The 123,539-nt window shown below is 36.1% G+C and overlaps 4 protein-coding genes across 4 annotated transcripts; 1 reads left to right on the forward strand and 3 right to left on the reverse strand.

Moving 5' to 3' along the window:
* The first annotated feature begins 18,755 nt into the window (after positions 1 to 18,755).
* LOC114276543 (alpha-L-arabinofuranosidase 1) lies at positions 18,756 to 38,753 on the forward strand. Its single transcript, XM_028218322.2, has 18 exons — positions 18,756 to 19,062; positions 21,422 to 21,623; positions 22,043 to 22,097; positions 23,040 to 23,251; positions 24,412 to 24,533; positions 24,625 to 24,772; positions 25,516 to 25,585; positions 25,813 to 25,958; positions 26,083 to 26,128; positions 26,247 to 26,299; positions 28,409 to 28,553; positions 33,405 to 33,523; positions 33,676 to 33,747; positions 33,867 to 33,970; positions 34,871 to 34,927; positions 35,031 to 35,223; positions 35,845 to 35,991; positions 38,488 to 38,753. The coding sequence occupies exons 2-18, from the start codon at positions 21,456 to 21,458 to the stop codon at positions 38,635 to 38,637; spliced, it is 2,007 nt and encodes a 668-aa protein (XP_028074123.2). The 5' UTR covers positions 18,756 to 19,062; positions 21,422 to 21,455; the 3' UTR covers positions 38,638 to 38,753.
* Positions 38,754 to 40,866: 2,113 nt separating this feature from the next.
* LOC114276545 (putative serine/threonine-protein kinase PBL7) lies at positions 40,867 to 79,226 on the reverse strand. Its single transcript, XM_028218324.2, has 10 exons — positions 79,044 to 79,226; positions 77,581 to 77,781; positions 76,785 to 76,924; positions 55,515 to 55,612; positions 49,634 to 49,821; positions 47,052 to 47,387; positions 46,225 to 46,367; positions 45,223 to 45,450; positions 41,475 to 41,624; positions 40,867 to 41,195 (listed from the first exon to the last, which is right to left on the reverse strand). The coding sequence occupies exons 2-10, from the start codon at positions 77,771 to 77,773 to the stop codon at positions 41,100 to 41,102; spliced, it is 1,572 nt and encodes a 523-aa protein (XP_028074125.2). The 5' UTR covers positions 77,774 to 77,781; positions 79,044 to 79,226; the 3' UTR covers positions 40,867 to 41,099.
* Positions 79,227 to 98,667: 19,441 nt separating this feature from the next.
* LOC114276547 (Nascent polypeptide-associated complex (NAC), alpha subunit family protein) lies at positions 98,668 to 103,386 on the reverse strand. Its single transcript, XM_028218326.2, has 4 exons — positions 103,042 to 103,386; positions 101,181 to 101,262; positions 99,381 to 99,508; positions 98,668 to 99,267 (listed from the first exon to the last, which is right to left on the reverse strand). Exons 1-4 carry the CDS (start codon positions 103,096 to 103,098, stop codon positions 98,935 to 98,937), a joined length of 600 nt encoding a protein of 199 aa, XP_028074127.1. The 5' UTR covers positions 103,099 to 103,386; the 3' UTR covers positions 98,668 to 98,934.
* A 1,476-nt stretch (positions 103,387 to 104,862) lies between these two features.
* GTB1 (global transcription factor group B1) lies at positions 104,863 to 115,634 on the reverse strand. The gene is made up of 17 exons (XM_028218325.2): positions 115,328 to 115,634; positions 115,143 to 115,238; positions 114,546 to 114,675; positions 114,380 to 114,467; positions 114,066 to 114,219; positions 113,850 to 113,982; positions 113,506 to 113,773; positions 113,216 to 113,422; positions 113,000 to 113,125; positions 112,513 to 112,899; positions 112,326 to 112,436; positions 111,431 to 112,210; positions 110,732 to 110,873; positions 109,432 to 110,606; positions 108,669 to 108,878; positions 107,143 to 107,647; positions 104,863 to 105,601 (listed from the first exon to the last, which is right to left on the reverse strand). Exons 1-17 carry the CDS (start codon positions 115,359 to 115,361, stop codon positions 105,078 to 105,080), a joined length of 5,070 nt encoding a protein of 1,689 aa, XP_028074126.2. The 5' UTR covers positions 115,362 to 115,634; the 3' UTR covers positions 104,863 to 105,077.
* Between the last annotated feature and the right edge of the window lie 7,905 nt (positions 115,635 to 123,539).

The raw sequence follows: 123,539 nt of genomic DNA on the forward strand, positions 1-123,539 counted from the left end.
ATTGATAAGAGTGTAAAATTGGCCTGCGGCCCGTGGGCCACCTGAAACCCTCCGGCGGCCCGGGGCAAGCTCGTTTGGGCCCAGGCCCGAGCCCAGCCCAAGAACTTGGGCTAGGACCTGGGCCATCACTTTGAAGTCGTGTGTTACGAGTAACACCGTGTTTATGAAAAGTATTTACCAAACTTTTGAGTTTCGCATGAAAAATGCAAAATTTGTTTCGGAATGTCAACGTTGAAAGCTTGATTACTTTTGAAAAATGCCTCACGAATCAGAAAATAATTTCTCATAAATGTATACAAAAGAGTTGTGTTGGTTGTTCTATTTGGAATCATAATTATTGAGTAGTGACTTAGCGAGGAGCGCTAGTCGGGTGTTTTGGTGGTTTATCTCGGGTAGGGCTTGGTTTTGTTGGAGTATTTGCTTACCGGAGGGTTGTTTCCTTTGGGAACGTGTTTCCTTGGTAAACCCTTCTTTTGTGAGAGTAGATCGAAAATTTGTTAGGGGGTTAGGATTTTTTCCTAATGCTCGAGTGTTGGGTGTTGTGTATTGTGTGATTTGTTGACCTTGTACTTTTAGCATGTTCTTAATTTCGGGGACGAAATTCTTTAAGGGGGGGATGTTATAGCGATCCCGGTTTTCCCTGTTGTTGTTTAACTATAATCCGGACTTGGTTCCGTAGATTTGTTGTTGTCCTATTCTCATTGCAGGCCTTTACTCTTTGTATTTGAGTCTTGGGTTGTGTTGGGCAGGTTTGAAATAGGTTGGTTGAACTTAGAAACCTAGAGTTGATGCCCAGAATTTGGCCTTCACGCTCGAGTGGGGATTTTGACGCTCGAGCGGGCCCTTCGTTGTTGCTTCTCCGCTCGAGCTGGCGTTTTGATGCTCGAGCGTGGATTCCCATCTCTCAGTATCTTCCTCTGCAGGTCTTCGTGTGCTCGAGCGGGAGTTTTGACGCTCGAGCGTGAACCTTTGATTTTGTTCGTCCGCTCGAGTGGGGAGTTTGACGCTTGAGCGGGGACCTTGTCTGCAAAACTTCTGGAAGTGTGCGATCTACGCTCGAGCGGCTCTTTCCACGCTCGAGCGTGAGTCTGTGTCTGACGCTCGAGCGGGGGTTTCCACGCTCGAGCGGGGAGTCGATTATATCAGTCCGTGAAATCACTTTTTGAATCACTTTTTCACATCCTTTTCTCTCTCTTACTTTTCCAAAACTCCATTGATGAGCCTCTCTCTCTAGAACCTTGCCTTCTCTCTAAGTATTGGTCTAGCTAGGGTGTTTTCCTCACCTTTGGTCTTTACAAAAGTTGGGTTGATCGTCGAGGGCTTTACCTTGATCCGAAAATTTCGAGTTTTGGAGCACGTTGAGTTTCGTCATCTTCTTCCCTTGAGCTCTGAATTTGAGGTAGGGATTCCTACTCACTATTATGGTCTTTGACATAGATTATTGGTAGTTTTGATAAAGTGTTGAAGTTGGTTGATTTTGGGACTTAGGGTTTCTAAATGGTATAAACGAGGGTTTGTTATTTTGATTCTTAAACATGTATTTTGGGTCTCAAAATGACGATTTGAGTGTTGGTTGTTGATATTTGAACCTATGGTTGATATTGAGAGTTGAGGGAGAAAGCCCTAATTTGCGTATTAATTAATTGATATAATTAAATTTGGGAAAGTTATGGATTTGTGAAATTGAAGTGAATATAATGACATTGGCTCATTATTAGATAGACTAGTGGAGTTGGATTTATTTGTCGCTCACTTTTGAAAATGTTGATAATTTTATCTGTTGGAGCTTTTATTATCTGTTTAGAAATAATTGCTTGGGCTACCGGTGGAGGGTAGTTTTGATTGTTGTAAACCATGCATGAGGATTAGGCAAACTAAAACTAATCGAATGAGCGTGTCATAGAGTATGATTGTTGAACGAATACATTAACTTTATGTATTGATTGATTATGTATACTACCAATGTGTATATATATATGTTGTTTTGTATGGGCGGTTTATTGGAAGAAAGGGGCTGGACCTCTAAACCAAACGGTTTATTGGAAGAAAGGGGCTGGACCTCTAAACCGAACGGTTTATTGGAAGAAAGGGGCTGGACCTCTAAACCGGAAATTGATATAGCTCATATGCTTATCTATTGAAGTGTTGATATAGCTCATATGCTTATCTATTGAAGTGTTGATATAGCTTATATGCTTATCTATTGAAATGTTGATATAGCTCATATGCTTATCTATTGAAGTGTTGATACAGCTCACATGCTTATCTGTTGATTTGTTGGTATTGCTCATATGCATATCTAATGGGAAATGGAAAATGTTTAACATGAGTTACTGACTCATCTAGGTTGTTGGCTAGGTTCTGAGCCGTAGTTGAATTGTGAATTGGATAAGAAATGGAAAATGAAATGAAACATAAATGCAGTGGTCTTGTAACGAAAGTGGTGTATGAATTGATTGGTGTGAGTTAAACATTTATCAATTGCTAAAGTCTTAATTATTGCTCATATTGTGTTTAGCATATCTCTACTGGGCGTTGGCTCACCCTATATGGGACATCATTTTCAGATACAGGTAGCATGCCACCTCCAAGGCCATAGCTTGGATGGAGATGAGAGTTGAAGACTCTTTTTAGATTCTTTTGTTTGTATTAAACATGTGTACCAAGCCTTGGGCTTTCCTTGTATAGAGTTAGTACTCTTTTTTTTTTTTTTGTAACCAAGTGTTGACTTGGAAAGCTGTAAGCCCTTAGGGCATTTACTTTTGTTGTTAACATGTAATACTGTTGTAAGAACTACTCTGATGAATGGAAATGTGTTGATTTCTCTTATATCATTGCATGTCTAGAATGATGGGTCTTGTGTATTATTTTGAGGGCGTTACAAGGCCCATTTAAGGCTCGGCCCGAGACCTGGCCCACCAGTGGCCCGGTGTCTTTTTTGTGGAAAATAATAAAATTTTGGGAGAAAAAATTAAAAAAAAATGGCGAGGCTCACCCAAGCCCGACCCAAGCCCAAGTCTAGGCCCAAGCCCCTTGGCTCGACCCACCGGGGTACCCAAAGCCTGAATACCTTTGTGCCAGAGTTAGGGCCTAGGCCTAATTTTTTGGCCCGTGGGCCGATCCGGCCCGGCCCAAATTTTGGCAAGCACCCATGAGGCTTTAAATGGGTTGGCCCCGGTCCGGGCTGGACCGAGCCCCTACACATTGATGATATGAACATTCACATTGAAGGTGTGAACATTTAAATTAACAGTATGAACATTCACATTGACGATGTGAACATTCACATTAGGGGTATTTTGGTAATTATGTCACCCATAGGACTTATTGAAACATAAGAAAATAATGTGACTAAATGGAATATAAGTAGATGAAAAGGGTATTTTTGTCTTCTTACCTCAAATAGGAACATTCACATTGACGGTGTGAACATTCACATTGACAGTGTGAACATTCACATTCGGGGTATTTTGGTAATTATGTCACCCATAGGACTTATTGAAACATAAGAAAATAATGTGACTAAATAGAACATAAGTAGATGAAAAGGATATTTTGGTCTTCTTACCTCAAATAGGAACATTCACATTGACGGTGTGAACATTCACATTGACGGTGTGAACATTCACATTAGGGGTATTTTGGTAATTATGTCACCCATAGGATGTGAACATTCACATTAGGGTATTTTGGTAATTATGTCACCTGTAGGACTTATTGAAACATAAGAAAATAATGTGGACTAAATAGAATATAAATAGATGAAAAGGGTATTTTGGTCTTCTTATCTCAAATAGGAACATTCACATTGACGGTGTGAACATTCACATTAGGGGTATTTTGGTAATTATGTCACCCATAGGACTTATTGAAACATAAGAAAATAATATGGACTAAATGGAACATAAGTAGATGAAAAGGGTATTTTGGTCTTCTTACCTCAAATAGAACCTAATGGAATAGTCAAAAAGAATATGGGTTGGATGGAACAAAACTCTTAGAAAAATGATTTATCAAAAAAGCTCCCATAAAAAAATATTTTATAAATGGGTGTAATTGTTTTTTTATTTAATTTATCAGTGGTACTAGAAACCACTAATTTAGTGACTTTAAACCCACCACTAATGAGGTGGCAAAGTAAAAAAAAAAAAAAAAAAAACCAGACACAATACATACTGTGGTAGTGGGTGGAACCCACTACCACATCATTAGTGGTAGTTTTAATTAGAACTCCCACTCATTTTCCTTAATTTATACATGATACTGGCCCCGTTTGGTAGAGTTGTGGAAAAGTGATTATAGATTATAAACTTAACAGATTATGGCTTATAGTTGTGAATATAAGCTATTAACTTGTTTAGTGCAGCTGTGAGATTATGTATTTAAGTAGCAGGGTAGTGTTTGATTAATAAGCTGTAAAATAGTTTTTTACTATATAATTGTCCTTTCTACCCTTATATGATAGAAAAATGATTATTTTGTCCTTTTTTCAGTTTTAATTTTCATTAATAAAAGTTAATATAATTAGTATTAATTAGTATCAATTAATATAAAAATTGATACATTTGCTAAAAATGAATGGAAGTATTATTGTCACAATTATTTTTCATTATAAATTAATTAACATTAATTAATTGCTTATTAGTATCAATTAATACTAAAATTATTAATTAGTATAAATTAATATTAATATTTAATTTTTATTAGTTTCAATTAATATTAATAATCAACAATTGTTGTTAATTAGTATCAATTAATAATTAATTCATTACAAAAGTATACAATATTAATTTATTAATAATTAATACCAATTAATATTGATTTTTTTTAATTAATATTGATTTTTTTCTTTTTCTTCAGAAATATACAATTTTTTATTTTTTAATTAATATAAAAATATACAATATGAATTTATTAATAATTAATACCAATTAATTTTTCAATTAATATTGATTTTTTCTTTTTCTTTAGAAATATATAATTTTTTTATTTTTTAATTAATATTAATATTTGAGTATTGACGAGGGTATTTAAGAAATTTTAGCCCCCCCACACCAGCTGTACGCTTAAGTCAAAAATTTAAACACTCCCTGACCAACTTTTGAGATAAGTTGAGAAATAACTTGATTTAAGCTATAAGCTGATCAACTTAAGCTACACTAAATATAATATTTTAACTTAAATTAAGTTAAAAGTTGAAATAAGCAACTTATAAACTCTACCAAACAGGCCTACTGTAATAAAATCTAATAAATCTTAGTCATAGTGACAAATATCAAATACAACATATAATTAATATAAAGAAAAAAACATTAAAAATACACGGTGAATAAGGTTTATAAGTAAACAAAATATTTGAAATATTGACGTATTAATGCTTGTTAATGAAGTGCAGAAGTTTTGGCTATCAAACAATTTTTAAGAATTTAAAATGTCAATATAAATTTCATATTTTATTTAAATATATACTGTTATTAATTACTGCATTATAAAGGGTGATTAACATTCCCATTTATAAAATATAGAAAGAAATCCATTCAATGTTGCAATTACAGTTTAACAATACATTTTAAACGAATCAATAATTAATAAGAAAAAATAGTCTCACAATAAAAAATAATAAATGATTTTTGACTTTGATAAGAATGGGCCACCTTTCAATTATGAGGCTACAAGTGCAGCCAAAAATAGGAACAATGCTATATACACATAACTCATACAAAAAATATATATATATATATACTCTCATAACATATTCATCTAAAATATGAGTGTCACTGTTAAAATTTTGAATCAAATATTATTTATTTAAAAAATATTATGTGCATGAATGTTATGTACAAATTATGTGACATATTTTTACTGTTGGTCTACCACTTTTAGTGCACATTCTTGCAAAATTAAAAATTAATAATAAAAAAAGAGAAGCTAAAAGTATTTATTTTTTTGGTTTTTAATAAGAGTGGTATTATTAGTATTTCATGAATTATTTTTAACCCCCCATTTCTTTGGGCTCCTACTCATAAATTTTAAAACCTTCAAAATTTCTTTCCCTCAAAATAATATCAAAATTATCTTTATGAAAACATTTCACCAATTAAATGTACACCCCCACACCCCCACACTTCAAAAAAAATCATTTTCCAAAAAATCTTAACAAAACCTATCAAGAAGAAGAAGAGTCAATGTGATTACTGTCTCTACTACCTCATCCACCATTGTCACAGTTGGTATGCTATTTCTCTCTCTCTCTCTCTCTCTCTATATATATATATATATACATAATTTCTTAGTTTTATCGTAATAATTTCTTCTCTTGCAGGCAAAAAAATTATAATAATTGGTTTTGTTGATTTTGTCGGTAGATATTATAAAATTGTGAGTTCGGCAAAGAACTATGCAAAAATATTATCAAAACTACGCGATAAAGGAATAATTTTTTAATCTAATTATGGATTTGGGCTACTTCTGATAACTTCTGCAAGTGTTAAAAATTTTGACAATTCAATGTTGTGACAACCGCCTCCTTAATTATGTAAATTAATTATATTAATTATATGCTTATTGCTAATGGTGCGATTATGTGTTATGTGAATTATGTGTCATATGATATATGCTTGCATTATTTGGTATTGTAGTGTTATTGTGAACAGATATGTAGCGTTATGGATTAAACCTGTCTGGATCGCTAATTTTAACAAGTTAAAATTAAATAATAGAATACGAAATTAGAGCCTAATTCACATTGGGAAAATTAAAATTAAGATGATTTAAGTTATAAATGTTAGAGACTAATTGAATTTAATTGGGTTTGATTTTAATTAATTTGGTAACTAAATTAATTTAAGCTTATGTAGTTTTAAGCTAGTTCAACTGGATTAGAAAATCTAATACACAAGGAATTAAAGTCAAGAAGTAAAAGGAGAATTGGTGGCCTTGGTGTTCTACACCCAGTGAGAGAAAGGATGAGAGACTTGAGAGTGTGAACTCAACTAAGGGAAGAAGAGAAGAGAAAGAAAAGGGAGAGGACCTAGAAATTGAAGATCAAACCTCCTCAATATGTTTACTGGTAAGAATTCTTCTTTCTGATCTCATGAAGTCATAGGTTCATGCTCATAACTCTTAAACATTCTAGATTAACCAAGAAAATATGAGTTGATTGAAGTTTGGTCCATGTACTTGAAGGTTTCCTACATGCATGTAAAGAATAAGTGAATTAACTCCCAAATTTCACATGCATGGCATAAATTCCATAACAACCTTCTCTCTACATTTGGTTTCTTGCATGGGTTTTGAAAAACCAAGTACGAAGCTCCATGATTTCACCATTTGAAACTCAATTTACATAGCAAGTGATTTTGTATTAAAGTTTAAGAATTTGAACTTTTACATGGATTTGAGTTTTGCAGTAAAGTCATGAATTTTGTTTTAAACCAAATATGTTTCATTCAAGGTGTTAAGCTAAGTTTTAATGGTGGATTACATGAAAAATGAGCTTGGATTTGTAAGGAAATGCACTGCCCCAAACAGAGCAATTTTTCGGACTATTTGCAACAAGCGCTGCACGTACGACTTGGGACCCCGCACGTGCGGAAAACAGGACAGTGTGAAGGTGCATTCTGCTTAAATTGCACTTGCCGGAGCAGGTGCGGTGATGTTCCCGCACGTGCGGCCCTTTTTAGGCAAACCCAGTTTGTTTTTCGCTTCTCTTTTCCATCTTCCGAGCCTTTGTTTGCATGGTTTTAAAGTATTTTTATAATCAATTGCATCTCTTAGTGCATTAGATTGAATAAATGAAACATTAAAACCGAATTAGTGAAGACGATTAGTTATCGAATAAGTGACAACCGAATCAGATAGAATTGGCTATTGATATGAGTGTAATTGAGTTGTTATGCTTGACTCTATTTGTTTAGGCCGGACGCCGAACCAATAACACGTGTTTTCGGGAGCCCACTCTGAGTAACACTGTTGTAAAGATATGTTCAATCGTTTTTATTTTCTGATTAATAAATTATATTATTTTCTGAAATGATACCTTTTTATCGATTAAATGATGGTCCTAATTTATAAATTGTATTCGTGGCATCCATAGCATATTATTATTTATTGATATTGTTATTATTATTGATACAGAGATCTCTGTCAGTTCCAATCTTGGAACTATTGTTATTATATGATGGCCATCAATTGATTGTTCGGTCTTTCAAGACCTAGTGTATTGTTACTATCAGATGTACCACGCATGACTTATTGAATCGAACGATTGATCAATAAATGACATTAATTGAAAATTTTTGTTAAAATCGATTGTTTCAAAGATTGAAGGACATCATTCTTAACCTCTTTACGTATTTGTTATTCATTGGACTTTAGCTCACAGTTTATTATATATATGTAGGTGGCCAAGCATCGGATCAAAACTAAGGTCGTCGACCCGAACTCATGTTTTGTCAAACCAACTATTGTGCCTCATAACGAGGTTCTGAACCTACTCGAGTCAAGGCTTTTTGGGTGATTCAATTTCACCCTTTTGTTTTTGCTAAGTGTAAACAGTGTTTCAGATTTTGTTTATATAGTTTTTGATGATGAGATTAATTCCCTAACTTGCACATTGTCTTATATATGTACTTTTGGACATAAGTGTTTGTGTATATAACTATATATATGAAAGTTTATTTCCATTCAGGTCCTCACAGCTCATTGGACGATGTATATTACTATTGATTGGCTTCCGCCAGCCCCTTTATAGGACTTGGGGCTGCTGTGACTAAGTTACAGCAGCGATCTGTTGTGAGCCTATGGCAGCTTTTTTCAAGTCTTTTTTAATGATTCGAATCATTCATATTGTACGGTTCGTCGAGTATATCATCCATACAAAAAATTAAGTTAATCAGAAATCCGTAACCCTATAATCAAATTCAAATTGTTTTACAAAAATTATCAAGATAATGTTAACCGTTTATTTCTTAAAAAAACAAATATACTCTTGTTATAAAGTTATAGATTTCCAATCAATTTGATTTTTTGCATGAATGATCTATTTAACAAACCTTACAATATGAACGGTTCATATCATAAAAAAAGACTCAAAAAAATCCTCCACAGAAGCACAACAGAGTGCTGTTGTTCCCTCTTTATATTGTGTTATTGTCATTATTGTTAAATAGGCCTTCGGTAATCACGGATTACTAGCCGGTTACAACGCTAAACCTATAGGGGCGAGTTTGGGTCGTAACAAATGTGTTAAGAAATTTTTATGTTCGGACTTGCGTTCCCAAACATTACTTATTTGTTCGGGAATGCCTTTCCGAACAAATAAGTAATCTTCGGGCTTGTATTCTCAAACTTGAAAAAATGAAAACTTCTACAAGCGTTAACAATTTTGACCGTTTAATGCATTAAGAAATTTTCATATTCGGACTTATATTCCCGAACAAATAATAAATGTTCGGTTACTGGTTCCCGAACAAATAAACAATGTTCGAGCTTGTGTTCCCGAATTTCGGTCATATGTTCAGGAGTTCAGTCCTGAAAAAATGATGAACAAATTTTATTATTTTTGTCATTTTTTTGGAAAAACTTTGTCATGACCCGAACCCGCCCCCGTGGGTTAAGGACATAACCGGACAGTAATCATGAGATTACCTACGGCCTCAAACCAAACCAAACGTATTTTAAAAGAGTTAACGGGGGCCAAACGGAAGTAATTTAAAACTTTGTTCATAGAGCTGTGCTTACATGGCACATCATAACAAACCATCCATATGCATATTAATAACTCACAGCGAAATATGTACTACTTAAGGTTCTGGACATACAGGATCCTATAAGTTTAAGTCAACCCATCACGACTATATGCAACATATGCAAAGTCTTCACCAACATGACAGAATATAAATACATAACAAAAGGGCGAAGACAGGTCTCGTGCATGAGACACAAGGCTGACACTCCCAAAACCTCTGTTGTTCCACATAGACTTCACTAGGGCTGGGTTTAGACTTCTCTGGGCTCACCTACAAACACATGAATGAGCGTGAGCGATAGCCCAGTGAATAATATCAAATACAGAAGTTATACAAACGATATGTAGAACAACATGCTTCAAACGGCCTTGGGCCCAATTCATATTTCTATTTAACATATATACACAATTTAGGTCAAGTGACTGCGGTTCCGAACAAACTAGCCTTGGGCCCATTTAACTTTCGTTTTGTGTCAAAACGGCCATTGGCTCATTCAGATGACAAACTGGCCTTTGGCCTATTCATTCATTCATGTCAAAACGGCCTCCGGCCCATTCATTCATGTCAAAACGGCCTCTGGCCCACTCATTTGGTATAGCAAACATTGTTCACCAATAGAATCAATGAACTTATAAAACTTACATAGAAGTAAGCAATTGGACAACAACATATTTCAGATGTCTTTGTTAAGATATTACTCACAGTGATTGGTTGGTTGGTTTGCCCTGGAGCTCAACCCTACACATTCTGTGAACACAAAAGGGTCACAAACAATTCAATTCGTTATAAATTCACATTTTCCTCTTTAGGCTTCATTCTTATCTCTTTAACTCAATTACAATGCTCAATGCATGCCTAAGAGTACTTGAAAGTGAAAGAGAACAGAAAATGAAAAACAGAATGTCTTTTTAAAATTTCAGAAAAACAGGGTCCCCGCTCGAGCATGTATTTCCCCGCTCGAGCGAACCCTTGAGGCCTGCAAAAGTACTGGATATGTCAAATTTATGCTCGATCGCGAACTCTAGCGCTCGAGCGGAAGGCTTTACTACATAGCTTCCCGCTCGAGCATGAAATTACCCTGCTCGAGCGGACATCCAAGCCTGCAAAAATACTGGGAGCACGAAATTCACGCTCGAGCGGCTGTTTCCCTGCTTGAGCGGACATCAAATTTTTTGGGTTTTTCAGAACATGTTCTTGAGCTTCAATTTGATGTTCAAAGGTTCCAAATGCATGATTTTGGCTCAAACTTCACATATACATATTCTAACATGGTATAAACCCCAAATTACAACCCAATGAAGCTCAATTTCATGAATCAAACACATGCATGTCTCAAATTAACTCAAACTCATCACCAACACATTAGATTCAAACATGCAAGACTCAAACTCCTATGATTTGCACTTGCATGTAAAATATACACAATATTCTCAACTTAATTGGTGAAGAGATGATCAAGTACATGGTCTTAAACCAAAATTTCAACATGGATCATACACATTGTGCTCAAATATGAAAATTCATGATAATTTCTTACATGCATGTGTTTTAAGACTTCAAATTCAACAAAACCAACTCAATTTCCTTATAGTCAAACTAACTCATGTTCTTGGCCATTAATCGAACTTGAATTTACAAATTACAAACAAAAATCCATGAGTCAAGGGTTGATTACTCACCTAGGAGCCTTAATCTTCTCAATTTCTAGTTGAATCTTGAGTTTAATTTCCCAAACTCACAAACCTTGAGCCAAAACATGCAATCCTTCCTCTTTCCCTCTCTAGCCGACCCTCTCTTCCCTCTTTTAGAGTTGATATCAGCCAAATGATTTTAAAGAGAAGGAATTGAATATAATAAGGCCCTTATAAAGCCCCACTAAGTCACATTATTTTAATATCAAATAATTGAGCACTTAATTAGTCGTTCTGAATCTAATTATTTTGATCCGAATCAATTTCCAATTAAATTTCACCGTAGGCTCTAAAAATTACGCTAATCACAATGGCGCGACCAATTTCGGTTTCGGTGGCCGATAGCGCCTTCAATTTAATTTCCAAACAGATAATCAAACAGATATTTCTATGGTGAACAGATAGAAATTCAAAACCACATATTTTCACATAATGGCACACAAAATCATATTAAACACATAATCACATTCATGTTAAGGACCAATTAATATATTACGGAACAGGGATATCACAAACTTACCCTTACAAGGCCAACTCCTCTAAATTAAAAACAACATCAAAGTTTTGAATCTCCTCTAAGGTTTTATTGTTGTACTCCTCTCGTCTTATGAAATTGTGATTACCAGAAAAACTTTCACTCATTGTCATTGCCAGAGAAGTGTAAGTAGTCATATGGTTACCACTGTTACCGCCAGAATATTGTCACCAAAGAGTTTTCAAGGTTTTGAGGGTAAGTAGGTTTTGAAGGTGGGATTTGGAGAAGATGGATGAGTGGTGATGGAGGTGGGTGCTCTCATAAACCCTAATTCATGATGTAGTAGGTGTGTAGGTTTAATTGTGAGATGGGGTGTCCCAAAATTAACGATGTCCTTTTTAGTAATTTTATTTAAAGTTATTATTGTAATAAAAATAAGTTGAAAATTGAGGGGTCCAATAATTTATGAGGTGCTAATAGTAACACTCTTTCAATAATTATATTTTTTATGTAAGTTATTTCTATTTTATAAATAGTATTTAAATTATAGGTAAAAGCTCAAACAAAAAAACTATAAGCAACACCAATAAGGAGTTGTTTTGTTGGGGAAGGTCTTTTTTAGTTTAATTTTTAAATTTTTTTGACTATTTTAGCCTGACTTAAAAAGTTTTGTTTGGGATGAATTTTAGGTTTTTTTGTAGTTTTGTAAGAGAAAAAGTAAAATGATTATAATTTAGATATAACATTTTGTCTTATTAATTTTTTAACTTATTTTATCTTTTAATGAGTTAAATAGTCCCAACCATCTTGCCAAATGAAGGCTGAGTTGTTCTAAAAAAATAAATAAATTTTAGCTAAATAAATTTAAAAGAAAAAAAAGTCTATTTATCACCAAGCAAAAAAGTTAAAGAATCACTAAAAAAAAAGTACATCAATTTTTTTAAATTGTACAAAAAAGGAAAAAATAAATAAAGGTTTGTTTAAAAATTGACTTTTTTTTGATGATTTTTCGATTAAAAAAATAAAAATCATGTATTAGTTTGGTTTTCAGAAAGTTGTTTTAGAATTTTTTTTTCAATAAAAATTAATTTGGTGAAAAAAATAACAAATATTTATCATTTTTATATAATTTTATCATATGGGTGGTCAGGAAAATATATATATATATATATATAATTACATTTTTTATATTTATTTTTATCAAATTAATTTTCATTTTTTCAAAAAAATTATATATATATTTTTTCTTTCTAAAACACAAACCAAACATGGTCCTGTAGACACCCCATTTTTGACCGTCCTCAAGACTTGGACGTCATCGTTTGAACACTCGATGATCATCCATGTTTGTGTTCGTTTTGAGTTCTCGAAGGTCTCGGTTGCACGCCTTGCCTCAAGACCTCTCGACTTGTTTGTTTTGTCCTTGGTTGTGGACCAAACACTTGTGTTTTTGCTTCTAAGGGCAGGGAATGGCTTGTTGGCCATCCTCACACCTCACCGGCCATGGCTTGAGGCCACCGGCCCTGTTTTCTTGCTACCGACCAAAGGTGTTGGCCGGTCGGCATTATTTTTGGTCTGCCGACCATTGTTTTGTTCGATCGGCCACTTTTTCTGGCTGAGACATTTTCTTTGCCTTTTTCAGGCATTAGGCATACCAGCTATGCCAGCTGGTAAGCACAGACCCTGCCCTCTATACACGTGTATGGAGGATTTGCACCATTGTTTTAGCTTCTTGAGGAAGCTTGAACCTTTTGGACCTTTGTTTTAGCTTCTTAGGGAAGCTTGAACCTTTTGGACCTTTGTTTTAGCTTCTTGAGGAAGCTTGAACCTTTGTTTTAGCTTCTTGAGGAAGCTTGAACCTTTGCTCTAGCTTCTCCAAGAAGCTTGAACCCTCTTGTTTCTCTATAAGAGAGGGTCTCCCTCTCCTTTAGAGAGGTTGAAAAAAATTGTCTAAGACTCCAAGATATATCTCTCTTTATATCTCTATATTTTGGGTTCAAAGGAGTCTTGTTCTTGGCCTATTATAATACACCTCATAGCCACACACCTCCACCATTCATCTAAGGTCCTTGGAGGGTATTTTCAGAGGTTGAAGAGTTGGTTTTAGGCTGGAGAAGCTGCTGGTTTTGCTGAGCTATAAGGGTAACCCCTTTTCCCTCTTTTTAGCATTATTTTGATTATTCTCTTAGCCTCATTTGCATACATATTTAAGCTTTGTTGTCAACTGAAAAAAGTCTTATTTTAAGGTCCTTTTCATGTTTGTTTAAGAACATTTTGTTGTTGAGGGCCATCTACACTCTTGCATGCTTGTTTTGGCCTTGTTTTGTGCCATGCCAAAAGGCCTTCGAGCTAGTCTTTTCTTGGCCTTCCTACCACTGAAATCCCGTGGATTTTCAATGGTGAGAATGTGATTTTGAGGGCCAAAATCAGAGAGGGGTGACACTCTCTCTTGTTGTCTTGTTTACTGGCATTTTTAGCCTATCAAATGAGCATACATTTGCATGTTTTCAAAGCTGGGTTCAGGCCATTTTTGGTGACTTTTAGGATCTGCCTAGACTCTTTCTAGGGCTGGTTTGGTCCCCTTTTGTTTGCTTCTTGCATGTGTAGAGTAATCCTTTTTATGGCTTATCAAAGGAGCATGTCATTCTTGCATGTATTGGTCATGTTTCAGTGGATTTTTGGCCATCATTTGGCATGCCATGACTCTGTTTTTGGCTGGTTTGGTAGTCCCTTACATGCTTCATATGCTTGTAGTGTAACTCATGTTCACTAGCTTACAATGCATGTCGTTTTGGCCCTCTATTCGAGCATATTTTGGCCATGATCCAAATTGATTCTGTTCATATTTTAGGCTGCCTTAGCTCTATTTTGAGGCCTCTTGGTCAAATGGTGCTTGCCATGCATGGTTGTAGTGTAATACCCTTGCCTAGCCTTGATTTTTAAACCCCCTTACATGCTTAACTTGAGGTGTTTCTATGTTTTGGCATCAATGAGTATGATATTTCAGAGCGTATAAGGTTTCCATATTCTAATGTTTATCACTCTTTATATGCGTTTGAGAGTTGTGCTTGTATGCCTCATTTATGGACCATTACATGAGCTTCATTTTTGTACCTTTCAAACCGTCATCTTAGTCCATTTTGCTACTGTTTTGGGCCTGCATAGGGACTGTTTGGGGTTGGTTTGGTCATTTGAGCATCGCTTTGCATACCTCTAGTGTAATGTGCTTCACTAGTTTCGGTATTTGAGCCTCCCAATATGCATTGTGTGAGTTGTTTGCGTGATTCGGGACCATGTTGCATGTTATTTCAGAGCTGAAACTTGTGCCATTGTATGCCATATTTCATCCTTTCAATGCTTTTGTAGAGCTGTATCTCGTACCTTAGGCTTTGATCCCTCGCATTGTGCATGCTTGTGTGTGTGTCATTGCCTCGTTTTCATCATATTTGGCCACTGATTTGGGCCTATTTGAGAGCTGCCCGTATTGGTTTAAGTCCATCGTTTGCATGTTGTTGCATGCTTGCCTTGCATGTTGTTACATACTTGGCTTATTAACATGTTGTTACATGTTTAAGTGGTATTGCATTTGGCATGCACCTCTTGTTAAGTTGCCTAACATGTTATTACATGCTTGAATGTTGTCACATGCCTTACATGTTTGCATGCTTGTTTAGGTTGCATTGCATTTGGCATGCTTGTTACTATTAGCCTTGCATGGCATTGCTATTAACATGCTCACGTTGCATTAGTTTTGCTTGCATGTTTACATTCATTGTCTCTTGATCAACCATGATAGAGGTTGGGGGCCCCTTTTGTGCTGTGTGCATTTCATTTGATATTAAATGCACATTCGACACATTTGGCCATCATGCATCGAAATGCGTGATTGGTGTTGAGGACCATACTCCTTTGAGTCTTAAACATGATAAGGAGGGTGGTTGTGTACACATTGTCTTGAAAATGTATTGTCATGCCCTGTTTGTCCTCTGCTGCAGCAAAACAGCATTTTGCAGGAAAGTATGGCCGGTTGGCCATCTAGAGTGCCGGTCGGCTACAAATGTTTGGCCGAGAGCCTCATTTTTGGTCAATGACCTGTTTCACTTGGCCGGTGGTCCCATCTCTTGGCCAATGGCCTCTTAGCATGTCCCCAAGGTGGTTCAGAAGTATCCCAAGGATTTTCACAATTTTCAGAGGTGCAAAACAGTGCAAACAGAGGCAACATGAGCCATGGCAATGGATTTCCGAATGAAGCTAACCGAGCATGCATTCGTCCCTCTTCTCGATGCTGTTTTACTGCTTTTCATAGCTTAGTTAATTTGTTTAATTAGTTAAGTGTTTTGTAATAATTAATTAGCTTGTTAGTTAGTTAATTAGTTAATTTGTATTATTTATTCGGACCCTCCGTCGAGAGGGCGAATTTATAATAAGTGTGCGTGCGTGTGTGAATGTCTTCAAACCCCACGTCTTTCTCCCTTTTATTTACTAGCTTTTGATAGTTAGTTTAGGGCATGTTTCAATTAGCATACTTATACTTGCATGTTTGCATCATTCATCTGTATTGCATGCACCGGGCTCGGTGCATCATGCTAACTGCATTGTATTTCAATTCTAAGAATACATGTATTGAATTGTCGCATCTCATATGCCATTCTTAAGGTAGCCGAGTCTATTTTAGTTGCATTTTGCATGCATTGCATTAACCATCTTAACATGAACTAGGATCATGCATGATTACTAACTAGTTTCTTGTTTTGGCTCGGAGTACACTGTAAGTGTTTATGCTTTAGCATCTTGCATGTATGTGAGTGCTAACATGACAACATGCTTGCCATGAGGCTAATTGCTTATGTGATATAACTGCCTGAATGCCTGTAGGTGAAGGTTGGATTGCTTGAATTGGAATAATTCGTCGAAATCCGTGTTTTAGCCTACTTGCGAGTAGCAAAGCTTCAAACCGTCTTTAAACAAACGGATATGCGATGCTTTGTTCCAAATTAGGCAATCTAGTCTATACTTGTGTGTTGTGCGCATCACATAGTAACTCTAGCTAATTAACCAGAATAAGAACGCATGTGTTCTAAAAAACAAGATATCATGTTTAGTACAGGAAGATCTTCGAATCGGGCGAGTGGGGGTGCTCATAGATGACCTTCCCAATCGTACCCAAGTTCCCAAGCCGAGGCAACTTTGATGATGACGGACACGTGGCCTTAGGCACGAGTCAGGGTTTCCTAAATTCTTCCAAAATAAAATATTTAGGTGCCGACTCTGTATCTGGCAAAGCAGTCCATGTTTGGCACTTCTTTATTAAAAATTAGTTTTCCAAAACGATTTGCTGGATTTGGATTCTTTGGTGATTTATCAATCTCACATCGCACATTGTGAGATCAGATTAAGAACCGTGGCATTTGAGTCCGAACTGTAGTAAGCCCAATGAACAAAACGGGATTTCTCCCGGGACGTTCGGGGACGTCTACAGGTCCTTGTTTGGAAAAAAAAGTACAAAAAATATAAAAAATAAGAAAAAATATTTGATTTTTTGGTATAATTTTTTAACTTTTTAACTATTTTTTAAATACTTAGCAAACATAACCTAAAATTACTGAAAAATCCACCCAAAATCACCTCTAATAAATGCAACAAACTAGACCTTGGGCTTTGACCTAGCGGTTAGAGTGTGGTCAGTAGAAGACCTAGGATTCAAATTGATGTAGTAATGACGAACCTTTTAAGTTGTAATCTAACTTTACTAACAATTAATTAACATTCTATAATCTTGGCATCTAACTTTACTAACAATTAACTAACATTCTATAATCTTGGCCCAAAAAAAAAAAAAATGCAACAAACATCTATCTTCTGTATTTATACTATTATTAAGTGAGGGCCTCAATTGGTGTACTAAAACCATCACTAACCTCACGCCAAGGGCAGTGTTTATATATATATATATATATATATTTTAAAAAAGTTAAACAAAAAAGTAAGAAAGGTTTGCAACTCATGACCATAGATTTAAGGTCAGATGACTCATACACTTAAGCTAAAGTGCACATTATAATATTAATTGCATTATTATTTTCTTTTATTCTTACTTATTTTTTGATAATATTATTTTTACTTATTTGAATTGCATGCCGCCTTGGACTGGACAGTGCTATTGGTCCCATGGGACTCATTACGGGTCCTATTTCGATAATTCGAACAGTTCGATGTGTAGAACTCGTCAAGTACTTTATTATTGTAAAAAATCATGTTGATTTGATATCGACAGCTACTTGATCGGATCAGATTTTTATTAACAATTTATTTTGAAAATTATATTTACTGTTGACAAAAATCTAATCTGATCAAGTAGTTATCAATATCAGATCAACGTGATTCTTTATAAAGATAAGGTACTCGATAAATTCTACATATTAAACAGTTTAAATTATCAAAATAGGACCTATGATAGGCTCCCACAAGCCTAACAACACTCTCCAGTCCGATCTTAAACTAAAGAGAAACCTAGCCCTACTATTATACATGTATACACGTAAATTAGTTTCGTGAAACTTTTGTCTCTCTTTATATCATGTGTCTAGCTATTTATAAAAAAACGTACATAAAATAAAATAAAACAAGACTTGAATTTAGGAGTTGTTTGAGATTACTTAAATAAGTGTACTTTTTATCTTTTTATGAAAAGTTGTGTAAAAAAATAGAGAGATAATATGATAAAAAAAAGATAAAAAAATAAATTATTTTTAAATTGTTAAACTTGGCTTAAATGCTACAAATTTCGAAAAAGACTCGTGCTCAAGAATACAACTAATATATATTAAGCATTTTATTGTGTTTTAATTTATTTAAGTCACACGCATTGCATTGCGTTGTAAAGAAACCAAAAACACACTTTGGAAAAACAGAAAACTTACCCAAACCCACTCTCTGTTTGGGGTAGTCGCTGTTGTTGCTTACGTGAAAGCAAAGACTCCATCCGTATAAAGTCTTCATTGCCTCTGTTACGCCAAGCAACACCCACACTCTCTCACTCCTCTATCCTCATATATACTATATATATACCCACGCGCATATACATATCCACCCAATCCATCACTCTTCACACCCACTCTCTCTCTGTTTCTCCGACTCTTCACTTCAGGTAATTGTTGTTTTGATGGAAAATTTGATCTTTCTATCCATTTCAACATGTCTCTGTAATCTAGGTTTTACTCTCTAATCTATTGTTGTTGTTGTTGTTGTTGATTGATTGATCATAGTTTGTTTTATAGTAATTCTGGGTCTGTACCAGTGATTTTTTTAATCGTTGATTTCTATGCTCTGTGATTGGGTTACCAGTAGTCGTTACTTGACTTTTCTCTTTTTCACTGTAATCGATCATTTTAATTTTCAATAATTTGTCAGCAATTTGTAAGTCTGATTCTCTCTGCTGGTGTAAAGTGCCTACTTTTTTATTTTTTATTTTTTTATTTTTATTTATATATTCAAAATCAAGCAATAGTGTATGGACAAAATGTATTCTCAAAACTATGGAAAAGTGTGATTAGCAATTGCGTTTTTTTTTTTTTCTTTTTTTTTTTTTTTGTGTAAATAGTTTTTGCTAATCATGTTTCGCATAGTTTTAAAAGGTTTTACTGAGACTGGCCTAAGGTAAAATGCATCAAAGCTTTCATTTTTAGGCTATACTATGCAAATTCTTGACATCCACCGTAAGTGTGCCTTGCATATAAGCATATGAGTAGTATGCATATGAAGAGATTGTCTTAGGGTCTTGCTAAACTTAGTCTAGTAAATGATTTAAACATAGAAATAAATAAATAAAAAAGAAAGACCCCTTTTGCAACTATATTCTATAAAGAACATTAAATAAATGACTAATCAAGAAAAAAACACACAGTTAATGCTCAAGTAAAAAACTCAATCACTAAAACTAAAAATGTCAATTTCACTTTCTAAGAAGGCAAGCTTCCTTCTTTGCAGTGAATGTTCACTTTTTACTATTTTAAAATATTTAATTTATTTACTAAATATTAAAATTTTAAATTCAAAATGCTTACGCCTTGCCTCATGAGGGGTAAAATGCCTTGAGTTGTGCATTCGCCTTTAAAAGCTTTGATGTTTTGTACTTGGATATAAACACTTGGGATAAAAACACATAGGCTCTGTTTGTTTGTATTCCCAAATCAATTTTCTACGTGTGTTTTGGAGCATGATGTTTGGTTACGTTTTCAAATCAATTTTCTACACTCTCTGCAGAGAACTCTGTGCACACAGGCGTGTTTTCTGTCCAAAGGAAGACCACCCGGTAGACCACCCGGATGACCACCCGGATGTCCACCCGGATGTCCGGCTGATTTCCAGATTTTTTTTTTTTTTTTTTTTTTTTTTTTTTTGCAATTGATTTACATAATCGGGACAAATATTTTCTGAAAATTTTTAAATTTTTTATGTGCTTTAAAATAATTTTGAATTGTATATTTAGTTATGAGTTGTAAATTTTTGTATCACATATCAAATGTCACATCAATAATTCCCCACTCAAATCAAACCTCTTTTCCAAAACTATTTTCAAAACTCTTTACCAAACAAATTTTCTACACTCAAATCATAATTCCACAACACACAAACTCAAAATACAACTCATACTCTCAAATCGCATTTACAAAACTCTACCAAACGCTACCATAGTGTTTTGTGTTAAGTAAAAAATGTTTATAATTGTTGATTGTGGCAAAAATCATCTTGTAGGTTATTCTATCTAAATATTGTTGACATTATATTGGTGTGGATGATAGAAAAATAATATTTATAAATAATAAACATATTATTACACAAACGTAAAATTATCACATGCCAGTCAATTTTCTGGGTTGTACATTGCTCATGGTGTCAAGTTCTACAATCCAACTAGCCCTTTCTGAGTGGATCTTCAATCCTCTCTCTCTATGTATCCCGATATGTGTAATAATTTTGGATGATGGCTTCCTTTACACTTGCATTGCTTATATAGATGTGGGTTGTTGGAACCATTCATTGAATAGTGGTACCTTTCCACTACCATTAATGTGAGAGTTATAAACCCAAGAGTCATTTTCAAGAACTCAAGTTATAACTCTCACTTAGTGATAAAGGTTGGGAAGAAGAGACTTCACTAAAGATGGTTTGTCTATGCGCAAGGAAGGTCTTAGTCTCTCCGTTTTGTAAAGGGCGCACTTATGAATGGTTCCGAAATGACACGCTATGCCGTCTCATCCTTTTCCCCCAGATGGTAGGAAGAAGATAAAGGAGGCAGAGTTTTGGTACTTCAACCGAGGAAGACTCGGACCTGCCTACATATATTCCATTGAATGGATCACTTCACTCAAAATATGATGTATATTTATTAACTAAATAATTATTGTAAGTTCAAGAATTTGCTTATAGTGGAAGGTATTGCTCTTTGTGGTTCTCCCCGTGATTAGAATGTATCTGAATTGGCTTATTTGTCCATCATTTAATAGGCTGCTGTGAAAATTGAATGTGCTGAAGGAAGCAATGGGTTCTTTCCGTAGAGCTATCCTGGGCTTCCTTATTCAGTTTTGTGTCTTGTATCAGTGTTCTGCAATTGAGGTTGATACTAATGAGACAGCATGGCTGTTTGTAAATGCTTCTGAAGCATCTGGATGGAAGATACCCGAAACTCTATTTGGCATATTCTTTGAGGTGAGGTTGTTCACTCACTCTGATGATATTTGAACAAGGGGTCCGTGGTTTCTGCTTTCTATATACGTTTTTGTTATAGTTGTTATTACTGCCTTTATTGATTTCCTAATCTGTGATTCTTTTGTAAATTGCTTCTTGTTTTCACTACTATATAGTACAACCCTCAATCAATCTTTTGTCTGTTTTTTTCATTTAAATGTGCTCTCTTGCCTTTCATCGATGCCCTATATCAATCTGATGAGGGATTGGGAGTTTTGCATCCATGTCACAAGTCTATGTCAGATTTTTGTATTATTTTGTTATGAAAGAACATATGAGTTTATAGACCTGATAGGTACCTATATCCGATCCACTTGATATTTTGCTGTTTATATAGTTCATGGTGGAGAGTGACAATTCTCTGAAATGCCATCTTGCAGGAAATTAACCATGCCGGGGCTGGTGGGTTGTGGGCAGAACTTGTCAGCAACAGAGGTCTATTCTAAATCTTCTTGAGTCTTCTTAGGAAATAGAAAATCAAAGAAATACAAATGAGTATCTGTTTTTATTTGTGGTTGTGTTTAGTCGGTTGTTAATATCAATAAGCCTACTACGCCTTAATGAGCCTGAAGAAAAGATTAGGACGCAAGTCATTAGACTGCAGATGGCAGTGGTTAAAAACTTTAAACGTGACTTAGTTATTAATAAGGATACTAGAGACATGTTTGTGATTTTGCGGATTCTTACACTTGCTTTTTTCTTCTGAAAGAATTCCTTGTACAACTACTATTGCACAGTCCTGGAATTCTAATTTGTCCTCCTTCAATACTGTGTTTGATAACACTAACTGTCTGCTGGATAGAGACATACACCATTCCTATCCTATGTACCTTTGTGATTTATTACTTATTCCCTACTACTCACTTAGTGAATGTTGTTTTGAATCCATTCATTATATTATCAATACCACATAAAGTGATACCTACAACAAAACCCAGCCATTCCATGTGCAGTTTGCCCTCTCCCTGGTTTCCGGTAAAATTGCTTAGACCTTTTGAAGTTGGAACTTTTCATTCAGATAGAGACCTATTACCTCAGTCTGCGGATTGGTGATGTACCTACTATTGCTAATTGCAATTGGTAAGGTACAATATTTATGCTTAAATGCTTTGTGTGTTTGCAGCTGCATTCTGTGCTTCTGTCTGTCTGTCTGTCTGCATGGCCCAACTAGCATTGGCACTTCATTACCTTTCTTTTTCCCTTACACTACTTTGTAAATGAGGAGGTCCTTTAAAATTACAGTGTCTATTGTTACATTTTTTTGTTGTGCTTAAGAGGGGGCTTTATATACTTTCTTTAGTTGGAAATATACTTGTCTCATTTCATAGTCACGTGGATATATAGACATTATGGATTTTCATTAAAACTGTGTTTCAGGTTTTGAATCTGGGGGCCTTAACACTCCCTCCAATATCGACCCTTGGTCTGTCATTGGAGATGATTCCTCTCTTATTGTATCAACTGACCGTTCATCATGCTTTGATCGAAACCAAGTTGCACTTCGGATGGAGGTGTTTTGTGACAGCAAAGGCACCAAAGTCTGTCCAACTGGAGGAGTTGGTATTTTTAATCCTGGATTCTGGGGCATGGTAAGAAGTTGCCACCTATTTTGCAATACTGCCACCATGGATCTTGCTCGCTTTCTCTATATAGCATGGACACACTCATTAAGAATTTCCATATCCAACGTCTGGCATGCCACTTCCTCAACAATTACTGAACTTTCTTAAGATTGACATCTTTTAGATGGATGACATTGGTCTGGCATGTAATAGACACTTGAAATATTTGAAAAGCAAAACAAAATTAGTTAGGAAGTAAATCAGCAGTTACAGTAGTATGCTTGACATTATGCATGTTGAGCTTCATCTTCCATCTCATGCAAATGGTAAGATAAAAATAAATTATTATTATCATCTGACATGTACATGAAAGTTCAGTTTCTGTCTCCTAATCCCTTTTTGATTTATTATGTTGTCTGCAGAATTGACTCATTTTTCCCATGCATAAATAAATTTTGAATAAATGCACTCTATGGATTCGTGTGATATGTGAAATTGGAATGGGCATGTGTTTACTGCTTATGCCAGAAGCCATTCTGATGGGGGCGAGCTTTTAGAGCTTACAAGTTTATATGGATTTCTCAAATTAGAACCTAGAATGTGATTAGTTTAACCTATTTTTCTTGCCAACCATGAGAAAATGCACAAGTTTTAGTTTTACTTTCAGAAGCATGTTTGATAAGAGAATTGACCCATGCAAGGCCAAAACACTATCCTATTCATATTGGTCTTTGTATCTCATATGTTCATTGCCCTGTTGTCCCTCAAACATTATATCTTCATAGGTTTTCTTTCATTTATCTTGATTTTGTGTCTCCAAAAATGGGACTTATTGGCCCCCAGTTTATTGTCTTGTACAGAAAGTACATACATTTGTGAATTATAGCCCCCTTTACACCATTCCTGCAAAATCCTCCAATTTACAACCTAGCAGCTCATCCTAAATAATTCTGTCGTCCTATTATAGACAGTTGTCGAATAAATTGTCATCGGTTTATAGAAGTCAGTTTCGTGCTATACTTAATAGTTGTTAAGAATTAGCATATTGCACGAGTTTTCAGTTTACATTATCCGCTCTAGCATGTTCTTTTTTTCTATTTTTTTATTTTTAGAGTTTTGCAACTTATCTCGACTAATATCTCACTAATTTGTTGCCATTTGGATCCTTTGATTTTGTTCTTTTTCAGAATATTGAACAAGGGAAGACCTATAAAGTAGTTCTGTATATACGTTCATTACAGTCAGTAAATATATCTGTATCCTTGACTGGCTCCAATGGGTTCCGAACGCAGGCTACTGATAACATTATGTGAGCTTCATTTGGGCATTAATAAACTTCAGTAAATTTTATAACATAGTTATCTTTATGGATATTTAGAGTTCATACATTGTCCTTGCAGAGCTGCTGATGTTTCAAATTGGACAAGGGCTGAGGTTCTTCTGGTAGCAAGTGATACCAATCATAACTCTAGACTACAATTGACAACAAGCAAAAAAGGAGTCATATGGTTCGACCAGGTGTCAGCAATGCCCTTGGACACATACAAGGTTTGTGATCTTTGATATACAATTCCATAAAAAGGGTCTTAGTTGTGTGGATGTTAGTGTCTTTGTTTGAATACATTTAGTGATGTAGAATGGGTCAGATGAAGATGAATGAGGAAGGAATGATTTATAAACTAATCCAAAGTCAAATATCTCAATATCAATGATTCAATAATCAATATTCATATCATATGTAGTCTGATAAATCCATCACATAAAAGCCATTTATATAGTTAAACCAAACTAATCCTAAACAAACCCAACTTCCATAATAAATAGTACTCCTAGATAAATAAGGCTTTTATTCTTATCCTTATTGTTCCCCATCATTTCCCTCCGGCTAATGGCTTGGAATTGTGTGTGAGGTAGAATGGCTGGCTTTAGATTTCGTGTGGCATAAGGATACGTTTCGGGTTTGCAGACTTTGTTACATGGTACAGCTGTAGCGATATTGAGATATGGTGGACTGGGTTTTTTCCTTTTTTGGTAAAAAAAATTGTTGGGTAATTTGTGGGTTGGCTGTCGGTCAGGATTGGATTTTTGAAAGACTCTAAAATATAATCCTAGTTATAACTCTGTCTAGTTACAGAATTGAGTTGTTTTGTGGTAGCTATAGGAATTTAGTTGTGCCCATGTCAAAGTGTGATCTTTACATAGTGCAGAGTGTAATCTTTTATCTATAGTTCAAGCTCATTTTTCTCCTCAAGTTTTAGTAGCCCTTTTGACAACATTTTATCTTGGCACAGGGACATGGTTTCCGAAATGAGCTTTTCGGAATGCTAGCAGATTTGAAACCCCGATTTATCAGATTTCCAGGTACTTGTGATATTGTTGTCTAAAAACTTTTAAAAAAGTCAGATGCTGAACTCTTGATGTTGTCTGTTAAGAAAGTAATGCTACAGTAGTTAGCCTCAATTACTTTTCTGTTGTTTCTATGTTAATCTTTTGAATTTATCCATGTGCATTGGCACTATATTTTATTGGGACCTTATAATTCCAAGACTGACTAATGCAGAAAATATGATTCCATATGTATTGCATAGGTGGCTGTTTCGTTGAAGGTGAATGGTTACGAAATGCATTCCGCTGGAAAGAAACTATTGGGCCCTGGGAAGAGAGACCTGGACATTTTGGTGATGTTTGGAATTACTGGACTGATGATGGACTTGGTTACTTTGAATTTCTTCAGGTAATTTCTTATGCTTTTTTTAAATATTTTTTTTTTTTTTAATTTGTATTTCAAGTGTTTGTCTTGTGTTACCATTTGGCTTGCATTGGTTCTTAAGTTGTTTGTCGCGTATTTGCTTCTGCAGCTTGCAGAAGACCTTGGTGCAGCACCGGTATGGGTATTCAATAATGGTATTCCCCAAATACTTCTATTTTCTGGTTTTTGTTTTTTAGTTTTTCTTTTGTCAATGAATATATTTATTTTTATTTGATTTATTTATTTATTTGTTTGGTGTTCAATGTTCCACAGGAATAAGCCATAATGATCAAGTGGATACTTCTAGCATTTCACCTTTTCTGCAAGTATGTCTGGCAATTTTCTGCTTCCTATGTACAGAACTGCTGAACTAATCAGATATTGTAGTTATTGAAAATAAGCCGAAATTATTCTTTCTAATTTGATATGCCATGAATGTTATTAGAAGTTAATGCTAATCATGCTTCTAATCATAGTTGTCAAATCAGGATTCGAATCGTGAATCGTAAAGATTCGGTTACTTTTTCTAAATCACTTGGAAAAATATATCTACAAACTTGGATGTTAAATATATTTTATAAATATAAAATATTTAGACTTGAGTCAATGAAAATGTTGTTTTGAATGATGATCATGTAGTTTAATAGGGAAGAAGTTAACAAAGGTCTCTATGTAAGATCAACATATTACTTTTTCCCTTTTTTAGATATTTCTTATCAACCATTTTTAATAAAGACAGTAAACAAAGATAAATTCTTAATTTCCATAATAATAATAATTTGACAACAATATTAATATTTGGACAATAAGTGTACATACTTTTTCTAAGTAACAATGACCAAATAATAAGAAAGTATTATTTAGGATCTTTTATTTTAAAGTCTAAAACATTTTCAAATGTATAATTGACCTCTCCCATGTAATATGCAACTATATTTAATTTAATAAAATAGCAATAGATAATTCATGGTGTAAGTTGCTTTAATCTTAAACATTTTTAGAAGATATATTATGATTATTTAAAGAAAAAAAATAAGAATAAAGGTTAAAAGCATGTTGCGTCTTACTGAATTGGATCCTTTTAAAAACTCTATGATTACTAAAATAGCAATAAATCATGTACATATATTGATTATTTTGGTACTAAGGCCTCGTTTGGGAACAGGCTAATTTAGTAACTTTTTGGCTATTTGGCTAAAAAGGTAGATAAAAAAAACGTGTATGTTTGGGATGACTTTTTGGCTAATTACGAAAAGATGTGCAAAAACTAGAGAGAAAAGAGAATCTTTGACTTTTTGGTATGGGTTGTTGGCTTTTTGGCTAATTTAGTAACTTTTTGGCTAATTGGCTAAAATAGCCTCTTGCCAAACGAGGCCTAAGGCCTCGTTTGGAAACAGGCTTTTTTAGTAACTTTTTGGCTTTTTGGCTAAAATGCGATATAAAAAAACTAGTATGTTTGGGATGACTTTTTGGCTTTTTACGAAAAGATGTGCAAAAAGTAGAGAGAAAAGGGAATCTTTGACTTTTTGGTATGGGTTGTTGGCTTTTTGATTTTTTTAGTAATTTTTTGACTTTTTTGCTAAAAGGGATACTTGCCAAACGAGACCTAAATGCTATTAAAAGTTGTATTATGTCATTTTCAATAAAAAGATAGAGAAATAAAAAGTAAAAAATATATCGGACTCGATAGTTTCAAGAATTGCATGAATCGTAAAAAGTGAATCGAATCATGAATCATGTGACTCACTAGAGATTCACTTCCAAAATAGTCACCCATAGATTTGTATCGATTTTGCAAAAAATGTGAATCGAATCGTGAATCGAATCGCGAATTGTAAGATTCTGATAACAAAGCTTCTAATTAAGGCTAGGATTAATATACCCAAGTGAAATAAAGAATAGAAAAAACTTGTGACTTGTAAAAGTAGAGTCAAAACACAAGGTTACTTGTTATTAGATAAAAATGATGTTGTTACAGGTTAGCTTAATTCATTCATACCTTTGTGATGTTGAAAGTGGTTGGTTAAATGCTGATATACTAATCCATTGTCAAAACCATTTGACTTTGATAAGCTTTTATGAATTTGGCTTGATACGGCTGTGACCGGTTATCTTTTAATGATCAATCAGGCACTTGTAATAACTCATCTCTTAACATGAATGTTCTGTTTTGATCTTTAGATTAATGAATTCTTTTAGTTAGACTTTTGGTGGAGGAATATGACAAACACTCTTGCTATAGTTATGAAACCTATACATGTTAAGAATCTATTAGTATCATGTTAAGTATCCGGTGTTACTATAAGGTATCATCTTGTTGAAGCTTTTGTGTTGTTTGTGTCCTCCAAAAGTAAGCCCCGTTCACTGGGTGTAATATTATTGCAATCTCTGTTGTAATATATTTCATTCTTAAATTATGTTTGTCTTGATTGTAGGAAGTCCTCGATAGTATTGAGTTTGCTAGGGGTGATTCTGACTCAACATGGGGTTCTGTTCGAGCTGCAATGGGACACTCGGAACCTTTTGACTTGAGATATGTTGCTTCTGGGAATGAAGACTGTGGGAAGAAGAATTACCGTGGTATGCATTTTTTTTAGTCATTATTGTCTGGTAACATATTTTATTGTCAAATCAAATGACATCAATGACCCATGTATTTACAAAACATATATAGCATAATTCATAAACGACTTTTCCAATTGAAAGCTGATATCCTTTAAGAAATTACTGCACAAAGTCTACAGTTGATATATGAAGATGATTGAGCTCCTCTCCCCTTTTGTGATCCAGCCAATCATGGGATTCTAGTGCTGGTCTTTGGGTAGGGGTGGAGGTGAGGGAATTGAAGGGGAAGGGGGATTACTTATCATTGGAGTTAAACAAGAAAATTACCATGTTTCCATGCTGCTTTCTTTTTTTCTGCTTCATTTATTTGTATGAGTAAAAATGTCTAGGTTACTTACTCCCTTGATCATTTTTGTGTGTATGCAATTTCATTACAAAATTGGGGGGTCAAGAGTTTCATGCATGTCTTGTTTAACCTATGAACTGCTTTCAATTTTATTTATTTATTTATTTTTTTGTTGGTTTTAAGTTCTATTAAATTTTTTGAAAAATGTTTTATTGTTATAATTCGTGTGTAGACAATTCACTTTTTTGGTTTTAATCTTGTTCCCATTATTCAAGGATTTATCATTTTTCAGAATTACACGTTTTGCTTTTAGATTGACTCTACTCTACTTTGGTTTTAAAATCAAGATGGAAATTGCATAGACTAATGGTTAGATTCGCACATCTGATGGAGAAAAAAAATTGAATGTCAAACAAATTGAACGAAAGTGAAGTTGAGACAACATGATTGAGCAAGGGTCAGTGCGCTTTGGATTGCATTTGAGATGGATCCTACAAAATTAATTTCTTGTGGTGTTGATCAAGTCTCAACTAAGCTTTATAATCGCAGCAAAATCTCCATTTATTTAATCTTGTGCTAAAATTTGAAAATCACATTCATGGTTGATGTTGAGAAAATTTTGGAGAGTGAAAAGAGATGTGTAGTAGTGTTTGAAGACATTATAAGACACAACTGGTCTGCCTTGCATGATCTGTTTTGTTCTCTAAATTTAGGTAGAATTTATAAAGCTTCATCCTAGGGAATTTCTGAGATCTTCATATTTTGTGCACTTGGAATAATATTGTTGTCTCTCTCAAAAATCTTCAAATGACCAAGTTAGTCTGAAACATCATTCTGCCTTCCTTTAATTTTTCTTTTGCAATACCCATCGTTCTGATTTGTAATTCTCATCTTGCCAATAGAAGTTGTATTAATCATCACTTTAAGTCGCTATTAAAATATATTGCTTCAATTTTTTTTGCTTGAGACATCTCTATTATGACCCTTTTAGTGCCAATAACCATCCTGCTTTTCATGGAATTGCTTTATCGGTTATTTAATAACTAGTTTATGGGTAGTGGGCCTTATTATTGGTATTTCAATAGCATGGTGCATACAGTACTGTAGTGGTGAAAACTATTATTCCTTCTAATCAAATCACACCTTAAAAAAGCAATGTTAGAATTTACCAATTTGCTCCTCCACCTACCATCTCCACTAGCACCCACTTCACCTACCACCTCCACTACACTACACCTACTACCACCTTCTCTTCTATATATAGGAGTTGTAATACATAACACAATATCAATCAATCTTGTAATAGATATAAATCAATAATACAATTTATTCTCTTTCTCTCTCTATCAATATCTCTTACATGGTATCAGAGCAGGTTTAGAACCTAATATTTTCGCTTCCCCGGCGGGCGGCAACCTCACCTTAGCCGCCCGCCGGAACTCAACCTATTCCGTTTATTTTCTACACATACCTTCCCATCATTCTCTCTCTCGGCAGTTTGATTGAACACAAACAAACCCATCTCAGGCTCAACTTTCTCAAATGTGTCCAGTTGCAGTGGCACATTTAGTTTCTCCTTGTATGCCAATATGCCCCTCAGGTGGTTCTGGTCTTGGACAACAAATGTTCCGTGGACAAGCTCCGCCGGCTGTCACACCTCCCCAACAGTGCATTCGAACCTTCATCAATGATGGCCATGAAAACCCACCTCACATTCTCCTCTCCAACCCTTCTCATCCTCTTCCTTTCTCTCTGCACCTTCATCACCGCCATTGAAGACGATGTCAAGTGTCTGGAAGGCTTCAAGAACTCTATCAGCGACCCACAATCCAAACTCCCCTCCATGTCCCTCGCCGGTTCTCTCCCTGACCCCCTCCAGTTCTGTCAAAGCCTCACCGCCGGTTTACCGTTGATCTCGTGGCCGTTGTTCCCTTTGGTGGGCATGGATGAGTTAACCACGGCTATAACTTTTCTCATGGGTGGTTCACCGGCGGCGGTGACGATGAGGCAACGAGCGGAGGAAATAGGTATTAAGGCTAAGAGGGCCGTCGAAGAAGGTGGTCGTTCTTACTAAGATTTCAAGGCTTTGATTGAAAAGCTCAAAGCTTATGCTCTTCAAAAAATAAGAAGTGGACTTTTAAAATTAACAGCTTGTATTTGATATGGAAACCTGCTTTACAGAGCATTGCAGACGTGGGAACTTGCAAACACACCACACCGCCCCCACCGACTCATTATTACGCATCCCATTATCCTTTTTTTATTTTATCTTTCTTCTTTCAAAAAAAAAAAAAAAAAAAAAAAAAAAAAAAAAAAAAAAAAAAAAAAAAAAAAAAAAGATTCATCTCTCAATGATTAAAATACTCTCTCTCTCTCTCTCACTTTACACCCACTCTTTCCAACTCTTTCCAACCCATGTGCACCTGTTTTTTTTATTTTCTTCTATTCTACTTTTTTTGACCCAACATTCCACCATACCTATTTTTTTTTTTATTCTTATTATTATTATTATTATTATTATTATTATACAACACCAATACAACCCACAACTACCCGTCCACTTTTCCTCTCTTTATTTTATATTATTATAACATATTTTTTTTCTATCCCTACTTTTATTTTATTTTATTTTATTTTATTTTTTTTTTTTTCTATCTTTTGTATAATAATGAAACATTGATAAAAAAAAAAAAAAAAAAAAAAAAAAAAAAAAAAAAAAACAACCATCTCGGTTTTCATTCCACAACCTTATCATTTTTGTTATGACGGGATCCACCCCGATCACAATTTTACACAAAAAAAAAAAAAAAAAAAAAAAAAAAAAAAAAAAAAAAACAACAACAACAACAACAACAAACAAACAAACACAACCACACCCACAGTGGGATTTTCTTTTCCCTTCTCTACTCTGCCGCCAGTCTCTTCTTCTTGCCTCCGTCCTGGACGGCCCTTGCCGGTGTTGCCTCCGTGTTTCCCCCTCCACTGGGCATGATCACTACTCCCTGCTCCTCCACTGCAGCATATGGCGGCCCTCCAAATCGAAACATCACGGTGGCCTTCCGTTTCAGCTCCTTATTTTCTGCCCTTAGCACGCTTATCTCTGCTCGCGCATCCTTATACATGCGTTGGAGCAGAGCCAGCTGGGAGTTTAATTGCTGCACCTCATTTGTCCTACTCTGCAGCCGGTTCGACAAATTTGTGACCGCCGTCATGGTTTCCACGCATGACTTCAGAGTATACTGATTTGCTTCCACATCCGACTGCACTGCCATTCTTTGCTCCACAGACCGCATCGGAAAGTTCAGTGGAGCAAAACCAGAGGTGTTTGGTTGCGGTTCACTGGCCACCGCACCAGTTATTTCTCTTGTGGGCTCGTTCAGTTCTGGAAAGAGCGTGAGCAGGTTCTGGGTAGCTGGACGGGAAGAAGAGGCCATGTTTTTTGAGTTGCTAAGTGTTTCAGAGAAGGGTTGGTTTCCGGGTGTTTCAAGATTTGCAGAGACAAGCTCTCCGAGCGTTCAGAGGTTTCAGACTCGTATGCACAGCCTTCGCCTCAACCTTGTTTTAAATAGCCAGGGCCAGCCACGCGCATCGCGCGCCTCTTGCCGCCCGACAAATTGGCACGCCTTTTCATGGCACATCTTTTGATAAAGTGGGCACGCCTTTTGATGGCACGCCTTTTTGAAAAATTAGGGCACACCTTTTGAGGGTGCGACTTTTTATGGGTCCGACAAGACTCTGTAAACTGTCCCGACATAGATTCCGGTTAGTTTCTACAAGGGTCCGACAAGACTCTGTAAACTGTCCCGACATAGATTCCGGTTAGTTTCTACAAGGGTCCGACAAGACTCTGTAAACTGTCCCGACATTGATTCCGGTTAGCTCCTTTATGGGTCCGACAAGACTCTGTAAACTGTCCCGACATAGATTCCGGTTAGTTTCTACAAGGGTCCGACAAGACTCTGTAAACTGTCCCGACATTGATTCCGGTTAGTTTCTACAAGGGTCCAGCAAGACTCCATAAACTGTCTTCTACAACGGTCCGACATGACCCCATAAACTGTCTTCTACAACGGTCCGACATGACCCCATAAACTGTCTTCTACATCGGTCTGACACGACCATACAGTGTCTCCTATCCTTTTTTATATTTTTTTTTTATGTATTTTCTTGTTTTTGTTCCTCTCTCCAAACTCAAGTTGGTTAGTTTCTATCCTCCTTGAGTTTGCGGGGGGCTGTTAGAATTTACCAATTTGCTCCTCCACCTACCATCTCCACTAGCACCCACTTCACCTACCACCTCCACTACACTACACCTACTACCACCTTCTCTTCTATATATAGGAGTTGTAATACATAACACAATATCAATCAATCTTGTAATAGATATAAATCAATAATACAATTTATTCTCTTTCTCTCTCTATCAATATCTCTTACAAGCAAATGTGAAATATTGTGAAAATTATGAAAGATGGATTTTTCTTGATGTATTAACATGCTTCTGTTTGTTTATGTGCCAGGAAATTACCTCAAGTTTTATGATGCTATAAAACTTGCTTATCCAGACATCAAAATAATATCAAACTGTGATGGGTCTAATCAACAATTGGATCACCCTGCTGATTTTTATGATTATCATGTGAGATTTGAACTTGGGTACATATGTCAATAATATTTCATCTTTCATTTTTTTTTCCCCATATAAATTGTTTATATTCCAATGTTAATCATTGGTTCGTCAGTTTGGCTACATGGCAAGAATTCTTGTCTTATTTTTTGTTTGTTGGTTAGATTTACAGCGATTCAAACAGTGTGTTTTCTTTGGCTCATAAATTTGATCATACATCTCGTAGTGGTCCGAAGGTATGTTAATCTTCCTTTTATTTGTTAATGAAACTGGTTCTGAAAATATATTTGAAAAAAGAAAAAAGGAAGGCTTTGGGGAATGCTTGTGAATAGTCTTGCCATTAATTGATTTTCAGGCTTTTGTAAGTGAGTATGCTGTGACTGGAAAAGATGCTGGTACAGGAAGCCTTTTAGCGGCACTAGCCGAGGCTGGTTTCCTTATTGGAGTAGAAAGGAACAGGTAAATTGTACTCTTCCAAGACTTTGGCTCTTCACTATTTGTCGATGTGCATCCTTTTGGCTTAAACTGTGCATTTATAAGATATTTTTTGTTTTGGTTGAAAATATCACGTATATGTTCCTTCCTAACATGTTTCATATACTCGTACAACATTAGAAACGACAGGTTTGACAAAGTCTAAGCTATGTTGTCAAAAAGGAAACCTTAATTTTTTTAATTATTTATGTATGATTGTCAACGTGTCATTGCCACCTTTATAGGAGATGTTTAGCTGATTTATGCCCCTTGACATTTGGCTGTGTTGACAATATTGGTTGTGGGTGTGCATTACACATGCCATCAGTCTTACTTCCCTATATGTAAAAATGACTTTAAATATTCAGGATTCAGGAATGGTATCTGATCAATTTTGTGGTCCTAATCAGTAATATGACCAAAGTAGCTTCTCTAATAGATGCTCATGCTAGTGGGAGGGCAAGCATCCTGTTTTAGAAAATATCTTGAAGTCAGCTTCAAAGCCTTTCTTCCCTTTTTAAGGTAGTTAAGGTTCAATAGTAATATGTGCACAAGTTTATTAACTCGCTAAATCTTTGCCTCAGACTTTTTAGTCTACGAAGATAATTCATCCAGATTCCAGAGTATCTTGAAGTGTGATGACTTGCACTTATTCTTTCCTTTTCATGGTCAAGTAAATTGCTTCACTGGTTTGGAAAATGAAGTGGAACCTAGTTGTTATAATTGTTTTTCATTTTTGTGTAAATGACATGCGCGCACACACACACATGTATTTGTGTATACATACATATATATAGTCATCATAGCTCCTCTCATTTTTTTGTCTCAATTTCATGATATATTGTTTTGATTTCTGACGATTTGAATTTGATCCCTCAAATGCAGCGATATTGTTGAAATGGCAAGCTATGCACCTCTATTTGTGAATACCAATGACAGAAGGCATGTTTTCATTCTTTTTCTCTAAAACCTTTTCACTGTTATGTTATCTCATGGTGTTCTTTTGTAATAATTATCCTCATATGGTAGTGTTGCTTTCTTAAAGGTGGAACCCGGATGCTATTGTTTTTAACTCCTTCCAGCAGTATGGAACTCCTAGTTATTGGATGCAACACTTTTTCATAGAATCAAGTGGTGCAACTCTGCTTAATTCAACACTAAAGGCCAATTCTTCAAGCTCGCTAGTTGCTTCTGCTATTGCTTGGTCAGAGAATGATAAAAATTATTTAAGAATAAAGGTTTTAACTTTCTCATATCAAACCCCAGAATATTCTTATGTTTTGTACTGCTTGTTAAAAGCATACTCTACCCACCAATTCAACTTTGCTGTTATAATTAGTAATCTCTAGAGGTGGAAAATGGGTTTGGTTTGGGAGGGTCAAAACAGGTTATATATTTAAAACAACCCAACCCAAACAACGGGTTGGGTTGAATTGGATACTGCCTTATGGGTTGGACAAATGGACCCAACCAACTCGTTTACTTTATCAAATTATTTTTCCTATAGATGGTGGACGTAGAAGGCAATATGAAGTGCAAAAAGAACAGGATCATATGGTTAACCATCTGTCATGAGTCTTGTGTGTTTAGCTTCTTCTTTTTCTTCTTCTTCTTATGTTTTTTCTTTAAATGAATGAAAGAAGATAGTCAAGAATGATTTTTTGGAGTTTAATCAGTCGATCTGAAATCATTAGGTGCATCGTCAGCCCCCCCCCCCCCTCCCCCCCCCTTTCTTTTGGACATGAGAAACAGCCTGCCTTCTATTTATTAATAATCAAAGTGAACTCATTTGCTTTAATATCTCATTTACGTGTCTCAGTATTTATTTGGGCTAATTTTTTTTTTTTCTTTTTTTCCAGGTAGTTAACTTTGGGATCAACGCTGTGAATTTAACAATTTCAACTGATGGATTGGCACCAAACTCATTCCTATCATTTGGATCAACAAAGAATGTACTTGCATCTAGCAATCTGATGGATGAGAATTCCTTCAAAGATCCGAAAAAGGTATCTACGTCATCTTAAATCACCATACAAAAATAGGAAAGCAAGTCATTTATTAGAATTTCACTTGTACCTTCTATATTTCACACGTGTTGTTCACATTTGGCTTGAATCCCTTGTCCCGATTCTTCATTTTAGGAAAATGGATAGGTATAGAATATAAAAGATACAAGTGCATGGAAGCCCTTTCACTAATGCAGTGATTAAGCACCGATTTGTCTTATTGTTGTCTTTATCTAGCCAAAAAATTGAGTCGATAGTGCATCTAAGATAATTGTTCTTCTCATAGTAAACCTAAGATTTTGTTGACTTAACTGATGTGGGGATAAAATATGATAGAGGCAATTAACTCGAGTCAGCCAAGTCTTATCCTACCTTCTGGTGGTTTGCTACATGACATGAATAAGATTTTCCTTTTATGAGCAAAAAACTCATAATCATCACACCCTTACTTGTTTGGGTTAATTACACTTGGCACTCTTGCACTTACATCACAATCTCACTTTGGCCCCTCCATTTTTAATTGTGACAGTCAATCCTTTATCCTTTTAAGTTAAGTTGGAATGTCACCCTTCCGTCTATCTAACGTTAATAAGGCTTACAGAACTTATCATATAAGCCATACATAATATTTTATTCGACTCGTTAGAACCGTTACACTTTCGTCAAAATCTCACTGTAATCGTTGCACTTTTACCAAAATCTCATTTTTGCTCCTTCAAATTTTAGGGCTTGTTTGGTTTGTATTTCAAGATACAATTTTTGAGAAAAAATTTTCAAATTTTGTTTGGTTTAATTTTTTTGAAAAAAAATTTCAAATTCACTTTCTCTCTCCTACATATCAATCAATGACTTTTTCTTTCTCCTCTCTCATTTTCAATCATTTTTTATCTCACACACATTTACTCAACTATAACGAAATATCAAATCATCCAAAATTCCCAAATTACAAAACTATTTTCAAAATATACAACCAAACAAATCAAAAAAATTTCTAAACTCTCTTTCCAATTTTTTTTTTTTTTTTGAAAATTTATCTCAAAACACAAACACATCCTTAATTTCTGTCAACCTCATTAATGATAATGCCATAAAACCAACTTAAGAGTGCTAATCCACTTCGTTCATCTACTGGTTGTGCACGGGTCGGGTTGGGTTTACCCTTGACCCATCATCCAAACCGAACATTTCGGGTTGAGAGTCTTCTTATCCGCTATCGACCGATCTCCCCTTCAAATCGACCGAGTCAAGCCTTGGGTTTGGTGGTTGGTGTCGGGCGGGTGAATGTAGAACCGCAAAAGTAGAAGCGGAAGAAAAATTGAGAAAAATTCATGTCTACAAACACATCTGAAACAAGAAATTCGGAGATGTAAAAAAAAATATAAATATATTTGAAGCAAGAAATGAGATATATACATATAGTTATAAACATAGATCTGTGAAGGAAGTATATAAAAAAGAAAAAAATCCAATGTCTCACTAGAAAAAATACAGATCTGAGAGAGGTATTTAAAAAAAAATACATTTTTAATGCCTCCACTTGAATAATACAAATATGAGAGGGGGAGGGAGGATGACGAGTTCAGCCATGAGTCCTCCGACGTCAGCAATGAGTTCCGATGATGATGAGTTCGGTAATGAGTCCTGATGGTGATGACTTCGCAAAAACATCGAGTCGTTAGTTGATGAGGGGGGAGGGGGGGGAAGAAAACGATGAAGGAAAAATGGTGAGGGGAAGTTGCAGAGAAAAAAAGGTTAAGGAAAAAATGAAAGAAGATGAAAATTGTAAAGTCTTTCAAATCAAGTGAATGAGTTGGTCAGTATGTTGAGTGATGAATAAGTGTAATCTAAGGATTTAATTATATGATGCCACGTGGAGGGATAAGGTTATTGATAAGCATAATTCGGTCGGCCGGTTTTGATCGGTTTCAACAATATGTGATCCGTTACTTGAACCGCAAATTGCACGGGTAAACATGTCAAATCCATAGCCGACTGTAATCATGATCGAAACCGTCCATAAGCTTCACAGGTCAGTTGGTCTGGTCAGATTACTTGGTTTAGCTGGACCCGCGCACACCCAATGTTATTCGAAATTTCCATTTACTCTTGGATAATCTTGCGAAAAACTGTTACTTCTAGTATCCTCCCGGCAAACCATTCAAGCAATTAACTAATTTTGATACTTTTTTAAAATTATTTTTCCTATTGTGCTAATTCATCAAGTAGTTGCCATTTGTTTCTTAAATGTTCATTAGCATTTGTTTTATCCATATTTTTTATTTTCTAATAAGACTACTCTCATTAAACTTGTCTGCAATATTTGTTCTATCTTCTTTCTTGAGTTCTTCCATGGTGACACACAAGTCATATAAATAAATTACATATTTATACTGTTTGAAGTTCATGTTACTCAAAAACATGCAGATATTGAGAAATGTATATATTATGGATGAATGGTTCTAATCTTTAGAAATTTATGGTTCTAATTTTATGCAGGTAAGTCCTGTCAAAAGCGCAGTTGACGGTGCTGGTGTGAACATGAATGTCATACTGTCTCCACATTCTTTTACTTCCTTCGATTTGCAAATAGAATCAAACAATCTCCGGATGCCAGGAACTGATTCTATCCGTAAATCTTCATATTGAGAATATAAATTATAGTTGTAATAATCGCAGAATGATTTGGCGTATCATTCTCTAAACATGTACTACTGCTTGTTTTTTTTTTTTTTGGGTACTTTTTCAACAAAGATTTGGCCTAAGTTGTAAATGTCCCTTTGATAGGTTTTCTTTCATTTTACCTCCCTTAATGCCGGTCTCTAAGCTTAATTGAATATGAAGTTGCCTTGCTTCCCCTGTCGCTTACATCTGCCCTCGACTCTGAAATAGCCGAAACCCTGAACTCTTGAGACCTACAATTTGTAAATTCCACTCCTCCATCTCCTCCACCACGACCACCACCATCAATTTATCTCAACTCTAGCCAACACTTAAAATCACCCATTCAATGGCTAGCAAGATCGAATCCAGAAAGGAGTTGATAGGGGTAATTAGGAGATGTAAGCGTGTCAAATTTCGCTTGATGTGTAGGCTTGAGGATATAGGCCTTGTTTGGTTTGTATTTGAGAAACATGTTTTGAGATAAAAAGTACGAAAATTTTTTCCAAAACACAAACCAAACAAGGCCATAGTTTTTGCAGGTTTGCTCTCTTCAAACCCTTTTCAACTGATTTAGAAAGCGAACTTGAATTGAACCAATGACCAACATCCAGAAAGTCTTTATCCGAGCCCATGATGGATCCATTGGGGAGATTTACGTGTTTGTCTTAATATTTGAACTTATTGACTGATAGGTTTTATAATAATTAATGATATTTTTTTATCAAACATTATTAAAAAATATTATTAATTATTAATTTTTAAGGATAGTTTAAAAATTATCAAAAAAAAGTCGTTAATTATAAGTTTTAGCTATAGTTTAAAAAAAAAATTGACAAAAAAAGGTCACTAAGTTTTAACTTTAGTTTGAATATTTTGTCACAGAAAAGTATTACTAATTGTAAATTTTAGCAATAATTTATAAAATTGTGACACAAAAAGTTACTAATTATCAATTTTTAACGACATGCGAAAAATTATCATAAAAAATTATTTTTAATAATGATTTTATTAAGATTTATTTTTAATAGGACTTGATAAAAAATAAATTTAACTATTAGGATCTATTGATAGTTTAGCCGATTTATTATGGGAGTGTTTGGGAAAATGACTTTTGGATAAAATAGGCAATAAAAATAACATAGGCTAAAAGAATTAATAAGACAAATAATCTGATGGCTCACTTGGATCCAATATGCTTAGAGTCGCTATTTAATTTTACGGTACAATAACCCAAATTATTTTTATTATTATTTATTATTCCCTCCTATCAGAAGGTCGATTTCAAATGATTCATAAATAAAATCAATCAAATAAAAATATATGAATGACAGTTACATATAAAAGAAATAAATTTAAAATTGCTAAAATTAGATAAGGATGACCCTCTTTGAATTGACATATTAAATAGGAGAGAAAGTCAACATTTTTTGCAATTAGTGATAAAATTGGTCCAAAAATTTATTTGGATAAATTAAGTTGGTAGTTTCTGTATTTTGATTTGTTGTCATTTTAATTTTTATAATTTTAATAGATTCAATTTTAATAGAATTTATGATTTTGATTCAGTTTGTCTAATTGATTATAATTGCTAACATTTTTTTAATAAAACATGCATGGCATGTGGCATACTTTTAGGGGCAAAATTATAAATTTGCTCAACTCAATGAGTTAATCTCAACTAATTCAATGATAATAAAAACACTAATAATGTTATCAATTAGACTAAGTTAATACAAAATATAACATTAAAGATCAAAATTGAGCTAATTAAAAGTATATAGATATCAAAATGACACAAAACAAATGTAGGGACTACTAGTATAATTTACCCAATTCATTTTCTAGACAAATAGAAGAATTGCCCTTTAACTATTGTTTAAAAAAAATTATCCCCGAATCATGAATTGTCTTTAAATTTGTCTCCCAGTGAACATTTACATCCATTCAAAAACCCTTGATGCTGAAAATGAAGAATCAGTAATTACTTGATAATAATACATAAACACTGGTACATCAATCCGATGAGGCATTTCAAAATACTTTTGCTTCCAATTTGAGAAGTCCTCTATTGAGTTTTAAAGCTATTTACAGCCTCAATGCCAATTGATATTTTTAGAATCCAACTTACATGAACATTATCTCATGGTAGTGTATCATGAGAGAAGGAAAAAAAAAATTAATACAATGATGATATCACGTGATCACCGATAAGTAGTATCACTATCCAATAACAAATTAATATATCTCACATTGTATATGTCATGGTTACAAATTATTTTAGAACACTCAATTACATCTGAATAGTAGAATCTATTGTTATATAGTTTTATTATTGGTTGAGGATATTACATATTACTAATGACGTGATATTACCGTTATACTGAGAGAGAGATTGAGAGAAACTTTAATCATTTAATTAATGTCGGAGATTGATGGCTCTTTCATAATCAGACATATTGATGATTATTTTCACTGCCTTGAGAATCAGGTGAAGAGAAGTCAATGTTGCAGCCTTGAGCTATGCATGAAAGAGTAGTCACAATCTGTGGCAATATATATCATCCAAGATCAATTAAATAACATGTGGTTATGAATTCTGTAGTGAAAGAACTATATATATATATATATATATATAAGTTGTGCTCAGTGCAAGTGCAGTATATGTATGATGCAAGTGACAAGTGTTCATAATCCTTGCACCCAATAAAACTTGCACTTGTGTATACACTACACTTGTACTAGGTATAAATATCACTTGCACCCAACAAAACTTGCACTTGTACACAGTTAGTTTTAATGTTTTAGGACTTATTGATTGATACCTTGTCAATTGAGGGTCTTCTACGAGGTTCCCATTTGATACATTTGTCCACCACATGGACCATCCAATAGAATTGATGAAGGTTATGTGACTCTATCAACATTGGATCAATTAATTCTGGATACTTCTTTTCTTCCACAAGTGGTCTTCCCTATATAACAAACAAATTGTAAGATAAAATCGATTTTTTTTATTTTTTTATGTTAGTTGAAAATGAAAATCAAATATGAATCGATTGGTTTTAAATGTGTATCAGTTCATTGTAAATTTATGAATTTATACGGCGAATAAGTAGGTAGTGGAGTAAATATTTATAAAAAGTAAAAATTTTTGTGGGATGTAACTTTTATTGTGATTTTCTACACAGAAAAAACTTACACATATTTTTGCAAAATACAGGAAAAACTACCAATTTAAGTATGACTAACAGTTACAAAAAGTGAGAATTTTTATGGAGTGCAACTTACACGGGAAAGAATTGCACCCCATCTAATACTTGGGTAACTTATCAATAGAACCTACATTTAGGATTTATTATCTGTAAGATAAATTGATAGAGAAAGAGAGAATAAATTGTGTATATATTGATTGATTTATTGAATGTTATACATGGTCTCCTTTATATACGAGAAAAATGGCTTAAGTGGTATACACACTATACAAAACAACATCATGGCCTAAAGGGAAAGTGGTTACCGAAAGGGGAAAGGGCCACCGAAAGGGGAAAGCATACACTTTACATATTATATTCTAATAGCCCCCCTCAAACTCAAGGAGGATAAGAACCAACCAACTTGAGTTTGGAGAGAGTAGAAAAATAAAATAAAATAAAATAGGATAGGAGACACTGTATGGTCGTGTCAGACCGGTGTGGAAGACATTGTATGGTTGGAGCAGACCGGGGTAGAAGACACTGTATGACGCGTGTCGGACTGGTATAGAAGACACTGTATGGTCGTGTCGAACCGTTGTAGAAGCTGACCGGAATCAAAGTCGGGACAGTTTACGGGGTCATGCCGGACCGTTATAGAAGCTGTGGTGGTGCACCGAGGAGGCGACTTAGGGAGCGCGCCATGGGATGGCTTGGGTGGTTCGCATGGTGTGTAACCATGCTCACCATGATATATGTATAACCCCCCTCAAACTCAAATAGGTTTGAAGATAGAAACCTATTGGAGGTTGAAACAAATGGAATGTTTCTTTTTTTTTTTTGTGGTGGAAAAATAATAATAATAAGAAAATAATGGAAAAAGGGATGAGGCTCACCAACTGAGATGTATAATAATGAAATATTGATGAAAAAAGAAAGATAGAAAAAATAAAATAAAATAAAAAGAAGGTAGTGGGAATAGGAATCTGGAAAAGCTCACCAACGGAGTGTGAAAATAAGGAAATCTCGAGAGAGAAAAGGGATGATGTTGTTTTTTTTTTTTTGTTTTTTTTTTAATGAAAAAAAGAAGATAAAATAAAATAAAATAAAGTGATAATGGAGCCCACGGTTTTGTTCAAACCAACCCATGACGGTGCCAGCCATTAGATTAATAAAATATGAAAGAGTCATTGATTTGGGTGTAGGGTGGCCCATTGATTTGGGTAAAACCAGCACATGGTTTGTTGGGTTGATTGTTCAAAAATATTGTTTAAAAAAAAAAAGAAAGGGAGGTGGTGGAAATAAAAAATAAAATAAAGGAGGAAGTCCGAGAGAGAGAGAGGTGCCGAGAGTTTGAGAGAGCTCTGTTAGAGAGAGAGAGCTGGGTTTGGTCTTCTGTGTGTGTCACGGTTGGGTCACATGAAAATGAGTCGATCTGGTTTGCAGCCATGGACGCTCGCACAGAGCGAGAGAGAGAGAGAGAGTATGGAGTTATTGAAGACACCATCCAATGATCATAAAAATCCAAAGAGAGAGAAGAGATGCCATTAGTCAAATTATGTTCTCCTCCTCATCCCTCCAGCGAGAGAGAGCGAATTTGGTGATATAAAAAGGTTGGCGCCGGTAACGTCGATGCACCAACGACGGCGAATCACGACGGTAATGGTTGGTGGTACAGGTGGGAAGGCAGCATCGCTGGAGTAGCGACGGGATGAGGGCAGTCAGCGGCTGGTTTGGACATGTGGTGGTTATGGAGGTGAATGGGTCTGTAGGTATTGTTTTTGAAGAAAGGACAGAGAGATGTGAGTTTTTTTTTTTTTTTTGAAAACAAACTGTGTTGGTCCTCTCTCAAAACCGTGAGAGAGAGAGAGAGAAGAGAATGGCCCTCTCTCTATCACCCGTGGCAGTGCAGGTGGATCGATGCAGAGGTGGTGGCTGAGAAGATGAAGCAAAGCCGTGGTCGGTGAGAAGGGAAATAGAGCTGTCTGCAGAGAGAGAAATTAGAAAATTTGGGTTTATCCGGCGGACGGCCAAGGCGAGGCTGCCGCCCGCCGGTGAAGCGGAATTTCTAAGTTCTTAACCTCGCTCTGATACCATGTAAGATAAATTGATAGAGAAAGAGAGAATAAATTGTGTATATATTGATTGATTTATTGAATGTTATACATGGTCTCCTTTATATAGGAGAAAAATGGCCTAAGTGATATACACGCTATACAAAACAACATCATGGCCTAAAGGGAAAGTGGTTACCGAAAGGGGAAAAGGCCACCGAAAGGGGAAAGCATACACTTTACATATTATATTCTAATATTATCTATTAAATCTTATTGATAAATTTATCAATTTCTTTTATTTTTATTAATAAATTTATAGTAATAAATTTATTAGTTGGGACCTGTAGGTAAATAAATTTAGTTAATAGAGCTGATTGATATATTTTTAGTCAACTACCCTGATTTGTAATTACTTGTAATTGCCTTTAAAATATATAAGTTTTTCAACCCCCCAAAAAAAAAGAGCCCAAATTACACCCTAAAAAAATTATCATCTTTTGATATATACTTTCCAACCTCCCAATAGTGTAGTTTTTCCTAATATATTTATATTTATACGATATATAAAGAGATGGTGTCTTGAGGTCTTTTTTTTCCTTAATATCAAATAGAATTTTGTATTTATAAATTATCCAAAATATCCTCATGTAATTGATTCCTATAACTGACTTGGTTTCTATTCAAATCAAAATTTATATTTTATAAATTTAACAACTTAAAGTAAGTACAAACCGCTAATATATATATATATATATATAGAAGAGGGATGTGATGTGGGGATAAAAGTTGATACATATCCTAATACCAAAAAAAAGAAAGATAAATTATAGTAAATCTTTTTAAATTATGAATCATTTGTATTTTTTGTGGTTCTAAACTTTATAACTCAATAGTTAACCACATCAAACTATTATTTTGCCTTGAAATTTAAACGGAATCAAATTATATGTGAAGCACGTAACACACTTATTGCTTTTTAGAATAATAATATAGGTTATTGATTTTGTTAAGACAATAATACATTTATCTAGTAATCACATTTGCACTTTATCTCTCTTATTTTAGTGTCAAAGTGCAAATGAGATTACTATAGATAAGAGCATTATTATTTTAAAATTCAATGAATGTGTTATATATTTTATATACTATCTAATTTTATATAAATTTCTAATAAAATCCTAACGGGAGGAATTAATTATAATAAGATAATATTTTAAAATAGTTAATTATTGAATTTTAAAGTTTAAAGGGCCAAAACATGAAAAAGTCATAGATTATCAAGGTATAAAAAAAATTATAAAAAAAAAAAAGTTGATACATACCCATCTCATGAAACTAAGGCCATGTGTATCTTGAGCAGTCCTCCGACCAGTGATGAGTTGTAGGAGAACAACCCCAAAAGCATAAATGTCAGTTTTGGAGGTATCTTTGCCAATTTCTTCAAATTCAGGGGCTAGATATTCGAAAGTTGTCATCGCCCTCTTCCCTGATCCCTGTTCTGATGTTGATTCCTCCTCGTATTGGTTTCTTGTTACTCCAAAATTTCCCAACTATACATAATATACATATATATATATATAGTCAATGTCATATATAGATGTTGAAAAATAACACTCAAAACTATTAAATTGGTTTTGATATTTCAAATGCAGTTTTTAAATTTTTTATTTTGTTAATTTCATAAAAAAAATTATACCTTAATCAATTCTTTTTATTTTTTTTGAAAAAACTAAAAAAGCATATTAGAGTTTGACCATTATATTTTAAGAAGAATTACATATCAATGGAGATCTGAAAAAAATATTTACAAAAATGTTAAAAAAAATTATAATTTTAATTATTAATATTGTAATGTTTATCATTTTTTTATAAATAGTTTTTCTGATGTCCACTGATGTGTAATTTTTCTTATATTTTATAATAAAATAAATACTGTGTTTTTAATTTTATTAATTTAAATCATAATCTTTTGATTTATTTTCAATCTAAATTAATTTTTTTTGTTTTTAAATCTATCAAAAATATATATATTTTAGTTATTAAACTCAATGGTATACATAAAATATCTAAAATACCCTTTTTTATTGACTTTAATGATTAAAATATATTTTTTTTATTAGATTTAATTAACGAAAATAGACCAATAGTTTAGATTGAAAATAAATAAATAAAATTAATATTCCAATTGATAAAATTAAAATTTTATTTTGTTATAAGGGTGATAATTTTAATTTTTTTTTCTAAATTCTTTTAATGTAAAATATTTTTAATTTTTTTTATTAAATACAAAAATGTAGTGAATTTTTGAAATATGAGGCTATTACCAGTGGGTGGTGGTCATGGGTTATGAAGATGTTGTAAGATCTGACATTTCCATAGAAGTTGTGTCTGTGCAGATACTGTAATCCTCTAGCTGCTCCAGCTGCAACTTTCAATCTTGCTTCCCATGGCAGTTCTTCACGTTTCTCTACAAAAGTTTATAATAATTAATTTCAATTTTTAGGGCTAAATATATTGTTGATCTCCCGAATATAATCTCTCTTATATAAAAGTCTTTGATATTTTAATATGAATTTGAGAGAATTGGATTATCGGATGGTCTACTTTCAACAATATATTTATTATTTATTTTTTTGAGACAAATATGATAAAATAAAAATGTTATGAACTTATGAATATTAGATAGACTTAATTTTTTAATAGATAATGTACAACTTATCTGAGTAGCTTATAGTTTATACAATTTTTTCATCAAATCGACTTAAATATTTGGTATAGTTTATCTGAGTTGTTTTTGGTTACAAAAATATTGTCCTTAATTTTTTAACTCTAAAACTTTAATTTATTATAATGAATAAGAAAAAATCAAAGTGAAATTTAAGTTAAATTATAGGAGTAAGAAGTGTAATTTATTTTATAGATAAAAGTGGGTGTTTCGAGACGAATCAAAACATTTTAAAAAGTTCAAGAAAAGACAAAAATAATATTTTTTGACTTATTTTAACTTTTTTATTATTCTTTTTAGAATTTTATTTTTTAAAAATATTTTTTAAATTCATCTATACGAGATGGATTGAAAAAATTAAAAAAATTGATATAATTTTTAAAAAAATAATCATTAAAGACCCCCCAAAAAAAAAAAAAAACTTACTTGAGAGGATCTGGTCGAGAGAAGAGTCGGCGCAGACATATTGATAAACAAGCAACCTAAGACCCAGTTGTGAGCACGATCCCAACAGCATGACTATGTTGTCGTGTCGGAGTTTCCCAAGAGCTTGGACCTCGGACTTGAAGTCTTTTAGGTTTGTGCTTTTCGAGGTATCTCTTCTCACCATGTCCGCGTAGAAGCTATGTTCTTTAATTATTACCTCCATTCCATTTGGTAACTCTCCTTTGTACACTCTCTTGCAATCATATTCTCCTTTTGATACCAAATTCTCTGGGGAGAAATTATTTGTTGCTACTCTCAGCTCCTCATAAGTGAACTCTGATAATTTAAATAAAATAAAATAAAGAATTGTTATTAGTGTATATAAATGAAAAATTATTAAGTAATTTTAGAATATCATGTATCATTAAGTGCTCTCGACAAATAAAAAACTATAACAAACTAGGTAAGTGTTGAGTAGTGTGGATTATGATAAATACTAACCACTCAACTAGAAGTAAGAATTTTTTAAAATATTTTTGCACTTGTGACTTCTATTTTCTTTTCTTTTTTTAAATATATATATATATATAGTTGAGGGAAAGTGGCTATCTTTACATTTTTTTAATCATTTTTTTATAGTGGAAATCACAGCATCATGGTCATAAATTTTGGGATGAAACATGTAAATAAATCTTTTGTTCTTGTTTGTGTGTGTGATTTGTAGTTCCTTTGTTTTTGTTCTTTTCATGTCTCTTGATTAAGTATGATAGATTTTTAATCAGCAATGCTAGGTATCATGAAAAATATTTCATGAAAGTTTTGTGACCCTTGAATTGCACTTAGAATAAAGCACCACACACTAATTAAGGTAATCCAAGGATCATAACTCTTTTATGATCATTTTCATGAATTTTTTTTTATAATCCCTAACTTCTCTCATTTTTAATTGTAGGGCATTCTTTATTTCTCAACTTCCATAAATTACCATAAGTAGGTCACGAATACCAATGTGGTCATGGGCTCATCTAATTACGAGCATTCAAGTGTTCACCGGTGACATACCCTTCATTAGGCGTAAGGATCCTCTAGAGTAATGTTTCTACAGTGATCTCCTACAGTGCAACAAGCAATCGACACGTGTCCCACTCATCAGACCAAGGGATGAGATTCAACTCACCAAAACGACGTCGTTTTGGTGAGTAATTTGAAAAAAAAAAAAACAAAACAAAAACAGAGTGAGAAAGAGACAAGAAGAGAGAGAGAAGAAGGATCCCCAATCTGCTAGGGCTGGGTTTTCAAATCTCTACCTTGGTTGTTTTGATTTATATATGTTTATATATATCATCTCTATGTTTTATATATTTGTTTGTTTTGATTTATATATATATATCTAGAAGGAAAAGAAAAGAAGAGGAAAAGGGAGGAAGGAGAGGTGCGGCGGGGGAGCCGTGTGGCAACGGCGACAGCGCGTCTGGGGTGGGAAGGGGCGGGGCGGCGATGTCCTCCTTCTCTTCTCTCCTTCTCTCAGTGGGTTTGTGTAGTTGTTTAAGGAGTTTTACCCGATTGGAGCTTCAAAATCAAACCCATTCCATTGATAACAACACTGTGTTTGTGTTTTTGAATGCTGTTGAATAAACCAGAATCATCAATAAACAAACTCAACAGGTCTCTCTCTCTCTCTCATCAAATTACACACTTTATTGAAAATTATGTTAGGTGGATGTTTTGAATTAAAGCTTCTAATGCGGCTCTGTTTATGAAGCAGCAAAACCCTTTTTGAATTGAAAGAGAGTCGCAGACAGGTCTCTCTCTCTCTCTAATGTTTTGAATTGAAACAGAGCTTCTAATCCTTCATATTTGCAGGAACTTGGATGTTTTGAATTAAAGCTGTTTCTTCTTTTCTTCTTCTTTCTCTTTTTTTTTTTTTTTTTTTTTTCAAATTATTCACCAAAACGACGTTGTTTTGGTGAGATTTAATTTCCACCGTTGGATGAATCACTCTAGAGATCACTTGAGGGTTTTCACTCTAGAGGATCCGCACGCCTTCATTAGGCGTAAGAATCCTCTAGAGTAATGGGTGGACAAATGGCCACCTGGGGTTTTGAGAACACTAGATAACTTTCACTAACTACACAACAAAAGTAGCTAACATTTTCTATGCAAAATTTCTCACCTACATTATTGATTGGAAGCACCACCAGAACTAGAATATGTCATAGAGTATTCTGGAACGGCTAAATATATACAATAAAATCTACTATTTTAGTTTATAATTTCAAAATTTCCACCATCACATCAACTTCAATGAGGATTTTTTAAAAATATTTAATAAATCATTTTATTAATTATTATATTAATATAGTTTGTTACCAACGCAGAATACACATAAATTAATAATATTTTATAAAATTTACTAGTAAGATCTCCTTCAAAAAAAAAATTTGTCCATCCATATATATCTATAATTGATTTCTGTCTTCTGGACTTTATTTTTATCAATAAGCTGCCACAAAATAATCATATGAATTAATCAAAAATGCAGCAAGTAATAAATTGCTATTAAATGCTAATGCATTACTTACCCTTGCAAAAAGTTTCAGGTGTGTCACAGATTTCCTTCTTGGGTATATGTATGGCATGATGATGACAGTGATGGTCATGATTTATTGCCTTTGATTCCTTCAGACGTTCTATGTTGTTGTCATGCTTCAGCCGTAGTATTGCACATGTAAGATTGTCCGTTATGTATTTCCTGTCTTTCTTCATCCCTCTGTCTCACCCATTATCCCATCCATACCCAAAAAAAAAAAAAAAAAAAAAAGAAAAGAAAAAAGGTTTAGTTGGAGTTGAATATGCTTAAACAGTTTGGAGCATTCTCCATCAAATTTTTATGTTTTTTTTTTCAAAATACTGATAGTCATTGAATATGTCTTGAAATTTTTATATTCATATGATTATGAATATTTTGAGGTAGGATGAACAAAAAGATTTAGGAATAAAGGATTCTATACCTAAATTTAGAACTATGTTATAAAAGTTTCTGCACTTGGCTTTTCTCATATCGACTATAACATTAATAATTTTTCTCACGTGTAACTCTGTCTGGCATTTGGAAAGAAAAACAGAATTAATTTAGTGCACAATGATTTATATGATACTATTAAATCCTAATAATCTTAAACATCGGATCTTGTATCATATTGTATTATTAAGAGATCGAAGAGAGCTGTATACCCAAATCCATTATGACGGTTGGGCGGAAGCGTGATTACGGATAGTCTTTCAATCCTTTTCTTTACTTTAATGCCTTTTGTTTTCTCCAAGAGAGGATTTGGAGAATATGTATTTGTTGGAAAAAATTGGAGACCATTACCCCTAAATGTTTATAGTTTTTCATCTGGCGGTTGGGCAGTTAGAAACTATCATAATTTTTCTTTTCGCCCCTTGAGAGGGTAATTTGTAAACAAATTGGGTCGAGCTAGGAAGAGTCTTCTTTGGGAGTTGGGCCGCATAATGAGCCGAGATAAGGGCTAGTGTAGCTCAGTCTTAGGCCAAGAAGACATCTCATATTTCGGGTTTGGGCCGAACTATGGGCCGAGGTAATTATTTATGTAGCACGGTCCTTGATCATCTAAACATCGGGCCGGTCAGAGATGGGCTACCAGTGACCTAACCTAGCTATCTTGGACCGAGGTATTAGTGGAGGGAGAACCGAGCTAAAGGAGAGCTCTGCAGGGCGTCATCTCAGAGTTAAGACTGACAATGGTGCTTTAAGTATCACCGAGCTATGTGAGCACGGTTGATCCCAATGTCAGCCGAGGTAAGGGTTCAGCCATCTCACTTGGCTTGCAGTGATGAGGGTGTTTTAGGGATAATCATTATCCTTGGGCTTGAGACTCCTAGGAGGACTCTGCTAAGGAGAGTAGAGTCCTACTAGGATTATGCAAAACCATCTCACTTGGTTGGTAGAGAGTAGGAGTGTGACTCCTAGGAGGACTTTGCTAAGGAGACTAAAGTCCTACTAGGATTGTGCAAACCATCTCACTTAGTTGGTAGTGAGTAGAGTATGTGATTCCTAGAATGACTCTTATAAGGAGAGTTGGAAACCTACTAGGATTGTGCCAAGTAAAGTTTATAAAAGCTCATGACCAGACCTATGTGCAGGTATCTCAATTCTTACTCTAGAATACACAGAGCTTATTGTCTATTATCTAGTTGTTGACTTAGGCATCAGAGGGGTTTGCGGCACACACCCGCCGGTTAGTTCACGTTTGTGTTTTCAGGTAGCAAAGCAACGTTGTTTGGAGGAGTGCAAACTTGATCAACAGGATTATACGAGAAGATTATTTCGCGCTCGTACAATTGGCGCCGTCTGTGGGAATTACACAAAGAACAAAACCTCTTGATCAAGCTCTCCTCTCTAGTTGGAAGCAATGGCGCACAATGAAGACTTGCCGCAATCAGCTATTAATGGGCAAACCCCAGAGGGGAGTGGGAGGCGCGAAGGTTTACCTTCTATCTCACCCATGGCGGAATTAGATCCCCAGCAAAGGAATTCGCGAAGAGAAGCGAAAGAAAGACGAGGCTCAAGTCCACAACACTCTCAAAGCCCTGATAAACAGAGGCGGAAGATGGATCCTCAGGTTCTCGAAGATCGCGTAAGGGAGCAAGACGAAGTAATAAGAAGAATGGCGGCTGACATAGAGTTTATGAAGAGCCAGATAAAAGGCAAAAGGGTGGCAACAAAAGAGGGGCGCAAAGGCAACACACACTCTTGCCACTCAGAAGATCGTGACAGATAAGTCACACCATCACAAACTGAAAGTAGAAACCTCAGGTCGGGCGATACACAATCAAAGAATTCCAGGACACGCTACTCCAGGCCTGAGAGAATGAGGACTGAAAGGGCTCGAAGGAGAGAAGACACTTAGGCTCGCAACCCCCGTAAAGTCTTCGCACTACAACGATTGGCTCCTAGAACACATGGGAGTGTCGAGGTTTGAAAGGTTGCCAGAAGGTAGCATAACTTCGTGGGTGCAACTAGCGAAGGCATTTGTGACCAGATTCAGAACAAACACTAAGACACCAGTGGAGATTGACCAGCTTCTCTCCATAGACATAGGCGAGAAAGAAACATTGAGGTCTTACAATAACCGGTATTGGGAGACTTTTAATCAAATTGGAGATTGCCCTACAAATCTAGCTACCGCACAGTACAAACGAGGTGTGCCGGCTGGCAATAAGTTGAGGAATTCAATGACAATGACGCCGCCCTTTACTATGGAAGCCCAAATAGAGAGAGTGCACCAACACATCCAGATAAAAAAAGATGGGGCGTACACCAAGGCAGAGTCCGGCGCAATAGTGATACCAGACAAAAAGCCTTTGGCGAGAGTTAACATGGTTGACAAGTAGGACTGACTGCGCAAAAGTCTTTGCCCAACTGGGGGCAAAGTGGGTTGGCAAATTTGATCAACTCTTTCTAAATAAGTCTTTGCCCGACTGGGGGGCAACAAAAAAGGTTGGCAGGTTTGACCAATACCTTTTTCATTCCTAAGCCGAGATAAGGATCTAGGCTGCAGGAAGTTGGCAGGTATGACCAACATTTAGCTCTCTTCAGCCGAGATAAGAATCTAGGCTGAAGAAGGTTGGCAGGAATAACCAACATTTAGCTCTCCTAAGTCCAGATAAGGATCTAGGTTACAGAAAGTTGGCAGGTATGACCAACAAAACTTTTTTGCAGCCTTTAGCCGAGATCAGGATCTAGGCTAAAGGCGGTTGGCAGGTTTGACCAACAAAACTTTTTTGCACCCTTTAGCCGAGATCAGGATCTAGGCTAAAGACGGTTGGCAGGTTCGACCAACACTTTTTTGCACCCTTTAGCCGAGGTCAGAATCTAGGCTAAAGGCGGTTGGCAGGTTTGACCAACAAAAACTTTTTTGCATCCTTTAGCCGAGATCAGGATCTAGGCTAAAGGTGGTTGGCAGGTTTGACTAACACATTTTTTCTTCAACCGAGATAAGGATCTAGGCTCAAGAAGGTTGGTAGGTTTGACCAACCCTTTTCATTCTTCAGCCGAGATAAGGATCACGGCTCAAGAAGGTTGGCAGGTTTGACCAACAAGATTTTTTGACACTCTTTGACCGGGATGATAGTTACTTCGGCCAAAGCAAGTTGGCAAGTTTGACCAACAAATTTTTGAACGATTTGACCGGGATGATAGTTAGCTCGACCAATGAAGATTGGCAGGATAAAGTAAAAGCTGGTGAGCCCGGCCAGACATGCAGTTGAAATAAAGCACTACAATGAAGGAAAAACAAGGGACCGAGCTCGTATTTTAGCTCGGTCAAATTAGGCATTTCTTAGCTCAGCTGAGGCCAAGGTACATATCTCGGCCAAGCTAGTGAGTCCGACTGGACATGCAGTCAGAATGATGCAAAACATTGAAAAAGAAGCACAGTAACCGCACCAAGAGATCGAAATTTTTCATTAATTGGAAGATGATAACAAAATGTGGGACATATAGCCCAGTTACACTAAAAGAACGCCTTCTCATATGATTGCGAACTCGAAGGATATAAATATTGAAGGCAAAATGGCGAGGCTGTTCAAAATTTTGAAGGTACATGATGGTTGTAACAAGAGAACGAGGATAATGTGGGTGCGCTACGTATCTTGGGAATGACGTCGTGCCAAATTAGTGGAAGAACATGTTGAGCAATTGACAAGGCTTATTGGGGACGAACGAGCTATGAAACCAAACAACTTTTTAGCTCGACAGAGTGAGGTGTTTTTAGCTCGACTGGAGGAAAAATAATCTCAATTATGCTACGCAGATGGAATTAAGGGGCAATTGAGAGGGTAATTTGTAAACAAATTGGGCCGAGCTAAAAAGAGTTCTTCTTTGGGAGTTGGGCCGCGTAATGAGCCGAGATAAGGGCTGGTGTAGCTCGGTCTTAGGCCAAGAAGACATCTCATATTTTTGGTTTGGGCCGAACTATGGGCCGAGGTAATTATTTATGTAGCACGGTCCTTGATCATCTAAACATCAGGTCGGTCAGAGATGGGCTACCAGTGACCTAACCTAGCTATCCTGGACCGAGGTATCAGTGGAGGGAGAACCGAGCTAAAGGAGAGCTCTGCAGGGCGTCATCTCAGAGTCAAGACTGACAGTGGTGCTTAAAGTATCACCGAGCTATGTGAGCACGGTTGATCCCAATGTCAGCCGAGGTAAGGGTTCAGCCATCTCACTTGGCTTGCAATGATGAGGGTGTTTTAGGGATAATCATTATCCTTGGGCTTGAGACTCCTAGGAGGACTCTGCTAAGGAGAGTAGAGTCCTACTAGGATTATGCAAAACCATCTCACTTGGTTGGTAGTGAATAGGAGTGTAACTCCTAGGAAGACTCTGCTAAGGAGACTAAAGTCCTACTAGGATTGTGCAAACCATCTCACTTGGTTAGGGTGTGTGATTCCTAGAAGGACTCTTATAAGGAGAGTTGAAAACCTACTAGGATTATGCCAAGTAAAGTCTATAAAATCTCATAACCAGACCTATGTACAGGTATCCCAATTCTTACTCTAGAATACATAGAGCTTATTGTCTATTGTCTATTGTCTAGTTGTTGACTTAGGCATCGGAGGGGTTTCCGGCACACACCCGCCAGTTAGCTCACGTTTGTGTTTTCAGGTGGCAAAGCAACGTTGTTTGGAGGAGTGCAAACTTGATCAACAGGATTATACGAGAAGATTATTTCACGCTCGTACACCCCTCATAGAAATAGAAATTACATAATGGTATCTACACATGAATTCCATGACAAACATGCCCTTAAGCCTACTTATAACTAAATTAGATTACTTTTAAGTTTAAGCTTCTTATAAATGATAACACACATCTAAATATGTGGTTCCAATTAGAAATTAATCCAACAATATATAATATATAATGAGAAAGACAAGGTTTGAACTTATGACCTCTTGGAATAAAAGTAATATAATGTTAAATCATCAAATATTTCAAAAATATAAAATGCTAGCTTGGACTCAACCTTAGCAGTTGTTCAGAAAAAATCATACAGATTTTTTTTTTTAATTTTCTTATCATCATTAAACACAAGACATAGTGTCATGTAAGGCTCCGTTTGGCAAGAGTTTTTTTTGGTTATTTTAGTCATAAAAGATAAAATAAGTTATTTTAACCATAACAAACAAAACATCACATCTAACCCATAATCATTACACTCTTTTCTCACAAAAAATATTTAAAAAGCCAAAAAATCCTTTCTAAATCAAGTTTTTTAGCCCAACCTAAAATAGTTTAAAAAGCTAAAATATTAAAAAATCAACCTACTTCCCAAATGGAGGCTTATTAATACGGCTGACAATAAAAACAAATAATTAATTAAAATTTTCTTTATTTTTGTTGCATTATACCAAGATTGCATGGGGAAGTGTGCTGACCTGTCAAGAATTACAGTGGTTGCTTCTAAGTTCTTGGCAGCTTGTACAGCTGCTTCTTTCAATGATTTTCCTGTTTCCATTTTTATTTGGAATTGAATCTGCATATTGCCCAAAATTTAGTATTATTAATATATAAATATATATATATGGAAACTGAGAAAATTGAAAATTTAATAATATGGTTTATTGGTTGGATTTGCTTTTTCCATTTCATGCTATGTGATGAAGTTTAACAGGCTTTCAAAATGTCTACAATTGAACTCTCTTTATTTACAAATCTTAGATAAGTTCATGTTTATTTTTAGAGAAAAAAAAAAATAAATTTGGTATTAGTACATATATATGTTTTAAAATTTTATTTTGAAAACTAATGAGATAACGGGTATGTTTGGTTTGTATTTGGGAGATGAGTTTTAGAAAAAAAAAATTTAAAAATTGTTTGGTTTGAGTTTTTCTCAAAAAATTTCTAAAATCACTTTCTCTCTCTTACACATCAATCAATCACTTTTTCTCTCTTCTCTCTCCTTCTCAATTACTTTTTCTCTCACACACATCTACTCAAATTTGCCTAGAATATCAAATCATCCGAAACTCCAAAAAAAACAACTCTCTCAAAATATACAACCAAACAAACCAAAAAAATGTCTAAACTCTCTCCCTAAATTTTTTTTCAAAAACAACTCCCTCAAAAACAAATCAAACAAGCCCAACATGTCTGGAGATAGTTGTTGGGTAAAAGTGATCGGAGAGAGTTGTCAGAAGTGGTGATGGGTGGTGGATAACAAAATTATAATGCTTAATTTTCTTTCTTCAAATGGGATTAATTAAATGACAAATTTTGGAATATAAGCACAGCTATCACTTTAGCTCAAAATTTTTTTAGACTTGTACTACTGCTATATTATATGGTTTAATTTAAATAAACGAAATTATTGGGGAAAAAAATTGGGCAACTAAGAGAATAAACACAAAAAATAGGTCACTTTGTCTATTGGTCATAACTCTTGTTTCATCACGAGGTCAAGAGTTTGAGTCTTCCTACTTATGTATGTTCATGTTTATTCCCTCAGTTTTTATTTGAAGTCTCTCTCTCACTTTGGAAGTTTTTATGTAATTATGATTTTATATTGTAATTAATATTCTTGGGGAAATTATTAAAAAAAAAATTCAGTATTTGATCCTCATAACAAATAAACCTTCATTTTTTTATTTTATCAATTTAAATCTTAAAATTTTTATTTATTTTTAATCTAAACCATATGGCTATCTCTGTTAAGTAAAATTGATGAAAAATTATATATTTTAATCATTAAACTCAACGAAAAATGGTATTTTAGACATTTATTGAATTTAGTGACTAAAATACTATTTTTTTTATCAATTTTATTTAACTAAAATAGGTAATGGTTTAGATTGAAAATTAATCAAAAGTTGTATCTATCTTATAACCATTTTGTTTTCACCTTTTTTGTTTTTATTTACAAAAATTTAAAAACTAGCATAAAATTTTGTTGGGAGACTTATTTATAAGTCATTTTTCAGACACTTATGGTAGGTTAAGTCTTGTGTAATTTCTTTTAGAGTTTCAAGTCCTATTTAGATAGGAATGTATTCCACAAGATCCTACATAAACGTAACGTGATGTGACACTTACATAAACGTAACGTAACGTGACACCTATATAAACGCAACGTAACGTGACACCTACATAAACGTAACGTAACGTGTCATGTTATGTTTCGCAAACTTAATGAGTTTTTATTTTTTAAAATTGAATGTGAAAATGTTGCTGGTTTATGTTGGTGTCACGTTACGTTTCATATAAATATGATCTATGGTAACATTCAATTTCCTATATAGAAAATTGAATGTTGCCATAGATCATAGGTATCACGTTATGTTACGTTTATGTACGTATCACGTTACATTACGTTTATGTAGATATGATCTATGGTAACATTCAATTTCCTATATACCATAGATCATAGGTGTCACGTTACGTTTATGTATGTGTCACGTTACATTACGTTTATGTAGATATGATCTATGGTAATATGTAATTTCCTATATATGGTTTTACTATTATTTATGATATTAACAACTAATATTGAGAGAAAATGTGTCAACAAACTTCCCACAGGACTTATGGGAACATAAGTTTTTTTAGTAGAACTATATGTAGCATAAGTCTCCCTAATAGGACTTATAAATAATTTTCCCAATTTTGTTTGGTAATTTTTCTAGTTTATAAATAGTTAGTTCAGTTTATAGATTAGCAGTTATTTTCTTTTTCAAAAAAATATTTTATGTTATGATGTATATGTTATAAAAGAATAATTTTAATTTTAATTTAAAATTAAAGTATGATTCTAATTATTTATTTAAATAATATTAGCACTATCATTCTATAAAAGTGTTATTTGAATATTTGTATATAATAATTTTAGGTAAATTATTTGTGTATTTTGATAATTTTAGTCTTATCCTGCTATAAAAGTGTAATTATTATATAATGATTTTATATGATATACATTAAATTATAAGATAGTAAAATAAATACTAATTTTGATATTAATAATAATAGTTAAATTAGAAGGAGAATTAGTAACATAAATTTAAAAGTGGTTCTAATTATTTTATTTTATTTTATATTCATTTGGAAAATAAAAATATGTAAAAATAGAAAGTATATAAAATTTCTTTTAAAAATTAAATATAAATATGTTGTAGTTAGATTAAGAAAAATATATATGAATTAATTATGTAGAGTATTGATTTTTTTTTCTTTAATATTCGTTTTGAATTATTCATACATATTGTATATTGATATATAAAATTTAAATTAAATATAAATGTTCTGTAATAAAATTTTCATGTTAAATAGAAAATTTAATACAAATTAATATTAAGATATTAATAAGGTAGACAAACAATAAAAAATAATTTTAATATTTCAAGAAGAAAATTAATTCATAAAATATTAATTTTATAGGTAGTTCAGATTAAGTAGAATTATTTTACATATTCTATTTTAGCACTAATTAAGTATAACGGTATATTACTATGACATATTTAAAAAATATGATACGCTACATAGGAAAGAGAAAAAAAAAAAAAAAAAAAAAAAGAAGAAGAAGAAGAATATGCCACATAAGAAAGAGAGAAAAAAATTGAAAGTAAACACTATTTTTAATATCCTATATATATATATATATATGAATGACGATAAGGTTGAAAAACATAAACACAAAAAAGATGTTTCTATTTTTTTAAAAATCAGTTTTTTTTTTTTTTAAAACTTTGTGTATTTACAATTGTTGGAGAATCCAATTGATGTTTAAATTATACCATGGCCTCTTTGGGCAAGAGGTTAAAAATTAATTTTTTGATTTTTAATCTCTTTTAAGTCACATTTTTTTTACTTTTTTCACACATTTTTTCAAAAAAAAAGAAAAAAAAAGGCTAGAAAACAAACTTTTGTGTCGCAAAATGAGTAGAAGTTGTACAATTAAACTGTAGTTGCGGTTTGTATTTATGTATAATTGTTGGCTTTTTTGGCTTTCGAAGGTTACTTTCGTAATTATGAGCGTGCCAGCAAGGATCAATCAGTCCTTACAGAATTGCCAAACAATTATTCAGACGATTGTGTTATGGTTCTTTCGACCTCAATAAAGAGGACTTTTACTGGTGGCTTACTGGTAATTAAACTTCAGAAAATCTGAACATAAGAACAGTAAACTAAACTGGAGTATTTCATTAGTATAAAAAGAACTTACAATGATTTCAGTTCCGTAGAGAATTACAGCGGCAATATACTTAACAACTACTCCTACAAATGAAGTGCAGTGCAGAAACTAAAAATACAGGAATATAAAGGACAGGAAATAGAATATGTAAAGTGATTCTTTTAGATTTTTTCCCCCCCTCCACTCTCTGAAGTCCTTCTTGCTATTTATACTCTCCGAAGATAACCATCGAATTGTACTTCAAACCGTCGAACTGCTCCTCCGTAGTTGCTGATCATGCTACCTTATAAGTAGTTCCACTACGCCTTCACTTGCAGTTAGGCTTCCCCCTTATATTCGAATTTGAAATGTGAGCAACCGTTGAAGCCACGTCACTGTACGTCTCTTTGTTGATCTGCTACTACTCAGATCTTATAACAACCAATATTAATTGCCACGTGTACGATCAGGATCGAAGACCTACCTGGTCTCCCCATATTACCCTCACTTCGCCACGCGTCGGATTGTCACTGGCTTAGTACAAAATGTGTAGCCAACATTACCCCCCGCACTAATATACCCAAGACTTGGTGATATTAGTGGATCAGAGTCCCTTTCCCCACGTCTTAGAACGTGCATGGGTTTTGCATCTTCCCAGAAATGCAACTGTCACACATCATCTGCATTAATACTCTCGTCTTGATCCTTAAGTACTTTCACTGTCTTATTATTCGAACAGACTGATACATTTCATGGCCAAATTAATTCTTTCTTCCAATGATGAAGCATACGAAGAGTCATATGTCGATGCTATTCCTCGTCGAAAGCATGCATTTATTAGCCACCTTTACCCACCTTTCTATATTCAGGTCATGGACGCCTTTGCAAATTACCGACCTTTGGATTACGAACACATTGCTCTTAATCCTTTGATTCAGAAGGCTAAAATCAAAGACATAAGAATTTTCCCTTCTGACCTACCTTTACAGTTCGAACAATCTGCTCTCAAACCTCTGATTCGTAAAATTACAAATATGGATTTGAGCAACTCTTCTTCGCAAATTTCTGTATGGGATAAAGCTGCAGCTGCTTCCTCTTCTGGCTCTTCTGGAAGTTCTGACTGGACAAACTGGTCAGTACCTGAGACTCCTGATTTAAGGGAGCGAATCAACCACCATTTTGTTGAGTTCACTGACCCTTTAGAGTTTCCCTCCTATGCTCGAAGTTCAATTGTTTATCCTTATGTGCCCATTGACCATCGGCGTAGTCTGGAGGAGAATCTTCTTGTAGCATGGTATACATCTTCCATGCCTACAAAGATAGTGCACACTGCCCCACGCCCAGAAGAAGCCCAAGGGTATAACCCATCATTCTTAGCCCAGAAGGCGAAGCTCTGTTCTTCTGACTGGCTTGATTATATTAATGCCTTTGTTCCTTCTGCCCCCGTATCATCCCCGGAAACAGAAACGTCCACATCTTCTTCTTCGTCCTCCGAAGTTGAAGTATGCACACCTTCTCCCCCACCAATTCTTTCCTGGACAGAGAAACTAAAGATTGCTCTATCCATGGAGAAAGTCTTTCCCCCTTATAAACCTCCACCTCCGCCTACCTCAGTTGAGCGAAAACAAGCTCTACTCCTGCTTGCAGCCTTTTCTCACTTGTCTTTCAATGTACTCGAGGATGAAGTCCCCCTCACAAACCTTCAATGGGCTTGTGATATTCTGACTAGGGGTCATGTCCTTAATCCCCTTGCTCAGGCAGAACTTCACATGTTTCTAGACCAACTTCCATTACTCCTTCACTGGCATCGCAATTCTATGGCTACTACACAATCGTTAGACCAGCTTTCGTCCCTTAGAATTCATACTCAATACGAAGCAGAGAACTTTATGGAAGAATTCAATGATTTCAAGAATAAAGACTCTGCCTATTGGGATGATTTAGACATTGATGAATTGGAACAAGGGTTAAGAGAAGTGGCCTTCGAAATAAAGGCAGAAGAGTTGTACTATGAAGTGAGAGCACATCAACTTATGCAGCCGATGGTAGAAAATTTAGAAGATAAAATAAGGAAAGAACAACAGTTCATTGATCATTGTTGGACCAAATTTCATGATCTTGTTATTTATTCCATTCCTTATTTTTATGAGCTCGAGTTCATACCGAGATAGGGTCAGCTGATGTAATCACTCTGATCTTAATATAAACAAAATTTGTCTCTGTTTGACTCTGTCTTCACTTGTATTTTTTTACTTGTGTTTTAAAAGTCAACTCAGAGCTTCGAACTTCGAACAATTTCATCCTTTAAATTTGGACTTAATTGTTTTAAATAAAACACTAAATGAGCCAATTGTAACCTTTCCAATTTGTGGAGTTGAGTTTTGGCTGACTTTCAATTGGAAACAGTGCTTCGAATCTAACAATCTTACATTCAAAACCTGTTTTGACCATAGTCAACATCTAGTCATTGTCATTATTGCTTTTGATGTTTCGAACACCAAATCTCATCCTTAAAGAAACTCAAGTTTTGCTTCGAAGGACATTACCTTTATTAAAAAAACTCAAGAAACAGGTCTTTAAGCCCTTTTCAAAATAAATACTCGAGTATTTTTATTTCTTAGGTAGGGCAACCCATTTTGAAGCTAGCTTCTTTGTTTTCGAAACCGTTTGACTCGGCTTCGAAGCAAAATATCTTACTTCGAAGCTAGCCTTAACAACCGGGCTTTGTTTTTCCCTCCAAAAGCATCAACGTTGAAGGAAGTTTTTGTACTCGTACTTTTAATACTTAACAGCTCATGTAATATATTTTCAAATACGAGGGCTTTAAAAACCCTTTTGTTTCGTGTTCTGAAATCACCTGCTCTTCTAATCGCACAAATCCCTTTTATTATTAATCGTCGGCTTCTCTTTACTTCCTTTCCCGAAGAAAAACATACCGTCAATGGCTTCTCCTTCAGTATCAGTCGTAGAGCGTATGAGCCCATCTGTGGCCTTGAAGAGAATTATTGATGCGGAATGCGAGAAGTACAAAGCTGGGGAGAAGAGCGCTATTGATGGACGCATCTTTGTCCCTCGTCGCCATGTGCAGTCAGACTATGTGCTCGGGCCCATATTCAAAGAAGTCCTCACTGAGCTTCCAGCCCTGTACCCCCGATTGGAAAACCAATGTCTTCTCTATGAAGGTGGTCTTGACTGGAGGAACTGGAGGATGAATCGCCCCCACCGATGCTGGTCCACGGTGAGACTAGAGTGGCAAGAGTGGTATGATCGGGTTATTCCTGCTAGGACCCTGAACCTTCAAGAACTCTGCCTTCTCGATGCTCTCAGACTGTCTAGGGTAACTATTTCAGAAGACCCTTTCCTTGTTCCCGCTGCTCTATGTTTTTGGAATCCTGTCTTTAACTTTTTCCAATTTAGATGTGGGATGATGGCCCCTACTGTTCTTGATATTTGCCATTTAGTGGGACTATCTCCTATTGGCACCCCTTTTGGACCAGATTATCCTGATTTAGCGGTCCCCTTCTCTCTCCCCTCCCTTAACTCATCTTATAGTGATTTTGCTAGGGCTGAGAATAAAAGACAGGGCCCTGTGACTGATAGGGAATTTTTTTTCTTTCTTATTGTATTGGCTTTGTAAATTCCTTTTTTGCACTTCTTCTCAGAGGATTATGCCTGAATTTGCCCATCTTGCCAAAGCCTTTGTTTTACAGAAAAAGGTGGCCTTAGCCCCACATGTTCTAGGGCATGTATATAGAGTCTGCTCCCTTTTTTGTGAGAAACCCTTAGATGCTAATCAAGGGGGGCCATTCTAGATCCTTCAGTTTTGGTTTTTCGCCTATTTTACTGAATTACAATCCAAATGCCTTAAATTTTCCGAGCCAAACCCTCTTACTCATGGCATAAATATAGCCAATGCTTCACTTTACCCTTCTACCTTTGCTTTTTACTTCTCTTTCTTTCATCAGCTTCCAGCCTCCCTTCCTGCTTACCGTTTTTGTCCCTTCGAACTTTCCATTGGTCCATCTTGGTTGAGGAATTTTCTGAGTGACCAGTCTTGTACTTCGCTTGCTCACAAGGATATATAGGCTTCCATTTTAATTCCCAGAGAGCTATTTATCGGGACTTTAAACCCGAAGGCATATAAATGTATTGCTGAACCTTACTGTCCAGCCCAGTTTGCTAAACAATTTGGCCTTTCACAAGGAGTCCCACTCTGTAGCAACACAAATCTCAGCCTTACCAGAAGGGACTTGAAAGTCCGGAAAACCAGGCTAGAAGAAGCAACTTCGAAATTTGTAGATGACTTGGCCAACTTTGAATACACTCCTTTCATTCCTCAAGGTACCGTGTTAAAGAGGTACCAAAACTGGTGGAGGACTAACATGGAGATTTATCTGGCCATTCCACCTTTAAGCCTATTAACAGTGTTAGATGTGACCAAGCCCAAAGAAACAGGGGAGGTCACTTCTTCCACTGTTTCAGAATTGGCACATGCTGCTCCTGCTGCTTCAATTCCTCCCAGAGTCACTCGGGCTGCGTCGAAAAAAGGTATACTCTTATCTCTTCTCCTTTCGTCTTTCATAATGCATTTTTCCTTATCTTTAATTCTTCTTTTGTGGAGGTGGCCCATCACAAAAGAAAAGGAGCCTTTTTGAACTCGAGAAAGGCACATCCAATGTTCAAGGGGAAGAAAATGAAGGATCGGATGAAGAGGAAGAGTTATTTTTAAAAAGAAAGAAGAAGGCGATCGTCTTTTCATCCGAATCGGTAACTGCCAGAGAGTCAGAAGATGAATTCATTTCTCTGGAATCTAGATCGCAACTTGAAGAACTTGAGGAAAAAGTTGAGAAAGCAATTAAGAAAAAACAGACCCTGCCAACACAGAGGAAAAGGAAAAGAAAGATGACTGTTTCTCCTTCCGATATGGTCGAAGACTCTGATTCTGAGACAATCGCCAAGGCCATAGAGAAGAGAAAAAAGGTGTCTGCTCCTGTTCCTATCTTAGTCGAAGATACCATCGAAAAAGCAGTCATCAAGACAATAAAGCAAGAACATCCTAAAGCCATGATTGTCTTTGAAAGAGCTGAGAAGAGGCGGCAGCAACAGTTTATGAGAGATGAACCTGCTGCTGCTGACACACTACAAAGGAAAACTATAAGAAGACAACAGACTGCCAGAGCTTACACCCTTCACAGTCCCCCCATTATCGCCGATACTTCTGGAGCAGGTAATTTTATGCTTTTTGCGATTTTTCCCTCTGATAGCCCTTGGTATCAAGATTTGACATTGCCTTACATTTCTTCCTCATGCAGCAGCAACTTCTGAGCTCATCTTCCCGATGGAACCTCTCTTAGTTTCACTCGAGGCAAATCAGATACAGGATACAGGGACTACTCAGACCATACTTCCATTTTTGGGCTTTAGATTTTCTACCCTTTTCCTGAGGCCAAGCATTCCTGTACCTTTTCCTCTCGGTTTAGCTCCCTATCTTTCTTTCTTGACTCTTGACTTTCCTCAATCTACTTCTTTGCTGAGTCTTGCTCCTCTCTCCCTTTCCAAGGAGGCTCCAAGTGCTACCTTGTCTTTGATGAGTGCTGACAGCTCTCCAATCCGTGACTCACCATCTTTACCTAGCTCCAGCCCTCCTTCTCTTGATTCATTGGTGACCAGGACCATGGAGACCATCAAAGATGCTCCACCCATTTCTCCTGTCGCTATGCAATCTTCTGTGTCTCCCAAGGCAACTCTTTCTGCTCCCCTCATGTCTACTGATGAGATTGATATTTTTGAAGCAAGATTAGCTAGTCTTTTTGACATCATTTCTACTTCTTCAACATTCGATGAGGAGACTGAGCCATTAGTTTTAGCTGATTCTTTGCTGGAAATCTTTAAGAGTTCTCCTTCCTCTAGCAGCCAACCTTCTGTGCCTTCGATAGACTTGGACACCTGTCTAGACCTGCTACTTTCTTTTTCGAGGATTCCCTTCGAGGCTCTACAAAGGCCTATAATAAAAAACGGGTTTCTTCAATGCTGCAAACTTGCTGAGCAGACTGGTATGGATGTCTCTAACCACCTATCTCAGGCAGCAGCTACCATTGATTTTTACATCAGCATCTGTCATGCTGCCAAGGCCGCAGATGAGAAATTGGTCAGAGATCAAAGTTTTGTTTCTCAAGTGCATACTGAAGTATCAACGCTTAAGGAACAACACTCATCTGCCTCTCACTTCCGAACTCAATTGCTGGAGAGGAAGGCTCAACTCGAAGAGGAGCTTTCTGCAGTGAATCAAGCCTTACTCCGAACTGACCTCAAACTGCAAATCACCAAACAAGGGCTGGCTGATCAAAAGAAAGATATGACTGCAGCTATTCAACTGTTTGCATCATTTACAAATAGGAAATCTTTTGTACAAAAACAGCTAAAACATTGTAATGATTTTTGGGCCAACTTGTGGAACAATGTACTCGACTCTTTATAAAGTATTTCCTTGTTTATGTTCTTGTACTCACTGTTTATTTTGTTCCCTGTGTTTCCCAAATAGTTGGAAAATAAGGTTTTAAATATCTGCCATTAATCTTTTTGGGATGCACATAACCACTCAGATCTTTCAAATGGTATGCTCCAAAAGGCAAAACTCTATGAATTTGATATGGTCCTTCCCAGTTAGGTGACCATTTGCCAAATCTATGGCTTCTAATCCCTATTGGGAGTATTGTTTTCCACACCAAATCACCTTCATCAAAGCCAATGTGTTTGACTTTCTTGTTATAATTTTTGGCTGCTTTCTTCTTCTGAAAGAGAATGCTATTTAATGCCAAAATTCTAGCTTCATCTATATCTTCTAATTCCAAGCACATACTTTGATAGTACTGCTCAGGATCCAACTGGTCTTGGCATCTTACCCTTAAGGATTTAACATTAATCTCCACTGGTAACACTGCGTCATGCCCATAAACTAAGGCATAAGGAGTGACTCCTGTGCTTGACCTTGGGGAAGTTCTATAAGCCCACAATACATCTAACAATAAGTTATGCCAATCTCTCGGATTATCTTCCACAACTTTTTGTATTCCCTTTTTTAAGGACTTGTTAGATGACTCAGCTTGACCATTGGCTTGTGCGTAGTATGGAGTGGAATTCACAAGGCTAATCCCGAACTCAGCCACAAAAGGCTTCACCATTTTCCCATCAAAAACAGTCCCATTATCGACCGTTATCGTTTGTGGGATGCCAAATCTATGAATCAAATCTTTAATGAACCCAATAACCTCCGTCTGATCTACAGCTTTATATGGTTTGGCTTCGACCCATTTGGTGAAATAATCAGTAGCCACCAAAATAAAACAATGATGCTTCGAAGAGGGAGGGTGTATTTTTCCCATCATATCCATGGCCCATCCTCTAAATGGCCAAGGCTTTACTACTGCATGTAAATCAGTTATGGGCACATGCCTTATTGTACCATGCTTTTGACATGCCTGGCAGCCCTTTGCATATTCTATGCAATCTTTAAGGATAGTCGGCCAATAATAGGAATGTCTTCGAAGCTGCCATCTCATTTTTACACCAGGCTGATGTGCACCACAGATACCTTCGTGAACTTCAGCCATAGCTATTAATGCTTCTTTTGGCCCTAAACATTCTAACAATAGACCATCTCCCCCTCTTTTGTAGAGATCATTGTTGTATATGATATATTGCATAGATTGCAATTTAACTCTTCTGCTAGCTTTCGAGGATGGGCCAGCCAAGTATTGTATTATTGGATGTCTCCAATCCTATTCCTGCAGATCATTATAGTTGATTTCCAGGACTATGTTCCTCTCACACAAAGGAGGTATAGGTTTTTGATATGTCGTTTGGCTTACATCCCAATGGGTACCATCTTTACTCTTGAAATTCGAAGCTTTCTGCGCCACATCATTAGCTCTATTATTCAAGAATCTTGGGACATAAGTTACATTTACTATTTCAAATTGAGAGAGCAAATGTAATGCGACGACATAATAAGGCAGCATACTTATACTTTGACACTTGAAAATCCCTTTTACTTGGTTAACGACCAATTGGGAATCTCCAAATACGTCAACTGTATGTACTTGTAATCCAATAAGAATTTCCAATCCTACTATCAAAGCTTCATATTCAGCTTGATTATTAGAACAAGCAGTTTCATCTATTCTGGAACCATGTGTGATTTCAATTCCTTGTGGTGACTTGATTACTATACCAATTCCAATTAGGCCATTGGCTTTCGATCCATCGAACCACATTTGCCATGGTTCGACACTAGCCATACTGAGTTCCATTATTTCTTGACTCTCTGTTTGAGATGGATGGTCTGCCAAAAAATTGGCTAAAACTTGTCCTTTCACTGCCCTTTGGGGCACATATTCTAAGTGAAATTCTGACAAGGCTAATACCCATTTGCCAATTCTTCCCCTCAACATAGGTCTAGATAACATGTATTTAACCAAATCTGTGGTTGCAATTACCAAGACAGTTGTAGGCAAAAGGTAATATCTTAATTTCATTACAGCAAAATACAATGCAAGGCAAAGTTTTTCTACAGCTGAATATTTACATTCGCAAAAATTTAAAAACCTACTAAGGTAATACATAGCTTGCTCATTGCCTTCTTCATTGTCTTGGGCCAAAAAAGCTCCCAATGAATCTTCTGTTGCGGCTATGTACAACTTCAAAGGCTTAACGCCATTTGGTGGCATCAGTACCGGAGGGTTGGCCAAGTAGGCTTTGATTCCATCGAAAGCGCTTTGATGCTCCGTTGTCCACACAAATTCCTCTTCATCTTTCAGCCTTAATAAAGAAGAAAAAATTTTAGTTTTCCCTGCAGTGTTAGAAATGAATCTTCGAAGAAAATTAACCTGACCAAGGAACTTTTGCAATTCTTTCTTACTTGATGGAGGTCTGGCTTCAATGATGGCTTTGGCTTTATTCTGGTCGATCTGTATTCCTTTCTTGTGTACCACATAGCCCAAGAAGTTTCCAGATGATACGCCAAAAGCACACTTAAGAGGATTAAGCTTCAATTTGAACCTTCTCATTCTTTCAAGGGCTGCCTCTAAGTGAAACAAATGTTCCTCCATGGATTGGGATTTAGCCACAATGTCATCAATATAACATTCCAAATACCCACCAATAAGGTCATGAAAGATAGTGTTCATAGCCCTCTGATATGTGGCCCCAGCATTCTTCAGGCCAAACGGCATTTTAACCCATTCGAAGGTCCCAATATTCCCAGGGCACCTAAATGTTGTCTTGTGAACATCTTCCTCCGCAATGCAGATTTGGTTATAGCCCGAGTGTCCATCCATCATTGATAAAATGTGATGTCCTGCTGAGCTATCTACCAACAAATCTACTATAGGCATAGGATATTCATCTTTTGGAGTTGCCAGATTTAAGTTTCTAAAATCAATGCATACTCTCATTTTGCCATTTTTCTTGACTACAGGTACAATATTAGATAGCCACTCAACATACCTGGCTGTTCTGATAAAGCCTGCCTTGAGTAGCCTAAGAATTTCTTCCTTGACTTTCTGGATCACCTCTGAACCTATTCTTCTTGGTTTTTGTTTGTATGGCTTGAAGTTAGGCTTCATGGGAAGCCTATGTTCCACTAATGACCTATCCAATCCTGGTAGTTCATTGTATGACCATGCAAAACAATCTTTATATCTTCTTAGAATAACCAACAACTGGTCCTTATCGGGAGAACTCAACCAAGCACTTATATAAATGGGTTGTTGTATAGAATCTTCCCCCAAATTTATTTCTTCTAAGGGGTCTTGTATCTGAGTACCTACTGGAACCCCTTCTTTGATCTTCTCTGACTCCGCAGGAATCTCCTTGTTGTGTTTTGCTTCCAGGCTCTTTGATTCCTCCTCTTTATTTTCCTCCTCATGGACAAAATCTGTCCAAAAGGATTCTTCTTCCTGTATCTCTTGGACCTTTGTTTCTATGTCCAATGCACAGTATTTATCAAGAGTTAAAACTCTGGCTTGTTGCTGCTCCCGCTTGCAGCCAATCGTCATGACTTCTTTCTCCTGCTCTCGAACTTTCTGGACTATTGACTTTATGTCCAATATTGAAAACTTGATTAAAGCCAAAGACCTGGCTTCTGGTGCTTCATCTCGCTGCCTATAACCAGGCATCATTGTCATCTTTAACCACTAGCTCTTCATCAGCACTCTCCTGAACTAGTTGCTTCAGGTGTGCTACCTCCTTATCAGCTGTTACTTCGGCTGAGCCATCGAATTCCATCAGTATACTAAGCGGTGCCACGCCATCAATATACAACTTGGCTTCTGCGACATCCGCACATGCTATGAAAGGTTAAGGATCTACATTAATTTCCTCCCTCTTCCCATTGCCTAGAGTTATTATCATTTTCTGATGCAAAGAGGAAGGCACACATTTATTAGTGTGGATCCAATCTCTACCAAGTAAAGCATTGTACTTCGCATTGCTATCGATGACGAAAAACGCCGTCATGCAGTCCTTGGTTCCCACACTCAGGTTGATGGGTAAAATTCCCTGGGCCATCTGCTTATCTCCAGCAAAACCAGCGATGGTCGTACTGGTTGGAATCAACCTGGGATTCCTCTTCCCTAATTTTTTCAAGGAAGATTTCGGCAATAAGTTCATCGCCGCTCCATTATCCACCAAGACTCGGTTTAATTGAACCCCATCGAAGAAGGCCTTAATGTACAAAGGCTTAACATGCTGCGTCATGGAATTCGAGGGATATTCGAATGGATACGAGAGGTTAATGCTTACCACTTCCTCGCTCTCATATTCAGCTTCCATTGGGGTAACCATTTCGAAATTATCTTGCACCATACTCGCTTGTGAATCTTCACTAGAGACCGGAATCGGATCAGCTTCCTGCCCCTCTTGATTCTCATCTCCAGCTTGGAATTCCTGTGGTAGTATGTGTACCATGTTTACTGATACCGGGGGAAACGAGCCAAACTGGATGGCTGGTTGTACCTGTTTTCCCTCTTGGTCACCTTGGTCAATTTCTTCAGAAACATCCTGCATGATGCATTCTGGTGTTTCGTTGCTAACGGGTCCCCTCGAATGATTTTCCTCAGCTGGCTTTCCAACCAGAAATGTTTGCTCAGCCATGAAGGCTTCGAACATTTCTTCTTCCACCATTTCTTTCTTCTGGCTAACTCCACTATCTTCTTCCGTTTCGCTGCCACTCTCCATCAGAGCTTTCTCCATCCCTGCTAGACTTTCCTTCTCTCTGGCCTTTAGTTCAGAATGAACCTTGGCCAACTGTTCTCTGCTGCGGTCCACCTCGTTTTGTATAACTAGTTTTGAATTATGGTCTGACTTTCGATTCTTCTTTTCTCCTATCTGGATCATCGAAGAACTCTCTCCACTTTCTTTCAGGTCTCTCTGGTATTGGGTGTACCTACGCTGAATTTTTCTCCTTTGTGATCTGGAAATAACGGGGACTATATCTGGTTCCTTCGTTCTTGGGTGTTTCAGCAATACCCAGTTATTGGGAGCCACCAAAGGAGGCTTAACCATCCTACTTTGACTTCCAAAATTCCTTTGGGAAGGCATTTCCCTAGGTTTGTTTTGCATCACAAACCAATCTGGGACTCCAGGTACCCACGAACTTACTGACCCAGACGTTGAACCGCCTCTTTCTTCTTTCGAGGTCACCTTCGAGGCTGGCTGTGAAGACAATTGTATGGCCCTGTCTTCACGCTTTAAGCCTGATTCAGATTCTTGGTGGTGGTGATCATTTTCTGCCCTTCGTGAAGCTGGCCTAAGGGGCCAATTCCTGGCTTTGATACCAAAACCTGAACTCTTCTCCAACCTTCTTTCAGAATGACTACTCTCCAACCTGTAATAGTTAGGAGATCTGGACTCATAGAAAGGCCTCTTGCCTTTAGCATACATTCTACCAACTGCAGGTTCAACCACTAATGGCTGCTGCCTGACATTAGCTGGATACGGCCTTTTGTTATAAGCATTGGTTGGTTTGGGACGCCTCGGCACATCTCTGTAATACTGCTTCCCATCGACTGGAAGGCCCTTCAACCACTTATAACTCAATCTGCACCTGGGACACATTCGTTGCATTACGGCTGCTTCTAGGGAATCATCAGAGTCTTCCTTCTGATGTGGGAACTCTCGTCCCATAGCTGGTGGACTTCTAAGGTCTTTTTTGGTTGCTGTTTGGTTGGCCACATGCATCTGTACATTGACTTCCTCCAATTCTTTCAGAGACAAGTTCTGAAAGTCTGACATAATGACATTGGCCGCCACCTCTCCAATTTCTGGAAATGGATTGCTATCGATCCCCATGGCTTTTTCAGCTTTGGCTGGGAACTTCAAACTCCCCTTCCGAATTTGTTCTTGGATCCTGTCTCGAAAAACAACACAGTTTTTAGTCGAGTGAGACCAAGAATTATGCCATTTGCAATATATTTTTCCTTTAAGTTCATCAAAAGATGGAATTTTAACACCCTTTGGTAACTTAAGGAAGTTGGCCGCAAGCAAATGATCAAAAATGTCATCTGCCTTAGTTAAGTCGAAAGAATATTTCCTGTGGAGATCTTTCTTTTTAAACTGCTGGTCAATTGTTGTATCTTTATGGATTAATGCTTCACAGATCATAGGCTCTTTTCCCACAATCTCTGCCGCATCAATCTCATAATTAGGATCTTTGTAGTATGTCCTATATGATGCATTATTTCGATCCTGTTCCTCTTCTAGTAATGCTTCATATCTAGATACTTTATAAGTCAGTTCCACTAAATCTCTAAACTCTGTTGAATCAAACTTCTTTCGAAGCCTGAACTCTAGGCCATTTTGGGCCAATCTTACAAATTCAGTTTCTGGCAAGATTACTCTACATTTATTTCGAGCCCTCTTAAATCTGGAAATAAACTGGGTGGCCTTCTCTTCAGGCCTTTGACTTAATCTGGCCAAGTCTGCCATGGAAACTTCTGGCTCTGATTGGAAAAACTGGGCATGAAATGCCTCTTCCATTTGCTGCCAAGTCTGGATGGAGCCAGGTGAAAGGTTAATATACCATACGAATGCTCCTCCGGTTAGAGAATTTGGGAATAGTCTCAACTTTATATAGTCATGATTGGTAAATTCACCACATTGAGCGGCAAACCTAGCAATATGTTCTACTGTAGATTGGTTTTCGTTCCCATGAAAGAGGACAAAATCTGGTATCCTGAAACCTCTTGGATATTCATGTACCCTATCGACCCATTCTGGGTATGGTTTTCTATACACAGGGGTCTGGACCCCCCGAGCCATTGGTCCACACAACTCCCTAACTATCTCAGTGATCTGGTCCCTAGGGACCATATTTTGCGCCTGCTGAACCACCATTGGGGGAACAAACACAGGATTTGGTGGACAACCTTGTGCTTGTGGTCCTCTTGGTCCATAAGGTGGTACATTTGGGACTGGCTGTCCCTGTGGTAGAGGGTGCTGTTGGGGGTGTAGGTAACCTCTTTGAGCCTGTCCTGCGAAAGGACCCACGAAAGGTGCTGGAACAGGTATTGTATCCCTTCCACTTGTAGGAAAACCTTCCAACCCCTCAGGTATAAATTCGAATACAGGATTATTGTACCCCCTGGTACCAGGTATGGCTTCGAATGTGGGATTTGGAATCATTCTTATGCCATTTTCTTGTACCGGGCCAGATCCACCAATCTGCATGGCTTCACTGTTGAACATTGAGGCATTTTGGCCTGCTACAGGCCTCGAAATGGGTTCATACCAAGACTGAGGTGGTAATCTTTCATGAATCTGATTACTAGTTTGACCATTAGAATGTCCATTAGTTTGCATAGGCTGTTTGTCTCTAGCCAATCTTTGCTGAGGGACATTCACCTCCTCTATGTGTCTTACATTCGTTGATTGGTGGTTATTCATTCGATCCAAAAAGGATACTGCCCACATTTCCATTGTGTTTATTAATTGCTGTCCCATGGCATCTACCAAGCCGCCCCATGGATTGACTGGCTGAGTAGATGGGACACTGGATGGTCCAATTCCTTGGTCTCGTCCACTATTACGAACGAATGGTATTTGCTCTGAGGTATTGGTCTGTTCGACCATGGGTTCCGATAAAGATAGGAGTTTCCACAGGATGTGTTATCACATTATCCTCTGGATTGGATGTCTCCACTTCTCCTTCCACGCCTTCTTCCAAACGTTCATTTTCTCCTTGTCTCCTACGTCTAGCCATTTTTTTTTTTTAAAATGTCCCACCGGGCGTGCCAAAAATATATGTTGTCTTTTTTGGCTTTCGAAGGTTACTTTCGTAATTATGAGCGTGCCAGCAAGGATCAATCAGTCCTTACAGAATTGCCAAACAATTATTCAGACGATTGTGTTATGGTTCTTTCGGCCTCAATAAAGAGGACTTTTACTGGTGGCTTACTGGTAATTAAACTTCAGAAAATCTGAGCATAAGAACAGTAAACTAAACTGGAGTATTTCATTAGTATAAAAAGAACTTACAATGATCTCAGTTCCGTAGAGAATTACAGCGGCAATATACTTGACAACTACTCCTACAAATGAAGTGCAGTGCAGAAACTAAAAATACAGGAATATAAAGGACAGGAAATGGAATATGTAAAGTGATTCTTTTAGATTTCCCCCCCCCCCCCACTCTCTGAAGTCCTTCCTGCTATTTATACTCTCCGAAGATAACCATCGAATTGTACTTCAAACCGTCGAACTGCTCCTCCGTAGTTGCTGATCATGCTATCTTATAAGTAGTTCCACTACGCCTTCACTTGCAGTTAGGCTTCCCCCTTATATTCGAATTTGAAATGTGAGCAACCGTTGAAGCCACGTCACTGTACGTCTCTTTGTTGATCTGCTACTACTCAGATCTTATAACAACCAATATTAATTGCCACGTGTACGATCAGGATCGAAGACCTACCTGGTCTCCCCATATTACCCTCACTTCGCCACGCGTCGGATTGTCACTGGCTTAGTACAAAATGTGTAGCCAACAATAATATTATTCCTATGCTTCACTTTGTCATCGTGGGTACTTCTTTTAATTACAATTATGATCAATTAAGTTTCACATGTATTGTAATGAGAAGCATAACCTAATTATGTATACTCCTTCCCTCTCAAAATATTAGTCTCTTATTTCATTTTTTATTGTCCCAAAATATTAGTCCCTCTTCAAAAATCAAGTACAAAAATAATACTCCCTCCGTCCCAAAATATTAGTCCCTTATTCCATTTTTCATTGTCCCAAAATATTAGTCCCTCTTCAAAAATCAAGTACAAAATAATGTAAATTTCTTATTTTGCCCTTCTTTTAAATTAATAAACAATATAAAAAGTACAATTATGACATTGATATTCCCAAAAAATGTACTATCAAAAGGGTAATTTTGGAAAATCAACTTTTTTCAAATGCAATAATTATACTACCAAAAAAAGTTGGATTCCCCAAAAGGGACCATTATTTTGGGACGGAGGGAGTACAAATTTCCTATTTTATCCTTCTTTTAAATTAATAAACAATATAAAAAGTATAATTATGACATTGATATTCCCAAAAAATGTACTATCAAAAGGATAATTTTGGAAAATCAACTTTTTTCAAATGCAATAATTGTACTACCAAAAAAAGTTAAATTCTCCAAAATGGTCTATTATTTTGGGACGGAGGGAGTATGTAATTTTTAAATTGATCTATGGTTAGTACTATACTAATATATTTATATGTTGAATGTTTGTTATAATTTTATGATTTCTATGATTTTTATTCTCATAAATAATTAAAAAACAAAATAAACATTTTAATATTAACAAATATGTTTTTGAGTTTTTGTTTTTAAATTTTTTTAAATATTTTGTTCAAACCAAACAAATTTGCAATTTTTTGTTTTTTTTTTAAATAAATAAAAACTAGTATACAATTTTTTTTTTTATAAACATAAATTAAAAACGTAAACATTGGTTTAAATTGACAAAATTAAAATTCAATATTTATTTTTGTTAGACTTATTTATTTTGATAATTTATTTAATTATGTTTTAATTTATTTGGAAAAGAAAAATAGCATCAAAATTTATTTTAATGATTTATTTGAAAGAAAAAAATAAAATCAAAATTTATTTTGTCCCATTATTTCTTACCTAAACCTTTATCCTAAATATTGTTAGAATGTATTTAATATTTGATTAAATCAAGAGTTCAAACAATCCAAAAACAGAGGTTCAAACAGCCCAGCACAGCAGCAGTTCAAAAGGTTCAAGAGGAAGATATTCAAATTTGTAATGATGGAGACGAAGAAATTCAAATTAGTAATGATGGAGTACAACGGCTATAAACGACTATAAATTCAAATGAATACAACGGCTATAAACAACTATAAACGGCTATAAATTCAAATTAATACAACGGCTATAAACGGCTATAAGTTTCATTATATATATCGAAGCCTCTAATGTAAATAAGTTACAAAAAATCAAAAAATATTCTTTGATCTATAATCACTCACATCTATTCTCTAAAAAATTCTCTGAGAAATGTTCTTCAATTTTTGTTTACATTCTCTTTCAGAAATTATATACTGAGCCTTATAGCATTAAGCTCATCTTTCCTGTGTGAGGTTTACAGAAAAATCAGAATTTCATTTTTATATCTATCTTTGAGAAATAATTATAGTAGCTTTCTGTGAAAACAAAAGCACCTTCTTTTCAACCTTGTAAGAGTGTAGTACACTCAGTGTTCTTGACTTAGAAAGTCTGTGTAAAATCTGTGGATGATTACTCCATCTGTGAAATGGTTGCTAGCACCCTGTGAAGTTAAAAGATAGTGGAAAATCTCAAGTGAGACTTGAGGAGTTGATGTAGGCTTGGTTGAAGCCAAACCACTATAAATCTGTTTGTCTCCTCTTTCCTAATCTCTTTACTTTCCTACTACTGCTATATCTATCTAATATTCATGTGCTAATCATTTTATTTACTCTGTATGTTAGTTATACTTCATTGTTATTTTGTTTGATCATTTACTGCTAAGTTCATCATTGTGCTTGTTAATAATTTGTTGTACTAGTAGTTAATTTTATTGGGGTATTATTAATTTTAATTTGTAAAAACCTAATTCACCCCCTCTTAGGTTGCTTTTTGGGTAACAATTTTGTTATAATGGTTAAACTCTGCCATCACTGTGAAGAGATGTGACACAGTGACGGTAGATGGAAATGTTAAGGAAAGAGACAGATCTAAATTAACGTGAACTAGTATAATAAATAGATATATAAATCTCTTTAATTTGACTAACTAATTGACCATCGATAAAGTCAAGTGAAAAAGAAAAATTTATGTAACCGATCTACTTGATGAGATTTAAGACTTTATTTGGTTTGGTTTGATTTGGTTAAGGGTTAAACTATAGTCTTTTTTTTTTTTTTTTTTTCCTTTATTCTTAATTGAAATACATTAAAATAAAAAAAGAAAAATAAATAAAAATAAAATGAGAGAAGGGTTGTGACCTGTTGCCTCGCATAGTGCTCAAGTGTGTCACTGATCAGGGCATTATTATGGTACTCATCTAGCTTCTCTGCAATTTTTCTGTCAAAAAGTTCCCTTCTTTTTTCCACTGTTCTGCTAGAGTCCAATTTGCTCTGGCCCACTGGGAACGCTCATTAAATAAAATAACCAAAAAAAAAAAAAGAATTAAAAAAGTAAATAAAATAAATAAAAATATTATTATAATCATATTTTCTAATCACATTTTATTTAGGGTAAACTACAATTTCTCACTTAGTATCACCTTATTTCCTTCAACTAAAAAATATTATACTTTGTCGCTTTGAAATTACGATTTGTATCAATATGAGCCATTCTCGTCAAGAAATTATGCTTCTTTAGTGACTTTTTCTTGACCTTTTTTTTTAATAAAAAATTTAAAAACTTTATACTTTTGAGTTCTACTCAACAAGACAAACTCAAAAAAGTTTTAAAAAAAATAAAATTAAAATTAAAAAAGTCCACTAAAGACACCAAAAGAATGCCAAAAAGAAGTTTTTTTTTTTAGTTGTTGCTGTAGTGAACTTTTTCAAATTTTTATTTAAACTTTTTAGATCCTTTTACACTAGATAGGTCGGAAATTTTTTTAAAAAATGACATAAATTTGACAAGAAGTCACTTAAAGAGAGAAAAAAAAAATCGGAAAAAATAACTTTTTAGCTGGATGCCAAACCAATAGGGCATATTGTAATATTTGTAAATCTCAAGGATGATCAATGTAATTTACCCTTAATTTTGTTGTTTTAGTTGGGGTCTTACTCAGTAATCCGCAGCCCATGAAGGATGATGTAGTAGCAGACTTGAAGGGTTGAATAATTGCAACAAGAGTGACACTGTCAAGAGGAGGCTTAAGGTTTAAGTTTTTCAAAGCCCATCTGATAGCCCTTGTACATATCACCTTCGATGATCCATCTTGGATGACCACCACTCTCTGTACTCCCTCATCCGACATGTTTGTCTCTATTTTTATCATCAAATATATATGTTTATTATTTGGAAAATGATAAATATGTATGCAACCAAATGAATAAGACTTTTGGTTTCAGCTTAAAGCAGAAATTATCATATGGGTCCAGTACATTTGGCCAATTTTTATAGGTTTGTTTAAAAATAAAAATTGGCTCATATTTTGTCTTTTCTAGAAAAAAAAAAAAAAATTAATATTTTAATTTATTTTTTTTTTTAGAATCATCCAATCTAAAACAGACTTAAAAAGTAATATTTTCAGTCAATTTTTTTTTTTTAAAAAAAGATCACCAAAAAAAATTAAAAATAACACAACTTATAAACTACAGCCCAAAAAAAAAAAATTAAAAACAAAAAAATTCTCTAAAATGAGTGATGGGATGATGTAATATTAATACTCTTTCATGTTTGTATCACAACACAAACATGCATGTTTCTATATTTTATTCTATGTGCGATCCTTTTGTGTTTTACTGTGTTTTGTTTATTGGATTAATAACTAGGCTGAAGATGTAAAGCAGAGTTATAGAATTCATGAACTCTGTGTTTAGTTGGGGAATTTGGGGAGGGATTTGGAAAAGGAAAGGGAAAAAGTATGTGAAACTATGTGAAATATAGACATGTTTTTTTCACATTTCACCTATATTTTTCATTTCTCTTTCCAAATCCCTTCTCAAATCCCTCAACCAAACACAGCAGAAATGATCTTGTATGATATCTGATCACAACTCTACAATAATTTTGTTGAATCACAAAAATTATTAGAAAATTATGAATAAATTAGAGAATGAGCATAACCAAAGCATGCACCTCATAGAAATGATAATAAGTGGCTCTTCCTTTATAAACCATATTAGTTAAGGTAGTACAATTGTGCAAACTTTGAAAAAATATTGCAGATTGAAAGACTACTATGTGGTAATATCATGTGATTTTTTTTACTCATCACAAATATTTTCTCTCAAATATTACAAAAGCATGATGGATCTCACTCTCAAAATTAATCACAAAAGAAAAAGGTACTCTCGTGACAATACTCTTTCAGTGTTCAAAAATTGTTAAAAAACTTAAGATGAGATGAGATGAGATTTTCAATCACTCATGATTTTAGAAGTTGTTGAATTAGTAGATAAAAGAAAAATAGCTATGTTGCTTTAGCATGATTTCTAGATTAATACTCACCTACATGAAAAAGATTTAAGAAAAAAAATTAGAAGCTAACAAATATGAAACCCTAGAGCAATACAAATGCTTACCTTGGAAGAAGGCTATGGAGGACAAAATTCTTGAGAAGTAGAGGAAATATGAGAGAAAGAGTAGACAATTTTGGATGCAGAGGAGCCGAGTGTTGTTTGCAGTACATAATAGACACCATTGGGGAGAACATTAATTATTGTTGTGTTCAAAACCTAGGATCCTTGTAATTTGCTAATTTCTATGCTTGTAATTTTGTCCATTTGTTTTATTTATGTTGTTTTGGGCCAATGTCTGATTAAACCTATGCCTAATTTCCTTGAGGAAGTGGATTTTGTCCATGGCTTGCTTCGCTACAAAGCTAGAAGCCTCATAGGTTTTTTCTTTTTATGGGTTATATAAATAGTTGGCCCATAAATATGCCTTCTGATTTATTTTGATTGTCGATATTGCAATTGTGTCAATTTCATCTTCAATTTATCCTCTTCGTGTTTAAATCATCCCCAACATTGTTTCACTCCAAAAAAATTTTCCACCTATTGTTAGACTTCATACAAAAATATCTGTACTTTTGTTATAAAATTTGGACGGAAATGGCATTGAGACCATTTAAACACAATTTTGATAAGTAGAAAATCAAATTGACACAATTAAAATATTGAGAACCATAATGATACTAGCATATTAATTAAACCTTTTTTTGGATTAATTATGAACTCGTACACTTTAACTCTCCTCAACTATAACAATGCATCACCTTCCACCGCTTCCAGAAGGAGACATTTGTATTGTTTCTATAGTTGAAATAGTCAAACATATATAAATTCATGAATGAAAGAGGTAAACCGATCTTCATTAATAGTTGAGAGGGTTTTAGTAAAAAAAATAAAAATAAATAAATAAATAAATAAATTGGGCACTAGAGGAAAAACTTCATAGAAAAATCATAAAGTGCAAAGCAAAAAATGTGAAGACAACCATAAAGACATACAAAGACTTCCTTTGGGAAGAAGGATTGGATTGGGTTTGGGTTAGTTTAGTCAAAAAAAAGGCAAAATAGTCTTTTTAGCTCAATAAGACAAAACATCACATCCAACGCAATCATTACATTCTTTCTCTCACAAAAAATTAAAAAAATTAAAAAGTCCTTCCCAAACGAGACTTTTTAACCCCAAGCTAAAACAGTCAAAAAGTCAACTCACTTCCCACACAAACCCCAAAAAAAAGGGCAAATTACACTAATAGTTCTTATAGTTTGGGACTTATATCACTTTGGTTTCTAAACTTTTAATTGTGAAACATTTGATCTTAAATTTTAAATCTTGTTCCAAATAAGGACAATTGAAGATATTCATCATACAACTTATTTTGTATTGGTTAACTTATATGTCGTTTGAAATATAATTTTTTTTTTTTAATGAATAATATTGAAACTTTTTTGGTTATAAAGTTCTGTTTGGTTTGGGTTGATTTTCAGAATATATTTTTAGAAATTTTTTCTAAGAAACTAAAAATTAAATTGGTGAAAAAAAGTTAAAAACACATCATTTTTATATAATATTAACTTCTGGGAGGGTAGAACTAATTTTTTAAAATAAATTTTTTTGATATTTATTTTTGTTAAATTAGTTTTTATGTTTTCAAAAGTCAAACATGCCGACAACTTTGATGTCATTATTAAACCAATCCATTAAATTAAAAAATCTAAAACTAAAAATATTTTATATATTAAACATATCGATTAGTCTAGGAGTTTTCTTAAGTGTGCAAGTGCACACCATGTGCCACTTACACAAAAAGTGTAAGTGTAAGGTGTAAGTATAAGTATAAGGTGTAAGTGTAAGGTGTAAGTGTAAGGTGTAAGGTGTAAGTGGGTTGCACATGGTGTGCAACTTCAAAAAAGGTGTAAGTGTAAGGTTTAATTTTTTACAAAAGGTGTAAGTGTAAGGTGTAAGTGTAAGGTATAAGGTGTAAGGTGTAAGTTGCACACCATAACCAAACCCTAAAGTCTAATAACCATCTCTTACATAATAATCATCTAAAAATATTTGTTAACAACAAATACAACCATCTAGTACATGATAACTATCTAAAAATATCAACAAACATAACCACCTATTACATTACATGATTATCATCTAAACACATATTAAAAATTAATTTGGTAAAAAAATAAAAATATAAAAAAAAATTATTATTTTTATATAACTTTATCTTTAGTGAGTAGATATAATTTTTTTAAAAATTGACATTTATTTTTTGTCAAACTAGTTTATATTTTATTAAATTAACAATTTTGCCCTTGAAATAGAATAACAATGTCTTCAATTGTTCTTATTTAGAATGAGATTCAAAATTTAAGATTAAATATATCACAATTAAAAGGTAAAAAATTAAAATGACACAAATCTCAAATTACAAAAACTGTTAGGCCTAGTTTGGGAAGAGTAAATAAGTGCACTTTTTGACTTTTTATGAAATATGGGTTGGGTTTGGGTTGGGTTTGAAGTGATGTGTTAGAGAGGTGATGTGACTTAAATAAGATGATGTGACTTAAATAGGATAGTGACTTTTTGACTTTTTGTCTTTTTTCAATCATGCCAAACTTGGCCTAGTATAATTGGCCCAAGTATAAACACATCACAAGAACAACAATGAAAGCTACCAAAGCAACAAGAAGTAACAAAAGAGGGAGATTGGGTAGGTAAATTAGAGAATAGTTTTGAAATGTGCTTTTTAACAGTGACTCTTGTTCTAGGGCCAACATTTAGGACCCACATGACCCCATTTTCTTGTTCTAGGGTTTATATATGTTTTATGTAATCTATTTTGTGTATATAGCATATAGTTCATTGGATGTTCAAACAATGTGATAAAATTGTAGACCAATCGAACTAGTTTAAATTATATGGTTTGGTTCCTTTTTAAAGGGACTGTTTGGTTTAGGTTTTAAAAAATTAAGAACTATGGATTATAATTTGATTCACATATTAGAGTTCAAAATAATTGAATAAAATCAAACTGAATTATCTGATTTTTTTTACTTTTAATAGTTATAGGGTATTCCACAAAATAAGTACTTTACTTTTCATTGAATTTTTCGTATCTTAGGTGGTGTTGACAAGTGGTTTTGGGGTTAAAATAGTCACAAAAAATAAAATAGGCTATTTTAGCCATAACAAACAAAACATTACATCAAATTCATAATCATTACACTCTTCTCTCACAAAAAAAGTCAAAAAAGCCAAAAAGTCAAAAAGTCTTTCCCAAACCAAGCTTTTTAGCCCTGGCTAAAATAGCCAAAAAATTCAAAAAACCATCCCACTTCCCAAACGGAGGCTTAATCTCATTCCGTCTATTAGGTTAATTAACAATGCTGATTAAGGCCGAAATGTACGTCATTGAGGCCGTTAATTAGAATATCTTAACTTCACTTGCTGGTCAAACTATATAATTTATGTGTGTGTTGAGTGTTAATCAGGTTGTACATCGTCGGAGCATAAAATGAGCAAAAAGACAGAATTTGGGCAGAGTTGACTTTCCCGCATGTGCGTTGACTTTCCCGCACGTGCGTTGACTTTCCCGCACGTGCGTTGACTTTCCCGCACGTGCGTTGACTTTTTCTGAGAAAGTCAAACCGACGTTTTAAACCTCTTTGGACGAGATTAGAAGTATAAAAAGGCAAGTAAAAGGCTGGATTAAGGTTCGGAAGTGGTTTTGACCTAAAGGGAGAGGCTAGGGTCTGGAAAGAAAGAGAAACAAAAGCTCCAAGATGTCTCCCATGGTGGTTCCCTCTCCATCTACCTCCTTCCACTCCTCTATGAGTGGCTAGTTTCTTTTTCTAGGGTTTTGATGAAACCCTAGCCATGTAATTATTTTGTTTTCTTTTTGATTTTAAATTATGTAAAGGTTTGAACATTTGTATGGTGATTTAGAAGTTTCTTTATTATATTTTTCATTATCTCTTCGAATATTTGACTTTCTGTGATTGTTGAATATTATTCATACATGAATTTTCTATTCCTTCACATTCAAGATATGGGACGAACCATGCTACGAGGAACGAGTCGTATCACTACCCTAGTTTAGAGTGAACGATTCGTATTACTTGAGATGGTTCGTGCTCGTACATTGAATGTGATGATCTTCTTGTTAAATGCTTTGAGCTTGTAGTTGTGAAGCATTAATCCGTTCAAACCATAGCATAATTAATTTCAATTGGAAACCCTAATTATGTGGTTAGTAGTGAATTCTCTACCCTAGGATTTTTTCCCAATTCAGTAAATCCAATTTCATTTATTATTGATAATTTAATTCCTTAGTTTAATTTATTTGTTATTAAATTAGGTTATGATCATTCAATTTTTTTATCAAAATTAAATTAGGAATTTAACAATTAAATTAGTTTAATTTCACAATAGTCCCTGTGGATCGATACCTGGACTTGCCATTATTCTGATTGAATTTGGTATAGTTTAGTATTTAATTTTGGTGTGTTCAACGACCCACCAAATTTTGGCGCCGTTGCCGGGGACTTCTGGCGAAATTAGTTAATTTAAAGTTACATTCTTATTTTAATTTTTAGTTTAGGATTTTATGCTTTTTGTGTTGCTAAGTGTGTAGAGCGTTTGAAATTGGAGCTATCACTGAAGTGCAAGCGGAGCGCAGCCGAGCTTTAAAAATAAAAAAAAACCGCAGCGCTAAAGTGAGTAAACAGAAGCAAACACTCACAAGCAAAGCACCAAAGTGCTAAAACGGAAGTCAAAGCTCAAACAGAGGTTGGAGACAACGTCTACACGTCAAGCATCCGCAAGACGAGTAAAGCGTTTTCGTTAAACCGCTGTGAGTATTTCTTCCTTTGGTATTTTGCTTTCATACTTAGTACACAGAGTCGGAACTTGAGTGTGTGTTTGGGTAGTGTATGCACGGGCGTCGTTCTTATCGCCCTAAATTGTGGAGTTTGGACCTTGAACTAGAAAGGACCCTTAGGAGACTTAGGACCTCTGCCCGTATTCCTAGGCTTGAATATTCATACATTGAGCCATTAGAGATGGCAGATCCTAATGTCCCGAATGTGCCTAACCGGACACTTAAGGATTATTTTACACCCACCGCATATACCTCACCATCATGCATCCAATTACCCAACACCACTGCTGCTCATTATGAGATTAAGTCCAGCACTATACAAATGCTCCCATCATTCCATGGACTAACTCATGATGACCCTTATAAGCATTTGAATGAATTTTTGAAAATTTGCTCGACAGTGAGGATCCAGAATTTCACAAATGAGGCCTTAATGTTGCGATTATTTCCATTCTCGTTAAAGGATAAAGCCAAACATTGGCTAAATTCTTTACCTGCTAATTCAATCACAACTTAAGACCAATTACAGCAACGGTTCTCGGAAAAGTACTTTCCCATAGGTAAAACCAACCAACTTAGGCGAGCCATCACAAACTTTGCTCAAATGGATGGTGAGTAATTCCATGAGACGTGGGAAAGACTTAGAGACCTTCTCCAATAGTGTCCTCACCACCAAGTGCCTAATTGGCAACTTGTTCAAACATTTTATTATGGCTTAACTGAGCCGCACCGCCAAATGGTGGATTCATCTTGTGGTGGGACATTTATGTCTAAAAATGATGCCGAGGCATGGCAATTGTTTGAGAACCTAAGTGATAATTCCCTTCACCATGCATCCGCAGCCCGGAAAGTCCGGCAACCCGTAGTTGGAGCCCCGAAAAGAGGGGGCATTTATGAGGTCTGGCAAAACCTAGAGTTAGCACAACAAGTAGAGGCACTGTCCCGCAAGATGGACCAATTATTAGCTACGGGACATGCCCCTACCCAGCAAGATCAGCCTCAATTTCACGAGGCATGTGTTATTTGCGCGAGCCCTGCTCATGACTTGAGTGAGTGCCCTTCGACATCACAATTTTCGGAGTTAGTCCAAGAGCATGTGAATGCGGCTCAAGGATTCTCCAACCCGAGTAATGATCCATACTCCAACACATACAATCCGGGATGGAGAAATCACCCTAATTTCTCATGGAGACCCCTTTCACAAAGCACTTCTTACAATCTGCCACCACCAAGGCAGAATTTCAATAATTTTGCCAACAAATCATCCTACCGACCACCGCAACCTTATCGACCCCCACAACCTTACCGGCAACTACAACCCCCGCTTGTTCCTCAGGGCAACTCTACCTTTGAGACTCAGGTTTTGGAAGTTCTCGCAGAACTTAAGGGGTTAGCACCGGTAGTTCACTCCCATACTCACTCTATTGCCAAGCTAGAGGCCCAATTGGGTCAAATGGCTAATAGCATGAATCGAAGAGAGGAGGAAAAATTACCAAGTCAAACTGTGGCCAACCCTAAGGGACAATACAGGGCAGAGAGTTCAGGTGGGAATTGTAAGCAACATGAGCAAGTGCAGGCGGTGGTTGCTTTAAGAAGTGGTAGACAGTTAGAGCCTCAGTCAGTTGCGTCTGATGCAACTAGAGTTAGGAAGGGTGACCACGGTGGTTCACCTAGGGAAAATAAGGGTGAGGGAGAAACACTTAAGAGGGATGACTTAGTCTCTAACACTTCATTTGAGCCCAAGGCACCATATGTGCCTAAGGCACCCTTTCCCCAGTGCCTTGATACACCGTCTCCTTTTAATAAGAAGGCGGCATCTTTGGAGGCAATGATGGAGGTCTTTAAACAAGTAAAAATCAACCTCCCCCTGTTGGAGGCAATTAAGCAAGTACCATCATATGCCAAATTTTTGAAGGACCTTTGTACGCAAAAGCGTAAATCTAGGACACATGTATCCCAAAAGGTCCTACTCACGGAACAAGTAAGCTCTATCTTGTTGAATGACACACCTCCTAAACTTAAGGACCCAGGTGCCCCAACCATTGCATGCATTATAGGGGACCACTTCATTGATAGGGCCTTATTGGATTTAGGGGCTAGTATTAATTTGTTGCCGTACTCTGTGTACGAGGAATTTGGGCTTGGCGAGTTGAAGCCCACTACTGTTACTCTCTTCAGTTGGCTGACCGGTCCCTCAAAGTGCCACGAGGCATGATTGAGGATGTTCTAGTTAAGGTTGATAGGTTCTACTTCCCTGTTGACTTTTTGGTTTTAGATATGGAACCGGTACCCAGTTCGAGGAAACAAATCCCGGTGATTTTGGGTCGACCTTTCTTGGCTACGGCCAATGCATGCATTAATTGTAGGACCGGAGTTATGGAAGCTTCATTTGGTAACATGCAAGTGAAACTTAATGTTTTCCAACCATCACAACAACCTCATGAGAGAGAGGAGTGCTTATTAGTGGATGTTGTGGATGAGATTGTTGAGGAGGCTTTGCCCTCCTCTCTTGTAGAGGACCCTTTGGAGGGTTGTCTAGCTCATTTTGGGTTTGAAAATTTTGATATAGATGGGTTAGTTGAGGAGGTGAATGTCTTGCTTAATTTTTCTTCTACACCGGATTTTCCTCCATGGAAAGCCCGGTTTGAGTCACTTCCTCCTCTGTCGAGAGAGCCTGCCACACCATCTTTGATCACACCACCTACACTTGAGTTGAAGCCATTTCCAGCCACATTCAAGTATGCATTTTTAGGGCCCCAAGATACTTTACCGGTCATCATTGCATCTGACTTGACTGCAGCGCAGGAGAGTCAGTTAATGAGTGTTCTCGTGGCACATCGGAATGCTATAGGGTGGTCAGTGGCTGATTTGAAAGGGATAGATCCCTCCGTGTGCATGCATTATATACACCTAGAGGTGGACACCAAACCTTCTCGCGAAATGCAACGGAGACTGAATCCTAACATGAAAGAGGTGGTGAAGAATGAGGTTTTGAAATTGTTGGATGCAGGTATCATATACCCCATCTCAGATAGCAAGTGGGTGAGTCCCACACAAGTAGTGCCCAAGAAATCGGGCATCACTGTTGTTGAGAATGAAGGAGGAGAGTTAGTCCCCACACGAACCACTACTGGGTGGCGAGTGTGCATTGATTATAGGAGACTAAATTCCTCGACTAGGAATGACCATTTTCCCTTACCTTTCATTGACCAAATCCTAGAGCGGTTAGCGGGGTAGGGTTTCTATTGTTTTCTTGATGGCTATTCGGGGTATAATCAAGTCCCGGTATACCCTGCTGACCAGGAAAATACCACATTCACATGCCCTTTTGGCACTTTTGCTTACAGGCGTATTCCCTTTGGGCTGTGTAATGCACCGACGACCTTTCAACGGTGTATGATGGCCATTTTCTCCGACATGGTGGAGAAATTCTTAGAGGTTTTCATGGATGACTTTTCGGTGTTTGGACCGTCTTTTGAGGAATGCCTTAGGAACTTGACTAGAGTGTTAGCACGATGTACTGAGGCAAACCTAATCTTGAGTTGGGAAAAGAGCCATTTTATGGTTCGTGAGGGTATAGTGTTGGGACACATTGTGTCCCCTCGAGGTATAGAAGTTGACAAGGCTAAGGTTGACCTCATTGCAGGCCTTCCTCCACCCAATTCCGTGCGTCAAATTAGGTCTTTCCTAGGGCATGCAAGTTTTTACCGTAGGTTCATCAAAGACTTTAGTAAGATATCGCGTCCTTTGTGTAGTTTACTAGTTAAGGACGCGCTTTTTGTCTTTGATGAGGCATGCTTAAAGGCATTCGAAACACTAAGAATGGCCTTGACCACCGCCCCAATCATGAAATCACTAGATTGGTCTCTTCCCTTTGAAATCATGTGTGAGGCCTCCGATTATGCTGTCGGGGCTGTGTTGGGCCAAAGGGTCAATAAGGCACCATTTGCTATCTATTATGCTAGTCACACTCTCTCGGATACTTAATTGAACTACACTACTACCGAGAAAGAGTTGCTAGCTGTGGTCTTTGCCTTAGACAAATTCCGGTCTTATCTCCTAGGTTCCAAGGTCATAGTCTTCACTGATCATGCCGCTTTACGGTGTTTACTATCTAAGAAAGACACCAAACCTAGGTTGATTAGATGGATTTTATTGCTTCAGGAATTTGATTTAGAGATCCGTGATAAGAGAGGATCTGAGAATGTGGTGGCGGATCATCTCTCCCGAATCCTCGTTGAGTATAATAGCGACCCTCTTATTTTGTATGATTCGTTTCCGGACGAACAACTTTTTGAGCTGTCACAAGCGAGCCCCCCGTGGTTTGCACATATTGTGAATTACTTGGCCATTGGGCAAACTCCGCAGAATTGGTCTAAGCAAGACAAAGACCGATTCTTTTCATAGGTCAGGTATTACTTTTGGGAGGATCCGGAGTTGTTTAAATATTGCTCCGACCAAGTGATCTGACAATGTGTGCCGGAGAGTGAGGTGCATAGCATTCTTACATTTTGTCATTCTTCTGCATGTGGCAGTCATTTTAGTGGGCATAAAACGGTCGCCAAGATTTTACAAAGCGGGTTTTATTGGCCCACAATTTTTAAAGATGTTCATCAATTTTGTAGAACTTGTTTGCGCTGTCAGCAAATGGGTTCGATGTCTCGGCGTGACATGATGCCAATGTCCCCTATTCTTGTGGTAGAAATATTTGATGTTTGGGGGATTGATTTTATGGGCCCTTTCCCGTCGTCATTCGGGTTTGAGTGCATTCTCTTGGCAGTAGATTATGTGTCTAAGTGGGTGGAGGCAATAGCTACCCGAACAAACGATCATAGAGTGGTAATCAAATTTTTGCTTGAAAATATCTTTAGCCGTTTTGGATTTCCTAGAGCCATAATAAGTGATCAGGGTACACATTTTTGTAACCGGTTCTTTGAGTCGGTAGTTAAGAAATACTCTATCACCCATAAAGTTGGCACTCCATACCACCCTCAAACTAGTGGCCAAGTAGAAGTCTCAAATAGGGAGGTAAAGCACATAATTGAGAAAACGGTGAGACCGGATAGGAAAGATTGGTCACAACGGTTAATTGATGCACTATGGGCTTACCGCACTGCTTATAAGACACCCATTGGGATGTCACCATATAGGGCGGTGTTTGGCAAAGCTTGTCATCACCCGGTTGAACTTGAGCATCGAGCATTGTGGGCCATAAAGAAGTTTAACTTCGATATGGCCGCGGCTGGGCTCAACCGGAAATTGCAACTCAATGAGCTGGAGGAAATCCGGAATGATGCATATGAGAGTTCAAGAGTTTTTAAAGCTCGGACTAAGGAATTCCATGACAAGCACATTAATAGAAAATCATTTGAACCCGACCAAAAATTGTGGCTTTTTAATTCAAAATTAAGACTCTTTCCGGGTAAGCTAAGATCAAGATGGAATAGCCCCTTTAAGGTTGTTGAGGCATTTAGTCATGGCACCGTTGAGGTACGAGATCCAAAAACTAGCCACACTTTCAAAGTGAATGGCCAAAGATTGAAACCATATATAGAGGGGATTGGGAATGGGGATATGATTGAGTCCATAGCTTTGATGGACCCATTTTACTATGATTGATAGATTGATTTCTTGTTCTCTTTTCTTTCCCTTCTATGCTATTATGTTTTTCTTTGTTCTCATTATGCTTTACTTGCGTCTAGGAGACTTTAAATCCTCTAAAGGTGTAATTCCTTTGGTGTTTCCCGTGCCCCGAACGGCATCTGACGGTCTGATATAGCCACCTAACTGTGTTTGTAGTGAGTTCCTAGGAGACCAACTGAGACGGTGGAAACTAGAGTTCGAATGGCAAAGCCTAGAACACAAAGGTTTAGGATTTCCGAGACTAAAGCCTGGTTTAAATACCCAGGGGTGTGGAGATTGCTTCAAAACTACCTCGGCTTGAACTCTATATGGCAGCCCCATAGGTTGAGGTAGCTTTATGCGCCTCGATTCTGGATACCAAATCAACCTAGTCTGTCACCCTGTTGGAGAATAGGGAAAGTTACAAATACAGTTAGGGAGAAAAGTAGTACCCGTGGTTTTCGCGTGAAGATTATACCTTTAGTGGGCATTCCGTATGTTCTTTTGTGCTATATTTATTTCGGATGTCAATTGAAGGTAGAATTGTTTATTCTCTGTGTTTAAAAGCATGCTTTCATGTTTATTTTCTGTGTTAAAAAAAATAAATAAATAAAATAAAAAAAGGGGTGAAATTGCCGCACGTGCGGCCTAAGCCCCGCACGTGCGGGACATTTGGTGAAAATCAAATTACACTCTGCTTAATAAGCAGGTGCGGAGGGCAGCTGCGTTGACCAAGCCGCACGTGCGGCTTGACTCCCGCATGTGCGGGACGCCGATTTTTCAAAAAAAAATATATATATGCGAAGAGGAGAAAAATCGCCGCACGTGCGGCCTGGGCCCCGCACGTACGGGAAATTGGCAATTTGAACAAGTTGCACTCTGCTTTAAAAGCAGGTGCGGGGCAGGTAGGAATTTCCATTTTATTTTTATTTAATTTCAAAAAAAAAAAAAATTTGTCCAGATTTTGTTTTGCTTTTACTGTTATTATTATTATTATTTTCATATACTAATTTTTAAAATAATAATAATAATAATAATAAAATAAAATGTTTGGTTTTGTTTTGTTTTTTTTTTATTATTATTTTTCTTTTATTTCATTTTTAATTTATTTAAGTAAATAAATTTTAATAAATACATAAATAAATTTTAAATGTAAATAAATAAATATACAATTATTTTATTTATAATTTATATATATATATATATATTACAATAATAATAATAATAAACTTTTTATTTATTTATTTATTTATTTATTTTTATTTCCTATTTTCGTACCAAAAAAAAAAAAACATTATCTACACCTACACACTCCTCATCCCACTCCATCTGAGATTTCTCTCTCTCTCTCTCTCTCTCTCTCATTTTCACAAACCCACCTTCTTCTTCCTTCCTCCTTCTCCCCTCTTCTTCTTCTTCTTCCCTTTTCTTTTTCTCTCTTCCTCCTCACCACCATCGTCTCACCGCCAGCATCACTTCCCTCTCCGTCCGACGAAACTCCGGCGACCACCATTTTTTCCGGCGAATCTCCATTCTTTTTCTCTCTTTCTCCACTTTTTCAAGGTAATTTTTTTTTTCTTTTTTCTTTTTCTTTTGCGTAGATTTGTGAAGGTAGGAATCAATTTGTAGAGTTTCTGATTTTTCTTTGATTCTTTTTGATTTTTTTTTATTTTTATTTTGATCTGGTGTTCATCTTAAAAAAAAAAAAAAAAAAAAAAACTTAGCCGTGACTGATCTACTTCTTTTTAGTATTTTTAGTAGTCATTATGATTTTTTTTAATTTTATTTGTGTTCCTTTAGTTGTAGAATGCATGTCTATTAGTTTAAAAAAAAAAAAAACAACAACAACAACAAAAAAAAAAGAAGTGAAGTGTGTATATGTTACTCTCTGCCTACCTGGATGTGCACCTACAATTCTGGTAATTTTCTCTCGTTTCTCTTTCCTTTTCTATTGAGGACAATGTTATATTCAAGTTGGGGGATGAGAGTCATATTTTCTTTTGTGCATTGCTGTTTGGCTCATAATTCATGCTTATACATGTTTCACTTGATTGCATTACTCCACTTGATGTGACTTTTTGCTAGTAGAGTGATGATATTTGCATATATTAATTAGAGAGCATAGTAGACTTGTATGAAAAGGATTTATTGGGTAGATACTTGCATGCCATATTTGCACGAGGAGAGTTGTCTATGTTTGTGGTATTAGTACACTTGTCATGAGTATGCCTTAATTCACATGAACACACTATCATAGCAGTGATCTTTTTATTATAATCCCTTGTGTACCTCATTGATAATAGCTAGAGTTGCAGAAAAGAATAAATGAGGAGCCAAGATTCTTTTAAAAAAAAAAAAAAAAAAAAAAAAAAAAAACCACTTAACTAGTTTGGGTCCGTAGCCTTTTTAACTCGAGTTATTAAGCCCGTAGGGGTGTCTCTACACCTAATGCCCTAAAACCATCTGGTTTGGGAGTCATTGGCCCAATGCTTGTTACATGGGTTAATTAGAAAGCTTAAGGGATATGAACATTGCACAGTTAAGGAAAAATAAGAAGAATGACTTGTTCGGATTCGTATCCTTTTCAACTCGAGTTATTAAGCCCATAGGGGTGTCTTTACACCTAGTGCCCTAAAACCGTTTGGTTTGGGAGTCATTGGCCCAATGCTTGTTACATGGGTTGATTAGAAAGCTTAATGGATCAGGACATTACACAGTCATTTAAAAAAAATAATAAATAAAAAATAAAAAACAACTTTTGAAAATCTTGGCTGCAACAGGTTAGTTTTTCTGTATATGATGGGTGTTATTATGAGTTACACTGGGCTATTATAGTGGATAGTTAACTAATATGGAGATTGCACTTTACACCGAGGGTACTCATGACTTGTCTACTAGCATGCACAAGTATAGGGAACTTTACTTTTGTATTAATTGAATTATGGTTTTGACTCAATAGGTTCCTTCATGCTTGTCCACTGTGTCTTTAATGACTCATGATGTCTAAATATCACACTGTAGTGGCACATAAGTTGATTGTTAGGTGGAGTAGTGTAGTCATTTGTTGTTGAGTATATATGAATATGTTAATGTTTGTGGGTATCATTTCTGGAAACCCTCACAAGACTTTACTCGTCCACTTGGGGTAACCTTGTGTTTTAAAGGCTTGTTGCATATGCTAAATGCAACCGTTTTCCCACGAAAGAGGAAATAGATAGATTTTGTTTAATTTTATTTTATTTTACTTGCTTGAGGACTAGCAAGTAGTAAGTTGGGGGATGTGATTAAGGCCGAAATGTACGTCATTGATGCCGTTAATTAGAATCTCTTAACTTCACTTGCTGGTCAAACTGTATATTTTATGTGTGTGTTGAGTGTCAATCAGGTTGTACATCGTCGGAGCATAAAATGAGCAAAAAGACAGAATTTGGGCAGAGTTGACTTTCCCGCACATGCATTGACTTTTTCTGCACGTGCGTTGACTTTTCCGCACGTGCATTGACTTTTTCTGGGAAAGTCAAACCGACGTTTTAAACCTGTTTGGACGAGATTGGAAGTATAAAAAGGCAAGTATAAGGCTGGATTAGGGTTCGAAAGTTGTTTTGACCTAAAAGGAGAGGCTGGGGTTTGGAAAGGAAGAGAAACAAAAGCTCCAAGATATCTCTCATGGTGGTTCCCTCTCCATCTACCTCCTTCCACTCCTCTATGAGTGGCTAATTTCTTTTTCTAGGGTTTTGATGAAACCCTAGCCATGTAATTATTTTGTTTTCTTTTTGATTTTAAATTATGTAAAGGTTTGAACATTTGTATGGTGATTTAGAAGTTTCTTTATTATATTTTTCATTATCTCTTCAAATATTTGACTTTCTGTGATTGTTGAATATTATCCATACATGAGTTTTCTATTCATTCACATTCAAGATATGGGACGAACCATGCTACGAGGAACGAGTCGTATCACTACCCTAGTTTAAAGTGAACGATTCGTATTACTTGAGATGGTTCGTGCTCGTACATTGAATGTGATGATTTTCTTGTTAAATGCTTTGAGCTTATAATTGTGAAGTATTAATCCGTTCAAACCATAGCATAATTAATTTCAATTGGAAACCCTAATTATGTGGTTAGTGGTTAATTCTCTACCCTAGGATTTTTCCCCAATTCAGTAAATCCAATTTCATTTATTATCGATAATTTAATTCCTTAGTTTAATTTATTTGTTATTAAATTAGGTTATGATCATTCAATTTTTTTATCAAAATTAATTTAGGAATTTAACAATTAAATTAGTTTAATTTCACAATAGTCCCTGTGGATCGATACCTGGACTTGCCATTATTCTGATTGAATTTGGTATAGTTTAGTATTTAATTTTGCTGTGTTCAACGACCCACCATAACAAAACAGAAGCTATAATTATGTTAAAATTATAAAACTGAGATCTCATTTGTGAACTAGTTTTTTGGCTTAAAAAGTTATAAAAAAAATAAAAAAGACATTAAAAAATCTAATAAATAAATAAATCACTAAAAATATAATTTAAATACACTAATTATTTACGTTTTTCTATACAATTACAAAAAGACATTCACATTAATTTTTTTTCAACTCACAAAAAAAATTAAAATTAAAAAAAAAATCACTAAAACATTCCAAACTTCAAACAAGTCTTTAGTTGGATTTTTTTCTTAAGGGAAAAAAAAAAAAAAGAGTAGTCAATGTAATTTGGCCTATTTAATCAGTACATTCCTTAGTATAGCTGCCACAAGATCACATTAGATTGTCAAAGCTCTGGCCTGTGGCCATTTAAATGAGAAAAAAAAACAATTATAATTAGGGTTTGGATTCATCTCAATTTGAGAATGCCTTTAAGTTTGACGAACTCATTTTAAAATCGATTTTAGTGATTTAAATCATTCATTTTTTAGCATTGTTGAATAGAATATTTATATAAAAAATCAAAATGATCGAATATCAATAATCATATGTTTTAAATATACTAATTATTCCTCTCTAAAAAAAATACACTAATTATTTACGTTTTTCCATACAATTACAAAAAGACATCCTCATTAAATTTTTTCATTTCATAAAAAAAAATTTAAAAATAATATAACATTCCAAACTTCAAACAAGGCCTTAGTTGGATTTTTTTTCTTCAAAAAAAAACTCAATCTACTTGTTTGGTTTGGTTTTTTAGGATTCACTTTTCAGAAAATTAAAATATTTTATTTTTCATATTTTTTTGTTTTCACTCAATTTTTTTAATATTCTAAGCAATTTTTTAAATTTTTAGATACACCTAACATAAATACACTTTAAAAGTATAATATTTATAGAAAAAAATCTTTAGAAAATTCACTAAATATCAAAAATATTTAAAAAAATATGAAAATTTAATATATTTTTCGTATTCTTGTGTATTTATTATTTTAAAAAAATTATAAATATTTTACTTTTTAGATACGTCTAAATAAGATGCATCTAAAAAAGTAAAAAAAAAAATTACTTAAAATTTAAAAAATATTTACTAAAAATAAAAAATATAAAAAAATAAGGATAAATTATATTGACACCCCCTGGATTTATGTTTATTACAGTTTCCCCTCACCTTTCAGAAATTACATCCCCCTCCCTGAGGGTTAAAGTTTCATTACAGATTGTCCCTGAGGTTTAAAGTTTCATAACAGTTCCCCCTCACCGTAATGATCATCATACATAAAATTAAATTAATAAGGGGTCAATGTAATTTTCTAAATATGAGAGAAAGAACTTTAATAAATATAAATCTCAGAGAGTGTCAATGTAATTTATCCAAACAAACAAAAAATCTAATTTTTAAATAATTAAATTTAAAAAAATAAAACCAAACATATAATTTGGCCAATGTTCAATCAGTATATTCTTTAGCCTGTGTTTGGCAAGTGGATTTGCAGGTTTTTTTTGACTATTTTAGCCACAAAAAATAAAATAGGCTATTTTAGCCATAACAAACAAAACATCACATCCAACCCATAATCATTACATTCTTCTCTCATAAAAAAACTCAAAAAAATCAAAAAGTCAAAAAACCTTTCCTAAACCAAACTTTTAAGACCAAACTAAAATAATTAAAAAAAATCAAAAAGTCAACCCATTTTCAAACGGAGGCTTAGTGCAGCCGCCACAGTTGTTTTTCAGCTCTATCCTTTTGGAAAGTTGTTACAAAATAAACTTTAAATTTAAATTTCCTTGTATTCCTCGACTTCATTTTATCTACTAATGATTAGAACAAACAAACAAAAAAAAATGACCCTGTCAAGAGGTGCTAATCCCAACAAACTTGGTGACATCACCCCACCAAAAAAGTTTTTTTTTAATATTTTAAAAAAAAATTAATTTAAAGAATTGACCAAATTTTTAAATTATTTAAAAAATTAACATACTTTTTAAAATCATATTTTGAAAATATAATTTTAAATTAAAATTTTAATTTTAAATTGAAAATTACATTTTCAACATATAATTTCAATTTAAAATCACATGTGAAAAATGTAATATATCTTAGTGAAATCTATGTCATTATAAAATTACATTTTTAATATGCGATTTCAAATTGAAATTGTATATTGAAATTGCGATTTCAAAAAGCATATTAGTTTCTTAAATAATTTAAAAAGTAAGTCAATTTTCTAAATTATTTTTTTTATAATATTTTTAAAGAAAAACAATCCCAAAACCTCACCTCATCATAATACAAAAATAATTTAAAATTTTCATATATTCTATCCTTCTCCCAACATTAGTCTCTTATTCTACTTTTTATTATTTCAAAATATTAATTCATTTTCAAAAATTAAGAACAAAAATAATATGAATTTTCTATTTTCTCCTTCTTTTAAATTCATTAACAATACAAAAGATACAATTATGACAATTGATATTCTTTAAAAAATATACTATCAAAGGTTAATTTTGAAAAATTAATATTTTTAAAGTGCAATAATTGTATTATCAGAAAAAGTTAAATTTCCCAAAAATGACTATGGTTTTGGGACGGAAGGAGTATGTGTCATGAATTTGTGCACCGAATTATACTCTAAAAATGAAATAAACAGTGTAGATTTAAAGTTGATAAAATATGAATTATATTTATAATGATTGTTCTTTTTTTTTTCTTTTTTTTTTTTTTTTTTGAGTATGTAGTATTGTTAAAAGAGAGAATTACCAATCAGTAGTAATCAGAAAATTTATTTACGAAAACATGATAAATATTATAAATATTAATAATTAAAATTATAAATTTTTTCATTAATATGTAATAATTCTTTAAAACCCCACCTGAATATTAATTTTTTTGTATTGGCTTTCAAACCTTGACAATATACAAGTTATGGGTGTCTTCGAATCTATCCCTTAAGAATGCTTACTTGTGAGTATATGCAAGATAGTTATGTTTTGAACTATTTGATTAATCAACAACGTTAATTTGATTTTCAGCCTCCGTTTGGAAAGTGGATTGGCTTTTTGGATTTTTGACTTTTTTGACTATTTTAGCCTGAGCTTAAAAGCTTGGTTTGGAAAGGGCTTTTTAGCTTTTTAACTTTTTTGAGTTTTTTTGTGAGAGAAGAGTGTAATCTTATGGGTTGGATGTGATGTTTTGCTTATTATGGCTAAAATAGCCTATTTTGTTTTTTGTGGCTAAAATAGCCAAAAAAGCCCAATCCATGGCTTCCCAAACGAAAGATAATGAAAGTGAAACATATATATATATATATATATAAGTATTAAAGTACTATACCAAATGATTAATGACGACTCAAATTTGTATTTATATTTTGTTTATATAAAAAATAGAAGAATTGTTGTGAATCAATTGCACATTAAAATAAATAAATAAATAAATGAATATTCATTAATCAAATCATTTACTTCATAGTTTGATAGATCTTTTGAAGAATTTATTAGTCAGACAAGAATACAGATAGTTCCATTAAAAGTTATCACAAATTCAACATCATAAAATTAAGGGGGGGAAAAAAATGACAGGAATTAATTTATATTTCTATCTACATCATCTATTACTTGCGTTGTTGGGGTTTTTTTTATCTAACAAGTCTCTCACATCTCATTATAGCAAATAAAGTCCCTCATTAAAAATGTCTTTACTTCCTTTCTCCACAGTAAATTGATACTTTCTAAAATTGATAACATAGTATCAGAATAAACAAATATAATTCTCATTTTTTTTTTTTTCAAAATAATTACAGAACATGCATAAATCTGAGAAAATTCTCATTTTATGTAAATATTGTCAATAAAACCAACAGAATGCCAATCTCAAAAATATAAAAAATTTCTCACCTTCAAAAACTGTGAAATTTCACTGTTTCTCACAGTCAAAACTATGAAATTTTGGTCTGATATGATAACAATAACTTAAACAAAAGACATATAATGCATATCTTAAAACACGAGAAATTTATTTTATTTTTTTATGACAACCGGTTCCTACAAAAAATTCATAATACCAGCAGCAATCAACACGAGCACAGTAACCATATGATTAGGTGAATGCAATCAGAAATTAGTTGATTCGAAAAAATTGACCAGTTGTGTGATGTGTGATGGCCTTGTTAGCAGGTCTAATTATGATAAAAACATGATGTTGATCACAACAAATAAATAACATTATGGTCACTTATGATTTAATCAAACAAAACAAAAACAAAAGAAATGTATTTCTCACTAACAGTCGAAATAAATTATACTCTGTCAAGATGAATATTACACCATGAAGCAGCTCAAGCAAAAATAATAATATTTTCTAAGAAAATTCTAAACATAAGGGCTTTAAATCAATTTTCTATCTAACTAAATTGATGAGAAAGTGGATATTTTCAAATCACAAGCCACCTTGATGGGTCTTTATTTTACTGTCACTAGAACTAAATCAGAAATATCATTGTGTGAAATTAGACATATTGTTTCCAGATGAATAGTATTACTCTCATCTTTAAGATTCAGCAGATTCTATTTAAAATCTACCATGTTTTCCTGTCTATCAAGAGAAGTTTCCATGGAAATGCATTCCCCACAAAATAAATACAGAAAGTCTAAAATCAAGGACAAGCACACAGCACTATAGCACATCAACTATAGCAGTCACTCTGTAACAAATGCTTAATATACCAGCACACAAATACTGGTTGGAAATAATGCAAACAGGAAATCATGATATCATGTAATTGAATTTCTCAATGTGTGAAATGATGCAATATGATAACTTAATCATGACACTTGGACCATGCCTGTTTAATAACTCGTTCTAATACACAACAGAACAAACCAAAGAGAAAACACAAATGGTTACCAATCCAAAGCCTCAAATTAAAATCCTCTAGAAATGGTTTTGAAAGAAAGAAAAAAAAAAAAAAAAGTGCATACTCACTAGACTGAAAAAACACCATACGACCTTGTCTCTTAGTTTGTAAGTTCCATAATGGCAGAGACAATGTCACCATTTGCGGCCTTGAGAGCTTTCACAGCCTTCGATCTCGACACACCTGCTTGTGTCATCACCAATTCAATGTCCTTGGGCTCAACACCAGTCTCATCCACATCTTCATCATCCTGAGCCATGGCCGATGACTCGGGCTTTGATATCACATTATTGACATTAGGAGCCCTGAACTGCTCTGCAGCCTGTGTTTGCAGCTGTGAACTCAAATCCTCGATCTTTGCCTCCCCAATTACAACATATGTGTCTGAAGTGGGGCTCTTGAAAACATCTGGCTTTGAGATGACAAATAGAATCTGGAAGATAAAAAGGAAAGAGAATTTTTTGGGGGACAAAATGTCACTACACTGATTAAGGAAAATGAAAAACAAAATAAACAGAAAAGATCAGACACAAATAAGAAACTGACATTCTTGCTCTTTTTAACAGTAACACGGCTGACCCCCGAAATGGGCTTCATTCCAAGCTTTAACATAGCCTTGCGACTCTTTTTCTCACTTCTGCTCTGCTTTGACCGGCCACTTGCATCTCCTTGTCCTGCACATTAGTAAGAACACCTGCAATTATACTTCAAGCCTTATCTCAAGTAAGTAACCATATCATGACATGTACAGTTCAAAACTATAAGGTGTCGTTTGGTAACACTTACATTTTCAGTTTTCTTTTTATATTTACAAAAATTTTAAAAACTCAAATAAAAACTTGTTTGGTAAAATTTTTGATTTATAAATCAGTGGTCTCAGTTTATAAATTTTGCCAAAAAAAGTAAACTAAAAAAATGTGTTTCCGTTTTGAGTTTTGAAATTTTTTTTTTTTTACCACCCAACACTAGCCACCACCCGCCACCATTTTCCACCACCGTCTTCCGCCACCACCACCCACCCTCCACCACTCACCACCCACCCGCCACCCGCCACCCACTCGCCGCCACCACCACCACCACCACCCACCACCTGCCATTACCATCCACCGCCCGCTACCACCACCCGCCACCTACTTGCCACACCACTCACCACCCACCTGCCACCACCATCCACCACCCGCCACCACCACCCACCTGCCACTCACCCGCCGCCGCCACCACCATCACCCACTGCTCACCCGCCACCTACCTGCCACTACCACCACCACCACCACCACCCACTCGCTACCACCCGCCACCGTCACCCACCCACCCATCACCACCACCACCTACCCGCCACCACCCACCAACCACCGCCACCCACCACCACCACTAACACCCACTCGCTACCACCCGCCACCGTCACCCACCCACCCACTATCACCGCCTGCCACCACCACCCACCCGCCACCACCCGCTATCCGCCACCTACCTGCCACCACCACTCGCCACCACCACCACCCACTCGCTATCACCCGCCGCCGTCACCCACCTATCCACCGCCACCACCCGCCACCTACCCGTCACCACCCACCGCTACCTGCCATCCGCCACCCACCTGCCACCGCCACCCACCACTCGCCGCCGCCGCCGCCACCACCACCACCCGCCACAGCCACCCACCCACCCACCCACCCAGCGTCACCACTTTCCACCACCGTCTTTCGCCGTCACTTGCAGCCATTTGCCACCACTTGTCATTTCTCACTCTTTTTTTATATTTTCAAAATTTTTTAAACATTTTGTCAATTACCAAACACGTTTGTAGTTTATGTTTTTCTAAAAATAAATAAAAAAAAAAATCAAAAATCACTTTATAAAATTTTTATAAATATAAACTGAAAACATAAATGTTACCAAACAGACCCTAATTAATAGAAATAAATAATAAATAAACAAAAAGAAGAAGAAGATATGTATGGTTAAGAAAGACGTTATGAAGTAATTCCTCAATAATATCATGCTTCTGAAGTATTTCATCGTTTGGAAGGACAAAATTTGCATCTACTAAACATCCTTTTTATTGGAAGGCCTCTTAACAAAGGACTTCCCATGAAAACCATCCCAAAAGAGGTGCTCCAAATTCAAGATTCCATGTAGAATGGGCCCCATAATTCCTAACGTTCAACAATGACCACACCAACAAAAAAGAAAAGGCAACTAAAAATTACCTACCAGCACAATGCCACTAAGATACATGAAGGGGACAAAAACCAAAACCATATATGCCATATAATAGATTTCAATATAATGACTTGCTATGAGTAGAAAACATAAAGCCAAATTCAGTGTGGCCTGTACACTTGCCTTCAACATCATCTTCATCTTTGTCATCATCTTCATCGTCATCATCCTCATCATCTTCATCTTCAATCACTGGCTTCTCAAGCTGGAACAAATTTACTCAACAATTACCAACCATAGAAATAATTTGGTGAGCATCAGAGCGAGTGGCAGAAGTTCTTGACAAAATCCATTAATCATTGCCAAGTATATGATGCCCCATCACTAGAATAGCATAAGCAGTGAAAGGCAATAGATTAATGATTTTAAAAGTTCATAGTCCTTCTCATCAAGATCTAATATTAACGAAATTTTTCGAAAACCAATTGTAGAGATTGTTAACATTTTCTAAAGGTAACCAAAAAAAATCCTATCACTGAAAACGCAAGATCCCATTAATAAACAAGCCTAGTGTCATCAGAGAACTGAACCAGTCGGTTGAACTAGTCCAACCACAAACCGAAGGATCCACCAGTTTGGTTGACTTAGCTCGAAGTTGGAACATTTAATGATTGAACCGGAGTGCAGCATATGACTGTTTGCTTCCCCATTGTAAAAACTGGAGAAATAAGCCTAACAAGGCTCAAACCAGGGCATTTAATATGGCTTTACAGCAATTCAACAGCTGTTCTCTCTTTATCATTATGTTAATTTTCTGCACCATTTAAAATTTATATGCACAGGGAACTAGCTTTATTAATCAATAGAATATATCTTTATAATAACAGTTCAACAGTAGAACTACTGTACCACAACCGGTGCCTTCACCGGTTGGTCAGGTTCTGATAACTGCAAATAACTTTAGATAGAAGAGGGTATGCAGTCAACATTGGAAGTAAAAGAACAAAACAGCTCAGCCTTCAGAGCTCTTACTCAGAGCCAATAAGTGCAGAGTTTATAATAACCAGCAACAGTTCATCAATCCCACTACATTCAATGAAAAAATGATTAAAGCTAGCAGATTCAGTATCACATCTTTATCACCACCTCCTTGTCACAACGTATATTTGATCTTCGTCATCACACATTTGTTCCATGAAACATATCATAAACCCGAACGTATCCCAAAAGAAAAAATATATATCACAAGACCTAAACATTTTGGGTTAAATCTATTGATACAATGTCAAGAAAATGTTACTATATATAGCTTCAGGTTATCCTAACGCCGATAGAAAACTGTTTTTCTGGTGTTGGGATATACTTCAGTGTAATATTGTTTTTCAAAGTTGTCGATGTACAAATTTTATGTACTTAAGAAAATTCCACATGTAAATCTACAAGTATATGAGCATATTTCAAATGAGTGAAATACTTCCCCAGTTGTTTTTCTTTTTCACTTCCAATTCACGATTTGCATTTGTTTGCAAGTGTTCCCATCTTTTATAATCTTTTATACCACCAACCAATCATCACTTATTTCAGCCTTTATTTGTATCAACATATTTTAAATGAAAAAATATATTTTTTGATAAATAATTTTTTTTTTTTTAAATCAAATCATGCAATCATACCCATCTTTTTTCAATAAATAAATAAATTTATTGATTGAATCTGAGTTGAGATCTTATCTTGTAAAATTGGACATGGGTCTTCCCCTCAAATAGAATAATTACTCAAAAAAAATACTGAACAAAAAAAAGGGGGCTTTAAAGGGGATGAACCATGAACACTCAAACCATAATCACTACATCCAGAGGCATGTATAGATCTCGAATCATCAACTGTACAAAACATTCAATCGAAAAAGGGGAGTAGGCAAAAACTAAATAGATGCATATTTGGATCGAATTAAATCATGAAAATATATACAAAACCAATCTGAATAGGAAAATCAAGAATCAAAACTGGTTCTTTAAAGGGTTTAGAGAGAGAGAGCGATTACATCGATCTTCTGCTCGAGGTGAGCGGCGAGGAGTTCTTCTTGCGTCTGAGCAGTCATTGTTACTCTGTGTGTGTTTTGGAGAGAGAGAGAGAGAGAGAGAGAGAGAGAGAGAGGCTTTGCTGCGACTGAACAAGAATTCAATATGATGGTAAAACCCTAGATAGGCATCCCACCCACCGACGCCAAACAAGTATATAAATGGGTATGGATCTTTTTATCGGGTCGGTTTCACAAGCTGAGAATGGTGGCCCATTGCTGCAAATTGGATCCGGTATTCTTGCCCTACCGTACTCTAAAATTTTTGTACTCCGTTTGGTTTAGTTTTGAAAATCAATTTTGAATTATAATTTTTTAAAAAGAGTTGACAATTTAAAAACTTGTTTGATTGTATATTTTAAAAATAATTTTGAAATAATTTATAGTATTTTTTTTTTTAGTTGAATAAATGAGTGTGAAAAAAAAATTGAATGATTGATTGACATGAAGGATGTGAAAGAAGAAAGAAATAGTCATTGATTTATCTATAAGGTGTAAGAGAAGAAGAGAGAAAACAATTTTGACAAAATTATAAACCAAACAATTTTTTTGGGTTTTTCATTTCAAAAATTGATTTGAAAGTCCAACCAAACACATTTATTTATTTATTTTGAGGAGGAAGAAAATGGGAAAGAATCATTTGTATGGAAAATTTAGGGATGTTGGATTAAAAGTGGAAATTGGAGATAAATATTTGTTTGTCTAATTGTTTAGTATTATATTAGGGATTTGTATTAGTGATGGGATCTATTACAATCAATATTGTGTTACTGAATAAAATGGCAAGTATAATATGAAATAAATATGTGATAAATATGACATTATTGTAATATTTTTGGGTTCAAAAGGACATGCTTGTTAATTATTTTGCATTATTAAGTACACACAGGAAATCTTTTTTTCTTAGGAGACTGGTGTTTTTTCTTTTTTTTTCTTTTTTCCTTTTGTGTGTGTTTTTTTAATTTAAAATATTATAATTTTAATTCTACAGGTCTATTTTTACTAAAATTGATATTTTGTATTCATCTTTTCGAGATCTTTCAAACAAAATAAATTATGAATATACACTTCTTAAGAAAATATATAATTTTTCCTGTGTTCATCTGGAATGGTGAAATTTCATTGTACATCTCAAATAGTGGAATTTCGTTGTACACACACTAAAGTCTCATACCAGTTGGCACAGTTAGATTTAATTGTGTACTATATTTAACTATCCCTTTTTATCTCTTTTATCTCCCCTCTTTATGTGAGAATGCAATAATAATTTTAATTATGTGCTTAATTGCTCTTTCAACCTTCCATTTTCACGTTGAAAATGAACTGCTTGACAAGTTAGGAGGTGCGCACTACTTTTCAAAGGAGTCATGCTCAGGATATTGCTAAATTCTAGTACACGAGAATGATACATAAGACTCTTATAACCACTATGAGTTTTCAGTGATGCCCTTCAGACATTGAATGACCCGTCAACTGTTCAGATCTTGATGAATGACAATCCGACATTCTCATAATGCAGTACATCTTGAAAGGCACATGAGGCATTTGCACATTACACTACAAAGAGAATTCTTTATTTGTGAAGAACTCTAAATGCAGCATTGGCCAAGCCTTAAGTAACTCATCAATGTTGTCAATAGCAAATCCTGTCCCTTTTTATTTGAAATATGTCATTTTTATGTTCGAATTCCAATTTTATTTTCATTAGCATCTAAAAAATTGTAAAGTGACACAATTAAGAAGGCGTGAAATCAAGCAAAGGGCATGGATCTAAAGAAAAAGAAATAACAAAAAGTGCCTCTCAAAACAATATAGAGGTCACGCATCCAAAGAAAAATACTCGAGAGTTGTATGTATCATACAGCTAGAGACCTCCTGCATACATAGCAACCACCAGCAAAGTATTAACAATCATTTAACAATGGCAATACTGCAAAATTAAAAAGCCCATCATTATGTAAACTCTAAACATGGGAATGCTGAAATAGACTTTAGGCGTATCACCAGCCTCCACCGCCACCCTTACTACTGCTTCCAGACCAACCGCCACCACCACCAGATTGTTGTGGGGCAGAACTTTTCTTGGTGCCTCCCCAGCCAGAACTCCCAGCATCGGCATCGTCACCACCTGATCCACCACCACCATCACCTTGCCCCCAGCCACTTCCTCCACCACCGCCACCACCATCACTGCCCCAACCGCCACCGCCACCGCCACCGCCGCCACCGCTACTACTGCCCCAACCACCACCGCCGCCATCACTGCTGCCACCTCCGCCGCTTCCACCACCACCCCAACCGCCAGGAAAAGCTTCCCTGCCTGGTGAATTTTGAACTTTGGCACCTGGAAAACTGCTCCATCCTTCACCACCATCTTTGGCACCCCATTTTTGAGAACTGTAATCTGAATCCTGCCTGTCATTATTCCCCCGGCCACCTCTGCCACGGCCACGGCCACCAAACGGCCTTGGAACCCCACTTGGATGCCCATCCCGATTGCCACCATTTTTGTAATCGCCTCTCCCTGTGTAATAAGCCAACACATCCTGTATTATTAGCATACTAGCAAAGCCAAGAACATTGGTCCAAGCTCGAGCAGAATGAGTATAATTGGCCACAAAAAGAAATAAAAATCGTCCAATTTTGTATACAAAAACTTAAGAAATATTCAGAATAACACTAAAATATGTGTGTGTGTGTGTGTGTGTGTGTAGATTATTCACACCCAAGCACTGCAGACTTAAGAACAAATCAGTGTGCCTGTTTGGTGCAGCTTAAAAGCTGCTTATTTCAGCTTTCAGCTTAATTTAAGCTATTTTGATGTGTTTGGTTTAGTTTATAGCTTATAGCTTTTAGCTTTTTGAAAGTCAGAAATCAACTTATTCTTTGAGTGGGGGCAGGAAATGCTTAATTTATAAGTCAGAAATCAGCTTATGTTCATAATTATAAGCTATAAGCTGTTTAGGCATAAGCTATAAGCACTTTCCTACAGCTCTACCAAACAGGGCCAGTAAAGAATCTAAAACAGTCCAATTCATAAACAGATCTAGCAAACAATGGGAGGAGCACCCAATGTGGTGAAGCAGCTAGGAGGTGGAATATATGCATTAAAGTGCAATACATGCATAGCCAAACATAGCTGAAAATATAAATAACATCGAATAATATAAGGTTAAGGTTCATCAAGTTTAGCAACCATGCCCAAAATAATACATGCAAAACATATATATAGGTGTATATCTGTATCAAATAACCCACGGAATAAATACATAAATAAAAATGCAAAACAATAATATACACCAAATCACCCGGAGCTTACATAGAGTATAAAAACAATTGTTGGTTCAGTGAGCCCTTTTCTTCTACCCTACAAAGTACAGACACTTCTGATAAGGTGGCGTGTCCGTGACGAACACATTTTTGACACCAACAGTTGTCGGCACCAATACCCGTCAAACACTTTCCAACTCATGTTGGACACACATCCAAACATGTCTTCTTCTTTTTTTTAATTATATCCAAACTAACTTCAGACACTTGGGAGACACGTGTCCAAAATTTAAACACACATGAAACATACTACAAGAATAAAATAATTTGGAAATCTTAAGATAAAACAAAAGACCACATATATTTATGCATGCATATTAATCCCTCATAAATTTTAGAAATTAGTATTATGTTGTTTTTTAGATAAAATATTCATATACTTAACATATAATACATATATAAAATTACATATTTTAAGCGTCCCCCACTTATCGTGTCTTGCATTCCATGTCATGTCACATTTTGTATCCATGCTTCTTAGGTTCTACCCAAACATGCAGCCAGATGAAGATATAGCACAAGCGTGTACACATAGCGCAAACACAAACAGATGAAGATATACATTACAGCCACTATAAAACGGTTTTGTAACAAATATCATAGCAATGCAAAGATATCATAGCAGAATCAAACCCAACAATGCAAGGATGAATCAATAATTACTCAAATGACAATCATTTTTCCCCCAACATCCAAAAGTACGAAGACTCATAAGACAACAATTACCCAGAATACCTGATCGTGAACCTGGTGTAGAAGTTCTCTCTCGGTCCATTGACTGACCTCTCCAGCCACCATCATTACTGCCAGAACCACCCCACCCACCACCACTACCAAAAGATCCACCGGATGAGCCCCCAGTTGCAGGGCTTCGCATTGGCACCATTGCAGCAACCGATCGGATTGAGGGCCCCGAGTCATGTTGTGGATCATCAATATGTCTCTGAAAATATGCTACAAGCCTATCAATGTCCTCAAACATCTTCTTTCGAAACTTGAATCCCTTTGGGTACAAACCAATATATTCATGATGTGGGTTTGTGCTCCGTATGAAAGTTAGAATAAATGTGCCAGGATGTTCATGGGATATGCCAAAACAATAAACAATCCTCATTGGATATTCGGATTTCTCAATTTTTAATAGCTCATCAACTTCTGCTTTAGTGCCATTCCTGAACTTGCGGTAGCCCAACATTGTCTTCAAATGAGTTACTAATGGATCAACATAACGGTCCATTACCTGCATTAAAAGGCAGGAAACAAAACTTACTTGATTCACATCCCCTTGTTGAGTAACATTAATAGAATGAAATTAAGGGGTTCAGAGCTCCATCCACAATAGTAGACGAAACATAATTGGTGTATCACATTCATACATTCATAACTTCAACATAGTTGTTTAACTGCTAAACCCACAAACAAAATTGCTAATATAGTTTACCACTTCAGAGCTGATGAGATCATCAGTACACAACACGACAAGGATCCCTTTGAGAAAAGTATTTGTTACCAAGTATGCTTCCAAGAAGCTCAAAATGCATATGAAGTTGATCCAATTAATAACTACAACTGCTATATTAAATCTGAGAAAAACACCAAGCAAAACTGAACAGGGAAAAGCTTTCCATATAGCCTTTAAGAATGGGAAAACATAAAAATAAAAACAAATCCAGGCTGCAACATTTCCTTTAAAGTCATGCTAGAAACTAAGAACTCCTCACAATATGGCCCCTTCATAAATTAGACTGCCTGATTCTCAACACAACTTAACCACACAAATATGAGAGTAAAAGCTCATATGGGGTTGGTTTGGGGTGACTGGGCTACAATTGAGCTGATCGGAATGGGGGGGGGGGGGGGGGGGGGGTGTGGGTTTGTTTGCATGGCTTTGAATTGTGATACCAGCCAATATAATGACAAAGACGGTGTTGGAAGTATTGGCCAATGTTAACGAGAGTCAAAAACCAAACACAAGAATTTTTTTCAAGCACTAGTAAACACTAAAATAAAAAATCACTGACAAGCCCATTCTAATCATGTTTATCAAAATTTAAAGTTTCGTAATAAATCTAATCAACATTGTGACACCTAAAAACAGGTTTTCTAGAAGACATTGGATGTAAATTGTAATTTAGGAAAGCCAAAAAAATAACAAAAAGCCTATGAAAAATGAAGTTGGAAAATATTATACTAACCACATCCAAGTCCTCAAACATAACAAAAAGCCTATGAAAAATGAAGTTGGAAAATATTATACTAACCTCATCCAAGTCCTCAAATGTGTCCTCTCCGATTTTCAACGTTTTCCCAATACGAAGCAAGCTTGTGATGTCCTTGTGTTCCTTTCCACCTTCAACTATGTCTTTGTGAGCATACACCCCATCATAAACTTTCAGAGTTAAGGTCAAAAATGAAGGCCCACGAGAACTAGGGCGGACAATACTTTCACCTGGATCCTTGTCAGACAGGAACTATGCAACACAAAATAAAGAAAGAATTAATGATACATAATTGTCTAAACCCAAGTTTTTAACACAATCCATTTTAACTCAGAATCTAAAATTCAAGTAAAAGGAAATATTAACACAAAAGAAGAAAAAAATTAGGTAAAGGCAGAATTGTGAATACTGAACAAATGAAATCACAAGGAGCTACTTTCCAAGGAAAATTTACTCAAATCAAAACCACAGAGTATTATTGTTACTATGACCAAATCCTATTAAACCTTACAACCTACAATTTACAATATCAACTTGCAAGTCCTCAAATTCCTCTTTATTTAAGTTTTAACAACACAAGTGTCACTATTATGCTTAAAAATTAGCTTTCAGTCAAACTTTTGTGGAGTGTTTGCCCCCAGTGTGTTTTCAACTTTACATTAACAAAGTTTGATTTAATGTAAAAAGCTGGTTGTATTAAAAGCATAATTTAGATTAGAATACAGTACCCCCCCCCCCCCCCCAGCCTGCATGATCTTAACCACAGCAGGTTAACAACAGTAGAGCAACATTATTGGGGACATACCTCCATTGCTTCATCTGCTGTTATATTTTGAAAACGAGGATGAACAATCATCCTCGGTTTGAAATGCTTCTTAGCAAGCTCCTTTTCTTTACGAGCTTTTTCTTTCTCAAACTGTGAGCTACTCTGGTCTTCGTGGTAGTAGGGATCCAAGTCTCGATTATTCTGATAACGGTTACTCCTCATCTCATTTTCTCTACAAGTTAGGAAAACCTGGTACCTATTCTTTTGAATCGATTTGATCCTGCAAGTAAGAATCTCACCTTCGTGCAACTTCTCAGACAAATCAGAATTGTCCCTCCAATCATCAGAAAAGTCTTCCTTAGTAAGCACACCAGTCAATCCAGATTCAAGCCCACAAATTGCTCTTTGAGGTTGCACTCTGCGTACCGTTGCTTGCACAATTCTTCCTTCAGCAAGTGTATCCTCCGTCTCCCCAGAAATCATATAAAATTCATCATCCTGGCTGGGTTCTACATACTGTCTACGCCAATCCTGAAAGCCCTGTATCAACTCCAATCTTATATTGTCAAGAGTTTCTCTCTTATTCTCCCGTTTCTTGGATTTAGCATATTCATCAACGTCAAAATATTTTAATAAATCAGGTTTCTCTCGGACATGCTCTATTGCCATCTCAAGCATATCGTCATCGTCATTTGCATCATCATGAACATCTTCAAGATAAACATCTTTGGCCAATTCCTGTGCAAGACCATAAGATTCTGGATGTATTCTTGTATCATCTAACAAATCAATGAACTGACTGCTGCTTGCAGCTAAACCAGTCCGCCGGATGCGCAAGAAACCAACCGCATTGACAAACACCTTTTTACCAAGACCATGGGCTGTCAACAAATCTTTACGAGTGTAGATTGATCCAGCTCTTACTAGAGACCTCTGTAGAGATGCAGCTTTTCTAGGTCCAAGCCCAGAAATAAATTGCAAAGGAGCAAATAACCACTCATGGGCTATAGCCAAATTAACATCAAGGCCCACTTGATTAGTGACATCCACCATAACCTGATCAATCATCCCATACTTATCATCAGCAGTAAGAAAGCTCTCTAAAGGACTAAGTTTCCAAGATAATATCTCCCTCCCAGGACCACAAAGTGTCGCAACCATTGCAAGTGGATTTTGCAGATAACGCCCAAGAGCAACAGCCCGCCTAACAATACCTGAAAATAAAGGTAAAGATAAAACCACAATAAACTTACAAAGAGAGAGTGGGGGTTACTAACTTCATCAGGCATTCAAAATTGGATTTCATCAACACTAAACTACTGGAGTCGAGGTAAATTACCTGAGTGCCCGGAGAGCTGGTCTAATGAAATACGAGAGTTTTCATATAGGTGAGGAAGAGATTCATCACCATATACAATGCTTAGACCATCCATCTCATGACCGACATCTCTTGGATTATCTTCCACCATCTTGAAGATGATCTGATAAGGGCAAAAAAAATACCACCAAGACAAGTCAGCAGTTTGAGAAAGAGAAACAATAAATCGACAGGTGTAGTGGCTTTAGAAAAGACACATGTAATGCTTCGCAGGATAGGGGCTTTAGTCAACATTCATTAAATTGAAAGACTGAGCAAAAAAAGCATTACCATTTCAATTAAATTTATACACTACACAATTCAAATGCCTTTTCTACTAACATATCACACACTACTTCCGAACATCATTTGAGTTTCTTGATAACAAATTTTTGTATCAGGTTAGATTGCAATGCTATTATGATAAATATGCAAATCCACTAAATAGAATAAAGAGTCTAATCAGCCTAAAGATAATGGAACCACAACAAAGGCAACAGCTAGTCTGTCAAAATGAAATGAGAAGCCTAATCACTATAGAGCATAAAGGGTTTGAAGTGGATACAACAGCCAGTATAAAACTACAGTGAAACAATAAGGCAACATGCAGGAAGGCCTAGTACCAGTTCTAAAAATCCTATAAGAAGCAAAAGTTACAATGTATGCTCCAGAATTGCATACCTCATAGATATCATCCTTCAACCGAGTACAAGACAGGTTCACAGCACCTAGAACTACAACATGCGGTTGGTGGTCTGTCATGAACTTCACAACGCGTTGCTGATCATTCCTCTTACGCTGCAGGTCATTAATATTTTGAGACCGGACACTGAGATACCCAGCATCCAGTGTATCCACTACTTCTCCAGAAGAATCTAACATCACAAAAGTGGTTGCAGGTTTTCCAGCACCCCAACAGCAAGCCATAACCCTCGGTGCAGCTTCTTCATCTGAGTTGGCATCACTTTCCTTCCGTTGATACGGAGCCACAGAGACTTTGTCCCATAAGAGCTTCCCATAGTCCATAAGCAACCAATTTTTGGCTCTACTGGTCAACAAGGATCTTGCTTCCTTCTCCATCGAAGTCAGCAGAAAACCAAAAATAGCATCTTGCAGTATCATCTTCCTCTGCTCATTCCATAATTGAGCAGATTTACTCACTCCATCACTGAGATAATAATCATTAGAGTCAGCTACTAACTTATCTAATACAGTATCAGGCAGCTTAATGGTCACTTGAAGCAGCTTCTCCTCCTCAGCCTTTTGGATAAGAAGCCATTGTGCATCCTCAAATCTGGTCAGTGGCTTGTCCCGTATCCACTTTACCCCTGCAAACTGATGGAAAGTATCTATTGCTGCATTACCATCAGGTGTGGGACTAGTTGATACAACAGCGTTATCCATGAAGATACTACGGACATGCTTCCGGACGCATGGTTCACAACTTATTTCTACCGCTGCCTGGAACAGCATCACAAGAATTAGTGAGCACAATTAAAGTACCCTCCTAAGCAAGCATATTATTGCAAACTTCATCGCTCACACATCTCTCCACAACAAAAACATATTAGCATACCATGTGCCTGGCACCTTTCAAAACAGCTTGAGGTGTTTCAAACATCGCACATGTAAAATTTGAAGCCATCTCCTCCGGGGTTTCCTTGGCATCCTCCAATTCATCCATTCTCTGCCAAAAAAAATTTGTAGAGCATCAACCTTATATTCTCATTCAAAACAATTGCAATCACAATTCAAACACATACCATCTTTTCCAGAGATATCTGCAATCCAAATTGCTCAGAACTATAGCCAAACTTGCTCGCAACCTCCCATAGACCAGCCTTGCTGCAAATACTATATTGTGACTTTCTCTTGGGCCTCTTATATTGTCCTTCATCTGCACCAACCTCACCTGCGGGGAAGTGCAGGTTAAACTTTGAGTCAACATCATCAACCTCTCTTTCTGATTCAGCAGCCTTGAGTGCCTTCGTAATTGATTCAAAAAGCTGCTGATTCAAAGCTAGACGTGTCTCGTCATAAATTCTACGCGACTCTTCATCAAACCGCTTATTGTAGTATGACTGGAGAGCACTCTTTCGCTTCTGGAGAAGCAACCACTTTCTGTCCAAGTCCTGAATGGCCCACAGCACCTACAAAGAAGCATATCGCCATTTAATCAATGTAAAATGTCCAGCAGAATGTATGCACTTCAATCTACAAAAATAGTTCGATAATCCAACATCGTTTTACCTTGTGCCACCGCATTGTAGGCTTTTGATCAGGTTTGCTCTGATTCTCAATATCATCCTCATTTTGCTCTGGGTCCCTAAACAGACTCAGGCAGTCTTCCCTCCGGTACATGGCAATAAATGGAACCTAGAAAATAAAAGCACAAGGTAGGCACGCTAATATGGAGGACTAAGGCTACAAAGAGAAATTCTTCGATATTAAAGATCTACTACTTACGTCTAACTTCTGAACATGCATAAACTCCAAAAACCTCATAATATCATCCTTGTTTATTGACAGTTCACGCTCCCCTTGAGTTGTCTCTGTAACCCTCTTGCTAAATAAAGGTATCATGCCAGTCAAGAGCTGATTATATATCCAGTTACTCTCCTCTTCTATACTCATTTCATCTGTTGGTGGTGGACCAGTGCTTTCCTCAGAGATCTACAAGAAAGAAAAAGATAATTCAATTAAGGCACTTAGGTGGCATGCTAGAACAAAAACAGTTTTAATGTGCACTACATGACCTGCATTCTTTCCGGTAAATCTATCTCCCGTATCCGGTCATCCTTCTCTGTCATATACTTCTCAGAAAGAATAATTGGTTCGAATTCATCTTCCAGCCTCCTTTCCCTCCATTCACTAGAATCATCATATTTGCCAACCTTTGCTAAGCCTTGCTTGCGAAGCCTCAGGAGTTCATCAACATCACCAAATATGTCATGAGCTTCTTGAAGTGCAGATGATGAAACTCCAGGTGCCTGCCTAGATTTCTTCTTGTTCGGCTTCCTCCGTCTGCACAATGAATTGATAAAAATTAAAAACTTCATATTCACAATACCCCTAATGAAATACATGATGCAAATCATACCTCACAGGAGCCCCATGTTCATCAACTTCTTCTTCATCCACAATAAAATCAGCCATTTCATCATCCTCTTCACCAATGTCGCCATCTTCTTCTTCAGGTAGTTCCTCTTCAGCAATATCCTCAAGAGGTGGTCCTGCAACATTGTAGGAAATTGGCAAGTGTCAAGAATAGGAATTGACAAAACAATTACATTAGATTATAAGTGATAGAATTTACCCTCATCATCACCAAATAAACTCCTTTTGAGCTTCTCCTCTGCTGTTCGTCCGCTCTTTCCACTTCCATCAAACTCCTCCTCATCAGAAAATCCAGTGCGCTCTTCATCTGTGTCCCTCTGAGCTTTTTTTAGTCTCTTGAACTTTTTGCTCTCCTACGAAAACAACAACCACGAAAATGTCAATCAATTAAGTATACCAACGCAAAGCCAATTAAAAGCAGCATGAAGAACATGTGTATATACCTAATGTAGATCAATAGACACGTATACAAAATATAGGGGGAGAGAGAGAGAGAGAGAGACAAAAGCTCACAAATTTTGGACGATGAAAGCCCGTGATGTTATTATCCTGAAGGAGCTCGTAGTCATCTTCATCAAGAACATAATTCTTCTCCGATTCTCTAAAAAATTGGTGGTAAGTACAAAAAAATAAGAACAGCAATTTATAAGAATGAATGGTCTCACAAGAAAGAATGTACCTTTTCTTTCTTTTTTTCTTCTTTTGTCTCTCCTCATCGCTGTCTGCCCTCTCCGATTCTTCCTCATCTGGTTCTTCTTCATCAACATCATCGACAATAAACCCATCTTTCTCATACTCATCTTGCCCTTCTGCTCAAAAAAAGAACCAAACTGCGTATTAGACCATAAATATGAATTATATATAACTACTAGTTCAAAAAATTATCAAAGAAGCACATTACATACATTCAAAATAAAAACTAAAAAACCCAAAAACAATATAATTTGGGGAAACCAGAACTCAAGCAAAGACCAAATACTGCAGCTTGAAAGGAAAATGCAGATTTTCCCAATAAGTTTTCGGCAAAACATCGTCTCAAAAGCTCCATTTTCTTGGCAAAGATTTCACAACTAAATTAAGAAAGAAAGAACAAAAATTCAATGGATGATCCTTCGATTCACCCAGGAAACAAACATCACGCAAAAAAAATAAACCCTAACGAAATCTCACAAACCCTACAAAACCCTAGCAGCCAAATATATTCGATTAAAGAGAAACCCACAAATTAAAAAGAACAAAAAATAGGAATCGAAAAGAGAAAAATCGAATCCCGTACCGTCCTCGTCTTCTTCATCGTCGTCATCGCGGTCATCGACGTCGACTCCGCCTCCATCGCCAGTTTCTCTCTCATCCTCCTCAACTTCAACCTCATCTGCATAAATTGGTAAAAATAACAGTGAATGGCGAAGAATCTGAGAGAAAATTCCCATTTGAAGAGAGAGAAAAAGGGGTTTTTTTTACCTTCGTCATCTGAGATTATGGATTTTCCAACCATTTCTGAATGGAAACTTAGGGCGCAGCAAGCCCTAGAGAATGTAAGTGAATGTGCTTGTGAGGAAAAACCCTAGAAGCTCAGAGAAATCAGAAATTTTGCAATGGGGAGAAAGACAGATGAGTGAGAGAGGGGGGGTTCGAAAACGCATCAGCTTTGACACTGATGATGATTTCCTTTGCTTTATATGCCATCCTCCCTAAACTATTTCAATTGTAATTAGGGGCTGTTTGGCAAAAGGTTTTGGTGGGTTTTGCCTTTTTTTTTAGAAAGAGGTAGATTATAAATATACCCTCTTAATATTTATTTAAAATATATATTGCTTAATGTAATTTAAAAAATTATAAATATTTCATTATTGAAAAAACTTATTTCTTTATTGAAAAAACTTAATTAATAGAATTAAGGGAAAATTATATATACCTCCCTCGAGGTTTAGCTGAGGTTTCAGAAATTACAGATGCCCCCTGAGGTTTATATTTTCATAACAAATTGCCCCTTGAGGTTTATATTTTCATAACAATTTGCCCCCTAATTTGTTATGCAAATAGTACCTTCAAGGGTGTATCTGTAATTTCTCAAACCTCAGGGGAGTATCTGTAATTTGCTAAACCTCGAGGGGGTATATGTAATTTGCCCTAGAATTAATTGAAAAAAATAAAATTCATAACTGCCCTTTTATACAATAATAAAAATATATGAATTATTAATTGAAATAAATTTCTAATATCATTAAAAACTATTAATTGACTTAATGATTTATTAATAAAATGAGTTATTTGTTATGAAAGTAAAAATTTAAAGGATAGAATGTAATTTCGAGAATCATAACATACAATACATTTTTTATGCAAATTTTAAAGATGTATTTATAATTTATCCATTTTTAAGTGTTTTTTGTTGTTGTTTTTTTATAATTTGAAAAATATATTAATGTGTTATGTAAATGTAAATAAGTTTTTGTTAAGTTAAAAAATTTATTAGATTCGCAGTTTTTTTTTTTCCTGTTGTTAATTTTTTTAGCCGGAAAGAAACAATTTATTTTTTTTATTTTTTAGTTAATAAATTACTTTTTTTTAAATGGTCAAACACTGACTTTCTTTTTTGTTTTACCCTACCTTTGTTTTAGTGAAAAATATCTTTCAAAATAGAAAAAAGAAATTAATTATTGGATAAAGCTTGGGAGCTCGAATGAGCTCCCCCGAATCCCCCGAAAATGGAAACAGAGGGAAAAGAGGGGGAAAAGAGGGTGAAGGCGAGAGAGAGAGAGGAGAGGAGAGAGGGAAACAGAGAGAGAGAGGGAGAGAAGCTAGGTTGATCGTTGGCCGATCGCCGATCGTCGAAGCAGCTCGCCGATCGTCGTAGCAGCTCGGCCTCCGCCTCGCCTCCGCCCTTGGTTTATGCCCCCTCTTGTCCAGTTCTCCCTTCTCCCGTCCCTTCTTCTTCTTCTCCGTTTCTAATTCAACCAAAAAAAAAAAATGGAAAAACAACATCGTTTTGTAAATTAGGGGGATTCGGGGGTTGATTTCGAGCTACGTAGCATTACTCTTAATTATTATATGTAAAATACGTTTTTGCTACAATCATTAAACTAATGGTTATTTTAAGAATTTATTATTTGTAAGAGGAGCTAATTTAAGCCCACTAAATTATTTAGGCCCAATAGCCCAAGATTAGTGGGCCCAAATTTATCGCAAGTCCAAGATTGGTGGGCTTGGATTTATCGCCGTCAAACGGGCTGAATGGCTCTAAGCCTCGAAAGGGTTCGGATCCACGAACCTAGAGACTTACTCGGGCCCGGACTCGAAAGGGTATTAAGCAAGCCTAGAGATCCGAGGCACTCGGACTCGAAAGGATTCGGACCCACGAATCTAGAGATCCGAAGCACTTGGCTTCGAACGGATTCAGACGCAATCTAGAAGTCGCTCCGTTAATGAGTCCCAGAACACTTGCGGGCTCGGAGCTTTCCGGGATCTACGCACCAGAACCATGGGCGTAATGGAGTTCGAACAAAGGACCCGATCCCGAGGACGGTGAGTGGAGACAAATTCACTCTTCGGTTAAACTAGCCTATACCCGGGTCGAGGTGGCACGACCCCGGGGGGTCCATGAGACTCGGCAATATTTTGCGGCAGGACGTCCTCTGGGACTACCCCTGACCCTTTGGGATGATTGGGGATCATTGGTTAGGTGTGGCTAAGAAGAAGGGTTCGCCGAGGGATTGATCTCCTCTTCGGGGTTTTCTCATCCTCGGAGAAGTCACCTCCTCGGAGAGGTCACCTCCTCGGAGAAGTCACTTCCTCGGAGAGGTCACCTCCTCGGAGAAGTCACCTCCTCGGAGAGGTCACCCCCTCGGACAAGGTGGTTAGAGAAAATATTCCCCATGTGCCTTGCACATGGGCTCCATCCTACATCATGAGGTGCCTATAAATAGCACCCACCCATAGCTTTACAAGGGATGGATTTTGGAGATTTTTAACTCTTGGGAAAGAACTAATTTCCCTTCTCCATTATCGACCTTGAGAGTGAAAGTGGGAGATCAATGGGAGAGCCTTGCCATTATTCTATTCTCTAGCCATTTTGCCTTCTTCTTCACCCAATCTCTTATCTCCATCATCTCCTTTGTTGTCGTGTTCCTAAGTTGAGATTATTGAAGAATCTAAGCCTCTCATCATATTCTAGAGAATTCGAAATTGTTCTTCAAGGATCTTCGAAGATCTTCGAATTTTCCAACTCCTTTCTCGAACCCTCTCCTACATTTTGGCGACTCTGCTGGGGAGGCGGATTGGTTAATGGTCTCAACGAGATCTGGAATCCACACAACTCCAACAAGGATGGCGGGAGAAGATGAAGTTCACCAACAAGGATCCTCTAATGGTGGTGATGACAGAACCATGACTCCAGATCAACCACTTTTGCTTGAAGCCATTCAAGGACTTCAAAATACTCAGCAGGAGATTCTTAACACTCTTCAGAATCTCACTCACACCATGTTGGTGATGAGTTCTAACTTTGCACCGGCGCCAAACGGAAATCAAACTGGTGGTGGAGTTATTCCCGCTGGAGCGCAAAATCAAATCCAAGGAGAAGTAAGCCCCAATCAGCCTATGGCTCATGGCAACACGGCCACAGTAACACATGCTCAAACCACAGTAGGCGGCGGCAGTTTGCCCATGCCCGGGCTCCATGGCGTGCCAAGCCAAGATCCAATGGTGACTAGGGGAGTTTCTAGTGTAATGAATGGTGCTCCGGCGACTGTTGGTGTCCAGGAAAACATAAGGAGCGTGATGGCGCAAAAGGGAGCTCTGCCTGTACCTAATCTTGTCACGCCACCAGTAAATGTTACCCAAGCACCAAGCGGGCCTCCTTTGGTGCCGACAACAAATCTGCAAGCACAACCCGGTATAGCGGCGCCGTACGGTGGACTTTACGGGCCTCAATTCAATATCCCATCACCAACTGGCTTGTCTATAGGCGCTGATGGCCAATATCGTCAAATGTCCTCACCAATGATGAATTCGCAGCACCAGAATGGCCAGGACGCCCCTAGCTCAGTCCTTGGGTACATAAGCCAAGTCCCGGGAATACCACCATCAAACTCTCTCCCTCAACAGTTTCTCACTCTCGCCGATGTGCAGGCCATGTTCGATCTCGAACGGGGCAAGAGGACCTTACCCTCTTTGCCTGATCCAGACGTCAAGCCGCCTTACCCCATTGAGATGCTGAGTTATCCATACCCTGAGGGGTATACAGTGCCGAAGTTCATCAAGTTCGACGGCAAACAAGGAAATGCCCGAGAACATGTTGTGCGATTCATCGAGACTCTAGGTATTCATGGTTCAAACCACGTCCTCCGACTGAGAGAATTCTCTAAGTCCCTCACCGACCGAGCATATAGTTGGTATGTTAATTTGGCCCCAAACTCTGTCCGAAGTTGGGAGGAAATGGTTAACAAATTCCACTCCAAGTTCTTTCAAGTGGCGGAGAAGGTGACCACACTTACATTGTGTAAAGAGAAGCAACAAGAAAGTGAAGACATCCTTGACTACGTCAAAAGGTTTCAGGACAAGGCCGTAGATTGTCATGAAGCAGTCGAGGAGAGTTATCTGGTTCAAATCTGTCTAGAAGGGGCATTGAGCAGATACAAAATGTTTCTAGTTAATCACAAGCTACCCACCTTCTCGGCATTAATAGAAGCAGCTCGGAACATTAGCATTCCTCATGATCAGGAGTCCGGATTTAAGGCCAGTTACAAGACTAGTTTCAAATCGTCTCGTGGACCTATTGTTGCTGCTGCCTCTGCCCCAGATACCCGAAATTCACAAGGAGGAGGTCATAGAGGCCAGAAGAGAAAGCAATATAATGGTGAAAAGGGGAATGTTTCTTATCCATGTGGAATCGAGGAAGTGAAAGCTCTAGTTAAGGAATGGGTGGCTGACGGAGAGCTAAAATTGCCTTATGTTGAAGAAATGCCATCAAAGAAAGACCGTGAGAGCCCTGAATTCTGTGTCTACCATCGTACATTGAAACATCCGACAGAGAAGTGTTGGACTCTCAGAAAAATCTTCAGAGATAAAGTCGAGGCAGACGAATTGAGGTTCAAAAAGCAAGGGACTCAAGACATCCGAGAACAACCATATCCTCAACACCGAGACAAGGGCAAGAATGTTGCTATGATAGCTTATGAAGGCCCGATGATTGAGGCTATCGCCAACCTCGATGACGATGATTGTTATTTGGACGACATCCTCGAGCCAGAGGGTGAGCAAGTTTACTATAGAAGTGCTCTCGATCCAGAGGGCAGAACATTTATGACTCATGGCGAAGATCCCTTTGATCCAGAAGGAGGAGAAGAGTACTACGGAAGAGGAGGACACCATGTTTATGTGGCATCTTATTTTGAAGAGACCGAGGAGATGGTTAACTACGAGCCTCCAAGAGTGGAAAAAGATCCGGATCACTATGCCAAAACCTTGCAAGACTGTGTAAAGTTCAAGCAGTTCTTTGACCAGCTTGGACTTTCCAAGGAGGCAAGAACAGAAATCACCAAGTCTATCATTAATATAGCCGAGGCACACCATGAGGGATGCATGTCGACTGAGGGATCTATCCCGAGGAAGGCAAAAGAGCAGTCTAGTGCCATTACTTTCTCCGAGGTTGATCGGAAGTATCTTTTTTCTCACAATCGCCCGCTTTATGTGACTGCTTTTATTAACGGGGTTGAGTTCAAAAGGGCCTTTCTAGATAGTGGAGCCTCTATCAACATTATGACTCGCGCTACTCTAGAAAAGGCCGGAATCTCTGAAGAACGCATTGTGAAGCAGCCGATAGTCATCACTGGCTTCGGTGGAGAAAGGAGAGTTACTATCGGATGCGTAACAGTTGATTTAGCCGTTGGAAAAATTCGCTCGGCCACCAAGTTCCATATTATCGATTCTGAGACAAATTATCACATCATTCTAGGGAGGACCTGGATGCATAGATATGGGGCTGTACCATCGAGTTATCATCAGTGTGTTAAGGCAAAATGGGGAAAGAAGACGGTGACAATTCAGGCTACAGAAAGGCCTTTCGAGATCCATGAAGCTCATTATTCTGATGCCATCTACTTCACCGAACTGGCTGTCGAAGAAGTTCCCACCACCTCTAAGCCTCGAGGGGTCAAAATTCCTCGTTGGGAGGATATCAAAGATGACAAGGAGCTGATGGCAGAGTCAAGTAAGCGGGCAATGTCTAGACCAGAAAGTCCGCCTATTCCTCGGAAGGTGATGAAAGTTCGAGAAGGAGGCAAGATGGTGTACTATTTATGATGGTGCATGATGGCCACAACCCGAGCAGCTGGTGAAAGCTTTCCAAATGATCTTGCAACTCTAGGGGCAAATGTCAACATTCCACGGAAGAAGTCTATCTATGACATTTACAGTTTGCATTTACTGCATTGTCCATGAAGTTCTATCTTTCTTATGTTATGAAGAAATTTATTTCCTCCATATTATGTATCTCCATTAAAAGTTATTTTCTCTACATTGTATATCTTCATTGTGTTATTTTGCTTGAAACAGTTTTCAATTTTGTTGCCCCTCAAAGAAGAAAAAGGAATGGTAGACTCAATTACCAACCTGAAGGGAGTTTTCTTGACACAGTAGAAGTATACTTCTACTCGGACCTCCGAAGAGCAGCCATGGCTTTCATCAATGCAAGCTTTGAGGGTCTTTCTTGCTGAAGTAGAGTGTGTGCTCCCACTCGGACTTCCGAAGAATAGCCCTTACTTCCATCAATGCAAGCTTAGAGGGTCTTTCTTATTGAAGTAGAGTGTGTGTTCCCATTTCGACCTCCGAAGAATAGCCCTTACTTCTGTCAGTTCAAGCTTTAAGGATCTTTCTTGTTGAAGTAGAGTGTGTTCTCCGCCTCGACTTTCGAAGAACAGATCTTGCTTCCATCAGTGCGAGCTTCGAGGGATAGCCTTTGCTTCTATTAGCTGCCGAAGTAGAAGTGCGCATCCACTCGGACTTCCGAGAGACAGCCTTGTTTCTGCTCGGACTTCTGAGGGAGAGCCTTCTGAGGGACAACTCTTGCTCTCATTAGTGCGGGTCTGAAGAACAGCTCTTGATTTCATCAATACGAGCTCCGAGGATCTTTCTTTTCAAAGTAGAGTGGACTCTTACTCGAACTCCCGAGGGATAGCCTTTGCTTCCATTAGCTACCGAAATAGAAGTGTGCATCCACTCGGACTTCCGAGGGATAGCCTTGTTTCTGCTTAGACTTCTGAGGGAGAGCCTTGTCTCCTGCTCGAACTCCCGAGGGATAGCCTTTGCTTCCATTAGCTGCCGAAGTAGAAGTGCGCATCCACTCGGACTTCCGAGGGACAGCCTTGTTTCTGCTCGGACTTCCGAGGGACAGCCTTGCTTCTGCTCGGACTTCCGAGGGACAGCCTTGCTTCTGCTCGGACTTCTGGGAGACAATCTTTATTTCTGTTGGTGCAAGCTTGGTAGACTCGGTTATCTTCCAGAGGAATCTTTCTTGCCAAAGTAGGGTGTGTACTACCTTCGGACTCCCGAGGGACAGTCTTGCTTCTGTTCGGACTTCCGAGGAACAGCCCTTGCTCTCATTAGTTCGGGTTCCAAAGGCCCCGACGTCGTGGATTTCAATCAAGAATTCATTTGCCTGAAATAGCAAAGCCGACAACTGAGACAAACAATATCAATTTCAGATCATGATTCAGGCATTATCAGAATGGGGCAACATCAACAAATAATAATTATCTATTTAAACAAACAACAATATATCATCTTTATTATTCAACGAGAGGAAGAGGGAGCCGAATTTCATACTTACAAATTTGGGCAGTTAGAGAGGTGAAGTCTGAAGCCGATACTGGAAATTTAAGTTGAAATCAGAGAGGCTTTACAGACTGTAATCAACAAGACTGGGCTAGGCTTGGCAGGACCACACACGTTGCGTTGAGAGGGCGAACGTGTGTGGTGTGCGTTGGAACCGTCGAAGTCAACAGTGATCGGAACTGGAACCAGTGAGTATGCAAAAACCGAGATTCAAACTCTGAAAAAAAATAGCGCCGGGCTGTGAGACTAACGAGCTGGATGGTGTTAGGCAAAAAACCACATATCGCGTTGAGTGGGCGACGTGTGGTTCGCGTTGAACAGCCGAAGACGAAGGCAAAGCATCGGGCATCCACTATTTATCTTCCGAGCATCTACAAGATCGACAAGACAATAATTAATTATTCAACATCAGACCTGTATGTGTGTCAAAATTATTGTCAAAATTATCGGCACAGGTTCAAGATTCAATAGCATGGATTCAAGACAACAAAGCCAGATTTCTTCAATAAAATTAGCAAGGATTCAACATTGATTATTCCAATATTCACACACAAAAAAAAAAAAAAAATCAAGATCTCTTCATCAAGATGTGCAACAGCAGAAATTTATGGGTTATATTATCCAAAAATTTATAAATCAGAGTTTATACAAATAAAAAGTTCAAAAAGAGGACTTCAAATACTTGCTCACAGATCTAATGTAACAATGGTTAAGGCGTGAAGCTAAAAGAAGGAAGAAACAACAAATGGCATAAGCCATAAGTCAAGATTGTCCACGTAAGGCAAGACTGCGGCTGGTTCTCTTGAAGGCTGACGGCGCGGTGAACGGCGCTCGGCAAAGA

The sequence above is a fragment of the Camellia sinensis genome, chromosome 10, assembly GCF_055761805.1.
Source record: "Camellia sinensis isolate YWXY chromosome 10, ASM5576180v1, whole genome shotgun sequence".
Taxonomy (NCBI): domain Eukaryota; kingdom Viridiplantae; phylum Streptophyta; class Magnoliopsida; order Ericales; family Theaceae; genus Camellia; species Camellia sinensis.

What these genes read in the sequence shown, in the direction of transcription:
- LOC114276543 (XM_028218322.2), top strand. Translation starts at nt 21,456, where the DNA reads ATGGGTTCTTTCCGTAGAGCTATCCTGGGCTTCCTTATTCAGTTTTGT. An exon ending in CTGATTTTTATGATTATCAT is followed by an intron (nt 33,524 to 33,675) that starts GTGAGATTTGAA and finishes TTTGTTGGTTAG; the next exon opens with ATTTACAGCGATTCAAACAG. An exon ending in GTGAATACCAATGACAGAAG is followed by an intron (nt 34,928 to 35,030) that starts GCATGTTTTCAT and finishes GCTTTCTTAAAG; the next exon opens with GTGGAACCCGGATGCTATTG.
- LOC114276545 (XM_028218324.2), bottom strand. Translation starts at nt 77,773, where the DNA reads ATGTCGGATGAGGGAGTACAGAGAGTGGTGGTCATCCAAGATGGATCA. An exon ending in AGCACTATGCGAGGCAACAG is followed by an intron (nt 55,613 to 76,784) that starts GTCACAACCCTT and finishes GGCAATATGCAG; the next exon opens with ATTCAATTCCAAATAAAAAT. An exon ending in ACCTGAAACTTTTTGCAAGG is followed by an intron (nt 47,388 to 49,633) that starts GTAAGTAATGCA and finishes TTAAATTATCAG; the next exon opens with AGTTCACTTATGAGGAGCTG.
- LOC114276547 (XM_028218326.2), bottom strand. Translation starts at nt 103,098, where the DNA reads ATGACTGCTCAGACGCAAGAAGAACTCCTCGCCGCTCACCTCGAGCAG. An exon ending in ACCTCGAGCAGAAGATCGAT is followed by an intron (nt 101,263 to 103,041) that starts GTAATCGCTCTC and finishes AATTTGTTCCAG; the next exon opens with CTTGAGAAGCCAGTGATTGA. An exon ending in CTGTTAAAAAGAGCAAGAAT is followed by an intron (nt 99,268 to 99,380) that starts GTCAGTTTCTTA and finishes TTTATCTTCCAG; the next exon opens with ATTCTATTTGTCATCTCAAA.
- GTB1 (XM_028218325.2), bottom strand. Translation starts at nt 115,361, where the DNA reads ATGGTTGGAAAATCCATAATCTCAGATGACGAAG. An exon ending in TGCATGTTCAGAAGTTAGAC is followed by an intron (nt 113,126 to 113,215) that starts GTAAGTAGTAGA and finishes TTTATTTTCTAG; the next exon opens with GTTCCATTTATTGCCATGTA. An exon ending in CATTTGAGGACTTGGATGAG is followed by an intron (nt 107,648 to 108,668) that starts GTTAGTATAATA and finishes CTTTTAATGCAG; the next exon opens with GTAATGGACCGTTATGTTGA.